Source organism: Triturus cristatus, chromosome 3_1 (assembly GCF_964204655.1).
Source record: "Triturus cristatus chromosome 3_1, aTriCri1.1, whole genome shotgun sequence".
Classification (NCBI taxonomy): domain Eukaryota; kingdom Metazoa; phylum Chordata; class Amphibia; order Caudata; family Salamandridae; genus Triturus; species Triturus cristatus.
In genome coordinates this window covers 206,712,009-206,856,187 of record NC_140583.1, presented here as the reverse complement: position 1 = coordinate 206,856,187, position 144,179 = coordinate 206,712,009, and the positions used below count along the sequence as shown (strand labels likewise).

Below are 144,179 nucleotides of genomic sequence, written 5' to 3'. Positions count from 1 at the left end.
CCTCCGGGCCCGACCCTCGGAATCCTCCAGTCGACGATCCATCAGGGCGCTCGCCTGGCCGAGCCGGCGCACCTCCTTTTGGAGGGCCGCCACGTCCGCCGTAAGGCCCGAAGTGGTGTGGGCCAAAGAATCGACCCGGTCATTGGTCTTGGATAAATCGGCCCTCACCAGGCCAACATCCACGTGGACCGAGTCAATCTTTTGCGCCAGTGTGTCAAAGCGCTGGTCCACCGAGGCCTTCATCTCGGCGATAGCGCCCATAACATCACGCAGGGTCAGATCCGCGGGCAGCGTAGGAGCATCAGTCGGGCCCTCAGGGGACCGATGTGGCACCTCGGGAGATCCCTTCTGGAGGGTGTAGCGGTCCATGCTGTTGGACTGATGGGCCGCGCCACGGCGGGTCGATTTCACCTTTGCCCGGTCGCCATCTTGCTTTGTGGACATGGTTTCAGTCCCCAAATCGTGCCAATCACCTCGGAAAAGGCTGACAAACCAGTTCACGGGCTCCGGGGGGGGCCACCACAAATCCGCAGGACGGATCACAGCCGGCGGGCCAGCAGGGCACCCCAACGAGGCCACACCACCGCACACCGCCCCGCAACCCAACCTCGCCCGAGCAGCAAGGAGGGTGCAAAAGCGAAAGTGAAAGTGCGGGGTACGCGAGTCGCCCAGCCCTGCCCGCCGCTGTTGATCACTTTGTCTCCGGATCGCCCCGCAACTCCAATCCGGGGGACCGGCGTGGAGAAGGCCGCAAACCTCAATCGGTGCTCCCGCCGGTGTCTGAGGTCCAATTTGGAAACGAAAAACGGGTGACACCTCAGCTCGGGCTCACCAACACAGTCCCCTCATCTAGGACAGGATATTTTCAGGATTTATGTAGGAGGTCACGGAGGTCCTCGGGAGCCTCGCACCTACGCGGCCATCTTGGTTGCACGCTAGGCTCCTCCCCATTTTCTGAGTTTTCAAATAGCGACAAAGCACTTGTTATCTTTATGTTTTTTATCCAGTTGACCACTTGATTAAATGTTGCACTTAGGGGAGAGGATGTGGTGTTACCTCCAGAGCTGCAGACTTTGCAACTGGGGAACCAGGTTGAAGTTTCTGCTTCAGCTCGACATTCTGTGATTCTGGTCAAATCACTTAATCTCCCCATGTCTACAATCAAAATTAATTTGTTCTTGTGTGATATAACCAATGCTCATGTAAAGCACTCCAATACCTTACAAGTCTGCACTATACAAAACTGCAAAAACACAAAAAATAAAAAGTGTTTTGCACACCTCTGTCATTGGGCTACATGTGGGCTACATCTGGATGATATTTGTGCTGCATTTGGGCTCTTTTGTCTCTGGTGGCCATCATGGGAGATTTATTTGTTATGAAGTTTCCTAATTTCCTCATTTACTGCAGTCTCCTCAGTAGGAAATGCTTTCAGTTTTTTACTTTGATTCCATCAAGAAGGTATTCAGATATGTCACACATTTGCCATAAGTTCTGAATGTTAGCACTCTAGTTGCTCATTAGATCACTGTAGTAAAGCAACTGCTCACCACGGAAATCTGCTGCTGGTATTAAAAGTGCATGTTTCAGTCTGCATGTCAGAATTTCTTAATGAAATAGAAGAGGATTTGAGAAGTCTCTCAAAATATGCCCTAATGTTTCTTTCTTCAGCACTAATCATAATTTCTATGGCAAAATGAACCCCCTCATTGTATTCCTTTATAAATTAAATGTTTTAAGTGTTACCAGTTTATTCCAATCAAGATGGCTTCAGGTGTGCCATACTTTTGTCATAAGTAAGACAGTAAGCGCTCTAGTTGTTCTTAAGAACACTCTGGGACATTCTGTCATTGGGCTATACTCGGGCTACATCTGGGTGATATTTGTGCTGCATTTGGGCTCTTTTGTCTCTGGTGGCCATCTTGGGAGACTTATTTCTTATTAAGTTTCCTAATTTCCTCATTTACTGCAGTCTCCTCAGTAGGAAATGCTTTCAGTTTTTTACTTTGGTTCCATCAAGAAGGCATTCAGATGTGTCACACATTTGCCATAAATTCTGAATGTTAGCACTCTAGTTGCTCATTAGATCACGGTAGTAAAGCTACTGCTCACCAGGGAAGTCTGCTGCTGGTATTCAAAGTGCATGTTTCAGTATGCATGTCAGAATTTTTTAATGAAATAGAAGAGGATTTGAGAAGTCAAAATGTGCCCTAAATTTTCTTTCTCCAGCACTAATCATAATTTCTATGGCAAAATGAACCCCCTCATTTTGTTCCTTTGCAAATTAAATGTTTTAAGTGTTACCACTTTATTCCAGTCGTGGGATGCTGAGTAGGAGGAACATGGCGGCCGTAATGTGATCGGTCGCGGGAGTGCTCCCTCGGTCTCCCTTGGGGTTGGGCTTGTAATCAGGGGGTAAATGTGGTTACCCACCGGCGGCGTTTGAGCGGCATTTGGGCATCGGATCCTGCTTTGTTGGTGATGAGAGGGGAGCTCTGGAGGTGCCGGTTGCCCCGTCCTCCCGCGGCTGAGGCAAACGCGCTTGATCCTCGAAACAAGGGCGGAGCTATCTTCGAGGGTCCGCGCTGGAAGTGGGAGGCAGCGGCAGCGGTGCGTGGAAGCGGCGCTCTGCACTCACTGCTTTGGCGATCACTGTGGGGAAGTCCCGCACAGCGTCCAGAGGCCAACTACCTGGTGTCACTAAAGGTAGGGGGGGCCCGGTCTGTGTGTAAAATCCAGACCGAGGCCTCCGAGTTTGACTTCTCTATAGTGCTGGGATGCCGGGAGGCTGGTTTCCCCTCCCGCCTCATTGGTAAGACCGGGAGTAGCAGAGAGCTTGGTGAAGTGAGCCCCCGAGGCCAAGGTGTGCATAGAGGGTGCTGCTGTCTGAAAAGGGAGGCTGCACGCTCTTTAGACTGTATGGAGAAAAGTGTCAATATTCAAGAGGGCATTTCTCCCCCCAAGCCAAACAGATATACATTACGAGCCAGAGCAGCACACCTAGCCGCCAATAGAGACATTATACATTTTTCTGAGAGGGTTTCACCGCCTCTGGCAACAGTCCCAGAGGCAAGGAAAGACCTCCAGACAACTTTAGGGCACCGTAAGCAGGCACTAGAAATATAAGAACTGCCAGGGTAGTCAACCTGCGCTAAACAGTCGCAAAGGAAGCCAAGACTGCAGGAAAGGAGGAGGAAAAAACCCGCAATTAAAACCAAAGTTACCCCATCATTGAAAACTTTGGGACACTTGTGGGACACCCCCGCGCCGCACGGCCACCAGCTGCTGCGTGTGCTCCTCTGCCCTGCCTAGCTGCCTCGCTGCCTGTCGCGCTGCCGCTGACCACGCCCCCTCCTCCGAGAGGCGCGGTCCGTGCCTGCCTGCCGGCTGATCGTTTTGGTGCTAATTGTATTCCCTTGACTGTGTGACTTTGTGTTTTTCTTTTCATTGTAACCGTGCCCGTGTTTTTGTTATAATTTTCTGGTAACTGTGCCCGTGTTTCGCTGTCTCCTCCCTGTCTGCCCGCCTACCTCGCCGAGCCCCGCTCACCCTCCCCGCTTCCCGCCACCGCCGCTTAGCCCCGCCCCTTTTTCCTTCTGTATCCCTCCCCGCTCCCGCCTCCCAGCTGCCCCGCCCACCCGCGCACTTGGCCTTATATGGCGACCGTGCGACGCAGGTGAGTGTGACCCACTTGTGGGACACCCCCGCGCCGCACGGCCACCAGCTGCTGCGTGTGCTCCTCTGCCCTGCCTAGCTGCCTCGCTGCCTGTCGCGCTGCCGCTGACCACGCCCCCTCCTCCGAGAGGCGCGGTCCGTGCCTGCCTGCCGGCTGATCGTTTTGGTGCTAATTGTATTCCCTTGACTGTGTGACTTTGTGTTTTTCTTTTCATTGTAACCGTGCCCGTGTTTTTGTTATAATTTTCTGGTAACTGTGCCCGTGTTTCGCTGTCTCCTCCCTGTCTGCCCGCCTACCTCGCCGAGCCCCGCTCACCCTCCCCGCTTCCCGCCACCGCCGCTTAGCCCCGCCCCTTTTTCCTTCTGTATCCCTCCCCGCTCCCGCCTCCCAGCTGCCCCGCCCACCCGCGCACTTGGCCTTATATGGCGACCGTGCGACGCAGGTGAGTGTGACCCACTTGTGGGACACCCCCGCGCCGCACAGCCACAAGCTGCTGCGTGTGCTCCTCTGCCCTGCCTAGCTGCCTCGCTGCCTGTCGCGCTGCCGCTGACCACGCCCCCTCCTCCGAGAGGCGCGGTCCGTGCCTGCCTGCCGGCTGATCGTTTTGGTGCTAATTGTATTCCCTTGACTGTGTGACTTTGTGTTTTTCTTTTCATTGTAACCGTGCCCGTATTTTTGTTATAATTTTCTGGTAACTGTGCCCGTGTTTCGCTGTCTCCTCCCTGTCTGCCCGCCTACCTCGCCGAGCCCCGCTCACCCTCCCCGCTTCCCGCCACCTAGCCCCGCCCCTTTTTCCTTCTGTATCCCTCCCCGCTCCCGCCTCCCAGCTGCCCCGCCCACCCGTGCACTTGGCCTTATATGGCGACCGTGCGACGCAGGTGAGTGTGACCCACTTGTGGGACACCCCCGCGCCGCACGGCCACCAGCTGCTGCGTGTGCTCCTCTGCCCTGCCTAGCTGCCTCGCTGCCTGTCGCGCTGCCGCTGACCACGCCCCCTCCTCCGAGAGGCACGGTCCGTGCCTGCCTGCCGGCTGATCGTTTTGGTGCTAATTGTATTCCCTTGACTGTGTGACTTTGTGTTTTTCTTTTCATTGTAACCGTGCCCGTGTTTTTGTTATAATTTTCTGGTAACTGTGCCCGTGTTTCGCTGTCTCCTCCCTGTCTGCCCGCCTACCTCGCCGAGCCCCGCTCACCCTCCCCGCTTCCCGCCACCGCCGCTTAGCCCCGCCCCTTTTTCCTTCTGTATCCCTCCCCGCTCCCGCCTCCCAGCTGCCCCGCCCACCCGCGCACTTGGCCTTATATGGCGACCGTGCGACGCAGGTGAGTGTGACCCACTTGTGGGACACCCCCGCGCCGCACGGCCACCAGCTGCTGCGTGTGCTCCTCTGCCCTGCCTAGCTGCCTCGCTGCCTGTCGCGCTGCCGCTGACCACGCCCCCTCCTCCGAGAGGCGCGGTCCGTGCCTGCCTGCCGGGCTGATCGTTTTGGTGCTAATTGTATTCCCTTGACTGTGTGACTTTGTGTTTTTCTTTTCATTGTAACCGTGCCCGTGTTTTTGTTATAATTTTCTGGTAACTGTGCCCGTGTTTCGCTGTCTCCTCCCTGTCTGCCCGCCTACCTCGCCGAGCCCCGCTCACCCTCCCCGCTTCCCGCCACCGCCGCTTAGCCCCGCCCCTTTTTCCTTCTGTATCCCTCCCCGCTCCCGCCTCCCAGCTGCCCCGCCCACCCGCGCACTTGGCCTTATATGGCGACCGTGCGACGCAGGTGAGTGTGACCCACTTGTGGGACACCCCCGCGCCGCACGGCCACCAGCTGCTGCGTGTGCTCCTCTGCCCTGCCTAGCTGCCTCGCTGCCTGTCGCGCTGCCGCTGACCACGCCCCCTCCTCCGAGAGGCACGGTCCGTGCCTGCCTGCCGGCTGATCGTTTTGGTGCTAATTGTATTCCCTTGACTGTGTGACTTTGTGTTTTTCTTTTCATTGTAACCGTGCCCGTGTTTTTGTTATAATTTTCTGGTAATTGTGCCCGTGTTTCGCTGTCTCCTCCCTGTCTGCCCGCCTACCTCGCCGAGCCCCGCTCACCCTCCCCGCTTCCCGCCACCGCCGCTTAGCCCCGCCCCTTTTTCCTTCTGTATCCCTCCCCGCTCCCGCCTCCCAGCTGCCCCGCCCACCCGCGCACTTGGCCTTATATGGCGACCGTGCGACGCAGGTGAGTGTGACCCACTTGTGGGACACCCCCGCGCCGCACGGCCACCAGCTGCTGCGTGTGCTCCTCTGCCCTGCCTAGCTGCCTCGCTGCCTGTCGCGCTGCCGCTGACCACGCCCCCTCCTCCGAGAGGCGCGGTCCGTGCCTGCCTGCCGGCTGATCGTTTTGGTGCTAATTGTATTCCCTTGACTGTGTGACTTTGTGTTTTTCTTTTCATTGTAACCGTGCCCGTGTTTTTGTTATAATTTTCTGGTAACTGTGCCCGTGTTTCGCTGTCTCCTCCCTGTCTGCCCGCCTACCTCGCCGAGCCCCGCTCACCCTCCCCGCTTCCCGCCACCGCCGCTTAGCCCCGCCCCTTTTTCCTTCTGTATCCCTCCCCGCTCCCGCCTCCCAGCTGCCCCGCCCACCCGCGCACTTGGCCTTATATGGCGACCGTGCGACGCAAGTGAGTGTGACCCACTTGTGGGACACCCCCGCGCCGCACGGCCACCAGCTGCTGCGTGTGCTCCTCTGCCCTGCCTAGCTGCCTCGCTGCCTGTCGCGCTGCCGCTGACCACGCCCCCTCCTCCGAGAGGCGCGGTCCGTGCCTGCCTGCCGGCTGATCGTTTTGGTGCTAATTGTATTCCCTTGACTGTGTGACTTTGTGTTTTTCTTTTCATTGTAACCGTGCCCGTGTTTTTGTTATAATTTTCTGGTAACTGTGCCCGTGTTTCGCTGTCTCCTCCCTGTCTGCCCGCCTACCTCGCCGAGCCCCGCTCACCCTCCCCGCTTCCCGCCACCGCCGCTTAGCCCCGCCCCTTTTTCCTTCTGTATCCCTCCCCGCTCCCGCCTCCCAGCTGCCCCGCCCACCCGCGCACTTGGCCTTATATGGCGACCGTGCGACGCAGGTGAGTGTGACCCACTTGTGGGACACCCCCGCGCCGCATGGCCACCAGCTGCTGCGTGTGCTCCTCTGCCCTGCCTAGCTGCCTCGCTGCCTGTCGCGCTGCCGCTGACCACGCCCCCTCCTCCGAGAGGCGCGGTCCGTGCCTGCCTGCCGGCTGATCGTTTTGGTGCTAATTGTATTCCCTTGACTGTGTGACTTTGTGTTTTTCTTTTCATTGTAACCGTGCCCGTGTTTTTGTTATAATTTTCTGGTAACTGTGCCCGTGTTTCGCTGTCTCCTCCCTGTCTGCCCGCCTACCTCGCCGAGCCCCGCTCACCCTCCCCGCTTCCCGCCACCGCCGCTTAGCCCCGCCCCTTTTTCCTTCTGTATCCCTCCCCGCTCCCGCCTCCCAGCTGCCCCGCCCACCCACGCACTTCGCCTTATATGGCGACCGTGCGAACGCGCAGCGGTCACGCGCAGCGGGCGTGCCGATTGTGCGCCGAAGGCGCGCCAAAGGTAAGCCCGTCTGCGCCCGTCCGCGACCGGATCGCGACCAGCGCCAGGACCCCTGGCCCACGAAGACCCCGACCTACCCGCCTGACGTACTCCGCCGCCACCCTCATCGCACTCAACACCGGCCGACTCCCAGACTGCCACCAAGCCACACCACGACTCACCCACGGACCTTTCAGCTGCCACGCCTGCAAGTTCTCCTGCATCCGGACCTGCCCCGCACCAGCAGCCGCCAAGCCAAACACCAGCAGCACCCACCTCAAGTGCATCCTGCTCAACACCCGCTCCGTCCACAGACACGCCGTGGAACTCTGGAACCTCCTAGACGCCACAGCCCCTGACGTTGCCTTCCTCACGGAGACCTGGATGAACGCCTCTTCAGCTCCCGACATCGCCATCGCCATCCCGGAGGGCTACAAGATCATCCGGAGGGACCGCAACGCCAACCAGATGGGAGGAGGCATCGCCATCATCCACAGGAACACCATCCGTCTCACGACCAGCACCGACAACTCCCTGACCACCGCCGAACACCTGCACTTCCAGATCCACACCGACCCAAACACCACCCTCAGAGGCACCCTGATCTACCGACCCCCGGGACCACGCACACAATTCAGCGAGGACATCGCCGACTTCGTCAGCCCGCATGCCCTCCCCTCCGCCGACTACATCCTCCTGGGGGACCTCAACTTCCACCTGGAGAACAACAACGACCGCAACACCAGCACCCTGCTCGACAACCTCGCCAATCTTGGACTCAAGCAGCTGGTATCCACCCCCACCCACCTCGCCGGACACACACTCGACGCCGTCTTCTCATCCTGCAAAGACATCGTCTTCAGCCACGCCACAGAGCTTCAATGGACGGACCACAGCTGCGTCCACTTCACCTTCAAGAGAACGACAACCCACCACCACCAACAACAGGCGGCCCGCAGAAGCTGGAACAAGATCACAGCAGACCAGCTCGCCACCTCCCTGAGCCAGCACCCCCCTGCCAGCTCAGCGAACCCCAGCCAGGCCGCCAACAACCTCACACAGTGGATCAGCAACTGCGCGGACGAACTCGCCCCGCTGAGGACCCCGCCCAGCAGACCCGGCAGCAAGAAAGCCCCGTGGTTCACCGACGAACTCAAGAGCTCCAAGAAGAACTGCCGAGCCCTCGAGAAAGTCTGGAGAAGGGATCCCACACCGGACAACAGGAACACCTTCAAGCTGGCCACCCGGAAACACCACCAGCTGATCCGCGCCGCCAAGAAAACTGCTTTCAAGGACCGGCTGGACAACAACGCACACAACTGCAAGGAACTCTTCAACATCGTGAAAGAGCTCTCCAACCCCAGCGCAGAAAACAACGACATCACCCCATCGCAAGACCTCTGCAACTCCCTCGCCTCATACTTCCACAACAAGATCGCGGACATACACAACAGCTTCAGCAACCAACCAACGCACACCAAGACCGAACAACCACCCCTCACCACCACCCTCCAAGCCTGGACTCCGATCAGCACCGAAGACACCATCCGCACGATGAACTCCATCCACTCCGGATCACCGACCGACCCCTGCCCTCATCACGTCTTCAACAAGGCTGACGCTGTCATCGCACCCCACCTGCGAGACATCATCAACACATCCTTCGACACCGCCACCTTCCCTGAGAGCTGGAAGCACGCCGAACTCAGTGCGCTACTCGTTTCCAGCCAAAGTCATCGAGAAGACCGTCAACAAGCAGATGGCCGCCTTCCTCGAAACAAATGGATCCCTCGACCCTTCACAGTCCGGCTTCCGAGCCAATCACAGCACCGAGACCGCCCTCATCGCCGCCACCGATGACATTCGAGCCCTGATGGACAACGGAGAAACAGCGGCCCTCATCCTCCTAGACCTCTCCGCAGCATTCGACACTGTCTGACACTGTCTGCCACCGCACCCTAGTACAGCGCCTCAGCAACGTCGGAATCCAGGACAAGGCGCTGGAATGGATCATCTCCTTCCTCGACGGAAGAACACAGAGAGTCCGTCTACCACCGTACAAGTCAGAGGCCACCGATGTCATCTGCGGCGTCCCTCAAGGATCCTCGCTGAGCCCCACCCTCTTCAACGTCTACATGAGCCCCCTCGCGGCCATCGCACGGCAACACAACCTCAACATAATCTCCTACGCCGACGACACCCAGCTGATCCTCTCCCTGACCAACGACCCCGCCGCCGCCAGAGCCAACCTACACGAAGGGATGAAGGACGTAGCCGAGTGGATGACGACCAGCCGCCTGAAGCTGAACTCGGACAAGACGGAGGTCCTCATCCTGGGCTCCTCACCCTCCGCCTGGGACGACTCCTGGTGGCCTCCCGCCCTGGGCACCGCACTCAAACCGACAGACCATGCACGCAACCTGGGCTTCATCCTGGACTCCTCCCTCTCCATGACCAGGCAAGTCAACGCCGTCTCCTCGGCGTGCTTCAACATCCTACGCATGCTACGGAAGATCTTCTGGTGGATCCCCACCGAGACCAGGAGGACCGTCACCCAGGCCCTCGTCACCAGCCGACTGGACTACGGCAACGCCCTCTACGCCGGCACCACCGCCAAGCTCCAGAAGAGACTCCAGCGGATCCAGAACGCCTCAGCCAGACTCATCCTCGACATCCCACGAACCAGCCACATCTCCGGACATCTGAGAGACCTTCACTGGCTCCCCGTCAACAAAATAATCACCTTCCGCCTCCTCACCCACGCACACAAAGCCCTACACGACCAAGGCCCGAGCTACCTCAACAGCCGAGTCAACTTCTACGCTCCCAAACGCCACCTCCGATCAGCCAACCTCGCCCTCGCCGCCGTCCCCCGCATCCGAAGAGCGACTACAGGAGGAAGGTCCTTCTCCTACCTGGCCGCCAAGACCTGGAACTCCCTCCCGACCGACCTGCGCCTGACCCAAGACCACCTCTCCTTCAGGAAGAAGCTGAAGACATGGCTGTTCGAGCAGTAGCGGCACCCCCCCCACCCCCAGCGCCTTGAGACCCTACGGGTGTGTAGTGCGCTCTATAAATGTCACTGATTGATTGATTGATTGATTTTTACCAGGTCATTTCGCTTATATCCTCAGCCAAATCGCCCCAACTGCTAAATAACATCATGCCCAGCCCCACGCAGGGGGAAGGGTCAGTTCCCTCTTCAACAGATAAGCTGGATACACCTTCTTCACCCTCCCATCTGTCCTCTAACTCAACGCCTAAAGAGAAGTTGGGGAGGTCAGCAAAGAGTAAGACGGTCAAGGCGCCTAAGATAAGCGACCAAGAATGTCTAATCCAAGAGCAAAACATACAACCTGCAATTATTGCCCCTGTAAAGCTGTCACAACAGGATATCCATCCAGGGATAGACCTCTCTAATAGGTTCTCAGTGTTAGAGGTTCAAGAGGAGGAGGTTCAAAATAAAGTTCAAAATATGGATCAAGAACAAGGGGGTGAAGAAACAGGGCAAGGAATTAATCAGGGAGATTTAAGCCGACTCATTTCAGCTACTCCAATATTAAATCCATGCTCATTAGCTGACTTGTTGTTGGCCATGAAGGAAGAAATGACATTGAGGTTCACTATCTCAGAAACAAACCAGGCGGAGATGGCTACGCGATTCACAGTCTCAGAGGCAAACCAGGTAGCTATCCGGACATCCTGCGAGGTTTTAGCCAAGAAATTGGAAGAGATCACGGCAAGAACCGAGTCACTCGAGGAGGAGATGCCAAAATTGAAAGATTCTCTAGAGACTACCATAGCAAAGCTAGATTCTCTTTCTGTTCAGAATAAAGAAGGATGACTTGGAACGCTTACAGAATCATTCAAGGCGAAACAACTTAAAAATTCTAAATGTCCCAGAGGCACTTGAAGGAGATGACTTAAAGGGTTTTTTGATTACCCTGTTAAAGGCCACAATCCTCAAGAGTCAGCCGAATATTGATCTCAACTACAAGATTCAAAGGATTCATAGAGACCCCTTCAAAAGAAAGCCTGGGAAACAAAAACCACGCAAGATATTGGTGAATTTTTTATCTTATTCTGTTAAGGAGCTAATCCTTACAGCAGCACTAAAAGAAGGGACTATATCTTCGCCACCTACTGATAAACCTACTTTTTCTTTTACTATTAGATCCGACATCTCCCACATACCGGCCACGAGACAGTGGGAGATGGGGAATAGACTGGAAGAGATAAATAGCCTAGGGGCAAAAGCACAATTAAGGTTTCCAGCCACCCTTCGGGTAATGTGGAAGAACCACATGTACATGTTACGGTCTTTGGAAGAGGTGGATACATTTATCGCTAAAAACCAACAAGAGAAAAAGGGTGGGTAACAGGAGCAGGATATAGGTGTCAATCTTGAGGGTTTGCCCCTCTTTGTCCACAAGCGATATTATAGTTTTTTCTAGACCGGGGAGAGTACGAGGGAGCAATACCCGAAGAGGCTTAGCCTAATGGAAGGGTGGGTTCCTCAAGGGATGGGGTGACGGGGGGTAAAGGGGCACTTAGGGGGGCTTAAGGGTTTAGGACCAGGTGGGGGGTTGACACTGGGTGGGGAGCAGAGCAGGGGAAAAAATGCCTCATCACACCAAGATATATATCTCTTCAATAAGAGAGTAACAAGGAAACATTTCCATTATAAGGAAACCCATGGCAACAACCGGTAGGGTAAAAGATGGCCGTAAAATTCATTATATCTCTTGGAACCTAAATGGTTTGAGGTGTGAGCGTAGACGAAGATTGATTTTAAAATATTTAGAGCTTGCACCAGTACAGATATGCCTACTTCAGGAGACTCACTTAAATTTGGTTGAATTTCATGCGGTCTTTTCAAAGATTCCTTGGGTACAGTGTTTTTGTGCTTCACAACAAGTAACGAATACCCGTGGGGTAGCAATTGTTGTCAAAAAGGGTCTTTCATGTAGGATTAAGTCTGTCCAAACGGATCAATCTGGTAGATGGGTAATTGCCCTCCTGGATTTTGGGGGAGCTGAGATGACATGTTCATCTTACTATGGGCCGAACTCAGATGACCCCTCATATTTAGTTAAACTACAAGGAAGTTTAATGTCAGCAAATCCCCCCTGATAGTAGGAGGGGACTTCAATGTAAAACTCGACCCAGTAAAAGACAGTTCTCACTTAAGCCACACCATGGCAACTTCAAAATCACGAAGGGTCATGACAAATTTAATCTTAATCTTAAACCTAGCGGATTTATGGAGATTTAAGGAAAGCACTACCCAGAGATTTACCTACTACAGTAAAAAATATAGACACTCCTCACGGATAGATTATATACTGGTGAATAAAGAAGCACTAAAAAGTTTTATTAGCATTACGGTTATGCCAACTCACTTATCAGACCATGCACCTTTTATTAGCAGTTTATGTAATTAGCGTCCTCAATCAAGATGGACACTGAATAGAGTAATGCTAACGGACACAGAGATAATTCAATCTATAAGTAGATCTTCTTTAGAATTTTTTTCCTTTAACTTGGGATCAACTTCTATCGACCAAGTATGGGATGCCTACAAGGCAAATTTGAGAGGCCTGTTACATGCACAAATAAGTTTAAAAAATCGAATAAAGACCCAGGAGCTACATGCTCTGGAGGGGAAGATTGGTATTCTGGAGATTGAAAGGAGGGAGGCTATAACAGGAGACACTGGGGAACTAGACCGGATAGATAGTAAACTGGAGGAGGCTAGAAAAAATGTCAGGTTTTATTTAGATCAGAAATGTAAGGCACAATGGCAGGCTAGAAATATGGAGATCTTTGAATATGGAGAGAAAGCAGGGGCAATCCTGGCTTGGAAGGCTAGGTTAGATAGGGCAAAGAATGACATCAATGAGTTAATTATTGATAGCAACGGAACTAAATCTAGTAATCCGGAGGAAATACAGTTGGCCTTGTTAACACTATTTTCAGATTTATATAAGGAAGATCTTGAACCTACTCAAGCCCAGATATCTCACTGGCTAAAAGATAAATCTCTTCCAAGCCTAACGGAGGCCTCTAAGGAAGCTCTGGATGCTCCCATTACAATAGAGGAGATATTGACCCAAATAAAGCGAGCATAAACAAAAAAGCAGCAGGGCTTGATGCTCTCCCTAACGAAATATATAAACTACTTCAAGACGACCTCCTACCAGTCCTCCATGGGCTATTTAATTCAATTATTGTTCCAACGGGGTGATGCCTAGATCATGGAGTGAGGCTACGTTAATGTTAATCCTAAAACCAGGGAAGGATCCTCTAGCGGCAGACTCCTATCGTCCAATCTCCCTGCTCAACGCAGATTTTAAAATCTTCATGGGCATATTAGCATTAAGACTGGCGAAAGTGGCACCTAAACTAATCAACCCCGACCAGAAGGGTTTTATACAGGGGAGGGTAATACAAGAACAAACCCAACTACTGATCGGCAATATTGATCTAGCAGAGGCAAGAATAGGCCCCTTGGCAGTGGTGGCAATTGATGCCGCCAAAGCATTTGATCGTGTGTGTTGGAGGTATCTTTGGGGTGTGTTAGAGGTCATGGGAATTGGTCCAGTATACGTGCGGACTATTAAGCATTGTTATTCAGGTGCCTCGGCCAAAATCCTTTTGAATGGCTCACTGACCCCTAGTTTTCCAATTCAGAGAGGGACTAGGCAGGGATGCCCCCTGTCTCCCCTTTTATTTAATTTTTATATAGAGCCTCTAGCTCAAACAATCAGACTGGATAATGCTATCATTCCATTTAAATCATTAAGTTATGAATGTAAACTGGCACTTTATGCCGATGGCGTAATAGTATATACCAGCGATCCAGCGTATGCAATCCCACAATTGGATCTCACGTTGAGGGAATTTGGTAAGGTCTCAGGGTATCGTGTCAACCCAGATTAAACTGAAATAATGTGTTGGAACACTACATATAAGGGAGGCCCTGTAAGCAATGAGTTTAGATACCTTGGAATTAAAATAGTCAAAGATTTAAATAAAATTCCATCAATAAATCTTGGGAAAATCGAAAAAGACATAGATTATTTATTTGCTAAATGTAAGTACCTCCCGCTGACCATCTATGGGAGGGTCAATTTGGTTAAAATGTCGGTGCTCCCCAAATTGACATATATTTTCAATGCAATTCCGTTAATCTTCCCTGGTAAGATTATAGGTAAGATACAGGGCAAAATAGGTAGTTTCATATGGGGTCAAAAAAATGCCAGGATGTCGTGGAAAAAGCTTAGGAGGGAGCTCCTTAAAGGAGGACTAGCCTTACCCGACATAAGCTGGTATATGATGGCCTTTCAGTTTAAAGGGGTAAGAATGTTATTAACCTATCCCGAATTAACTGCTTGGGGAAGAGTACTAGGGGAAATGGTGTTAGTCAAGGGTGGCAGCTGTCAAGGTGGGTTTTTGTATAAATTCGGTGCACCAAGGTTTTTTAAAAGGTTCGGCTAAAGGTTTTGAAATCAGCACTATTAAATTGGTATAAATTGAGGAGGATATGGGGTATTGGATATTTCTCGGATTTTGCTCCAATTTGGGACTCTCCCGGGACTCCACCTTGCATGGGCTTTATTTGATATGTCTCCTGTCTACAATCTCCTTTTTTTCAATGTAACTCAAAGGGGAAAATCAATACCCCAGATTTTTTCAAAATCTCCCTCTTACCAAGTTCAAAATGTTCGCAAGTATGGTACATTGGATCATGGAAGGCAGGAGGAATTGGGGTATGGACATGGAGAGGTGCAACAAACTGACCCTACAGGGCAGGCATCAGGGTTTGCAGCAGCACAATACACCACACAGGGCATGCCGGACGGGAGTGCAGCACAACAATCCATAGAAAGCAATAGGGAGGGGACGGAACCATGCGCATGGCCAACAGAGATCAGAGGGGAATGAGCCAATGGTAGCTAGCTGACCATAATGGGCAGACAGGAGAGAAAGCTGCAGCATAACAGACCATAAAGGGCAGGAGGGACGGATCAGGGGCATTACAATGGAACAGACAAGCCAGGAGGGAGGGAATAGGGGTCTGCACACGGAAACAGAGGGCTGGGGGCAAGGGGCAGGGCAGGAGCAGCAAGGTGACCATGGAGGTTAGGCAGGATGGGCACTAGAAGCAAGACACACCATAGAGAGCAACAGTGAGACTATGATGGCATACACACAGATCATGGAGGGAAGGTGGGAGGGGGTCAGGGGCAGCTAGCTGACCACACAGGGAAGGTGGGAGCACAGAAGACCATGCATGGCAAGCGGGAGGGTTAGTGGCAACACAATGGCTATGATGGGCAAGAAGGAGGGTGCTGGGGCATGCAAAAAGGACCATGGAGGATAGAAGGGAGGGTCAGGACCTGGGCACAGACAAGAGAGTTCAGGGGAAGGGGCCTCACAACAGACCACGCGGGGCAAGCAGGAGAAGCAGTTGCAGCACAACAGACCAGGGAGGGCAGAAGGGTGTGGCAGTAAAATGGACCATGGAGGTCAGGAGGAAGGGGATAGGGGCATGGAATGTGACAGGCAGGGTGGAGGTGGCAGGGACAGGTTACAGTTATCTGACAATGCTAGACAGGTGGGAGCGGAGTGGCAGCTCAACAGAACACTCAGAGTAGATAGGAGTGGCAGGTCCATGGAACATGGTGGGCAAAAAGGATGGAGCTGGGGCATGCACAAAGACATCGGAGGGCAGAGGGAAGGAGAATAGGGGCAGCAAGATAAGCACAGAGGCTAAGCAGGAGGTCAATGATGGGGCATAAAATTGGGCAATGGAGGGTAGGAGGAGTGGACTGGTACATCATGCTAAATGGAGGGCAGTGGCAGCACATCAGACCATGCATGGCAGGAGTGAGGAGGCTAGTCCATGGATTCAGACAACAGAGGATAGGGAGGATGTGGATGGGGCAGCAAGCTAACTGTTCAGAGAACGCGGGAAGACAAGTGGCAGAACAACGGCCACACAGGGCTGTAATAAGGGAGCAGGGATATGGACTTGGACAAGTGATGGCTAGGAGGAGGGAAGGCAGGAGCAGCAAGCTTGGGCGGGGGCAGCACAATGCCAGGCCCTGCTTCCAACCCCCCACCATCCATTGTGATATGCATCTTACTTAACGTTAAAAAAAAACCTAGAAATTTGCTGGAAAAAACAAAGATTACAGGGACGGTATAGGTAGACTCAGTATTCACTCATACACAACCAGTGAAATTCAGCAGTTATAGTTACCTCAGCTAACTATAACTTACGCCCCCGCAATGTACTGCTAATGACCTCAGACATTACATCATTCATGACATGGTCAGTTACATCACTCATGACATCTCTAATGAGCTGAGAATGGAATGGAACTATAATCGCTAGAACTTTATTTAGGGATAGTGTGTGTATATTAACACCCCTTTTTTTTCTTTTCTTTCGTGTAAGAACCATTATAATACGCAACGTGCCCAGATTAATATGGCCGATAGCCTTTCACTTTAAAGTAATGTGTAGTCCACTGTTTATGTTGATGTTTGCAATTCTAAGTATGTTTATAATGAATAAGTCACGTTGACGAATACACAGGTATGGCGGTTACGGGGCAAGATATGCTGAAATGACATTGTGTGCATATTAACACTTGTTTTCTTTTCTTTATTGTATCAATTCCTGAATTTTCACATCGTGACCAGGCCAATATGGCCGCCAGCTTTTAGGATTAAAGTAATGCACTGCTGATGACATCACATATTACATCACTCATGACATGGTCAATGACATCACTGATGACATCATCTACATGATCATCTGATGCACCTCGTCACACACTAAAATACAGACTACCATTCTCGAAACCATAGACACACCAATACTAGTACAGCTACAATATTCTGTGCACTATGCATGCAGACCTCTAATCAGCTACATAGCTTTGATTCAGTGTTTTAAATACTCAGTTAGTACCTATGCAGTCTAGGAATCCTTCTGTCTGTCCCATGCACTTCTCCATTCAACCATCCAGCACTATCTACGTATCCTATCACTCTGCCAATACCTAAGCACTAATAAATTTAGCATGCACACTCTTTGCAGCATGGAAATTACTCCAGTTATTAGTCATATACTTAAGGAATGGCCTAGCCACTAACACAAGTGCAGGTATAATATTTTGTACACTGTGCATGCAGACCTCTAACCAGCTACATACTATTGATGCGATCTTCTTCTAAATACACAGTTAGTACCTATGCAGTCTAGGAATCCTCCTGTCTGTCCCATGCATTTCTCCAATCATCCATCCAGCACTATCTACTTATCCTATCACTCCACCAATACGTAAGCACTTATAAATTAAGTGTTCACTCTGTTTGCAGCACTGTCATCATTCCAGTTACTAGTGGTATTCTTATAAAATGACCTAGGCACCAACACAAGTACACATAAAATATTCTGTGCATAATCCCTACAAATCTCTAAGCAGATACATTCTATTGGTCCACTCCATTAAATACTGAAGTAGTACCCATGCAGCTTAAGATACCTCCTGTCAGTCTCATGCTATTCTTCAATCACCCATCCAGCACTATGTTCTTATTGTATCAGTCTGCCAATACCTAAGCACTTATGGGGCAGATTTACAAGCACCCTGTGCCACCAGTACGTCACTTTTTGTAACGTAGTGATGGCGCCAGGCACTCCTTCATATTTACAAGGAGAGGAAAAGCCACCCTGCGTGGTTTTTCCTCTCCTTGTAAATACGGCCCCTTCATACGCAGAACTTTGAGTTGAAGGGGCGTCCCATAGGTGTTGCTGTGGGTGTTCCCATGCAACACCCATAGAACAAGACACATCTCCAGATTTATGAGAAATCGTAAATCTGGAGATGTGTGTGAATGCTGCGCCATCCTAGAGTTGGTGTACCAAAGCGCAACGAGGAGAATTTTTTCATTTCTCCTCATTTTTTCCTCTTTCAATGCATGCTGCATTCCAGAGCATGCATTGAAAGAGGAAAATGCCTTTACTGATTGTTTTTGTGCAGAAAGGTATCCCTTCCTGCACAAAAACAATCTCCCCACGACACAGACATCCTTGCACCATGTTGCAAGGGTGCCTGTGTCACCGCATGGCTGCAGTTTGTGCAGCAGTGCAGAGGGAAGCAGAGTGTTGCAATATATTTGTGTACATATGTCACATCCCCGTGCTTCGGAAGTGCCACAGTGCAGTGCAGCTAAAGAGCTTGCAGTACTTCCTCATAAATCTTCACCTATAAATTCACCATACACTACTAATGCATTCTTTCAGTCAATCATGCTGTATACATATATTCAACCAAACTTTCACACATTACCTTGCAATTATAGTTCTTTCTTTAACCAGATATGGTAGTTCTGATAAGAACTTTTTTTTTCTTCTTTTTTATTTTGTATTTTTTTTTAACAATTTTGTATTTTTTTTTTTTCAAACAATGAACAAAAAAAAGAATGAATAAAACAGGAAACATTTGGAATTACTTATCATTCCAAAGACAAAACAAAAAAAAAAAAATTAACAACGATGGTTGCGTTGCGCAGCACAAACTGCATCGACCGACTGCTCACCGAAATAAGTTTCTTACACTTCACGCAGTGTTGCTCGAGAAAGGCGAATTCTGGCCTAATGTCCATTGCCGGTGTTTATGAGGACGCTCCAGATGTACTTGTCACAGCAGGTGAGGGGTTCAAAGCAGCTCGCCTCATTTCCTCCCGAGCAAAATTGAGGGGATGTGTGGTCCAGAGATGCTTGTACATAGAAGCAGTGCCACAAGAGTATTTTTTTTCACTGCCTCTTGACAGGACTCGGTCACAAATTTTGCACGTCACCTTTCTCGCATTTACTTTCTTCTCTCCAGGTGGAAAAGTGAAGAATTTCCACACGACAGATTCCGGCATCTGTGGACGTGGTGCCTCCTGCAAGAATTCTTCTTCCGAAGATACTTCCTCCTGCTGCTGTCCAAATGGCATTTTATTTGATATTTTTTGAAAAACACCAAAAAAGCAAGCAAAAAGGGGTCGTGTAGGAAAAGAGATGTCTCTCTAAAGATGCTCCAACAAGAATGATTAAAATGGGTTGGGTCCTTCAATAGTTACAGTGGGAAATGTTATGACCCAATGAAATCTTTTTTTTTTTAGGTCACATGGGATCCGCGCACTCTGCGCTCACGAAGCACACACCCGACGCGACTTCGCGAAAATATATTTAAAAATAATATACGTTTTTTATGAGTACAAATATATTATTTTTATGAATATCTTAGATAGTATCTTGCCCTAATATGTATATTAAACACACATACATATCATTTGAGAACATAAATAAAATTTGCGGGAGTCGTGCACCCAGCGCGCCCCAGCACGTATATGACGTAACGCGGGACCTTCCACCGCGCAAGCATCGCGTACCGTAATGCGCATGTGTCGCGAATGCGCGGGAGCAGGAGTCACGGACTGGTCGCATACCAATCGTGCACATCACGTAATATTAAATGTATATGATGTAACTGAAAAACACGCAGCTGTCGCACACCGTACGCGGATCCTTCACGACGTTTCTAAAATGGCAGCTAGAATCCGCGTCCGCACCGTGATGTGTACGCTTTGGGTGCGCGACTCCGAAGAAATGTGGGAAATTTTATTTTTTAAGAAAATAATATAAATATATTAAATTAAATAAATAAAACAAAAAAATGTAACTATATTTCAGTTTTAATATTTTTTATAATTTTTTTTGCAATGTTCAGAAAAATATATAATGTTATTTAATGAATAAAATATTTAGAAATAAACAGTTAAAAACTGTAGAAAATCAGTACAAAAAAATGGTTATAACTACTATTAGCATTTAAAAAACCTTGGAAATTCACTGAAAAAAACATAGGTTTCAGAAACGTTATAGTCAGAAATTAGCATTTAAAAAACCTTAGAAATTCACAGAAAAAAACATAGGTTTCAGGGGTGTTATATTTAGCTGGACATTTCACTCGTACAAAACCATAGAAATTCCTCTGCTATAGTTAGTTTTGCTAACTATATCTCGCGCGCCCGTAATGCACTGCTGATGATGGCACATATTACATCATTCATGACATGGTCAGTGACATCACAAATGTAATTTTTTTTTTTTTTTTTGTAAAACCGTTTTTATTGCAGAACAATGTAATAAGCAGCATACATTCATAATATTCCTGCACCGCTATTGCCAGTGCCATATCTTACGTGGCCATTTAGGCAGTCGTACACAGCTTGTGAGCCCACATCCCTGAGGCCGGGCAGCGGTGGCAAGTAAATCACTGTACTTAACCATATTTCAATCTGTACATTTGCCGCGAACATAGTAGGGTGTCTGCGTTCCGCTTAGAAGTTTCCTCCCCCCATCTCCCCCCCATCACTTCCCCCTCCCCATTCCCTAGTCAGTGACATCACTGATGACATCACTGATGACATCATCCACATGACAATCTGATACACCTATTCCTACACTAGTATAACCTTTCATCACTCACTGTAAAATACAGAGTACCATATTTGAAACCATTGACACCCCAATACCAGTTACTACGTACCCACTCACTGATTCCTAAGTCTACACACACAACTACCCATTCAACAACAGAATCACTTATACATGCAGTCACTAATTAATAGAACACTATCAAATGCACTTATACACATATATAGACATTGACACATCAGCAGTCATCTTAGTCGGTTATGCAGTCATCCTATTCACTCATGAAAAAAATTAATCACACTTACATTTACTCACTTACACAATTATACACACAACACCTCATTTATTGAAACACATAATAACTCATAGTTAATATGTTAAAAAATCACCATTACAATTATACACTCATTCATTGTCAAGAATTCCTGTCATGCGAGGGGAGGAAAACGGTAACCAGCGAAAACGGACTACATCTCCCAGGATGCTTAGCGGTTGAGAGGTTATGTAAACAGGAGAGCTGTTACATAACTCAAGGAAAACACGCTCTTATGTAAACAGGAGAGCTGTTACATAACTCAAGGAAAACACGCCCTTATGTAAACAGGAGAGCTGTTACATAACTCAAGGAAAACACGCCCTTATGTAAACAGGAGAGCTGTTACATAACTCAAGGAAAACACGCCCTATAAAGGGAGGAACCGGGAGGTACAACGCTGTCGGATATTGTGTTTACACCGACGTACCTGCTTAGTGAAGAGCAGTGTTCCGGAGTGGTGCTCCAGTAAGGCAAGAACGGAGGTAGGTCGAGTCGTTACTCCCTGGGCCGTGTCTTGCCCCATCGTCACCTGTGAAGGACCCGGAAGCTCTACCGGATAACCATAGAGCTTCGCTTTTTGACTCGGCTGAGTCAAAGCGCAGTGGCGCTTTTGCTGGTTGGAGTCGTAACTCCCAGCCCGACCAGAGATACAGGGACTGCCAGCTGTAACGCACACCAGGAGGTGTTTGCCGCGTTACAGACTCGGACGTCCACAGGATCGATCGAGCGGCTGCTCTCGGTTCAGTCTTCTTTGCTTGTGATTGGGGTATCGGTGACGCATCACCAGGAGGTGACTCCGCGTCCCGGTGCAGTCTGAGGAAGAGGTTGAGCGGCTGCTCCCTTCAGGTAGAGACCCCGGCTGGGTGTTTCCCTGACTCCTCGATTCTCCCCAACACTCTTCGTGCCCCTCACAGCCTACCGATTGGCATTGTCGGCCATTTCATTTCTGCCCTCTGTTGGCATACGCCGGGATCGGCGTATATGCAGAGGACGGTTAGGACCATCCGTGCTGTGGGCTGGTAACGTACTTAGCCTGGAGGATTCCAGTGACTATAACCTTTGTTTATTCCTGGTATTATTTTTGCCTTCATTAAAATAACTAAACCTTCACAAGTGGTTGCGTTCTCATTATCGTGTCTGTTAAACGATCCTGAGACGTTCAGGGCGTTACAAAATATCCGACCTTAATAACACTAACTGTCTCCCGGTCGATACCAGACATGGCAACACTTGATGATGTGCTGGCTGCTTTAGCGACCGTGCAAATTGAATTGGCTGCCTCCAGGCAAGAAACAGCCGATGTAAAAGCCAGACTGGATGCTATCCAATTGGACCCGCTCACGCTCAGCACCTCCCTCACGAACCAGACCCCTGCGGTAGTAGTGGAAATGCCGGTAGCCGTCCCCTTGGCAACACCAGAGAGGTACAGTGGGGATCCTAACACAGTGCAGGTATTCCTCACACAAGTGGCGCTACATTTATCGTGCAAACCAAGGGCGTTCCCCACGAGTCAGGCTCGTGTGGCTTTCCTTATATCCTATTTGGCTGGAAACGCGGCACAATGGGCCGTACCTCTGGTGAGCAGGGACGACCCCATCTTATGTGATTGGGGTGCTTTTCGCGAGGAATTCCTGAAGGTCTTCGACAGAAGGGCTGACTCGTACACGGCGGACCGTGAAATGCTTGAGTTGAGACAGGGATCCAACGACCTGGTGCAGTATCTCAACGCGTTCCGAAGGCTGGTTGCGGAAACCAAGTGGCCTGTTGCTAAACAGACGGCTCTCTTCCATCATGGGCTGTGCGATGAGCTCAAGGACGCCGTGGCTCATATTGACCCACAACCCAAGACATGTGAGGGCCTTATCAACCTGGTATTACGGCTGAAACATAGGCTAAGTGAAAGAAAGGGGGATCATGGGAGAAAAGGAAAATCCCTTCCATCCTATGTGACAGTGGGAAGTCCTGAACCTTCCACCGCATCCAAGGGAGAACCCATGGACATCGGCGCAATACGAGCGAGCCTCACAGCCACGGAGAAAGAGTCACGCCGTAAACAAGGATTGTGCCTATATTGTGGCAAAAAAGGCCACTACGTACGTGAATGCCCTGCCAAACCGAAGACGTCACGTTATCGGGCCAACCGGTCGGTAACAGCCGTGGTGGACGTACCGGCGGTAAACTAGAGGACTCCCAGACCAAAGAAGGGGCATCTCGGAGTCACTCATCCATCCCTTCACTTTCCAACTCGGTCACTAAGGGACAACGACACCTGTTTCTCACGGTGCACGTGGGAGTGCATGACCAGTGGATACCCGTTGTGGCCATGGTGGATTCAGGGGCCACTGGCATGTTTATGGACCACAACGAGGCATGCAGGCTAGGGCTAGTGCTTCTTCCCAAAGCTGTACCCGAAGACGTCTATGCTGTAGACGGAAGGCGATTGGTGACGGGGCCCATCGGGCAGCACACGGGGGTCCTTCCGATGAGATGTGGGAGGAACCATTTGGAACAAATCGATTTTAACATCATCCGAGCGCCCCAATATGGCGTCATATTGGGATTGCCGTGGCTACAGAAACACAACCCCTCTGTGGATTGGCCAACACATCGCATCGAACTGACGTCACCGTATTGCATCCTGCATTGTGGAATAGGAACGGAATCCCTTGACGCAGATGAGAGCGGGAGTCAGACGGTGGCTACAGCGGCAGAAAAGGATGTGGCTCTCCCCCAGGCTTATCACAGTTTTGAGGAGGTATTTGATGAGGTGAAGGCGGAAGTGCTACCACCACATAGACAGTTTGACTGCCAGATCGACCTGGTGCCAGGGGCCAGCGTTCCCAGCGGCAGGCTGTATGCCCTGACGGAGCCTGAAAACGTGCATCTCCGGGGGTACCTGGATAAACTCCTCAAGCTAGGATTCATCCGCCCGTCCAAGTCTCCGGCCGCCTCGCCACTCTTCTTCATCCCGAAGGCTAATGGGGAGCTGAGAGCCTGTGTGGACTTTAGGGCATTGAATGCGATAACCGTAAAGAATCGGTATCCCTTGCCTCTCATCAGTGTACTCCTGGAACAGGTCAAGAAAGCTCGTATCTACACCAAGTTGGATTTGAAAGGGGCATACCATCTGGTGCGCATGAGGGACGGAGACGAGTGGAAGACCGCCTTTAAGACCAGGTTCGGCCTTTTTGAGTACCTCGTCATGCCGTTCGGTCTGTGCAACGCCCCGGCAGCCTTTCAGTACTTTTTGAATGAGGTATTCAGAGAGGAGTTGGATATCTACGTGGTCGTATATATCGACGACATCCTCATCTATTCGTCCAGTGTGGAGGAGCACGTACACCACGTCAAAGCTGTGCTCCAAAAGCTGAGGGAAAACATGCTGTTTTGTAAACTCAGCAAGTGTGACTTCCACGTCACATCCGTGGAATTCCTCGGAGTGATGCTGAGTCCAGAGGGACAGGAGATGGCAGAACGAAAGATCAAGGCGGTGAAAGAATGGCCGGTGCCCCAAAGCGTGAAGGACGTCCAAAGTTTCATTGGCTTCGCCAACTTTTACAGGCGGTTTATAGATGGATTTTCAGGATTGGTGGCCCCAATCACACAGCTACTGAGGAAGTCCAAGGAGTTTGTCTGGTCCCCTGAAGCGAACAAAGCCTTTGAGGCCCTGAAAAGCGCCTTTGGTAAGGCACCGGTGTTGGCTCACCCCGATCCGGATCTCCCCTACGTGGTGGAAGCGGACGCATCGGATGTGGCGCTGGGGGCTATCTTGTCCCAACGCAACCACGACACAGGGGTGCTTCATCCCGTTGCGTACATGTCCCGCAAACTCAACGACGCCGAACGCAACTACCATATCGCGGAGAAGGAGCTTCTCGCAATCAAGGACGCCTTCACCGAATGGAGGCATTGGTTGATGGGGGCAAGACATGTGGTATCGGTGTACACGGACCATCGGAACCTACAGTTCATGACGGCCACAAGACACCTTTCTCCCAGACAGCTGCGGTGGATGATCTTCTTTGCGGGGTTCAACTTCCGCATCACATATCGGCCGGGGACGGAAAACCGGAAGGCGGACGCCCTGTCCCGTCAATCTGCAGTTAAGGAACCATTGCCTGAGACCGAGCATTCCATCATTTCCCCGAGGATGGTATTGGGGGTTATCCAACCGGATACTTTCCTGAGGGGAATAAAGAGAGGGATCAGGTCATTCGCATGGCGGAGGTGGCTCCTCAGTCACAGAGAATGGCAGCTGAAGGACGGGATACCCCTGAAGGGCAGGTGCCTATTGATACCCACGCCTAGGCTAAGGAAACAAGCATTCATCTGGTGCCATGACTCTCCATGCGCAGGTCATTTGGGCTTTGAAAAAACGGTGGCTAGCATGGGACGGCATTTCTGGTGGCCAACCATGAGAGTGGATGTCAGGAGGTGGGGACAGGAGTGTCCTACGTGTGCTACCATGAAGGCCGACCATGGCCGAACCCAAGGGCTCTTACATCCACTTCCGACCCCGGATAGACCATGGGATAGCATATCACTGGACTTCGTGGTGGGCCTACCGGTAGACCAGGGGATGACGGCAATACTGGTGGTGGTGGATTACTTGACGAAAATGGGGCACTTCATCCCCTGCAAGAGAGTCCCTACGGCCGGGGAATTGGCGTCACTACTCCTAAAGAATGTGGTACGACTGCATGGATTACCTGGGGTGATCGTGTCGGACCGGGGGTCGCAGTTTACTGCGCAATTCTGGAAGACTTGGTGCACTGCGCTGCATGTTAAGACCGCCCTGTCCACCAGCTACCACCCTCAAACGGACGGCCAAACCGAGCGCCTGAACCAAACGCTCAAACAGTATCTGCGATGTTTTGTGGACCAGGGCAGGGAAGAATGGGTCGACTTGCTATGGGTTGCAGAGATAGCCTATAACAACGCCACTCACAGCTCCACACAGTCATCTCCGTTCTATAGCAACTATGGCCAACATCCCAGGTTCTTGCCATTTCTACATCCGTTCAGAGAGGACAGGATTCCCGCCACAGCGGACAGGGTGGCACACATAAAAGACACGTTGATGCGCTCAAGGGCTGTCCTAATAGAGGCCAAGAGAAGATACAAGGCTGCGGCAGACAGGAAGAGAAGGCCCGGGCCACTGTACCGCACTGGAGACTACGTCTGGATATCCACAAGAAACATGAGGTTTCGAAAGAACAGTGTGTTCCATCCCAAGTACATGGGCCCCTATCGAATTACCAAGTGTATGGGTCCCGTGAACGTGAAGGTGTGCTTGCCCCAGTCATTGCGGATACACCCTGTCTTTCATGTATCATTGCTCAAACCAGCACCCTCCAAGCCGTCTGGGACACCTAGGCCGGTATGCGTGGAGTCGGAGGTGGAGTATGAAGTGTCGGGCATACGGGCGTCCAAATGGCGCAGGGGGAAGCTGTGGTACCTGGTTGCGTGGAAAGGCTATGGCCCGGAGGAGCAGTCATGGGAACCGGCTGAAGGGGTTCATGCTCCGCGCTTAGTCTCCTTGTTCCATCGGCGTTTTCCTGCCAGCGCTGGACCCGTGGGGAGCCGCTGAGAGGGAGGATGTACTGTCAAGAATTCCTGTCATGCGAGGGGAGGAAAACGGTAACCAGCGAAAACGGACTACATCTCCCAGGATGCTTAGCGGTTGAGAGGTTATGTAAACAGGAGAGCTGTTACATAACTCAAGGAAAACACGCCCTTATGTAAACAGGAGAGCTGTTACATAACTCAAGGAAAACACGCCCTTATGTAAACAGGAGAGCTGTTACATAACTCAAGGAAAACACGCCCTTATGTAAACAGGAGAGCTGTTACATAACTCAAGGAAAACACGCCCTTATGTAAACAGGAGAGCTGTTACATAACTCAAGGAAAACACGCCCTATAAAGGGAGGAACCGGGAGGTACAACGCTGTCGGATATTGTGTTTACACCGACGTACCTGCTTAGTGAAGAGCAGTGTTCCGGAGTGGTGCTCCAGTAAGGCAAGAATGGAGGTAGGTCGAGTCGTTACTCCCTGGGCCGTGTCTTGCCCCATCGTCACCTGTGAAGGACCCGGAAGCTCTACCGGATAACCATAGAGCTTCGCTTTTTGACTCGGCTGAGTCAAAGCGCAGTGGCGCTTTTGCTGGTTGGAGTCGTAACTCCCAGCCCGACCAGAGATACAGGGACTGCCAGCTGTAACGCACACCAGGAGGTGTTTGCCGCGTTACAGACTCGGAAGTCCACAGGATCGATCGAGCGGCTGCTCTCGGTTCAGTCTTCTTTGCTTGTGATTGGGGTATCGGTGACGCATCACCAGGAGGTGACTCCGCGTCCCGGTGCAGTCTGAGGAAGAGGTTGAGCGGCTGCTCCCTTCAGGTAGAGACCCCGGCTGGGTGTTTCCCTGACTCCTCGATTCTCCCCAACACTCTTCGTGCCCCTCACAGCCTACCGATTGGCATTGTCGGCCATTTCATTTCTGCCCTCTGTTGGCATACGCCGGGATCGGCGTATATGCAGAGGACGGTTAGGACCATCCGTGCTGTGGGCTGGTAACGTACTTAGCCTGGAGGATTCCAGTGACTATAACCTTTGTTTATTCCTTGTATTATTTTTGCCTTCATTAAAATAACTAAACCTTCACAAGTGGTTGCGTTCTCATTATCGTGTCTGTTAAACGATCCTGAGACGTTCAGGGCGTTACATTCATATAGTTACTCTCACAATCACTGACTCTTATATATACTTATTTATATACACCAACACTCACATTCAAGGCCTTTTATTTTTTTACTTTGTTGAAGATGTACAACTAAAACATATATTCGCTCACCAACACACAAATAAATACACTCAGTCACCCAAACAACTGTTTCCACATGCACTCTTAAACCTATACTCCTAGTCAATCAACCATTCACACATCTATGCATAGTTACACACACCCCATCCAACCACACACAAACTCAGTGTCCCATACAAATACTCACCCAACTAATCAATAACTAATATACACACTCATGTAGTTAGTTACCAACTGATGCAGCATGTTATATAACAACAGAGACAGTGATGCACACATTCACATAGTTTAGTTACTAATCCATGTATTAAGTGAGACACTTTTAATTACTCACTTAAACCGACAGTCTTACAGCTACTAAATCCTCCATCCAGACAGTTAGATATCCACTCAATCTTCAATACAGACTGGTATATATATATAATACATATTTAAATTTCAAACTAAACCACATTCACTGGATGATGTCATCAGTGATGTCATCAGTGATGTCATTTGAGATGTCATCAGTGATGTCACTGACCATGTCATGAATAATGTAATATGTGACATCATCACCAGTGCATTGCGGGCGCGCGAATTATAGTTAGCAGAACTAATTATAACGGAGGAATTTCTATGGTTTTGTACGAGTGAAATGTCCAGCTAACTATAACACCCCTGAAACCTATGGTTTTTACCAAGGGAGGGTTCACTCCTTGATCCAGCATGGATTTCAACAGGTCCATAGGTACCCCATTTGGGCTTGCGCTTTCCCACTCTTGCTTTGTTGGATGGCCATTCCACTTCCTGCAATGTTAGTAAAAGGGGAGAAGAATATGCGCGTTTCGGAGTGGTATCAGAGACCCACGATTCCTTCGTCAGGGCGCAAAAACATTAATCAATCAAGGGAAGGTCAGAGTTATTCAAGACTCATCCAAACAGATTTTTTTTATATATGATGTAGACAAGGGCTCAATGTGATAATAAGGAGGGACTTTAGATACAATCTATGGAGACAATGAGAACATAATTTATTCTTATTTGTAATTTAATATGTGTATATATGTGTATATACATTTCGTATTAAACAAGGAGCTTTGGCAGAAGTAGAAGAAAGAAGAGTGAGAAGATGATAATATGATAGTATAGAAGATTTCACTCCGAAACGCGCGTCGGTGCTTTGTTCTTTCGCTTGTTTTTATTTGTATATATTTATGAAATGTACCATAACATGTTTTTATAAGTCAAACGATGTTGTTCAGTATGTTTGTAGGTGAGGTATGACTGATTGGTTGAGTGTTTGTCTTTGTTAGAATGTACATACGAGACAGTCTGTTCATGTTTACTAGCAATCACAAGAAGAACTCCACAAAAGTGTGGAGGGGGGAACGGGAGGCACGGGGTGCTAGGAGCTAGCGGCCTCCAATACTACTATTGACCACAGGAAGCTGCTCCTAGAGTGATGTGACCTTACTACAGTTGTGAATAGATAGTGAGTGTGGACATCTCACAAAAAGTGACGGACTGGCCTCACACACCACCTGGTGTCATGCTTCATCATCGGCCAGTCCTCGCCCTCCAAAACCTTCGTTTGATGGAGGGCGGGCATACACCTGGAGACAGGGATGCACTTCTAAACTAAAGAGTGGGGCCCATGGGGTAGAACGTGAAGTTAAAAATCATTATAGTTACCACAAATATTTTAATGTGATCAGTAACTATATGATGCTAAAAACAAAATAGCGGCAGGTGGGGTATTAGGTGTCCCCTAGCCGTCTAGTGAAGGTCACTAGACTGTAGTCACTGCAATACCTTAAAGTATCACAGAGTAGAGATGCTCCCTCCCTAGCAAATTAAAGCTGTGAAATTCTAGGCACTACATAAAGTTGATTCCCAGTCTATTTAGCATGCAATGAGAACATATTTTTATTCATGAATATGAATTGTGTCATAGATAGAGTATTGTGACATAGAAAATAAAATGAAATAAATTGATGTTCATGTGTTACATAGAGCTCCACGCTAATGTTTTTAACACATAAATACTGTATATAAGAGTTGTAAATTTATATTTGTAAATAGTGTTTTTATACATTGCTTTTTAGCCCTGAAGAAGTCCCATGAGGGATGAAACGCGTTGGCAAAGCAATCATTTTTTGGTGTTAAAGGAAGATACTTGCACTTCAATAAAGAATGGAATAAAAGCTACAATCAAGACTTACGTCATTTTTAGACAAATGCATGCATGGGAAGTCCAATAACTGTGTTTTTGTAATGTTGCGATCAGAATAAGCCATATTATATTGGGAAATATGAAATATACATTTCTCGGGTGCAGGATCAGTGTATAGTTTGGTAACGGTGGTTCTTTACCACTAAATGGGGTGTATGTGGGTCACACCCTAGATCTTACTGCACCGAGGTTTAATAGTAATACATCAGGCAGATTTATTGGTGACGTTTGGTGCTTGGTTCCTTAAAAGCTCTGACCCTGTCCTTTGGTTAATATAGAAGAGCCAATTCTTGAGTAGTTTTCTGAAGATAAGGTGGTTGTCGGTGGATCTTATGTTAGGGGGTAAAGAGTTCCATAGTTTGCCTGCTTGAACAGAGAAGGATGTGCCTCCCGTGTTTTTTTTTCTTGTATCTTGGGATTTTGACGTGAGATGCCCCTTTAGAGCATAAGTTCCTTTGTTAAATGTGTTTGGTGATTTTATTCCTGATGAAGAGTGGTCCCATTCCATGTATTGCTTTGTGGGTGATACAAAGTAGCTTGAACGTGGAACTTCTGGCAAAATTGCACGCGGCGATGACTTGGGCTTTTGGCGGCAATCTGAGCAGAGGTAACCATATAGGCATACGGGCGGTGCTAGAACCTTGACGCAGTCTTGATATCAGGAACCCTGAATGTCGGAATTTCCAAATCCATAATTTCCCCATCCTATGCAGCAGTCGGATGGATGATAAGCTGCAATTGTGTTCTACTGGAGGGCAACATTAAATTTCGAGCAGAAGCAAAGGCTGGGACTTTTTTATCAAGGCCGAGGTGGCCGCTATATATCAGGCGCTGGTGTCCCATACTACAATAATTGAGAGATAGAAAATGGAATAATTGGGACCCACAGCACTGAAGATACCATTTTAATCGAAGGGAAGCTCCCTCGCCCTAAATTTTAAAGAACGGGAGTTTAAAAGTTTACAGTCTTGAAAAAGAAGGCATTATTTGATTAGCCCTTCGAAACGCGTTGATGCTCTCAAAATAGCCACAAATGTGTTTGTATATGAAATGATGGTAGACATTGATGTTTTATATAAATACACAACCGAGGTGGTCTAACTTTCTGTCTTGATTGTGGTAATCAATGACAAATGTTATTGTCTATTGTTGTTCTATATATAAAAACTCTTGTATATAGACTGTGGTATGTTGATGATACATTGGTTTTAAATATTGAATGTAATAAGGTCTTTTATCCAATTGTTTTTTTGATGAAATATACTGTAAAAAAAATATTTTAATAAACTTAAGCCATAAATACACCTACGACGAGTCCTTGTGCCAAGACACAACCGATTGTGAGCGGTTCCTCAGAGTGGTCCTGAGTGAGTGGTTTGTATATGATGAATGCAAGTTGAGGCAGTGACTTTTAACTCCTCCCAGAGGACAATTCCATATATAGTTTTGTGTACGAACCCTAGTCCTTTGGGTTACCAAGGGTTCCTCTCTTTGTTTATATATAACCGGTAACCAATGCAGGGCTTTTAAGGCAGGTGAGATGTGGTCTCGAGGTTTGATAGGCCAGAGTAGTCTTGCAGCCGAGTTCTGAATCCGTTGTTGTCTTTTCATGGTCGTTAAAGGTGATCCGTTGTGGAGGCTATTGGCGTAATCGAGTTTGGACAGAACAACAAGTGTTCTGGCGAGAAGCCAAGGACTGGTTGGATATTTCTTACCATTAACTTTGTGGCTCAGAACTCATATTTGCTTGCTTTCTATTTGCTGGCTGTATTTGTTTTAGGCTGCCCAGCTTGAGCTCGTCTCTTTCGTTGCCCAAACCCTATTTACTGTATTCTTCCACCAGTACTGGAACTTTTCGTAAGCAGGATTTTAAATATTGCTCTTATCTTGTCACATTTGCTGTACATCCAATGACAGAGGTCAAATGTCAGGCCCTGTCTTCCAGGAAGCTTGGTGTTTACTTTTCTTTCTCTGACTTCAAGGTGAAAGGATTTATGTGACAATCATGCTGGCTATGGGGGTTTGCTTGAGGAAGGTTGTATGATGAATTATTTTTCTAGCACACTGCAAAATTGAAATTTCTGTTAATGAACTGTGCAGATATTTCAGAATATATCAGAACTCGAAAAAGCACAAATTAAGCATATTTTTGGGTAATTCTGAAGTGTGGTGGAAACAAATATTTTAATACGATTAAAACAAATCAATACACTAGGTGATAACATTTCCACAAATTATCATTTGTGCACCGTATAGTTCTATTAGTAAAACTGTATGTCTGTGCAAATGTAATGGTCATTTGAAATGAAGATATGTTGTCTTTAATGGCAGAGCACTCTCACACCATGCATGCTCCACTTTACTCCTCTCTACTATGCACCACTCCACACTACGCCACTCCACTCCCTACTACGTCACTGCACTCTGCTCTGCATTACTCCACTCTATGCCACTTCAATCCACGCCTCTCTACTCTACATTAATCTACTCTATACCAATGCACTCTACCCAATACTACTCTACTGTGCACCACTGCACTCTACACCACTCCACTCTATGCCACTACAATCTACAATCAATCAATCAATCAATCAGGGAATTGTAAGCGCGCTACTCACCTGTGAGGGTCTACACCACTCTAATCCAAACCACTGCACTCCACAGCAATGCACTCAACACCACTTTACTGAAACCAATGCACTCTAAGCCAACTACTCTGCATCACTGAACTCTACGCCACTGTACTCTACAACACTCTACGCCACTGCACGCTGCACCACTCTATTCTACTCTGCACCACTGTACTCTATGTCACTCTACTCTGCAGCACTCTACAGTGAACCTGTTTGACAATCAAATGCTGCAATAAACAACTGAAAGAAGACTAATCAATGTTTGAAAAGGGCCTTCCACTGCACAGTAATATGTGTTGCTACGGTTTTAGTAACTTGTGATCCATTTGAGCTAAAAACATTCTGTTTTTGTTGAAAGCTGCAGATTATGCTGCAGATGATGGATTGTGTGGCAAATGGATCTAATCCATTTTTATGTCAAAAATGCAGCAGCATCGAGCTAACTTTTTATTAATGCCTTCTAGTGACATAGAATCTGCTCAGACTGCCCAGCGCATAACCTTACACTTTAGTATCCTTGTGGCTTGGGGTCCGACTTGTCTATACTGTCCCGGAAACTGGCTTAGTCTTCTCTGCCTCCCTAGTTATCTCACTCCCCACCAGGATTAGTGCCTCACATACCCTGCCTGTCCCACAACCCTGCCTAGTGCAGCATAGGGCAGATTCAGACATCCACAGGGTTGTGATAAGAGCTTCTGACAGAAGTCTGGTGTTCATGCGCAGGGTGGAGTCAAATGTCTTTGATTCACTCCCAGCCTCTAGCGGAGGAACTCCTCTCTATTCTTCTCTGAACCACTCTACTGTAGTGCACGCTACCCCACTCTACTATGCATCACTGCACTTTACACCACTCTAGTCTATGACACTCTACTTTGCAACACTTCACTCTATGCCGCTACTCTATGCCACCGTACTTTACACCACTAGAGTACTCTACTCTGAAACAAATCACTCTATGTCAATGCACTTTGGGACACTCTAATCCACTGTGCGCCACTCCACTCTATGCCACTGCACTCTACGCCACTACTCTTTGCCACTGCGCCCTGCACTACTCTACTCTACACCACTTCATTGTACTCTGAAACAATCTACTCTATTCCACTGCCTCTTCTACTTTCTGTGTCATTTCACTCAATACCACTGCACTCTAAGCTGCGCCATTCTACACCGCTCTACTCTACTCCACATCACTTAACTCTAAACCACTACACTCTATGCCAATGCACACAGCACTACTTTATTCAAAGCCACTGTACTCTACTCCAATCACTCTGCACCACTGCACTCTACACCACTCTGTTCTACTCTGCACCACTGCACTCTACGCAACCCTACTCTGTACCACTGCACTGTATGACACTCTACTCTGCAAGACTGCCCTCTCTGCCACTGAACTCAATGCCACTCTACCCTACACCACTACATTATACTAACTGTATACTTGCCACTGCACGCTACCTCACTCTACACTGTTGCTCTCTATGTCACTACACTTCACACCATTCTATTCAACTGCTCTCTGCACCACTCTACTTTGCACCACTCTACTCTATGCCAATGCACTCTACACCACTGCACCCTCCTCTGCACCACTCATCTATGCCTCTCTACTGAATTCTACACCAAAGCACTCCATGACACAACACTCTGTATCACTCCTCGCCACTCTAATCTATTCTGTGCCGCTGCACTCTACACCACTTTACGCCACTTCACTCTACGCTGCTCTACTCAACAACTGTGTACTCTACCCTCCACTACTCCACTCTATGCCACTTCACTTTACTTTTAAACAATCTATTCTAAACTACAGCACTTTACGCCACTTTTCTCAAAACCAATGCACTCTATTCCACTGCACTCTATGTCAACCTACTCTGCACCACTGTACTTTATGCCACTTCACACTAGGGCACTCTACTCTATTCTACGACACTCCACTGCACGATACTCTACTTTATAATGCTTTACTCCATTGAAGTCTACTCCACTCTATACCACGCTACAATACTGCAGCACTCTACGACGCTCTATGCAACCTCCATACCACTTTACTTCACTCTCTACAATACTACTCCACTTTGCTACTCAATTCTACTTCATTTCACTCTATGAAATTCCATAATATTCGACTCTACAACACTATTCCACTCTATGCCATTCCAGTCTCTTACACTACTCCGCTCTGTGCCACTCCTCTCTACGACAGTGTACTCTGCTTTATGGCATTGTACTCTACAACACTCTACGCAACACCCTCTAAGCCACACCACTGTGCTCTACACCACTCCATGAAACTCTATGCTACTCCACTCTGCCACTCAACTCTACTTCACTCTACGCTCTTCCACTCTATGACACTCTACTCCCTCCAAGACACTCTGACACTCCACTCCATGCCACTCAACAATACACCATTCCATAACACTCCACTCTACTTTACGACACTCCACACCACTTTGCTTTACCCCACTGACTTTTAGCAATGCTGAACAGCAGTCACGCTGGTGTACAGCATGGCTAAAACATTGGCAAAGCCAATAGCTATTGTATGGAGGCAAGACTTATTGGCTTTGCCACTGCTTGTTTTTTAAATACAAGAGATTTCGTAAGTGTTGTGCGGGCGTAACCTAAACAAGCGCTATGACGCAGCAAACGTTTACCACGCGGCTGTTCAGCATGGCAATAAATAAAGCCAATAGTCTTTGAGGAAGCCTCTGACTCGACTGAGGTTGGCGCTGTGGGCCGGCTTGAGGAGGGCTGGCCTTGACTCAAAGAAACGAGGCACTGAGGGCCATTTGGGGGCAGACTGACCCTGGCTGTGGACTTGCTGCCCGAGGGCAGCCTCGACGGGGGCTGGTCCTGAGTCCGAGGGCTGGCTCTGAGGATGTCCTTAACGCCTTGCGGGTGGTACTAAGGGCTGTCTGCCAGATGGGGTTGGGAGGAGTTACTAAGGGCCGCCTTAGAGGGGGCAGGCCCTGGCGCCGGAGAATGTCCCAGAAGTCTGACCAGGGTGCGCACTGGTTTCGGATCCGGGGCCTGGCTGGTAGTTACGGCACCCAGAGGTGTACCTTGGCAGGGGCTTACACTGAGACTGGCCCCAGCTCTGGGGGTAGAGTATGAGGGGGCGGTATCACTGAGGGCTGGCCCTGCATCCGAGGGCTGGCTCCAGGGGGCGGCGCTCTCTGTGTACACATTGCTCGGTTTCCCGTGTGATTTAGAAGCTCCGCCTGCACTGCTTTGTGTCGCATTCACTGACATACCCAGCGCCTGGAAGCACAGCCGCCTGAAAGACATGCCCGTGAGTGACGAGGGGGAGGGGGTATATTTGGGAGGAAATGGAGGGGAGTGCAAATGAGGCATCATCGACTTGAAGAATTAGGGGTCGGGAGTGTGGCTGTGCCTTCGCAGGGCTGTTATGGCACCCCACGCTGCTTGACTTTTCCTCCACATTTGCCTGTCCGGTGACCCTCACAATTCGATGCTCGCCCTCCTCTGAGCCGACACCTGCCCCTTTCACAGGAGACCCCCTTCTCCACTCGCACTGGTTTATACATATTACCGTTTTTTGAATACCTAAAATGGACATGTGCCAACTTTCTATAAACTTAGTCCTTCAGAAAAAGCCCCTCATTCTAAAACAAGTCGATTCCTCAGTACGATTGTTCGGTTTTATTTTCTGATCCAAAACATTCCTCTTGGCTGAATATCAACAAATATCTGGACACACAGTCCCTGAACACGCCCCTCTGTGCTGCCTCAACGATCTCACGCGGAGTCCCGAAAAATGGCCCCCACACTACCTCACACCCATACCCCGACATGTCTTCCTCAAACTGCCCCCCTTCCCTGCGCAACAGGTAGCCTTCCCCTGGCCCTCACAACGCGCCCCCGCATCCAGTCACAGCAGTCCAATGTTCTGTCCCATTCTCCTCAGGGCCTCTTCTGAAAACCCTAACACTGGACTTGCACCCATCCCTGGCGCGAGGCACACCACCAAAGGCCTCACACTGGGCCCCGTATGTGGAAATTTATGTGGAAATTCGTGCCCTCAGCTGTTTTTTTTCCTCCAAGTTCGCGGACGATTGTTATACACCGTTTTACAACGCACATAGAAAGCAGCTCCCGGGCATGTCTGGACATCTTCCTGCCCATAAGAACATGTGCCCGGAGAGCCATCTCTTGTCAAGTCCCATTCATGGTGTACAGGTTTGCGGTGAGAACTGAGCCCCCCCCCCCCCCCTCCTCCTTCACGTGGCGTGCAGGAGAGAGCCGAGGCCCGATTATTGTGGGGTATGGACAGGGTCTCTGGAATTATGCAGCACGAGAGGACCACATTTTGCGGCAGAGTTGGCTGTTATGCGGTATAATTAGTCACATTTTGTGATGGGATTACTTAATTATTTTGTCCCTTTTACAAATGTTAACGCCGCCTAGCCAAAAATTTCACCACAGTAAGTTTGACAACCAAATGCTGCAATATGCAACTGAAAGAAGACAAGTAAACTTTTGCGAAGGGCCTTTCTCTGCGCAGCAGCGTGTGGCTACGTTTTTTTTAGTAATGTATGGTCCGTTTGAGCTAGTGATTGTTTTTGTTAAAATCTACAGTTTATGCTGCAGATGATGGATTATGGGGCAAATGCGTAATCCATATGTATGCGGAAAACGCCGCGGCCGCAGATTCGAGCTGGCTCTATAATGCTTTCTAGTAACATGGAATCTGCCCTGACCGTCCAGCGCTTAACCGTGCACTGTGATCCTCGTGGCTTGCGGTTCCGCCATGTCCAAACTGTCCCGGAAGTTGGTTTAATCTTTCTCTCTCCCTGGTTATCTCCCCCCTACCAGGATTAGTGCCCCTCATACCCTGCCCATCACGCACCCCCGCCTAGTGCTGCATGCGGCGGATTCGGACTCCCTTCCACCCCTCCTTAGGGTCGCGCGCTCCGCTCCTGACGGGAGTCTGGTGGTGGTGTGCTCATGCACAGGGTGGAGTCACGCGCCTTTGGCTCACTCCCAGCCTCTCGCCGAGGAATGGAGCACGCAGCTCTCTAATAACAGCTGCTGGGAGTCTTGTTTAGCGAAAACTACAGCAGGGCATTCCCACAGATAAAGGGGAAACGTCCAGGAAGTGAACCTCAGTTATTTATTACGCTAAAAAGCCTCCATCGTAAAATAGGATTTTTTTAAAGCCACGTTATCAGCATTTGGAGAAAACACTGTCACAATGCGGCACCGCAGCACTTCCTGAGTACGGATTATGTACATATGGATTTATTTTTTTATTTGCATGTTTTGTGTGGCCACTGAAGATTGGGTTGTTCATGGTTTTGTTTCATTTTGGTTTGTATTAGTGACGCAATGTTTCTGACCTGGAAGCATTCTGTATTTGAATGATTTTGCCAAAATGACATTGACGTTTATTTGGCAGGGGTGACGTGGCTGCCTTCAGCACTATGGACAGGTGCAGCACCGAGGCTGGGACTGCACAGCGCCTCATAGCCTCTTTGAGCAGGTTGGCACCTGTGCACTTGTCTAGAGCAATAGTTAGGCTGCCTCAGAATACCACCGTGACCTACTAGGCACAGCATCTTGTGTATTTACACACTCATTTACATTCCTCCCAGGGAGTTCACCCCCCACCCCCCTCTCCAGGAATCTGCTTGTAACCTTCATATCACTCGCGCCATTAGTGTACATGGTCAGTGAGCATTGACAACTTGTACTAGTCTGCATGCTGGATCCAGTGTGCAGGGAACGGAAGGCTGTACTTGCTGCCTTCTGTGGAAGTGAAGCTTGCTTTGCTACTGCTATGGTATACCTGTTCTGCGAGGAAGCATAGCTTGCATTGTTGCTGCCTGATTTGTGTGTGCCTTGCATACATGGCAACATTTTAGAAGAGGAAAGTGGGAGATTTACAAAAAATAATCGGCTGACTGTATTTCCCCATCGACTTATGTTGAGGCCAGAATCAGGTTTATTGTCAGATATGGGACTTGCAACTGTGCTGTTGTGGGATCGGATATAAGAAATGCAAATATAATTTTTTTTCCTTGGCCTGTAAGGACAGGGATAAAGCGCTATGGCAGGCAGAGAGAGGGTAACAATGGCGAAGCGTGGACTTTCGGGGAGAGCGCCATTAGGACACGACACCCCGGGTCCTGGCCACGCCTCCCTAACTCTAGGGCCTTGGATTGGTGACGGCGCCTGGCAATGGATCTCTTCCGGGTAAGGCTGATGTCACTTCTGCCGGTGCCAATAGGAGGGGGCCTATCTAGGGCGGGCGGCCCAGGCCCTTGTCTCTTTCCTTCGGTGCTGGCACCGCGACCTGAGGAGCTTCGTCGCTTCTCCCACCCGCCCATCCCTTGGAGGTAGAGGTTAGGAAAGCATGGCGGTAAGGAGGCTTCCTAGATCGACTCACATCGTTAAGGGGAGTCCTCCTGCTTAATCCCTAGGCCAGCATTGAGGGGGAGAGACGGTAATCTCACCCCAGAGAGAATGGGTACACCGGCTGGGGGGGCGAGGGCACCAGGATACAAACTAGAGCATGGGACTGTTGCCCCTGGTTATACCCTACGAGTACCCCCTTTGGGACAGCCTGGTGATGGAGAGGTGGACCCCTATGGTTGCGGACAAGAAGCAGATGGCAGGGGCTCACCTCTCAAGGATGCAGGTGGGTTACATCTGCGTGGTTTTCATTTGGGGGGAGTGCGCCTTGAAGACCCCTTGGTGCTGGGGTGATAATTTACATGTTTTTTCTGTATAGAATTAGATTTGGTCAAATTTTGGTTTGATGAAGAACTAGCTTGTAAATATTCATTTGATAATGTTTTAACGGCAATGTCATTTGGAAATTAGAATATGCAAAGGAAATGTATTGTGTTTATTGGTCGAGATTATTTGTAATAAACATGGCCTCTTTTACCCACAATGCTTGATGACATTTCATTGGTTTGTGGAACTGATGGAGGTGGGGCAGGGACAACCTGGGGGTCCGGGTCCTAAGGAGCAGGTTACTGGCAGTGCATACTCTGAGTCACACAAGACAAGTCCCTGTCGCCAAAAGCCTGCAGAGGATTCAGGTTTTTAGGTCTCGCCTGAGCCAGCGCCTGCGTTGCTCTGGCGAAACTTTTAGTAAGTGGGCTTCAAAAAGCCGACCACAACTTTGTGTGGCCTAGAGCGTGTGGTTACATGCACAGTTACGAGCACAGGCGCCATCTGGCTTTCCTCTCTCGTAATGGCTCATTAAGTGCATCGCTCGCGGGCACCCTTACAGATCGCGTCACGTTCACGGCCGCGCGGCCAATGCTTGTTTAAGCTGCAACGCTGTTGCGATACTTATTCCTTCTGCCATTTTACATCCTCTTTCTAAATTCAGACAAAAGTGGCATCTATTAGCACTCACTGTTCCTTCGTGTCTGCTATCCCACTATTGTCGTTTTCTACATTTATAAAGACAGACATTCTTTCGTGTCTAGCTCATCTTGGATTTCCACATGACCAAAACGTGTTGTTTTCCTTTGACGATGTCATGTGAGTCACGGGCTCAGCACGAGTTGTCACACGCTCTTGTTTCCTGGTTTCCACAAATTGGCCACAAGACTTTTATTGTGTTCAGCCTTTTACTTAAGAGGCGCCCCACTGCTGAAGACTTGACAAACAAAACATGCTCTCCTTGCTTTGCCTTAGAGTAAAGTTATTAATGGGATGTGACCGTGCCCAGAGGAAGGTTACAGCAGATTATGCGCACAGCATTTCCTTTTAGCTGGTCCGCCACACACTTCCGAGTACAGAGTGCCTGATTTGTTCTCGGTCACATTCCTCAGACCACGCGCCCGTGTCCTGGTGCAGCCCACCTGTCGGGGCCTTACTGAGAAGCGCACAAAATGACTGTGTGTGTTTCTTCCAAATAATCATCACACAACACAACTCTGCAACCACGTGCTCTCATTGTTCTCTTGCAGGAACAGCCAACTGTCCCCATTCACTAGAATTCTATCCGTTCAATAGATTCTATTGTCTCTAACATAACAGATGTGTATATTTCAATTCACACATATATTGGAAAATACTTTTTGAAAAGTTAGAAATTAAACAACAAATCAATGCATGCATAGTGAATACAATATTTCAATTGAGCAATATCTGTAGTGAAATCGGTCAGAGTCCAGCTGTAATGGGGCCAATAGTCCACATTCCATTACATACAATTCCTATCAAGTCAATAGAAACAAGCATTTGCAATGCAATAGGTCTCGCAATTGCTAGAGTTTAAGCTATTTGCATTGTAAGTGACAGTGCCTTTTATTTATGTTTTAAAAACCAACACATAAATAAACTGGATTGTCGTTTAACAATGACAATAGCTCAAAGTCTCGCAAATGTGAGACCTATTGCATTGCAAATGCTTGTTGGATATAGGAATCAGAAGGCGGGAGACTAGCCTTGAAATCGGTAGTCTCCCGCCCTAATCGGGAGGGCTGGCTTGTATAGTCTTGTGATGGGGAAAGCCTATGCTGCTGCTGTCCTACCTGTACTGGTCCCCGGAAGAAGGGAAGCATGCAATGCTTCTGCACAAGGTGTACCTGTTCAATGGAGGGGCGATTCCACTTCTGTTGCTCCATCTTATGAAAAAAGAGAGGATATATTGAACGTGATCCTTCTGTTTTTAATCATATAGTATGGAGACCCCAGTAGCACTCCCACATACAATTTTAATGTGGCTTTAACAGTTTAACCAAGGGAGAATATAAATGGAAGAGGTACATAGACGACGTGTTCGTACTTTGGCAGGGACCTCTTTCCTCACTTTTGGCTTTCAAAAATTGGCTTAACAACTGTGACCCCTTTCTTAACTTCACCTGTGAGTACTCTAAGACTCAGCTACCATTCCTTGACATCTTGATAACCCCGCTTGAGGGTCGCTTGAGTACTGAGCTATACAAGAAACCCATGGCGGTGAACGCTCTCTTGAAGTATGATAGCTTCCACCCACGGGCTTTGCGAGATAATCTGCCCTTTGGCCAGTTTCTGCGCCTCAAAAGGAACTGTTCCTCAACTGACAAGTACAAGGAACACGCCAGTAATCTATCCAGACAACTAGCGGCCAGAGACTATCCCAAACACCTGATCCGCAGAGCGTCCAAACGCGCTGCGAACAATAACCGTGAGGCTCTGTTGGCACCTAAGATCCCCAAGACACCAGAGAACAGACTTACTTGTGTGCACACCTATTGTCAATTTTCCAACCAACTCAAAAAAATCATTCTATCCAATTGGAAGATTCTTAACATAGGTGATGCAGGGCTGCCCAAACCTCTTTTCGCGTTTAAACGCAGCAGTAACATCAGAGACCAGTTGGTACACACTCGTCCACGCACTAACCCCACCTGCACCCAACAAACTCTGTGGGGTCTCCCTCCGGTTGTGGGCCATTATCCATGTGGTTCTTGTGCGGCATGCAGCCACACATCTGTGACCAAAGAAATTGACATTGGCACTGGCAGACCTTGGACTCTTAGAAGCCACAGTAATTGTAACAGTTCAAATCTGATTTATCTGATAACCTGCCCTTGCGGGCTAAGATATATTGGCATGACCACTCGCCGTATTAAAACTCGCATTTTGGAACACAAAAGCACTATACGATGTGGTCGTTCCTCTACTAAACTTACGAACCACTTTTTAGAGGTCAATCATGCTCCCAATGATCTACACTGGACAGTCCTTGACAAACCCTACATACCACCACATCTTACAGATGTCTCTTCTTTTTTATTCAAACGTGAGCAGAGGTGGGTGTATAAATTGAAGACACACGTTCAAGGACTGAACGATGATATTCCTTGGCTATCTTTGTAACACATATGGCTTGATCTCACCAGCTGACCCATGCTTTACACCCCATCCATGGGCATTTTCCATCAAGCATTTTAGTAACTCAACGTTACTACATACATCCCTAGCATGTGCTTTACAGGGATTCTGTGCTCTGGCACGCACACTTTCAGGCTGATGCCACACTACCGACTATTTTTGCTCTCTACACTAATAGTCCTGTTCTGTCCTGCCCTACTTATCGCCAGCTTCACCTTCTTTTTTACTTCCCGGTGAACCGTATGCCATTCCAACCAGCGTCGACCGCGCTGCTGAAACTGATGTCTCACATCAGTTCAGACCCTTTTCATTGAATTGTTAACCATTGAGCGATTCGCGCTCCAAGAGCCAGCGCTGTTTTATCTCATGTGCCTCCGCGTGGATTATGCAGCATTTGTTTATTTCTTTGTTGCCTTTCCAGTTTCTCCACGCCTCTGACTCCTTTTGTCTATCTATTTACCTTGTTAAGGAGCCCCCTACCGCTTCGCTAATTAGTCGCGGCGGACAAACCTTTGATTTTCTGACAGCGTCTTCCGCTACCTGTCAGCTGTATTACAGTCTCCTTGGTTACTGCCACACGAGTGGACTAACACTTCTGATTGGTTCTCCCCCTCAACGGCATGAATAACCTTTCCCCTGATTGGTCCGCAACTGCTGACATTTCTTTTCTTAATCCGCCTCCGCCCAACCTCGCGGGACCTTCGGCTGCAGGCTCATTCCAGCCCGGTTCTCCGACGGAGAGGTGAGATATTTTTTTTGACGCTGGGCACAGATTGTCCCTCCTTTCAGTTCTTTGTCTATTTAATTTATTGTTCTATGAAGGCGACCAACTCCTCACCTTCTAGCGATAAGTTTGGGCTGAGATCGCGACATCCTTTTACACTTGTCTTGACAAGTCCTATTCATTTCACGTTCATACAGGAGGGGTCATGTCTCCCTGACTGGCCTTTCCTGTTGATAAGCAACCATCCTTGCACCCAACAGCATTTCGTGCATACGCTGTTTCTGTCAGTCTCCCTCGTTTTTGGAGGACGTACTCAATTTCATTCACACTCGCTCATGATATGTAAGCTCTCCTTCCTTCAGCAGTCTTACATCTCTTTTTCAGAGCGGTGTTCCTTCCTGAGCGGTTGCCAGGTGGAGGTCCATTTTCCACCCAGTTTACACGGGTGAGTGGTAATTGCTTTTAGTTTACACATTCTTACCTGTCATTACTGAGCAATTATGACCCACTTTCTTACACTGAGCCTTTTTTTGTCTAGGTGATGTTTGTATCGTTGAGGAGACGCACACCCTACAAGCAATTTTGAGGGTGCCCTCTGTATCCTTTGTTACGTCATTTTTCATTCTTGCAGTAGCTTATAAGGTCCTGATGAAAGCCGAGCCAACCTAGGCGCCACGGCTGAAACATGTTGACCACCATCTTGTACATTGCTCCATTGATTACATCGAATTAGTGGGGCTTTCACTTCTTTTAATCTAGCATCGGCACGGCAGTGTCCATGAGAGTCCTCCTGGCCGTCCCGTAACTAGTTTTAAACACACTCCTATTGCACTACTATTTCATCAGCACTGCACCCCCCACTCATACCCAGTTTATATGTGGATTTACTCCACCTTTAGGTGCACAACACAAACAGCAAAACAAAAGCTCTTATCTCTCGTTGAGGGGCTTGCTGCCCCCTGAGAGTTCGAGATTTTTCTTTGGGATGAGAATCCCATGTGATGGGGTTCGTTACCCTGGGTGAGTGAACCACCACGTTTCCAAGGTTTTGGCATTACACCACGTACATTAGACTTTTGTTCCTCATTTCACACACCACCTTTTCACCTTGCCATTTTAGACCTCAGGATTTTCAGTGTCTTTAGTACTTTGTTTGGGGATCCAATCCTGCGCGGTCTTGAAACTTGTTCCCTTTGACCCTCCGGTATTTAACCGTTTTGTAATTAGAATATAAATGTCGACATAAGGGACATAACCTTACCCAAACTATGGAACCCATTTCTAGGAGACTGTACCACCAGAGAACAGTCGTACTCTTAGATGCTTCTTAAATGTGGAACCCCCTGATTTTTTTGAAACCCTGTTTTTTGAGTTTTAATAAAATGCATACAAGCAGTATTAGAGGCATTATCAATATATCAACAAATGACGTATAACTTGCCAAATTGTAGCATAATACATTGCAGTCGGAAATCACAAATGTGGAACTGCCTGATGAAGCATTACCCCTCTTGGTAGGGAAGAATTCATCGTTCTATGTACATGAATGTGTGGCAACTCAATACGTAGTTCGGGTGTTTATTCCATGAGTTTTTTAGTTCTTGTATGTTTATATTTTTATAGAGATTTAACCCCTTGAGTGCCCGCCCTTTCCCCGCCCTGTGCCGGGCGTTGAATTAGCGGGTGGGGTTCATGACGAGATAGTCTCATCATGGGCACAGCGCAACAGCGGCCCATGACGAGACCATCTCGTCATGGGCACTCAATAGGTTATTGTACCGGTCTTGTATGTGTGAGAGAATCGTGTAATTTACCTCTTGCTACCGCCACCTGCCCTTTTCATAGTCTTTGTCTTAGAGAAGATTGCACTGCTGTTGTCCATGTTTTACCTTTGTGTTGTTAAACTCGGTATACAACTTTCTACTACACAACGATTCACATTGTCAGTGCTTGTGTTAATGCATGATGCAACTGAAAGGGTGACCCTTCACAGTATACTAGAGCAGTTTACTTTTAGTTTTACATGTGAAAAACTAAGTGTTCAAAATGGATTGCACAACTTTGAAACGTTTTAAAACATTTCAAAGTGGGAATCACTGTGGTCAAACACAAAAATAAAATATAAGGGGAAAACTCTAAGCATGGACACATGGAAAAAGCTAGGGATCCCATACCCCGCTCAGATGGACGGAGGGGAAAACCCCTACTCCTTCAACATGCTAAAAGCAAAACGCAACCTTCCATAGAACTGTATAACTTCCTTAAAATCAGAACAGCCCTGGACAAAACAACACTCAATAAGCACAAGCCCTCAATTATCCACTACATGGATAATCTCAACCGAGTAGGACATCAGGTATCCCACCTCTACAAACTACTAAGACCTAATGCCTCCAAGCTTAATGACAAAGCAACCACATACTGGGAAAAACAACTTGGCTCCACTCTCAGCGAGAAAGAAAGCCACCTCCTCTGGTCCTCCCTCGCCCATAACAAGATCTCCCTGGTGCTAGCTCAGACCAAATTCTGGCTCCTTCACAAAACTTACTGGACCCTGGCATGCCTGGCGTCCCTAGGGCTGAGGGAAAACGATCCGTGCTGGAACTGCGACAAGGAAAAGGGAGACCTGGCACACTTTATCTACCACTGCCCCATGGTTAAAAAATATTGGGGTAGAATTTTCACCTTTATAAACGAAACAATAGGATGCGCACTCACAGAGGACTTTGCCACACTGACCACCGCATTTATTACTACCGAGCTAGATTCACAACAGGATAGAGACCTACTGGACCTACTGCTGACGGCAGCGGTTAAAATTGTACTCACCAATTGGAAGGATACTTCCAAAGCAACCTTCAAATGCTGGCTCAACTGGGTGACGTTCCTCAGAGGAGAGGACAACACGGCGTTACGTAGCACACCATGGAGACAGCCACATAAGGGGCATGTGGACGTCCCTAGACAAGATACTGGACCCATACAAGCCGCCATGAATAGCCACGATAAAAAGTAGACAAGAGGTTGACAGCCTCACTCCCCACTAGTTTCACAACTCCTCTGAGAGACGATCATTCTCCAGGTGTGCTTCCCTCTTTCCTTCCCATCTTGATCTCCCACTTTTTCCCCCTCTCACTCCCTCCTTCTCCAGGACAGTAGATAGGGGGGGCAACCTTGCAGAAATTGTGTTAACCAACTATGCCAGCAACATAACCAGGTGGGGCTGCTACCCTGTACAGAGAAAGCGATGATTGATCATATGTTTTATGTTTGTACGTATAAAAATACCAATAAAAACATTTATAAAAAAAAATATATAACTGGCACGTGGCTTTATGCCCACTATAACAGATTCAGTCAGTTCTGGCATTTTCGCCAGCAACACTTAGCATTTTGGGTGTTTGAACCCATAATGAATGCATTAAAAGGAGAACTCTAAGCCCCACAATGCAACATGCATCTATCTGAGACTTCAGGGCTGGCTGATATTATGTGTGATCATGCCACTAGCAAACTTGGTAAATAGAAAATAAAACTGAGATGCTGACTTTCTTTTTTTCTTGTAGGCAGTCCAGAATTAACCAAGATAGTGGGTGAGAGCAGAGATAGCTTTTAAATGCTGAGAGCATCTAACAAATGGGTTAACGTTAACACACCTTGAAGAAAGAAACAGCCTGATAACTAAGGCATTCTTTATCAGAACGATGCAGGCAGCAGCTGAAACTGGAAACACTGCAAAAGGAAAAAAAATATTAAGCACAACGCCTGTGCATATTTAACTTATGTGCATGGTGGCCCATGAAGCAGGCGCCATGGTCATTTAAAAAAAAAATGAAACCGGGCACAGTGCTAGGCGCAATGGTGACAGAATATCAGTAGCATAAAATAAAACAAGTAGTCCCTAAACACAACACATGAACACTTACAGCACAATAAAACTGTAGTTGGTCGATGTTCCTTCCGACAAAATAGAAGTGATGTATCTGGAGCACCAACCAATAAGGAGCCAGGAAAGAAGAGCAACGCGGGGGTTAACCAATGGCAAGCAGCATGTGCGATTACATTCGCTATACTGCATACAGCAGGTCTTGCAGACAGCGCATGCAAGCTTCCTAGGCTCAACCTAACAATGTTCTGACCCTTTCTTCCTACCCCGTCCTTAACCTGGATGTTGATTTGACTTGGGTGTAACAACAATGTTCCTGGTGCTGCTATGAAGGCTGCCAGTGTGTGGGTGAAAGGGTGCCTGCTGCCCGGTCTGCTAAATCTGTTCTATAAACTGGCATTGCTGGCAAATTATATAGCTGTAATGCAATGCTGTGCACGTGAGGGTGTAATTTGTTTAAGGGAAGATGTTCTAATTGGTTCTAAGATATGGGTGTGCTGAGAGGGATGAGCTGTTAAGGTGGCAGTGCATTGCCAGTTTTGTGATTTTGGTGTGTGTAAGAGGGTCTCGAGCATTGTCTAATGTGTGTATATATAAGTATATATGAAGAGGATTATATATTATGAATGGTTGTATGGTAAGTACTACTAGGAGTTTGGTAATATGGCATATCTAAAACGTTGAGTGTCTGATGCAGTCTGTCTGGTGTCTACTGCTGGGTGATTGATTGATTGATTGTGTGTTATTTCTTGGTACTGAGTGCTGTTGCTAGTGATGTGATAGCAGACTATAATAGACGCATTTCATGCTGACTGCGTGCATGAGGATTTCAACACGTTCCATTGAACTTTGGGCTGTGCTGTGGAATATAAGAAAATAGTAAAAATAATCATAGCTTTTCAGTCAGATCTACAGACATCTCTTTCGTTAGGATAAACCATCGAGTAAGTCAGATGGTACTTTGCCTTGCATCCAGTGGAGGGAGTTGCTTACATCCAGCAAGAAACCACCGTCATAGTCTAGTATTCAGCAATCTAGTGCTGTTTATTTCTCTGCTATAAAGATAAGAGTTTCTGGAAATAGCAGGAGCATTTAATGGGCCAAGGACTTTGCATCACGTTCATGCTACTTGGAATGATTATTGTTTTTTCCAGTGGAATGGTTATTGTTCTTTCCAGGTCTTTGATAACTGAGCCTATCACTCTCACAAGGGTGAAAGGTTGATTGGCCCCGTTTGGCTATTGAGCTTAACTTGTTGGAAGAAAGTCTTGCAGCGCACGTTGAAGGTAACTTGTTTGGAATGGATGTAGAATGTATGCTAGTGTGAGCAGTGTAAGGTATTGACTCTAAGTAGCCTGTACAATGACCCACACCACCCCTACCCCGACTCTCCAGACTCGCACACCTAAGGAAATGATCATGAACTCTCCCTTGATGTGTAGGGTGCAATTACAAATGTCGTAAACAGTGCTTAATTTTTATTTTAAAAACAAAGTGCCAGTGTCCTCATCAGGAGGCCACTGCAGCCTACTCCACCCATCGCCCCTGCTAACGCTACCAATGACAGTACCAAACTAGCTGCTAACCATCACACTCCTTCCTACAAGTGTGACAGTTCAGACTATTCCAGGCCGCCAAAGCTAGGCAAGGGCGGCATGTATTAGTCATTTTTGTACTTATATTGAATTAGTAAACAACTGTTGTGCTCACTCTAAATCGAGCAAACAGCCCACCATGTGGCAGGCTGTCATTTAAGTGTCGGTGCCGGAAAATTAAGCACTGATTGTAAATCATTTTTACAGATGAGATTACATATTACCCATCACACTTTAAAAGAGACCGTTATGAATGTAGTATTATTTCGTGGTTTAAGTATGTGTTTTTATTTAATTACGTTGTGGTCTTAGGTGTTGTTACTTAATGGTATAGCTATGGTGAGTTTTTAAGCATTGCATTTGGTGCATGAGGTATGGTTTGCATGGTTATTGTACATGCTATAGAATGTGGAGCTAACCATATCTCGAATTTCAGTATTTTCTTTTTTCAGTTTTGATTCTCAACCATAACTGTACTTTAACAGTGGTATTCTCAAGTGAATATCTGATTTTTTTGTTTAACATACATGAATGAGAGTGTTATAACCAAAGGCAACCAAACTACACTTTAACCTTTTTTTTTGGTTTGGGATTTTTCTGGTTGTTTGATCACATGCTGCATCCATCCAACTTGTATGAAACTATACCCTACCCTGCAGCACATGCAGCCAGCCCCCTCTGCACATGGCCTTTGGCATTCAGTCAAAAATTCAACCACTCCTGTCAAGTAGAACGCCTTTCGGTGGCTAAGCCAAGGCTGACCACGTGTTTTCTTGTTATTGTTTTTTGTGTGTATTCTTTGGGGTTGTGTACCTTGGTTTGGGGTTGTAAACCCACACTTTATCATGGGTCCCGTTGGACATCCCATTGTCCGCTGACACATTACTGTGGTTGAGAACCCTGTGGAGTCCGACGAGGGCCCACAAATCTGTGTTCATGTAGTTAGGGTTCAGGGACCAGACAGCTGTCCAACATAGATCGTTTGTAGTTTGATTATGTCGCAACAAGGTTTGTGGACCTGGGTGCCAATCTGGTGATTGCAAAACCAGTATCAGAGTTCATGAATCTTTCAACAAAATGTACTTTTTTGTTTTAACTTAAAATGGGTGGTGGTCCTTTTGGGCCACTACCTGTGCCAGATGTCCTGGGGTTATGCTTCCTGACCCCATATTACTCATTTAATTATTTTTTTGAGGAATTGGTGACAGTGGCGTAGGCAGGGGGATGTGGTGGGTGCAGGCCGCCCCGGGTGTTATCACTGAGGGAGATGACAAAATGGCAAAAATGTGATTTATGCAAAAACAGTTGATGGACAGAATACAGAACAATGTCATACATTCACCCGAGTACAGAGATCTGGGCCTAAATCAGTTTTTTTGCTCATCATGCCATTCCAGTTTGAACCTAGCCATGTGCAAATTATTCTTGAGCCTGTGCCGCACGGGAACATTCCAGACCGAACTGCCAAGCCAGGTCCTTCCTGGACTGGAAACGAGCGGGAGCAGGAGCGAGCAGCGGCACCATCTGTTTGTAACTATCTTGCCTGCTGCTGCTCACTCCTGCAAGGCAAACGCTCTGCATGCATGAGTACATTTTAACTTTCGCAGCCGCGGGGCCTTTTTTCTGATTGGTTTAAGACCTGGCCACTAGATGGCAGCAAAAGTGCTCGTAGCTTCTAGCATTTTTTTGTCCTGCTGGCATTCATGCGCTGCAAGTGGTAGGAACAAAAGTTCACACAGCAGGGTTTTTTGAGTTCTCATGTTCTTTAAATATATGTGAATACAAAGAGGATGCAGCAGAAAGTGCCTAACGTATGGGTGTCCTTTTTAGGTCTCGCCTGACCCAGCGCATGTGCTGGTCTGGCGAGACATTTAGTAGGTGGGTTTCGAAAGTGCTACCCACATTTTTGTGCTGGCTACAAGCGTCAGTGCACAATGGCGTGCACGCACACAGCTGCTCCCCGCATACTCCCTCCCTTCTCGCCCAGCCATCTGCCTGTCCTGCGTGTGTATCCCTAGCGTGCGTCATCGCGATCACTTTCGCTTTTGTGATCGCGATGAGGGCACTGCCACCCAATCAATGGAGGAAAACAAACCCTGTTACACTGCCCACGCGATTCACACTCTCTCTCGGATACGTCTTTTGTTATTCGTATTTGGGCTGCCGGGACACCAGAAAGGCTTCCTTTCACATGCAAATGAGCTACATGGGAAACACTAATTCCGGCGCTTGCTTTCATCTTGACCCAGTTCACACAGAAGTCACGTGACCCGGCTGATCAATAGCCAACCGCCTTTCAGCAGGATTCCCAACATGCTGCGGGGCTGATTGCATTAGGGTAACCCAAGTCTAAGTGTAGCTTTCTCTTCGATAATGCACCGAGGGTCCAGAAAATTAGCAGGTGAAGAATACCCGTAATTCATTTGTCACAGAGCAATTTACCCCCATTTCCCCTAAGTGCACCCAAGTACTTTAAGATGAATAACAGACCGTTGTTTGTTATCTGATCTGGGGAGTCAGATGGGATTGAATTTTTTTTATTACAGCAGATGAAACCTTTTAAAATTTCACCGGTATTGTCATTTCACATCTAACTAACCCTGCATGCTTGAGGACCCCTGCAAAACTGAAGAATACAATTTAATTTGAAGTACTAATATGAAGCAAGCGCGCCACCTAGTGTCGACCAACTTCAAGTTTATTATGATTGTAAGAATTCCATCTGTCTTTTTACTGCCTATACTGTTCTGCATTATTTATTAGGTGTGGCCTCGAGGCCGTTTTAGCTGTATCGTCATTCTACTGTAATAAAAAAAAATCATGCATACAAAAATAAATCTTTACTCTGGGCCAGTCCTCTTTACTATTTGGTGTGTTCGATTGTCATTCACATTTTGCTTTTGACCGTAGAGGCACGGACAATTAATGTATAAACCCATTCCAGCCTCTCCTGTAACATGAGTGATGGCAATTTCGTAATCAACTTTACATCTGGCTCAAAACAAGAACACGTTATTCCTAGGGTTGGTGAGACAACAGTGTACTTTGCCATTGCTTTTCGCGCTGCATTCTTTCATAGGGTTGTACAACGGTACAACGCAGGGAAATGCATCGCATGCCTTTATAATGTCAACTCCTATGGACACGCTTCCGTGTAGAATAAAAGTTCATCAAATGTAGGTAAGTAGAGGGAGGCAAGTAATTTCTCTTAACGTCTTTTATTTGTCTTTATTCAAGAAAACAACACAAAGTCCAGCCAACACCTGTTTTGTCGTTAGGGAATTAACCCTCGACTTCTTCAGGGCTGTAACATTTTATATAAGGAATTCAACACCTAACTGCCTGTTATAATTCCAACCCGGCTGGTCATTAATCATTCCAGTATCATAAATCCAAATAATTCTGTGCCGTAAATCTAGAGGAGTAACAACTTTAAAGTAATAACATCCGACGTGTATTCTTAAACAACCACCCACACACAACATATACACACACACAACATATACACACATAACACATACACAACCACACACACAAACAAACCACCCACACACAACCACCCACACACAACCACACACATACAACCACACACATACACAACCGCACACACACACAACATATACACACACTCAACACATACACACCAACATATACACAACCACACACACAACCACACACACACACACACACAACCACACACACACAACCACACACACAACCACACACACACTCAACTCTCACACACTCAACTCTCACACACACAACACATACACACACTCCCACACACACACACCCACACACACACTCCCACACACACACTCCCACACACACACTCCCACACACACAATCCCACACACACAATCCCACACACACACAACCACACACACAACCACAAAGGGAGGAGACAACTGCCTTCGGCTCGATCAGGACAGCAGAACCACTGGAAAAGGAACCCCTCGGTACAACCTAGGCAGCAAGAAGTTGTCACTGGAGACATCGTGATTCTATGAACAATAGTGTCATCAATGATCTAATCCAAACTGTGACAAATAACATCCCTATATATTGCAGTACCACAAAAACAGCAACAAGCAGTGGCATAGCCAATAGGTCTCGCCATTGGGACCTTATAAGTGTTTTGCCATGCAACAGTTGTTGCACCAAGGATATTGTGCTGCATAACTAAATACTTATGGTCCCAAAAGCGAGACCTATTGGCTATGCCAATGCTTGTTGTTATTATTATTCTTGCCTCGTTGAGTAGATGCTGCGATGATGCAAGTCATTATTGAGGTAGAATAAATTGGATAAAAATATTTAGAGCCGATCTCCCTTGTCATGGCAGGGTTTGCTCCTGTCTCTTCCTTCCGTTGCTAGTCGCCCCATGTGAAGCGGCTTCGCCAGCTCATGGTGCATGTTTCCTCCTTGTGTTCACTGGTAGGGGAGTGAGGCACCAAGGTGTTGTGTAGTATTTGCACTTCAATGAAGGTGTTTAAATCCAGCGTGGAGAGTCTCTTGTATGAGGAGTTGTGGTACGCCCAGCCTTATGATGAGGTGTGGGTTATTGTCCGCACAATGGGAGTCTCTTATCGCTGCAGTTCGACTTACTGTTAAAATTACTTCAGTCTGATAGGCCACCCACCAACTCACAGCTAGAGAGTTCATCCAGAAAGGGATCGACAACTATGTCGTAAGGGCCTTTGGGCCACATGGCACAAGTGCCCACGTTTCAAGGTCTGTCAGAATCCTACTCCTTTTGTGAAGTCCTCTTTAGGACGTAATCTAGGAACGATGTTGCGCTTTTTTGGGGGAGTTAATAAGTACGTATTTGGGTATGTGCTCTGAAAACTTAAGTTAGGGCAAGTACACGTTGATTGATGGTCAATACTGGGTACAACACAGCACCTAGGAATACATAAAATTCAAACGTTGATCCAGCCCCTAGGTCTTCGCTCCCACACGCCACAGACTTTTAAGACCATCAGACATTGTTTCAGGATAACGTGCATGTGAAATGTAGTGTAGTATCTGTGTAAAGCTAAATTAATAAAGTAAAAATATTTTATAGAGCAAAGTCGTATCCTGGAAACTTAAAACACAGAAAAAAAAATTCAAACGGGGGGCATATTGTCCTGACTCCATTAACAACTACATATAGTGTTACTATTTTTCTTTACATAGCTGAAAATTAGCAGCATTTGTCTATCTGTATTTTAAAAGTTCCGTTTCAGAATGTTTTTTATTAAGCAGGATTACCTAGTGCTCTGTACATATTTCAAATATTTCTACACTGGGGTGACCCCACAAAACTCTTGTAGTCTATTCAACGATTGTGCCGTGAGACATGGGTGAGCATCAAATTATGAAAAAATACAGCTGAACCGTGACTAAAATGGCTACTAACGGGCTGAAGATATGTGCTTTTTTGCACCCTTATGTTGTAGACTTAAGGGATGTTTGTGTGATAAAAGATCATGGCCACGAAAATTAGGAGGTAAAGGTGTTCCGATTTTGCAGTAAGTAGCCCAGACAGCCCTATTCGATGAGATTGATGTCCCTCCTCACTGTCCCTGACGATGCTTCTTTCTCCCCCCTGGAGAACGGAATTTGCATTCTTTCCCCTTCTTTTATCGGCGCGAGAGGCCGCACTCCTCTCTCTGAAGCGGTGATGAGGCCTCTAGAGTCAAAGCATTTTTTTCAAAAGCCATATATTCAATAAGGAGAGCTAGCGGGCACGAGCTGCGGATGATGTCTAGCGATAGAGGTCAAAGTTCACCGGTAATAAGTGGCATTGTTCTAAAAACGAAAGCTGGAGAGAGGACAAAAGTGTGTCAATTAATACCAGTAAAGAATACTCTGGCTATTGATAGGCCTTAATACGACAGCTCAGAGTTTACAACAACAACTACTATGATAATGGTAATAACAAGAATAATACAATAGTAATAACGACAATAACCGTAATAACCGCCATAATGTTAGCCTTAATAATAGTAATCACCACTCGCGAGGGAAACACGATAAAAATATTTCCCAAATTAGAAGTACATTTCATCGACTTCCAGTCGTTAATATTTTGAGCCAACCCCACATTTGACTGATGGGCATACACATCTTGAAAGAACTCTGCGATGTCGTTAAACTCTATGGAAACCAGATATTAGCGTTTCTTGTTTAAACGTGTATCAGCCCCTCAGTAGTGTCACGCTAGATACAATTTTATTTGTTACCGATTCAATAGTGTTAGTTTTATCATCCTTACTGTAGAAGAATGAAGGGTCCAGTGAGTCCACAACAAGATTGGGCCCTCACTCTGCAGGTTAAAGAACCAACCAAGACAATTTTGTTAAGCACATTGGGTTAATACAATCTAAGAATGTCCAAAAAATAGATCAATTCAGTATACATATATTTGACAGCACAATGCAAAAATGTACTGTTAGAAAACCCCGGGCAACCGGGTTAGCAGTCACCCGGTTTTTCCCAACACAAGGGGTAGCTTGGCTCGAGCGGTCGGGGGTCAGGCACCGTGTTAAGCGTATGTCACACCCTCACAATAACCATGCGTTCATCCGTTCCAAAAACGACTCTACACCGTAAACATTTATGAAAGAATCTCTTTGTGTTTATCTTAATTTTTCTCTTAGTTGCAGGGTTATGACACAAATACAATACAAAAGGATTTTCTTCAGAAATAGCAGGTCAATTAAACAATAACACTTTGCAGGTGCAATAAATAGGATTAGGTCATAAATACACAAGGAATAAATAGAGGTGCGATAAATACATAGGGCAAATAAATACTGTCAGACAATAAAGACAAGGCAGGAATAAATACGGTCAGACAATAAATAAAACACCTTCAATAAATAATATAAGCAATCAAACAATTGCAAATCAGATCACATTTATGAGGTAGATTGATTTTACCATGCCCAAGTACAGCTTATGGTCACTGGGGTGGCCTGGGGATGTCCCACCTAGAGTGGTCAAGGCTGGGGCCTAAGCTGAGGTAGAATGAGGGAAACCTAAGGTTCTGACTCTTCCAACTACACAGTCCCTCACACAGGTCCCTGCACCAGTCTCAGTTCACCCCCTAGCACTCTCAGGTTGCTCCTAACACCCCTCTAGCCCCAAGAATGGTCTTTTAGGGCTCCACAGGGCCTCAGATGCCCTTTCTACCACTTACTGCCCTTTTCACGAAGATCGGCTCCGCTCGGCGCCGGGTCGACGTCGCTGGGCGGCTCCGGTTCGATGTTGCGTCGATCTGTTCCACTTGACGCCGTGTCGATGCCGTGAGGCGGCTCCGGATGGATGTCGCTGGGCGGCCTCGGCTCGATGTCGTGTTCCGGCGTCACAGGGTCACGGTTCCCCCGCTTCCGGGCGACTCCGGAGTGCGACCTCCACTCCCGACCTCCGTCGGCTCCACTTCGGGTTCCGGCGACTCCGGAGTGCGATCTCCACTCCCGACCTCCTGCGCGCCTCGACCTCAGGCGACTCCGGAGTGCGACCTCCACTCCCGACCTCCTGCGCGCTTTACTTCAGCTTCCGGCGACTCCGGAGGGTGGACTTCACTCCCCCGTCGACGCCTCACCTCGACCTCAGGTGACTTCTACTCGATCTCCGGTGTCTCTCCACGACCTCCGTCGGCGGCTTCACTCGACCTCTAGCGGCTCCGGGTACGACGTCTGCCTTCTGTCAGCGCCGCTTCTCCACCTCGGGCTCCAGGTCTCCAGGCTTCTCGACGTCGGGTCTCCAGGAGGATTCCACCAAACAGGTCAGGAACTTGCTGTTCTTCTCCTTTAAGGCCTGTTCCGGCTGTTCAGATCCTTAAAATGATTTTCTGGTCTTTATCCCACACAGGGCTTTAGGCTGGGCTTGGTCAGTAGGGACTAGTATCAAGGGTGGGTTTCTGGACCCCACTCCAGGCACAAGTTTCCACCCCTGCTGCCTTACTCCTTCCTCCTTCTGTTTCTCTGTCCTCTCTCCTCTCCAGTCAGGTGCCAACTGCCTACTCCAACTGCCAACTCTGAGCTGGCTTCCCAACATTCTAAACCTGCCTCACACTGTCACAGGGTTCTAGAATGTTCTGGAAGGTACTAGTAGGTTCCAGCTATGTTTCAGGTGACAATGGGTGGCCACCATTTTGTGTTACAGGCACTCAGACAGAAGTTCCAGGGGTAGGGAAAATGGCTCCCTGACCCTGCATCAACACTAAAAAGTCTGGTGGTTACCAAAACGGAAAAATACTAACAGGGTTTGAGGCAAAAGTGGGACAAAATAAATAATGATGAGGAGGGACCACCCAAAGGGCTGACAGGTCTAACATGTACCATGTAAACTGAACAAGCATTGGCATAGCCAATGGGTCTCGCCTTTGGGACCTTATAAGTGTTTAGCCATGCAACAGTTGATGTTGTTGCACCAAGGATATTGTGCTGGATAACTAAACACTTATAAGGTCCCAAAGGCGAGACCTATTGGCTATGCCAATGCTTGTTGTCTTTTGACGGGTCCATGGTCCCGAAATGAATGATGGGCAAAAAGCTCCCTCCTACAATCAGATTGGTTTATTTTTGGGTTTCTCCTCTGATGCAACTTCAAGGCCAATCTGTGGACTAACAGTTTTTTAACCCTTTTAGCTCACCCTAGGACACTGACTGTGGCTCCTCAGGAGCCGAACGCCCAGAGTGATTGACATGGCTCGTTTGGGACGGATGGAGGGGCCTTGAGATTTTCTTATGCATTTTTCAAGCGAGGAAACACTAAATGAGCAGTTATTTTTTAACGAGCATATGACGACTGTGCTACCCATACTTTATTTTCCACACTGCTTTATTCAGAAATGTACTGTGCGTCGTGTTAATTCTTTCAAAGTGCAAAAATGTAATTGTTAAAACAATTAATTAAAAAAAGCCAAATTCGATCTCTGCTGCCTCCCTCGAAATCCAGAGGTTTCTAATCTCTGGTACTAGCAACTTTGGCAATAATAAGAGGCTATATTGTCACACTATACATTTTTAATAGCGTGCACATCCCCCATTCAGGTGACCCCTACTACTTTTCCTTACAGGTGTGTGTCTTCGGTTATGGTTTTGCCCAAGATGGGTTGTTCTTAAGGCTGTCCGTGGACAGACAGTACCCTTTATAGTGAGAGCGGTGATGTGTTGTATGTTCGGGTTTCCCTGTGGTGCAGGTAGCAAAGAGAATCAGTGTGCCCTGCCTGCAAAACATGTATAAGGTAGTTTTATGGTGGGCTGTGCGGTGTATAGCGTTTACGTTGCGGGTCATTAGACACTCTGCCTAGCATGTCAGTCTGTCTGCTTGAGGTCTAGGTCGATCCTGTACTCTACAGGGACTCTTTATTTCTTTTTTGGGGTGCCTGTCCGTGATTGGTTGGGGTTGATGTGACTGACTGTATTCCTGAGGGTGTTTAAGTTGATTCTAAAAAATAAGGCTTCTGGGTTGTTCCTCTGTGTAGGGCTAGACTAAGGGTTTTCATGGTCAAAGTCGGTAACTTTCTCTGCAGCTGTCATTTTCTCAGGGCAACAGTTTTCTGGTAATCTGTCCCCCCTGTTTTCTATCTCTTCTTTCTTCAGTGTTTCTAACTTGATATCCCAGTTCTCCCCTCAAGAGTACTAGGGTTTCCTAACATGTTTGGGATATTTACATAAGACACCTAGTGCCCAATTACGAGTTTGGCGGTGCAGGGTTTGTGTGCACCCCGCCACTGCACTGCCAAATCCGTAGTGAGGCAGCCTGCCCGATGACAAGTGTAACTTGTGGGCTTTTTTTGGCTTTCCCACGGCGGTGCCTTTAAAAACAGGCACTGCAATGGGAACGCCAAAAACAGTTCCTGCACGGCATTGACTGAAAAGTCCATGCTGTGCTGGAACTGGTGTGCAAGTACACCAGGGGCACAGTGTGTGCCCCCCGTGAGCATCCACAGGGCTCAGAGGCACAAGGGGCCCTGTAGAGCCCCCTTTGTTTGCTCTCCACCAGGGTTTTCATGGAGGAAGAATCTACATGAAAACCCTGGCGGAGAGGAAACTCCTAATATGCTTGGCGGGACTACGGCGGTACTGCCAAGCATACTGTGGCCTCTGGACCACTTTTCCACCTCCAGGGAATGGCGGTTACCTAGTGGCGACAGTGGCATGCTGGTCTGACCACCTGAGTTGTAATCGGGCGGTTGGGAGACCACTACAGCCGCACCCCTGCGAGCCAGCTGATCCTTCGACTGCCAGACTCGTAATTAGGGCCTCATTATCAGTGACTCGGCCTGTAGGTGCTTTACATTTTCATGGGGACAATCAGGTCTTCGATTGTACATTTAACTGTCAGTCTTTCCCTGGCAGAGAGGGAGGGAGCTTTGGGAAGGGCATGGTGTTTCATCCTTTCCCGGGCCAAATAAATGTGATTGGTCTGGTTTTAACGTGAGGGATTTCCTATGATGTTGCTTCATAGTTGGTGAAACATAATGTACAACCCCTCCCTCCCCTAATCCGAGGAAGTCACATTTATGTCATAGTTGTTATCCAAGGCACAGAGTAGACCGTCTCTACACACTTCTTTACGAAACCCATGAAAATTGAGTGGCTCATTCTTGATCATGCAATAAATGGGATGACCCTACTCTTGTTATAAGAGCTAAGTTCAAAAGACACTGATTATCTTGCCAGTTGCCGTAAAGTTTATTGGTTGATGCCTAGAAACTGGTCCTGCCTAGATGATCAAGATTAGAAACGGGAATATGCAAACTCACTAGCTCTGTATTAGTTAACATCTCACTACAGCAACACCAGTACTGCTAAGTATACGTATGACACAAAGATGCAATACAAAGTAATTAATGAAGATATTACTTAAGGAAGTTAAGCATCTTTAAAGAACGAAAGAAAAGAAATTCAAAGAAGGGAGGAATATGAGTAAGACGGTGAGCAAGAAAAGAGGAACCAAGGAAAGAAGAAAGAAGGAATAAAGACAGAGGATGGAAGGAGAAATAAAGGAAAGAAGGTGGAAAAAAAGCAATGGAGAAATTAAAGAAAGGCAAAAGGAAATTAAGGAAATGGGGAACAATGACAAGGGTGAGACGAAAAGGGAAGAACAAACAAAACAGAGAAGGGGAAAAAAAGAACGACTAAAGAGAAAGACGAAAGAAGGAACAAAGGTGAGATGGAGACAATTAGAGATGAGGACGACAGAAGGAAAGAGGCAAACAAAAAAGAAAAAGCGCAAGTGGGAGAAAAAGAATGAGTATTAAAAACAGAAATAAGAAAAAGAAGGGGGAAGAAAGCAAATTAAGGAGATAGTAAAAAAGAAAATGAAGGGGATGAAAGATGACAAGAAGACGCAAAAAATAACAAACAGAACAACGAAATATTGAAAATAAAAGAGAAAACGAAAGAAAAGTAAAATAAAAAAAGAAAGATTTAAATGTAATGTAACTCTCTTGGAAATATATTACGTCCATTGACTTTAAGGAAATAATTTCTCATGAATACCATATTTCTTTCCAGTAAAAAAGGTCACCATACAATGTACTCTAATGTGAGGCATTTATTTATTGTTTATTTAAGGCTTCTCATCAAGCAGCAACCTTGCACGGTCTCCTTTATGGGCTTCAATCTTTGCGGCTCTCTTCCTTCATTCTGTACTAGAGAGCTAGTGCTGTCTGCAGCTGTGACTGTTAGTGGGAAGAGCTCAAGAATTGCAGATGTTAGTGGGCTGCCGAGGTATTCGTCCTCTCCTACGTCCTTTCTTCCATTCGTCGGTGAATGGTGTTTATGGGCCTCCCTACGCATGAATATAATTGTGAACTCTGACCACATAGATCACAATATAAGCCCACATAAGTCCGAACTCTGACCACTTAGATCACAACATACGGCCACATAAGTTTGAACTCTGAATACATAGATCACAATTTAAGGCCACATAAGTGTGCAACTTCTCTCTGTCACTGATCAACGAGTGTGTGTGTGTCCCTCCTTTTTAACAGCCAGTGGTGCCTGAGTGTTCCCCGTTATCTGAGGTCGCCTGCCGGCATCATCCACCATCCTTCTGATCCACTGAGTTCTGAAAATACATACATTTTCATCTTGAATACACATTTTTCAAGGTTGTTATACATATAATAGTTCAAACAAGCATAAGCTTCCAATTTGGGAGGCTGGGCTGCACACAGGAGAGCTACTTTCAGTTTGATGGAGAGCCACTATCACTAGTAGCTCACAAGCTACTTCTTGGAGAAGCCTGTCTTTAGCCTCCATCCAGCGTCCCTGGGCCCTTCCCTGCCTACACTGAGACCAAGAAGCGTGAAGTGGTAGATGCCTGAATATTCATGCATTTGCATGTGGAGCTACAGGATATTACTTGTTTTATTGAAAATGACTGTGAATACAAGTCTTTCTTTTCATAAATATGTAACGCTAACTGGTCAGTGCAGTTACTGAGTGGGGTTTTCGCGGGTTCCTATAACTGATTTCTAAACCTCCCACGCAGTGCTTGAAACGTAAACACAGAAGTGCAGGACCTGTTTACTACAGAGAAGTGCTGGTACTCTCCCATTAAATGTATTGCAGAAGTGCAGCTACTCACTTTTTTGTAAATTTAAGAAATGCAGGTACTCTGTACCATACAGTACATGCCTATTTTAAAGCACTGCTCCTACCCTTCAAGAATAAGCCTCGTCTGTTTGACCTTACTACCATCTGAAAGTCAAAACTTAAACAGGAAGTACTTTTTCAATTCAGTAAGCTTGCAGTAGTATCTTGTCCATAATGTCCCTATGACAACAGGCTATAGGCTATCCCTGTTACAAGAACTGCACAGCTATTTAAGAGTTCCCCGGAGATCTGGCTGGACACTGGTGGTGAGCCGAAGAATACAGAAGTCAGATGTCTGAGGGTACTAAACGACAGCTAATAGTTCTGTGTGTTCACTAGTAGGTGTTTAGTAAAGTTGTGGCTAGCCATTGTTTTGAGGAAGTGGAGTAGAAGCTACAGCCACTGATCAGTTGAGAAACAGGCAGGTTAAGCATGAATGGACGCATAATATAGCTATTGTGGCTGAACCGTTGAATGGGGGCTCCTATCAAAGACATGCCAAACCAGTGGACAATGTATTGAAACCAGCCAGTATGTCGTCCAGACCAGTAGTTGTATGGACAGAGTGTGAATTCATCAGCGCAAGAGTCTCACTGGTGCTGCAACAGGTTAGCTTGCCAGTCGCATTGAATTTTGCACTTACTCACCGGTGTCTATCTCAAATGTTCCTCCAGAGGACGGAAATTGCTTCCCTTCCCTTTCTTACCCTACCTTACCTTATCCAGCAAACACGATTCACTGTACAGAAGTGAACAACGGTTCAGGTGACTAACAGACAGGATTGGGGCTATGATAACTGGTTAATAAGTCACAATACAGTTATTTGGACATGATTGAGGTATGATAAATGGGGATGGATACAGACTCAGACTCATCTGGTACTTATGGATTAGACAGCTCCCTCTTCATTCAGACATTGTGTTTTTAGAGCTTTGAAAATATGGAATAGTACCTTGTATAGTGCTTGGTTTGGTCTGCTGACGGTTATCGGAGGTAGGAGTGTGTGAGAAAGTTATAGCGAGTCTCATGGTGAAGTTTAGAACCGTGTCTTATGGTGAGAATGGCGGAGATCTACAAGTATACTCTTGCAACAGTCTAGTCTACTGAGAAATCTGTGTTTTGGCTGTACGGAAGTGAGTGTTAGAATTTACAACTATTTAGCTATAGGTACCTGGCAGCAGAGGCTATAACAGTTCTGAAAGGTTCCATGCCTATAATGTGATTGAGGTATGTGCTGTGACGTCTAGCCAGAGGTGTCTTTATGAGGGTGCCACGGGGAAACATTACAAGGCAAGAGAAATCGGCAGACTTTGCAGAGAAAGTCATCATTTCGGTCTTGGTTGCGAGTGTGAGTGCCTTCTAGCGCTGGATAGCTGTGTGTACGGTGACCACCTCCCTCCATGTTATTATTAACACTGTTTCCAGTCCCAGACTTTGTGTGATGGCCTAATGCATTCTAGGTGCTGTAGTTTGCACCCAATGACTAACACACCTGAAATCAAACATTTATAGTTGAAAAGTTCAGGACTGGTCACAGTCTCTGTAATGACCTGGAGCGAGGTGGTTACCCTAATTGTGTGGTGATCAAACACCCGAGCATGCAGATGAGGTGAAAGTTGAACAAGGACAAACGATTTGGTTATCATCCCTGTGGAACGGATAGGATACAACTGTACAGAGATGATAGTCGAATCCAGAGGAGGATCTAATGTCAAATATTACTCGATTGGCAGGTTTGAAAATGGGGATCAGTTCAGCTACAAATGTGTCGGACAGATAGATTGGTGGTGTTTGGTTTAAGCTGACAGCAGGATGTAGGTAGAGAGGTGTTGTTGACAACAGTGTGGAGAGGGTAGTTCTGATGACAGCAATTTTCAAGGGAAAAATAGGAGGCAAATCTGACGCAGAAAGAGACTAGGTGAGGGAGGCATGTTGTCAAGGATGTGAGTCAGAGAGGATATCCTAATAAAGAAAGTAGACTAGGAACACATTGTGCCATTTGTAGTCCCATTAATTTTTGGTGATGGGGCATCAAATGGTCTATTGGTTTGACTGTCGGTGCGACATGACATGTAGTGTGTAATTTAAGTGCATGTGTGTTCTCTGAGGTGCTTACTATGCTGACACAACAATATTTGAATTGCTGATTTATTGCTTTGTTTGTTCAAGAAGCATGTGCCCTTTGGATGTCTTACCTTGTCATAAATCCACAATGCTTTTCACTAATTACCCTGCAGGTTCATTTGTTTTACTTTGCTCTCATGGCAACTTATTGTTAGATATATGGCATGGTATGTTCACAATGTAAAGACGTGCATGCTCACAGGCTTTCTTAAAGATGCAGCAAAATGCCTGACTCTTGGACAATGTATCTACTATGCAATTATTTGCTGAGTGCCTTTTAGGTTCACCACTTACAACACAAACCTGATCTTCTGACTCATCTTTCATATCTTTTATCTTTCATATCACTCTTCTTTGAGGCTACAGCTTACCTTTTCTGATGTAGTTTGTTCAGCAAAGAGGTCAGCTTCCATTTTGTTGTAACCTAGAATGATGTTTTATTATGGCATTCTTATTGTAGGACAAATGGGTGATTGGTGGCAAAACACGCATCTACCTATTACCAAACAACCCCATACAAAATCCAGGCCTGTTGACTTTGCCAATGCTTTTTTTCCTGTGCTGCTCCCAGATTAGATCAGTGCAGTCAATAGTATGGTTATTTCTTAAATGGCAAAGTTTTGAAATTCTGCCTGCGAAAGCCCAAATGTAAAACGGGAAACTTACATCAAATTCCACAGAATAACATCAAACGCACATGCTTAAATTCCAACCATACATAATTATGCCATGTAGCGAACGTTTAATATCATGATTGGGTTGTGAAACCATCGCCAAGCATAATCTGCCCTCACAAGCAAATGTTAAATTAAAATCCGAACTGCACCAAAAACTGATTCTAAAGCTCTTATCCATACTAAATCCCAGTGCTGTTTGGGTTGTTCTTGAGTCATTGCTCCTAAGGCAATAATAGCCCTTTTCCTCTATTTATGCGAAATACTTTGTGTATTTGAAACCACGTTTTCGGTTTGATATTACAGAATGCCAGACTTGGGTGGTTAAATAGGTCCATATTTTCATTGACTCAATGAGAGATACAAAGCATTGAGCTTGGAACAGTAATACAGATTCCAGAATGTATGATAGTACAACATAATAAACCACTATAACTTCTTAAATGTTCGTTTTAAATTATTTGAAAAAACTACCAAAAGAAAATCGCCTCAAAGCCCTTCCCCACAAACTATGCCACAAAGCAAAAACGTAATTGTAACTGGTGTAATTGCTGTTGCGGCGTTGTCACTTGCACAGAAAGCGGACAGCAAAATAAATATGTCTACTAGTATCAGAAACAAGTGTCAGTGGTACTTGTACAATAACAATGACTATATTTCTTTCTTATAACACTTACTATCATTGATATTGCTGTTTTGTACTATATTTATTTATTCTTCCATTGCCTACCAGCAGTTCCCCCATTTCCCCGGTTCTCCCTCCTGCATCCCAGCCTTCACTAAATAAAATGAATCTCACCTTGTGGCCGGCACCCCACTGCCTATATTAAATTAAACCAAATTAAATCTCACCCGGACTATTGTGACCAAATTGACCCACCTCAATCACAATTTACCATAGAAAGTTGAGAAAGGCGAGTCCTCTGGGAGAGAAGGATGGATTTGTGGTCTTTACCAGTTAGGAAAGATTGAGTGTAATTTGGATTACTGGTTAATAAATGTATTTTATGAGTGACAAAGACAGAGGGTAACATTCTGGGTTTTCATTTATCAGGCTCAGCGCATTATAGAGAATTGAAAAAACCTCCCTAGTTTAATGCATTGACCCGGGAAGGTCTCAGGAAGCAGCTGAATTTATTTATTTATTTATGGGTTTGTACCGCGCTGGACTCGACTCCCGAAGGAGTATCTCCGCGCCATAAGACTACCATATTGCAGCAGAAGAGGAAGATCAAACAGTATATCTTATTAGTTCTGAAATAGGAAGGTTTTTAATTGTCTCCTGAAGGGAAAATGATCGTCACATAGTCTCAAAGATATAGGGAGGCTATTCCATAGGGTAGGACCAGCAACTGATAGGGCTCTATCTCCCTGTCTTGTTTTTTTTGCCCTTGGTACACATAACAGAGCCTGCTTACTGGATCTCAGAGAGCGCATGGGTACATATGGGCGGAATTTGTTAGATAGATATACAGGGCCTCTCCCATGTAGGCATTTATGTATAATGCAGCAGATTTTAAACTTCACCTTCTGTTTGATAGATAACCAGTGCAGCTTATTGAGTAAGGGTTTAGAGGGAGTGCGGGGGGGCCGGTTTAGGACAAGGCGGGCAGCAGTGTTCTGGATCACCTGTAGTCTGGAAGTGACTCCTTCATTTGCTGCCAGCAATAGTCCATTACAATAATCCAGCCTACTTAGTACCAAAGCCTGTATCAAAGTTTTTCTAGTTGAGTCTGGCAGCAAAGGGAAGACTCTCCGTAACAAACCGATAATGTGGAAACAGGAGCCCACCACTTGGTTGCCGTGGTGTTTTAGAGAAAGCTCCTGGTCCAATCGGACCCCTAGATTTTTCACAACCTGTCTAGGTTCAGGGACTGGGCCAAGGTCTTGAGGCCACCAGTCAGGAGTCCACAGGAGTTTGGCCTCCGCGAACAGCATCACTTCCGTCTTTGCCACATTGCATTGCAGGAAGTTAGATGCCATCCAGTGAGCCACTGCTTTCATCCCCTGGGCAAAATCATTCCTGACTTTGGCAGTAAGGGTTTTAAAAGGGAAGAGGAGTTGGGTGTCATCCGCGTATGACACTGGGGTGAATCCATAAGATCTCATGATGTCTGTTAGGGGTGCCACATAGATGTTAAAAAGAGTAGGGCTCAGACAAGAGCCCTGTGGCACCCCCTTAGAGATCTCCCTCTCCTCCAATCGATATATACCCAAAGTGACCCTTTGCGTGCGGTCTGTCCGGAAACTCCTCAGCCAGGCTAAAGCCTTATCTTCCAAGCCGATGTTAGCTAGCCTGGTGGTCATGATGTTATGTGACACAGTGTCAAACGCCGTGGACAGATCCAACAGGACCAGGATAACAGAATAGCCTTTATCCTGGAACATGTGTAGATCGTCCGCGACAGACAGCAAGGTGGTCTCTGTGCTGTGTCTGGGTCTAAAACCTGACTGGGAGGAGTCTAACCCGCCTGTTATTTCGATATAATTTGACAGGTGTCGGTTTACAAATTTCTCTATTATTTTACCCAAAAAGGGAGAAGCGAAATGGGTCTTAGATTAGACAGTTCCGTCCAGGGGATTGCAGTGTTTTTCCGCAATGGTCTTACCAAAGCCCTTTTCCAATCTAAAGGAACCTTCCCTGTACTCAGAGAGATATTAATCAGATTCTGAATTTGGGGTCCCAAAACATCTGCAAGCATAGGCATAATTCGTGCAGGGATGGAGTCTAAGGGGCTGCCACTCTTAATTTGAGCAATCAGTGAGATTACCTCTTCTAAGGAGATAGGGGGAAAACTTGCAAGGCACTGAGTAGATTGTACCTGTCGTGTGATCTTGTGAGAGATATTGTTTTCTCCTGCAGCGCTCATATTTGAGGCCATAATCCTATCATAGATCCCATCTATTTTCTTCATAAAAAATAGAGAGATCTCATCGCAGAGATCCTGGGACGTGACCTCTGCGGTCTCACAAGCCACTGGCTTGGAAAAAGACTGCAAAATATTATACAATACCCTAGAGTCTTTCCCAGCCGCTGTTAATTGCGCTGCAATATGACTTTTTCGGGCCATTCTAATGGCCTTGTGATATATCTTGAGAGAGGTTCTATGCTGTTCTTTGACCTGAGGTTTTTGGGACTGTCTCCATATTTTTTCCATTTTTCTGTTTTTTTTGTTTCAAAGATCTAAGTTCTTCAGAGAACCAGACTTCTTGTTTATGTGCCATGCGTGGTTTATATATTTTTTCCGGGATAATGACGTTGATTACTGCTCTGACCGTCTCCTCAAATCTGTCAAGGGCAGTTACTACATCCCCTGTGGAATTCTCAGACGGGAATGTTTTATATTTCTCTCTAAAAGCTTCCATAGAGAGTTTATGCCAAGGTCTCCTCTTACTAGCTAAGGAAGTCTGTACTCGTGGCTTATACCTAAAAGCAGTATAGAATTTTAAAATAAAGTGATGTACCTAAAGGTGGTCTATTCTTATCCCATTCTTATTTCACCTAACTTCCTTGTTCCCTCGAAGTTGAGGTACAGTGGAGGAAAGTGGCATTTGGAAGTTAGCATCTGCTTCTGTGGACAATTTTTATATATACACGTCCTTTCAGTCATAGAGTGACACATAAATAATGTAAAAATGTGTCTGGACAAAGCTATACCTTTCTGAAGAGCTCTAATGAGAGCAAAACATGCGTCAGGGGTTGCTTTTATTCATTTCAGGTTGGCTTGAAAGGTATTTCACCAATACAAATCTGTAATACTGTGACTGGAGTGGTAAAGGTTTTGGCCATTTTACAGCTTGCCATGGCTAGCACTGTGCTAATCCTATGCTTAAAGATTTCGCTGTAAAAATGGCAGGATACTTTGTCCCTTTCTATCTTGGCGTGGATGGCACTGTGCTAATGCTACGCAAAAGACTTTGATAGAAAAGCAGACATTTGAGGTTAGCAAATTTAGAGTGTCGCTGGTGTTGAGAGAGCTCTATATTGGAGCTGCTTTCCACCTAAAACTAAGAACTACCCAGAGTCCTCTGCTTCTTTTTTTTGTATATATACATCACGTCAAAGTACTGAAATCAGTGCTCAGTCAGGATTCCTTGTTCACTTCAATGTTGTATTTGCAGATCGTGTTAACGACCCACCTCCAGCAATGTGCTACACCTTGCAGGGTCGGCTGACTAATGTGAGAATTTGTCAGGTTCACATGCTCCAGCCACCAGCAAAACCCTAGAGCAACCCCTCAACGCTCCCACTGCCTGATCTGTGCTTAGTTCTGGTCCTTGTGCCGCTAGGGCAGTATCCTGAAATTGAGCAGATGAAGGGACAGGGGGCCTAGGAGTCTGGCACCACCATGGTCAACATTGCCGGCAAAAACTTCAGAGTAAGGGTAACTTTAGGTGACTGGAAAAACACTTGCCTACGATGAAGGAAAGGGCATAAACCTCCAAGTAGACCCACCAAATATCTGGCCAAAGCACAATGTCCTTGAAGTTGTTTTTGCAGCCTGGACTTCACAGCCCTCCTCTCTAGGAGGAACACAGCTGCAAGGATGGGCATTAAGTCTGGCCCTCTGGGTTTTGCTAGGGAGAGGTAAAGGTTTCTCCTGTTCATAGGAAAGTTGTAAAAAGCTAATCTGTTGTTTTCATCTTCTCCTAGATTATGGAAGTGGAGGGGCCATCGAGTCTTCCAGACATAGGTGTAGCATGGGGGGCCAAGACCTTCCTAAAAACCTTTGGGCTAGACCTCTGTTTAGAAATAAGGCTCATGAACTCCCCACATCTGGACAAATGGAATTGTCTGTTTGGCCGATGTGATCCAGAAATGGATCATCTGGGCTACTGATTGACAATCTTCAGGATGACTGTACTTCCCTGAGCCCTTCTGATCAAGGAAGAGTCAAATACGCTACTTACCCTACTGGCTTTATTAGACCAGGGTGATTGCCTCTGCTTCAAAATCATGGATTAGACAAGCTCTATATGCACTTCTTTAGATAGTCTCTTGGTCCATGGCGTCTGAAGGAGGTGAGGACCTTTTGGTAGAGAGGAGAACTTTATCATTTAGCATATCTGAACAACGTGCAGCGCACACATTTGAAACTGAGGTTTACCAAGACAAGAACTGTTTAGAGTTTCCTAAGGCCCAAACGGGCCTGTCCTGAGTCTTAAACTCAGTGTTAACAGGCTAGCAAGGCTCATGCAGTGGCTAAGAGTAATTTCATGGCATATCTTGAGGTGGTCTCCCATGGAACCTTTTGTTAGGGGATGGATAGGAACTTTTGGACTTGCACCTCGAGAAAAAAAGACCTTGAGGAACAACATGTGTGCGTCACTGGAAAGGTAGTAAGGCCTCTTCTTTAAAGTCTTATGGCCCAGGTCCTCCAAAAATACACGTTCAAGACTTCAATAATTTGTGCCAGAAGTAGCATTTTATCTAGATATCACCTCTGAACTCTGTCTTTTATTTGCGAAAGCCGATATACATGTGGAAGAAATACATATGGAAACCACCAGGGCAGAGGTATTTAAACCAGGGAATAACTATTTATTCAGAGAGAGTAACCTGACCTCGGTCTCTATCTGCTCAGTAAGCTCCAAACAATTCCGAAACTCTTATATTTTGGTTGTAAGGTCCCAAAAATCATTTATCAAGAGCTATGGCACTCGCATCCGAATCCAACCCGTTCCAGCCTGCTGTGCTAGGTTAGGATACTACAATATTGAATTGTAATTTAGAGCATTGGATCGAAATCACATATGGGATATGTCCAAATGCGCAAGACCATGAATTCTAGGACCACAGGAGGATGAAGAGAGCTTGAATAGATAAGGGCTATAGTTAAGAGGTGTTATGTTCTTAAGGTAAACTGTATAGTAGGGCACATATTATCGAGTAACGTATGTGTGAAACCCATTGTTTACCTTTCGCTGGCTCAAAACCGTTGAAAGGGGTTCATCAACCACAGCCTCAAAAGGAAGCAACAAACGTGTCTTTTGGTAGTGTCAGAACTGGACTGGCTTAAGGGGGCACAGACTGTGTTAAATTGCGGCCCAGTGTTGCTTTCTGGAGTGCATGGCTATAAGCATTTCTGTGGAGGCGAAACACAGTTTTCCTGTAGACCTGTAATTTGCAGCCCTGTAAATATGCTTCTAGGCACTGTGTCAGACCTTGAAGTATTGCAATATTTCAAGTTTCTTATAAAACCTATAAAGGTGTGGGGTTTGGCTCATATATAATATTGTTAGGGAGTGGATAGGCCTGCTATTGGTGCTTCATCCTTTCAGTCCCCACTCCAGTATGTCTGCCGTAAAAGCACTTTTTAAAAATATTTAGAGGTCTTTAAAAACACTCATGTAATGAGATTTGTATTCACTGCCTGTATGTTAAGACAGGATGTGTAAACGGAAGGAGCTGCTGACTTTGGAACTGGGGAACCAGGTTTGAGTCTGGCATGGTCTGAACATCCTGTGATTCTAGGCAAATCAAGTAATAAAGTAACAGGACCACAAGCCAACGCCGCAAGAAAGGTGTTACTCGCAGGAAGACACAGCATATAATGACCAACACATAACTGCTTTGGGCCAACAGGGGGGTGCAGCACAGACCACAACCAGCTTGTTAGTGTCAAAAAGGCCGCTTTATTGAAGACAGGTGCACCTTACAAACAAGTTCCTTTGCCTGTGCCGTACAAAGCTAAACCTCACTAAATATTTTCCTCCTACCTTACCCCCACCCCCTCCCCTAAAGTTTCCCCATTGCAACTATTTATAAACCCCCAAACTTGCAACTCCGTAACGTTTCCTAACCTAGTTATCTATGTAACCTTCCTATGCTACTTCCCCTTCCTGCGTGCTCCCGGAGGGAACTTTCCCAACCAATAAACTGTAACTGTAAACAGAACTACCAACTATTACCCAGAAAAAAACGTCCCCCGGCAAACCATCCATTTAGACACCAAGCACCTGCTTCAAGCGACAACCAAAACGTACGTTTCCCCACCCCGTGCACCTGTTGCCAACAAACCCAACTGTCTCTAAAGAAAATTACGCCCCCCTCCCGGCCATGGCCAGCTACTAACGGATATACCCCCCAAAACCCAAAAAACAGGGAAGGCGGGAGGGACAAAAAAGCTCCCCTGCCCACCCAGCCGGCTGTCGTGTCACTACCACCGAAATGGTGGCTAGTGACACAAAATGGCCAGCTTTATACCCACCAGCCCAAACCTAGCCCAAGGGGAGCCCAACAAGCCCAATTGGGCTCTGGCTGCACCCCCCAGCCCAAAATCCACTGGGAGAGGCGGGCCTCCCGGTGCCCCCCCCCCCCCAGCCCTATTGAAAAGAACTCCATGACATTCAAAATCAATAACATTGTTCAAGACGTCCAAGGGTGAAGGTCATGAACATTGATCAAACCCAATACAACACTTACTCTCTCAATGCCTACAAAAAATGAATTTGTCGTTGTGTAATGTAACGGGGGACAGGTAAAGCGCTCCAATACCTTACGGTCGAGTTCGTGCTATTTAAAAACGCACCATAAAAAGGTTTATTGTCTGTTTTGCTTCAAGCCTCCTCTAACATTTGAAACACTCTCCTGCTGGAAGCTGGCACGCACTGCAAATAAGGTGTGTCTCTTGCCTCGCACGTCTGAGGCCAGCACACCCACAGTCCACATAGGCAGAGGAGGCAAGGTCCACGTGAACGTGGCGAGCGTGCGTAATATCCTTTCGCGGCGGAGGCACGCCCCGCAACAGCGTGCTGGCTGCCAAGGCCAAGTGAAGTCTCTGGTTAATGCAGCAAACAGACTGTCTCCGAGGTCACCTCTGTACTACGGAGCAAACAGGTCTCGGGTTGTCTCACGGCACAACGGCAGTCACTCCTGCCGTCGAGGGTTTTGTTTCCCCTTTGGTAGTAATAAGGCTTTTTCCAGCACACTATTAATTTATCCTGTCATGTAATAACGTGCCTTTATATAGCATTTATCGATGCAGCGATGACATCCGAGCACTATAAGTGAAAGGTACTGGTTTAATAGTATTGAATTAATTGGCATCGGAAAGATACAAACTATAGTTCATTTGATTTTTTTTTCATTTGATTTTTGCTGAGCATTTGGGCAAACAGAAGGTCACGGTCAAACGCTGACCTTTGAATTATATTTCTTTAAGGTGGAACATGCTAAAAAATGTCACCTCAGCATTACTTGACATTGGTAGGTTCTGTCAGGTGCTGAGCACCAGAACTTCCAAGCATTGTGCAACACGTTTAATGGGAGAAAGCCTGCTCTTCTAAGTAATAAACAGATTATTTTACACTATATCTGCACTATTCTAGGTTCTTTTTAAGCACTGGCACCAACAAAATGATATCAATCTCTTGTGAGTTTTTTGCACTGAAGTTCCTTAGGGTCACAGAAAGAAAAATGCAAGAAGGTATTGCAAGCACATTCACATCTCCCTTTTGCTTCTGGTAGTAGACTGAGAAAGTATGGGCAGATGTTCATGTGGCAGCCCTACAGACGAACCCCAATGTCTGCTCAAAGATGCCGCTTCTTCTGCACCAGTATATCCACTCTTGGAGTTAAAGGAATTTATCTCAACTCACAGGCCATATTAATCTTTCTTAGCTACGGGACCTGCCAAGCATCTCAAACTAAACAAAAAGCCTGCTGTTTTACAAGTGGTATTTGAAACATAGCCACATTCCTATAGCCACCTAGGCAGTAGAGAAGAGCTTCTTCCAGGGAAACAGGTTCTGAGGAATCTATCTAGAAGGGGTTACCTCCTACAGTAAATGGAGGCAAAGAAAAACAAAGCCTCTACGAGGAATGTTGGTTAAGTTTCCTTCCATAACAATGCCTTTAAATCCCAAATATGTATGAGAGAAGTCACGACAGTCGTAAGAGGGTCTTATAAGATGTTTTCCAAAAGACTTCCCTCACATTGCTGCAATTGGGATGCCTTTAAACTTGAAGGTAAATCCCGTGGAGAAACTACACAGAATCAAGACCAGGCAGGATGAATGATACTAAAAGTTAATTGCCGGTCAAACATCCTCAAGTCTGCTGGAACATGTAGAATGCGGCCTAAAGTGTTGGCAAGGTAGCCAACCCGTTGTGGCAACTATCTCACAAAAGATCTAAAATTATGAGGATCACAAATAAGAGAGTGCTTAATTTTACACAGATGTTGAAGAGATGTAGTAATGCACAGATAGCTGATCAGTGAGCCCACTCTATTGGACCCAGTTCCTACAAGCCTAACCTCTTTTCCTTCCAACTGATAGGTGAAGACTCTGGGCGAGAGGTAGCCATTCTTCGTTGAATGCCTTCTACGTTGCTAGTGGGAAACTCGTCTTTTGGAATTAACATGCGTCACCAGGATCACTTTGGTTCCATCCCTTTTGATCTTCAAGAGGGAAAATGCAGACGTGTTCAGAAGACTCTTTTTGTCAAGCAAAGGATGATCATACACTTTCTACACCGATGAAGAATGCCCTGGCATGCACCCCACTCCACATGTAATTCTTCCAGAAGTAGTCCCTAGATGGCTCCAAGTCTTGGCAGGATGGCATAAATCTGCACAGTTTGCTCTTTGGTTTATCCTCTACCTCTGTGATTTAGGTGACAATAAAGAGCAGCAGATTCCCTTCTAGCTATTTGAGGCTCATCTGCAGCAACAGTCCCTGGCTGACAAGCCACAGTCAACCTGATGTATGTTATATAAGATGTATCTGAACTCAGGATACCGGTTAAAATTTAACATGCAGACTGAACCGTGTTGCAGTAGGAAACAGAGGCACTGTACAACCACATACATTGGTTAATCAGTAAGTATCTTGGTACCTAGAATTGCAGATGAAGCAAACTATATTATAAAATGATGAATATGTTCTTTTGCAGTATTTATAGTGTAGCCTTTGCTTTTCAGGCGAATAGAAAGGTGCAGACAATTTGCATCCCATATGTTAATGAGACTTAAGAAGGCACATTATCTTGCAGTTACAGCATTGCAGGTAGGAATACTTTGTCAAATAGATCATCTGCCAACCTTCACCAGTCCTGCTTCAGTTTAAGAGCACCTCTTCTGCAGAAGACTGTACCTCTACATCTTTCAGCCATTCTTCCAATAAAGTGCCTTTGCGCTCAGCAGTTTGAACAGTCATATGTCTGGCTAATACCAACGACAATAGTATGGCCCACTTGGTCGAATCATGTTTAATTTGAAAACGAGATACACCTATAAGGAAGTTGTACATTGTGTATACACATGTTATTAGTCATCGCAAATCTATCAATCACCATTTCCCAGAACTGTACAATTTTTTGGCACTTCCATGAAGACGATTGCTATAGGCATTTTGCGTTTAGGACATATAACTAATTTTTTAGATCGGTCTTGGTCAGCATCAAAGGAATCAAACCCTGCCTACACTTCATCCAGACATGGATGCCCAGTGCTTACCTGAAGCTCAATCCAACCAATAAACACATTTTGTTATTTGTCAAGAACAACAAACAAGAAACAGTGCAAACCTGGCTAAATGACATGAATTTTGATGGCTCCAAATCCCAACTTTCACGGAATGCTTGGCTACACCCTTGATACCAATCCCACCTTCAAGTAAAACAATGCCCAAAAAAAAAGAAGGCCCTTTAACTGCTTTCTCTTCTAAAGAATGTGAAACAATTTATTCCACAAAGCAATTTCAGAACTGCTGTTGGAGACCTCATACTCTTATATCTGGATTGTGGATAAACACTTCTCCATGGCCTCCCAGACTCCACGCTGACATTCCTTAAAGGCATCCTACACACTAAAGCACGTTTCAAACATGGTCTAAAGAAAGATGATCACATCACTCCTCATCTTCATTGAATTCCATTGGCTCGCCTTGCTGGCCTGCACCATCTTCAAAACCAGTTGCATCATTTAAAAAGTCTGCACGACCAGGACCCACACTTATCTTGAAGACCGGCACACCAACTCTGGTGTTTCTTGACATACACACAGACAGCACACCTTCAGACTGTAGACTAAAGTGTTAAAAAGGAAAAACAATGCCTTGGGCTTTTTGACCTGTGCATGCAGAATATGGAACAACAGGCCCATCCATCAGGGCTGCCAGAACTCTGCTCCAATTTAGGAAAGAGTTAAAGACTGGCCTCTTAAAAGAAAACTAGATGACAATGCATTAACCATTGACAACCCAGCTTGGCTGTATGCTTGTCTTTGACACTGTAAAGTACTCAGCTGCTTTTTGGGTTGGTTTGTGCTATAGAAATACCATATACATACACCATGCATGCCACTAGACCAGATTCAGGCGGGAGAGTCCCGATTTTTTAAGCCAAAAGATGGCTTCATTTGTCTGTCTCCTGCCTGAAATTGCCTCTCCTTTAGTAGAAGTCGGTGGAGAAAATCCATACTCCTGATTTTTTTTTTTTTAATCTCCCACGTTCCTCATCTAAAATGTTGGCATGTATGATACACACAAAAACGCTATTTTTCTGTCCCGGAACCTGTGATTTTTCCGATTTGCAAGGTTTCTGACCACAAAATAATTTTGTACATCAGACCCTAAGTACTTTGAGGTTGAAGGTCGATTGGTTAATGGAAAATAATTGCTTGATAATAATTTACATTACACTGTCTGACATTTAAGAAATTGGCAGTGTGTTTCACTGGGTTTATTAAAGTTAATACATTTTTTATCATAAAATATCAATGATCTGTTGTCAGCTGTTGTGGCGTTCCCTCCAGTGAAGTTGGCCTCTGCTACATATATATTTTATGAATGCTTGTTACCAGTTAACACAATAATTCTTGTATAACTTCTAGGGCAAAGTGTATTGTAGCTTTGAAGTTGTATATTTCACTTTTTCTAATTTTTGAGAGCTTTTGGATGATGGTCACTTGGGACCTAAGGTACAAAACGTGTGTAATAACAGCTCACTCGTTAAAATAACTAGTTATATTAGTATGTACCTTTTGTTTAATAATTTTGAAGGTTCTGTTTCACATGTAAACTGCTTATGCAGTAGAGTGTGATGAGATGACGTCAGAGGATATGTCTTTAGAGTTAAGGACCTTATTTATTGAGTTATTTGATATAGCTCTGCGTGTTGCCTCTTGGTGATTCTAGATCGCTGTGTTGAATAAGAAAAAAGTATAATGCAAGAAAGTTTGGTGGATTGTTGCTACGATTCAATCAAGGAATATTGTGTCAAAGCCACCTTGTTAGAAGTCTTGATAAAGATGGGTTTATCATCCTGTCTTGGAACATAGCCGGTTTAAGAGGAATTTAAAAGCGTTAACAACTGTTCTGAAAGAGAGAACAAATACAATCATTGCTTTACATGAAATCTGGGCCAAGAAGAAGTGGTGATGAATGATTTATTGGTCTGTAATTAAAAAGGCTGCGAAGGGGGATTTTGTCAGATCAGTAGGTTGTCTAATAGCCCTAGTGGCTTAAATTATCGTTAAGAGTGTTAGAATTGTGAATGAATTTTCAGATGTTTTTACACAGGAGGTACACAGAAGCCTAATTTATGACGAACAATGGCATAGATTTGGTAATTGTGAACACATATTTTGCCCCTAAAAATGCAGAGAATACACTTTTAAGGAACATGGCTGACGCCCTCAATAGAATAAAATTTAATGTGTTAACTGTTCCAGTACTTCTACTCTGAGACCTGAATTCCAAAATCAATCGAAAGTGGATAATTTCCAATTAGCGAAACAAAATGAGTTGTGTATGACAGGTCAAATAATTGAAGAAACCCAAGGTGATTGTAAAGGTGAAAAACTGTAGGACCTGTTAGACGTATTAAATGTGATAATAATTAATGGTTGTTGTAAAGGTGATAATTTGATAATGAGAGATGGGGTTCGCTTATAGATTATTCAGTAATATCGGCAGAATATTTCCACCTGGTGGTTGACTTTCGAATAGAGGTTATGGCTGGTAGTGACCATAAGCCTCTTGCTGTCCTTAGCGTGCATAACTCAAAGAAGGCATATGTGGCATAATGCAAATAAGATCAGATGCATTAATAATCGAAATATAATATGGTCAGCAAAACTAAAAAGGCTGACAGAAATAATAAGAACTTTTATTATCAAACAGACCTGATGCCCTATGCCATCATGGAAGAATATGAAAACTCAATAGCCAGAGTTTATAGCCTAGTAGGTTAGGGGGTAACTACAGATGTGGTTGAGTATAAACCTTGCTCCCAAAAGGATTTGCCGAAAGCGGAACTGAATAGAAGAATAAGGGAAGTGTTTAAACTGAAGCAAGGTGAAAGAGAGGCAAGTATTAAACAATATAGGAGGAACTTCTGAAGGAAAATCAGAAGACACATGGTCTGAGAATGATAATTTATGGTTACAGGTTATGACAGCTCTGCGTGAAGGGAAAACTCATTTTATTTGGAAGCTGCTCACAAAATCCCTAGGTGGGTTAATAAAAATAGAAGCTTTGCCGATGTCCGAAGAGGAATGGATAATGAACATCGCCAATTTTTACAGTGTCAAAGAAAATAAATGATATCACCCCTGTGGGATGTTTGTTGAAGCCTACTCATCCGATGTTACAACCTCCGATGTGAAAATACTAATTCCTTCAATAACAGTAATCGGGGAAAATCATAGTGCTTAAAATGTTTGTGGTCCCAAGGTTCGGATTGACTATCTACTAACGTACTAAAATTGGATACAAAATTGTGGACTCAAATTCTCAACCTGGTATTTTCTTCAGTAGTAATGTCTCATAAAATGCCAGAAACATGGAAAGGGAGAATCAGGCTTCCTACTTATAAAAAAAAAGGGTTAAAAAAAACTACTACAGAATTAAAGAATGATGACACTCCTAAATGTACCAAATAAAATATATCCTTAACATTTCTTGAAAGAATTAAAAGACTGAGCTGATAACGAGGCTGTCCTCCCCAGAAGAGGTCATTTGACTATTGTTGACCGTTTCAACTTAAAAATAATGGTAGACATGTAGGCTTTGAAAAATAAAACTGTCTCTCTATCTGGAATATATAGACTTAACTTTAGCATTTCACTCCCTTCTCTGGGGAAAAATCGCAAACTTGAAAATCTCACCTGGGCTGCTGAAACTAAATATGCAGCTCCATGAAGACTCGTGGACTAAAGTGGAATTAGGGAGTAATGGCACACTGTTGAGTAAAATATATACACAAAATAGTTTACGACAAGGGGATATATTAACTCCATGAATGTTTACATAGCAGATGCCCCGTGGCTTTTTTTCCCTATCACATTCTTTTCCAGAGAAATTTGGGTTGTGAGCCTATATCCTCAATTTTTTAGGCAAACACAGTTATGGTTCTCACTCCTGTGGGTCTCCAGAGGCAATTAAAGGTCTTTGAACCTACAGCAAGTTCAGTGTGTCCTAGGTAAAACATGGTCAAACAGCTGCTTGAAATAAAATCCATTGAAATGGATCTAATGGACTGCCAAGGGAGACCACAACTAGCTCACTAAATGTCCATGGATTGCAGAAGGCACTTACAACCTTCTCTAAGGCAAGGCAAATAGAAGATGGATGTTGAGGTTGAGACTTGGCTAAGTGCCCGCTTTTCTAAAATGGAGAAAGAGTAAGAAGGATAATGGAATAGTGAGTGCAAGTAAAGTAAATTGTCCCATTTATAATGACTGTGAACGGACATTGGTTCATCTTACTGTCTTTTGTGTCACATTTGGCAAATATCTTGAAATTGCTATGATTAAACAGGAATAGGATAGAGTGCTTGTTAAATGATTATCGTTGAGGATTTCTGGCAAGCCAGGCCCACTGCACTTTCTCCTTGATTATTATTTCACTTATCAAATATGTAAAAGATGAAATACTGACTATTTTTAGTTAGTATATTTTTTATGATGAGAGTATATGGCAATTCAATACTTCTTTTTAGGCTGATAGCTGTGGAGGAATTGTTGTACCTTATCACAAAAAACAAGCAGTTAGAATGATATACTACCTGGCTGGGATATAGTAAAGTCTATGTCCATTTGTCTAAGGCCTATGACTCCGCCGTCATTCGTGATGTGCCTACCATTTATTGTCAATACTGTTTTGTGTGTGTCCAGTGGATTCCATAATAGTTGTGTCAACTTTCTTTCTCGCCATACTGAAAGTTACTGTACACTTTTCAGGAAGTTCTGTAACCTTACAAACCGTCAATAAATTGGATGAAGATTTATGTGATCTGCTGCAACTAGCAGTGATTATAGGACTCTCTCCCTACCACAGTCTGGACACAGGGCCATAATGTGGCTCAGACACAGCTATATATGCCCTCCTCTTCTCTCCTTTGTATACCAACTGACTACCACAGCATCTAGAGTTTGTGTACCTGGACTTGATATGCCCATTCTCCAATTCCATTATTCTCAGCACCTGGCGAACCAGAACAATCTGACCCTCCCTTTTACATGATGGCTGGCTGCCCCCTGCTCCAATCACACCCTTAGCCTGGCAATACAGACAAAAACATGAAAAACAATTAACAGTACCTAGATGCCAGATGTGACCGTACAACTGAATATCAACACCAACAATATCGTGGCATACTAATATCGGGTAAAGAATATAGAGGGACAAAATGTTCAAAGGTAAGTGCATATCGGAAAATACAGATTTACCGTTTCTAACTTCACTGCTGTGTACTTTGAAGATATATGTACTGCGTAGGTATGTATATGTAGAGCCTAGGTATAGAAAATCTAGACTTACCCGTTGATTATTTTATCTTCGGTATTTTGTCCCTTCGATACTTCTGATACAATATTCAGGGGGCACCTCTCCAAATGTGATAATGGATCTGAGGATTACTTGTCCAATGATTGCCTAATGTCTCCAATCCATCCAGCTTTACTTTTATTATTTAACTTTTGAATACCTGCCCTACCAAATGGCGGCTGAAGAATGTTTTTCCTGCCCAGTAAGGAACTGTACCTCACCAACCAGCCCTTTCCTAAATCTGGACTTTTTCTGATCCACATGCAACCTTTGCTGCAGGACCTTGTCGGACTACTTGAAGCGATACCCACTAGAAATAGGGTCGCACCAATCTTGTTGTTGGAGCTCGACACGTTTAGTATTGCCGAACTCTAGACTACGTCCTGCCTATAAAAAACTGCAAATCTGGCATTTTGTAGTGCTGGACTGTCGGCAAACTGAATTAAGTGATGTATGGTGAAGTAAAACTCAATCTGCATAATGAATTGTAGACTATGTTCCCCAATATTGCATACACCTGTTATTGTACACCTTTGGAAATCCAATTCCCAGACTCTTCCTAGCCCCCTCGACCCAACCTTTTCCTACCCTCCTAATGCACCTACCCCATGCTTATTCCTTTAAAAAAATATACCAACTAGATAAGCAAACATAAATAAAAGACGGTTAGATGTGGGAAAGTATGAAGTCTGGTATGGGGGTAGGAGTGCGATCAGGTCTTAGGTAGCGTTTGGGAAAACTCTGAAATTCAGAACATTGTGGGTATTTCTAAACATTTTCCATGCAGTAGTCAACTTGAAAGAAGATGTAAATGTACTATTCCAGTAGATAGCAGTAAGTGTCCTTTCGATATAGATTTGTTGCAGATCACTAGTATATTTAATGGTGGTGCATTCGAAGTTCATCATGTACAGGGGTAAACTTCCCTCTTTACTGAAAAATCGAGTTTTAAAAGTGCATAAACGCATTGCAACCTAAACTGTTGGATTGGCTGCCTGACTTACCAGTCCTACTAGATTTTCTAAATGTAGGCTTGAGACCTTTACGGACAACAATAAGAAGTCAGAAGTTTTGCATAGGCCTGTTGATGTATTTCGTACTGCATTGTGAATAGACTCCGAGGTTAGACCTGTACTAAGGAGCTATTTTAAATTATTAAATGTTATCGTGATGGTCTGTCAAATTTTACTCAGAGCAACACAGCGTGCATGCCAGTCTATACTTCTCACCTATGGTCTGTGTGTACTTTGCACTAGAGAGAACCATTTCTATTTCTAGCGATACAAATCCTAATTCCTAACTGTTGTTTGATTCTCTTCTAGTTGGCAAGGGACCTACTACTACCTCCTCTTGAAGAGGAGAGGCGAAAACACAAAAAAAAGCGCCTGGTTCAGAATCCTAACTCCTACTTTATGGATGTCAAGTGTCCAGGTAAATAAAGTTATTGATCACTATGTTCTGCCCCATCCTCTCCAACTTACCATGCACCTTACTCTGGAGGCCCCTCACAAATGTATAACAATATATAACTTTTTCCAGTTGCGTTTCAGGCATTTCCATAGGATTTCCGATTCACTGATCTTCCAAACCCTTCAATGATTTATGCGGTTCCTTCAAAAACTTGGTGATCTAATCTACCAGGAGCTCTCTTCTTACTTTTCTCGACTTCATTTGTAAAGGAATGCATGAGCAGCTGCCTTCCACAAGAGGTTTAAAGGAACAAATGTACTAAAATTAGAGATCTATCTCCTGTATGTGGATAGGAAATAAATATGAGCTCAGTGAAATTGGGAAAGATAATGATCAAAATAAAAAGTAGGGTGGTTATTTGCATTGTTTGGGCCTGATTGTGAAGAGCTTTGAAAGTGAGACACAAAACCTTAAATTGCATCCGTTTATCTATAACAAACCAGTGCAGTCTTGCCAATGAAGGGCGTACTGAGGAAAACCTATTTGCAGCTGAATCGGGCTGACTCATTTTGTACTACTTGCAGCTCCTAATGAAATTTATTAGTAAACTAACAAATAGTCCATAGGCATAGTCCAGTAAGCACATTACAGTAGCTGCCACTGCTGCTTATTTTGCTGCTTTTTTTAAAGAAGTGGTGCGTTTTCCACAGGGTACCTAAGATGTAAAAGGAGGATGACAACCGTGACGCTCTGGTTCTCAAGTATGAATGATCCATCAATTTTAACTCGTTGGATCTTAGCAGCCAATGATGGCTCTGGACATGGACGTAGATGGAAAGCCCAGTGTGCTGACTGTTTTCTCTACATACATCTTTAAACGGTTTATAATCCTCTATTTCCATATAAATGTCATTAGGCGTTGGAAGGCCTGCTGGGTGGCCGGTAAGTTGGATACTCTTAACAATATGTGTGAGTTGCCAACATGGTACAGCATGCATATACATTTTAAAGTCCTTTACTGCCAAATCCTTAGCTAGTGGAGCCATGAATATATTAAAAAGACGCAGCCACAAGGAAAATGTGTGTAGTACTCTTACTCCGTATGCTAATGCCGATGGTGATGCATTAAAACTATCTAACTTTACAGTTTGAACAAAAAAGGCGAAACCAAGACAGGGCAGTGTCCTCCAGGCCAACTGCTGCAATTTGATTAAGGCGGATAATATGACTTGCCGTATTGAATGCAGCAAACAAGGCAGGAGGACAAAGGTATTACTCAAGCCCAAATCCCTATACATGTGGAGATTGTCCAATATGGTAAGAAGAACGTCTTTGTTATTATGGGATCTGTGAAAACCTTCTTGCATGTCATCTAAGAAATCTGTTGCCTGAAGATGATTGGAGAGATGCTCTGTCATATGATGTTCCATTACTTTGGCCCCAAAAGGAGCAAAGATACTGGACAAAAACATGATTGGTTCTGTTCTTGGTTTCTTTAGAAAAGGAGTCCCTATGCTGTCTTTAAAGGCCCTAGGTACCAAGCCTTGGTCAAGAGCACATTATTCATGGCTAATAAGGCATCTGCTACAATATTGGGCAATTGCATTACATTTTTAGGTCGGGGGGAGTGTCCCACAGAGAACCAAATTTTACTCTTGGTAATTTCGAAAGAAGATCTGCTTTAGCGAGGGGACCTAGGGATGTCAATTTACAAGGACTCTACTCTTCTTCCTCACTGTACAGTGGGAAGGAGGCCTTGGTTATCTCTGCATTTATATTTGAAATGTTCCCAGTGAAGTAATTACTACTATTATTGCAATGCTACTATTTTGAAGACATACTTGTGTTGACCTGGGAGATATCAGAAAATTCTTTAACAATGCTTATTTGAGTCCTGACTAAGGGGGGGGGGTGGCTCATAATAAGCATGCCTCAGTGAAATGATTAGTGTTTTGTAGTCAGCCACCCCCTTTTTTAAACCTAAGTTTATCCAGGTTAGTTTATGATTACCTCTATGCCTGTTCAAGCCTTCCAAGGTTTGTCTTAGCCTGGGCTTGTCCCTGTGAATACCAAGGCACTCACTGACTTATGCTGATTTGATTAGCTGGTACAAATCGTTCCACTGCAGTTGCTAACCGGGCATTATAGCCATTGCATCCTTTCGAACAAACTTCTTCAGCTGTAAATATATAGTAAAATCATCAAGGTTGATTTTAATCCAATTATGATATAAACAAATACAGGGAGAGACCAAGAGTATATCACTATTGGGCTTAAATAACCCACACATGAGCAAAATATTGCCTCTGTCCTCTGAGGGAGCTTGAGTTGATTGAGTAAAACTAAGGTAATTAATTCAAATTATTCTTCATCCTTGCTTTTTGTCTGATCATTATTATATTATCAGTTCATCCCAGTGTCTGCCTAGGGACCTTGACTTTAAATATACACATAAACATAAATTAATCCTTATTCTACTGTTAAATGGCCTGAATTGATGAGCTCTAAGCACCTCCGTCACTGGTTTTAGGACCTTTGTAAAGCACTTAAGTGCTGACGAAAGACCAAAGGGAAGAATTTTTAAGTCAAACACTTGGTGTTTCCAGATGACATGCAGAAATCAGCAAAGTGGTGGAAAATAGGAACTATTAAGTATGTGTCTTTCATGACTAAGTGCACCACCCACTACACTTGTCTTCAAAGGTGCCTCAGTATGTGTATGCTCATCATCCTGAAGTGGTGAAACACTAACCATTGCAATCCCTCACATTTATCACAGGGCATTGCACCTTGTCTTTCTTTTCCACAAGGAAAGGATCGTATGTGATGCCAAAAAGGGATATTGAGATTTGGGAAATGGCCTCTTTTGCTTCCAGTTCTACCACCATTAGAAGGGACTGTACCTTGGGGAAAAAGGGGAGATGGGTGACCTCTCTGTAGTGGAAAGCCATTGTGCTACATGCAGAACCCTATGATGGTTTGCAATCCCTAGCCATCTGATGGTATTTCCTGCCGGTTGTAAGCAAGCTTCGCTAACCTTCTTCCCTCTACATTTATGTGGGACGAAGGGGGAGTACTCTCCAGATATTCTCTCCGTCGCTCTTCCAGCACCTCTAGAGGGGAAAAAACCCCTGAAGCGGGTTTGGTCTGGCCATTGTCCTATTTTATTTTACAGGCTTCTTTGAGGAGCTTGATTGGAGAAGTGGGTGGCCAAGCTCCACTTTCCTCACCCAGCTCCAAAGAAAGACTTGGGGTGAAGATTTTCTTTTATCTATGCCTGGGTCTTGTGCATGGATGTGAAAGTGGATACGAATTTGCCTAGTTCCTTTAGAAAAGGGTATCTATTCATCCGAGTGCCACAGGATCTGTAACCGAAGAGGCCAGATCCCCAAGTTTTGGGTCTATCTTGCTGAGCAATGACCTACGTTGCTCGGTAGAAATCATGCAGTTGGTGTTTCTTAAATATATAATGGCTCTCTTCTACCAGTCGGATAGAATCTCTGGGGCAATTAAGGAACCCAACTTCCTGGCATCTTCGGCCATGTATAGTATCTTTGTCAGGTGGCGCGCAACATCCAGGAGTTTATTAGAATAGGGACTTGGGACCTCTGACCTATTTGGCCAGGGATGTGTTCATCTTGTCATTGACTACCTCGGTCATTGCCACTTTCCTTTCTGAGGTATGTATGGCCTTCTGCTGTAAGGGGGTTATGCATCTCCTTGTCTAGTGGCTTCCCCAGTCTGTCACTACGTAGGAGGTAACCTTGTCTGCTTGACTCCATTCTCAAAAGTGACGATGGTAACCTACGGCCTCCTCATACTAGGCACATTGGGACATTAATCTTGTGCTGCGGCTCATAAACGGGGATATCTGGTGGACGCTCCTCTCCCCCTACAGATGTGTTGGGTAAAAGGATGTAGGCCCTCTGCAAAGTTGGGGTGGCGGGAAGTTCTTATACCGTCTTGCAGGGAAGCAGGGAGGGGGGAGGGATCCAGGGTTAATAAGGGAAGTTTTAGTTTGGTTCATTTGTTTGTATTGTTATGTTTTCAGGCGCACACTCAGTTTATGCTGACAACTTCGCTGGAATTCCACTGTTATCTAGACCGTACATTATAAACCGTCACTACACTACATGCTCACTACTCCTGATGCACCACAGCAAGACCGAATGCATATGCAAGCCCTGCCCATAATTTCCTGGAATGTTAATTGCCTCCAAGACCAGCTGAAACGCGGATTAGTCCTCCAATATCTAAAGCGCAAGGCGCCGGCGATAACAATGTTACAAGAGACTCACCTGACGGGGACGACATGTAAAGCACTTGACAAATGGGGCTTCAAACTAGCGGTCCACTCCGTGTTTATGACCGGCTCTCGCGGGGTGGGGATTCTCATCAAAAAACAGTACCCAATCGTAGTCAAAAAGACATGTACAGATGACCAGGGCCGGTTCGCGGCACTGACATGCCAATGGGAGGGCCGTCTACTTAACGTAGTCTCTGTTTATCTCCCCCAGCGCTTCACTCAGTGATATACCCGGCGCTAGGAGCGTTCTTGCTACAACTCCCCCAGGGCAACTTAATTATAGGCGGAGATCTCAACGCTATGCTAGACGACACCATCGACCGCACACCTCCGCGACACCAGCATAGGGCACACTCGGCGCTTACGGACTTCATGGAGATACTGGGCCTCGCGGATGTCTGGAGGCACCGTTGCCCGCAGGCGCGCCAATACACATACCACTCTGGCGCCCATAACAGCTTCTCACGAATAGATCACATACTGGCACCGGCGGGTGAAATGGCTCACTTCTTGGAGATCTCCCACCTGGCGAGAGGTATCTCCGATCATTCCCCACTTAGTACTAATTACACATGGCATACAACAGCTAAACGTAGAACGTACCTGATTTACCCCGGATATTTGAAAAACCCAGCAATAATAAAGGGACTATTAGATGCTACCACGCACTACTTTACCGAAAACAAAACCTCAGTCTCCTCACCGCTTACCCTGTGGGAGGCATATAAAACTGTATTCCGGGGGCAGGCAATCTCACTCATAACACAAAACAAGAGATAAAACCCAACAAATGGAGACACTTGAGGGAGAGATCGATGATCTAGAGAGGGATCTGGGCCCAGATCCCTCTGACGATGTCACACATAGGCTATTGCTCCAAAAACAAGAATACAAAGGCTATCTATGGGAAGACACTAAGTCACGACTATCGGCAACACCTCATACAATATACGAAATGGGCGACAAAGTGGGCAAACTGCTGGCCTGGCTTGATAAGTGTGAGAAAGCGGACAGATGGGTGGCAGAATTCAGCCTGCCTACAGGAGCTACCACGCGGACTCACAACAGGTGGTAGATCTCCTAGCACACCATTATGAACAAGTCTATGCCTCCGCACATTCACACACGCAGGAGGAGTTGGATGACTTCCCTCCGTGACATTCGTCTTCCTAAAATAGCGGAGGAGGAATCTCAGCTCCTAGAAGCAAAGCTTACGGCAGATGAACTGGCCTTAGCAATTCATAAAATTCAGTCAGGGAAGGCCCTCGGCCCCAACGGAATCCCCATGGAATGGTTTAAGCGTAACGCTACGACCTTGGCACCCCCATCTCTTAACGATGTTCGAGGCGGGTCTGGAGGCGGGAGAACTGCCACAAGATCAACGCTTGGCGACTATAGTGGCCATTTGCAAACCTGGGAAACCCCAGGCAGACTGCACCTCCTACAGGCCTATATCCCTGATAAATGCGGAAGCCAAAATCTTGGCCAAAACGTTGTCCAACCGACTCGCACCGTATCTAGCCAAATTAATACACCCAGACCAATCGAGCTTCATGCCAGGGAGAAATATGGCTCTAAACCTACGAGGCCTCCATGGAGTTATGGGGCGCTGGCATACGATCCAAGAGGACGCCATTATACTCTCATTGGATGCAAGAATGGCCTTCGATACGGTTGAGTGGCCTTTCCTATTTGCTGTCCTGAAAAGGCTAGGATTTGGCCCCAAGTTCTGCTCGTGGATCCAACTCCTTTACACTAACCCCCTGGCGCACGTGGTGGCGAACGGCCACATCTCCAGAGAATTTTCACTGCATCGCGGCACTCGACAGGGCTGCTCAGTATCGCCACTGCTCTTCGCCCTTATACTCGAGCCTCTGGCAGCGTGGGTGCGGCAGGACCCGCTCATTCGTGGGCTCCGATAGACTGCCGAATATGAAGATCGTATATCGCTGTACGCAGACGATATACTCCAAGCCAATCTCTGTCATGCCTCCTAGATATCTGTGAATTCTATGGGAGATTCTCAGGATACACAATTAATTGGGCGAAATCAGTGCTCTATGTTCTATATGGCCCCCCGCCTCGACTACCAGCCGGCTGCAACGTTAAAATAGTGACAGACCACTTTAAATACCTAGGGATATATATAACGCATAGCCCCGAGATATTCACAGCCCTCAATCTACACGCCCCACTGCATCGAAACACTAAGCACTGGCAATCGCTACCGTTAACACCCTTAGGCAGGGCGGCGCTCTTTAAAATGATGACCTTGCCACGTTTCTTGTACGCCCTCCAAAATACCCCTTTCCAGATTCCCCAATCCTACTTCCGAGCTATAGAAGCAGAGGTCACTAAGCTCCTCTGGGACAACAAGCCGTCTCGCATAGCAATGGTTAAACTGTGTCGAACATGGTATGATGGTGGAATTGCACTCCCTAATATCCAGACCTATTATTGGGCTTCCCAACTAACGGTAATAAACAATTGGCTGCATGTCCCTCACACAGACCCGGCTTACGGGCTGGATAGGGTGGGAATGGGAGACGAAGGTCTGTATCGTGCAATCTACGGCAAACCGCAGGCCCTGCTGGGTCCGACGAAACACACTCTCCAAATATGGCAAACAGTACATAAAAAACTGGGCTGGCATAACAAAACCACACAGGCCACACCACTTTGGGTCACGGACAGACTGGGTAGACTGAGTAAGAGCAAGGGATTCCAGCAATGGGATGCTATCGGCATCTCCAAGGTCGGGGACCTCTGGGTACGGGGGAAGATGATTACATTTGAGCAACTCCAATCCAAATATGGGATGGCACCAATGGAGCGTTTCCGATATTATCAAATAAAGCACGCATTAGAGGCGGCAATCCCGCCCGCCACCAACTTACCCGAGGCATTGCCATTAGGAGACCGGTTACTCACAGAGAATATGGACAAAAGGGTCATTTCCATGACGCATCGGAAAATCATTAACAACGCACCTGACCCCATGCAAAAACTCCGTGCTAAATGGGTCGCGGAACTGGGGGACCTTGACGACTCAGACTGGCAGGACGCATTAGCCTCACCCAGGGAAGTGGCAATCCCCTCCCGACTTTGTCTGATACAACTTAAGATCCTACATAGAATGTACTATACACAACTGACAATCCACCACATGGGGAGAGCGGACACTCCACTTTGCTTGAGGGGATGTGGGGTGCCTGGCACTTTTTTCCACACTATCTGGGAGTGTCCTGAGATAGTGAAATATTGGAGATTGGTAATGGAAAAAATCACACGATTCAGCGGTAGCCCAGTCCCGCCCGAACCCAAGCGCTGCCTTTTAAACATATGGGGAACCCACAGACCTTAATATCACACGACAGACATGGGCAACCTTGGGAATGATGATGGCAAAAAAGAATATCGCATGACACTGGGGTGCAGCGGCCGCCCCCACCCTCGCAGAATGGTGTAAAGACATGGACATAGCTATGGTAGCTGAAAAAACTGTATATGTACGCAGGGGGTGCCCGAAAAAATGGATACAGCTGTGGAAAGGGTGGAACATATACAGGGGGGAGTTATGCACCTTACCGATTATACCACAAGACCCAGAAGGAACAATATGAAGAAGATCTCTGTAACATATTACTGTGATTTGCATGTGGTATTACGTATATATATGTGACGATACGCTGATGACTGAAGTTTACAACTCAATCGATAGATGTAAATAACACGTATGTAAGATGGAATTCTGGCTGTCTATATGATCTACTTATGTGCCGCCTGGTTTATTGTTATTTTATGGAAAAAGAAAAAATATATTAAAAAAAAAAAAGTGACGATGGTATATGCCCTCCAGATCTAAAATACCGGGAGGCTAGGGGTGTGGGGGTATCCATGTTTCCTTCAGTATCTGTGCCCCAGATTCTTGCTGCCCAGTTTGTGGTGTCCAAGTCTTATCTCCTTCCGTTTCTCCTTTCAATCCCCTGGGAAGGCACCTCAGTTAGCCGAGTTATCACCTGAGCTATGATCCTTCCTGTCCGGGATGGTTTGTGGGATGGTATTACTGCTGGTGTCCCCCAATAACTCAGCACCTTTGTTGTACTAGGGTCTGCAGGGACACATGTCCCTTTCTGAAAAAAACCTCTCTTGGGCCTATCAAAAGCATCTCTGTCAGAATATGCTCCTCTGGCACCTGGCCTGGGCTTTTTATGCTACATATCAAGGAGCCTTAGAAGTTCTGAGACACCGGATGGCTTATTATGGTCTTCCCTCTAGTTTTGCCACAAATCCGTTTACGAAATCCAAGGTTCAAATACATGCAATTTAATATTTTACATAGGCCCTGCTTATCTCTTAATAAAGTCAACCACATTTTCACCTCATCCGTCACCTCCTGTACCAGCTGTGAAGCAGCTTTGGTGAATTTACACCATATGTTTCGAAGCTATCCATCTTTGGTGGCCTACTGGTCCACGGTTATACTTTAAGGTAAGAAGGGGGAAAAAAGGTCCCAATCCCTTTGTGACCGTATTATTGAGAATAGCATGAGTTTGGTATTTGTCCTCAACAGTGGGCGAACCCCCGCCCCACTGATAGAAATAACGTTTCAAAAGGGTGTTAGGACAAATGTTGATTTTTTGTTGATAGCTGTGGTGAAAATTCCAGAGACAGCAGTTGCGATGTTAACATGAAAAAAGTTTTTAATTGCAATTGCATGCGGTATTGTGACTTTTTTGTGGGCGAGCAACAAGAGCAGTGCAGCCAACACGTGTTTCACCCCATTTAGTTGGCCATCCGGCCTGGGGCTTCCTCGGGCTGTGGTGATACGTGAAAAAAGCATGCAAATTCAAAAGTGGTGCATTTGGAGAGAAATACATTTGAGGGGTTGGGTGTGCAGTATAGTACAATGTAAAACACAGGAATATATAGCATCATATGTACATTTTATACAACAAGAATGGCCCATCAGAGGTCAAGGACCGTGCAGGAAGTAAAAACAATATAGAGTGATTCTGTTTGGAAGCAGGATATAACATTTAAGAAAAATAGAGGTTTTGAAAGGAGATTTGAGCGGTAGAGGAGAGGTAGAAGTTCAGTAATAAAGTAAAATAGAAAAGAAAGGTGGGAAGGACAATAAAGGTTGTAGAGCGGTGGGGTTGAGAGCCCCGAACAGATGAAGAGCGAGGAAACAATTGGAGAAAATAGTAAGAGAGACATCATAATAAAACCCGAAATATCGCATATTTAAATAAGCATTCTTAGGTATAGGTTTGCATATCACGCATGTTAGGTCAAAGAAAAACATTACATTATTGAAGACATAATATGATGGAGCAATGTAGTGGAGAAGAAGCGTGTATCAAAATACAAAAGGGCAAGTAACATCATATACACAAGCAATGGTGTATCGAGAAGTGGTAGGGAAGGAAGGAGCCTCCCTCGGGTGCTGCGTTGAACAAGCAGCGGGAGGGAGTGAGGGAGATGCAAATGTACTGGGTGAACGGATGGTGTCAGGGGGCCTGAATCAATACCAGTAATCAACAAAGGGGCGGTGTGGTGTCGTCAGTGGACGCATGCGAGGGGCGTGACAGACATACACTGCGGCATAAGTAAACAAGCGCGGCAAGGCGAAACCTACAAAAAAAAAGGACGCGAGTGGTGCGCGTGCGAAAATAAAAGTGAAAGCAGACTGGCGAGTGGTGTGTGATGTGCGCACACCATGACAAGAGAGGAAAGCCAGATGGCCCTCTGCTCATCATTGTGCGCATAACTGCACGCTCTAGGCCAGACAGCTTTTGGTAGGACTTTTAAAAGCCCACATACTAAATGTCTCGCAGAGCAGCGCATGCGCTGACTCAGGCAAGACCTAAAAAACGAACAAAGCAATGAATCATTGAATATCAAGCGATTCAGTACTTATTGCAAAAAAACAAAGAGCTTTATGTTTCAGAGAGGTTCCCATTAATCCCCAGCGGCTCCCTGTGTGACATTCTAAATTTCAGTCCCCCTGAGGGTGCAGGATTATAACTATTGTAACCATACTGTTTCGTCTTCCATTAATCCTGTTAATTATTACTGCCCATTGTACTTGCAGGGTAAAGCTGGCAGCATTTACCCAAGGTCCCATTATATATCGGGGGCTCCTTCCACTGCACCTTCACTGGGGCGATACCTCATATTTGAGTGGCACCTGGTTTTAAAACCCATACCAAAGTCATTTGGACAAAGTTTGCTGGACTGAGGGTTCAAGGTTGCCCTTCAATATACAGATGGCATAGAAGTTAAACGCCACGTCTGCGACCTGGATCTGTGGTACTTCCTCTTGTTCCCCCAGCATGTCTTCATGTTGTGGCTTTGGGGATGACACGCTTCTTTGAGTCCCCAGGTGATGGCTGGAATTATCGGGATTGGCACCTACCCACTAGTCCCCATCACAAAACAATGTGCATCGTGGACCAACCGGAGGCCGACACTGCGGATGCCAAAGGCAAACACAAAGCTCCCCCAGACCAAAGGCTGCTCCTGATCTGGAACAGGTCTTACAAGAAAGCTCTGCAGTCAGTAGTGATACGAGGGGCTGCCCGGGACTCCAAACCAAACGATGATTCCGCAAAGTCATCCAGCAAAGATGGCTCCTCTGCTACATGGCCATCTGAGAGGGGCTCAACGATCCCCTTTGATTTAACTTCGCAGACAGCTGATGACATCATTTGACATGCATCCCACAGACTACTGCAGCCTGTTTGAGGCATCTCCAAGAACTGTGACCCGCTATGAACTAACTTTTATCCCAACTAGTCTTTTTATTTACAGTGCAAAAGGGAAAGGGGTCCCAGTACAATATAAATCACAAACAATTATTTATAAATAACTAATAAAACTAAAGAAGTTGCAAGGTACATTGTTATTTAATCACAATGCGCCATCAGACAGTGTGTTACAAAAATTGCAAAATATCATCATCACAAGCAATCGTGCACCACAGGGTAAGGGAAGGAGAGTGTCAGGAAAAGAATAGTGCAGGATTAAGTGAGTGAAAGAGTGAAGGTCATGCGACCGTAATCAAGACAATTCTGTAAACTGGCTTCAACACAGAGCCAGAATGAAGTACAATCAATGTTCATAATTTGTACAAAGCCATGCTTCTAAAATTCTTGTATACATCAATACAATCTGGTTAGAGGCTGGCTGAAAAGTCACCGATCTCGTGGTTGCATTTGCGAGAAGCCGCCGAAGAACGGTCAGCTAATCTAATTGGGAGGGGAATACACAAACAGAACCCAAAATTAAACAAACGCCTCAAACCCGAGGGGTTAGGCATGCAAAATGACACCTACATGATTAACTGGTATAAGACCATCAAGGTACCTGTGAGCTGGAGTCAATCGATCATCACAGAGAGCCGTGCGATTCAAAAGGCAGGAAGACGTGCTATCTGACAGCACAACTTAAATGCCATGTATTGTTGAAACGCGGCGCGCGGGCACGTAGTCTCACGCTAAACTCGGGGACTGAGAGGAAAGAAAGACTCTGTGGCAATTACAAAGGTATATCGATAAAGAAAGTATAGAACCAATATACTGCAAATTAGGACTGGAAAAATACATAATTTACAAATGAACATAGGTAAATAGATAAAGTGCCCAAGCCTGGAAAATGGAATAGTGGTGACACATTAAAAACATATTGATGCATGTACCTCTCTCACAGGAAGGTAAAGACGCAGGTGAATTATTGAAGTCAAAAAGACAATCGAGGCGTTGAAATGGAACCATGAGCATAGCACATTTTGTAAATATTAAAATAAGTACATAGACAGAATAGGCTACAATGGCCAAAAAATTACATTCACTTGAGCCCTGCGGCGTGTACCAACCAAACACGGGGGTAAAACGTCACAAATCACTCGAAGAAACATACATTGAAGAAGCAGGATGTAGGACAAGAACCTCTCGCACAGGAGGGTAAAGTTGTCCAAAATAGAATATAATAGAACACAGGTTAATCAAAACAGGATAAGCTTCCAAAATAAGAGAGAACGTGGGTAGCTGCAAACCCTTCCAGAGTGTTAAAAGGTATTGGGTGTCTAAATCTAGGGACATAATGTTGCTAACTGAGCAAAACTACTATCAACCCCGTTCAAACCATTGGTTATGGAATCAAAAAAAGACATCCATTTATGATTCACCGATGTCAATATATCACCAATATTACCACCCTTTGGTCCCAGGGTGGCTTTCTCAAGGACAATCCATTTCAAACTCTCAGGAGCATGTCTCTCTCTTTTGAAATGATCTACCAGAGGAGCCCCTACTGCCGCCCAGTGAATTCGGCTACAGTGTTGCAGTACCCTTGCTTTAATCTTCTGTTGCGTCTGCCCAATATAGATCAAACCACACAGGCAGACAATCCCGTAGATAACGTTGCTTGTATTGCAATTGGTGCAAGTTTTTAGGACAATCTTATGTTGATTATGGTTGAATTCCTTGGTCTGTATGGTCATGGAACAGGCCTTACATTGCCCACATCTGTGATGGCCGATAATGGGAGGTAAATTCCAAAGAGACAGAACAGTTCTAGGTTCAGATGGTTCAAGGAAGGAACGAACCACATGATCCTTGATGCTTTTGGCCTTTTTGTACGAGTGCATAGGCAACCCATCCAGCACAAAATCATCTGAAATGAGCCCCCAATGTTGGTTGACAACTTTCTTTATTGCTTTACTCTTGGTGGAAAAAGTTGTAACACAGATCATCCTGTGGTCATATGTATTAACTCGATCTCTTGGTTAGAGGAGAGTTTCACGAGGACTGGACCAAGCACGTTTTCTGGCCTTTTTGACGAGTCTTTTAGGGTAACCCCGTTCTATCAGATTCATCCATGTAACGTTGTTTCAAAGAACAGTTCCTACGAATGCGTAGGAACTGTCCATACAGCAGATTGTCTCTCAGGCCTCTAGGGTGGTGGCTATTATATTGGAGAAGTGAATTTCGCTCGGCCGGTTTCCGATAGAGTGTGGTTCGCAGTTCATCTCCATCAACATAGATGGTCAAGTCAAGGAAATCAATGTTGTTAGTATCAGAATGTAAAGTGAACTGAATGTCCGAAGACCTCTGATTCAGCCAAACGTGAAAGGATGCCAGCTGGAGACTGTTGCCGGTCCAAATTAGCAGAACGTCATCTATGTAGCGCATCCAAAGTCCCACATTATCGTAGAAAGGATTTAAGTGATTGAAAATAAATTCTCTTTCAAAAGAGGCCATAAAGATGATTGCTAGATCTGGGGCAAAGGTAGCCCCCATCGCCACACCTTTGGTTTGTAAGTAAAAGTTGTTTTGGAAAAGGAAGACATTTTTCATCATACCAATCCTAAGGAGGGAAATGATAAAGATAGTGGGAACAGATACAGGTGTAGTCCTTTGGTCCAACGCTGCTGACGCAACCTCCAAAGCAGTTTGCTGGGGGATGCTAGTATACAGTGACGATATCACAAGTGACCAGTAGTTGTTTAGTTTGATCAAAAGGGCGCCCGTCCACAATGTTAATGGTCTGCATAGTGTTCCGTAGGTAAGTTTGTGTGTCCTCTGCTATCTGCTTTAAGAAGAAATCTATATATTTGCACAAAGGCTCCAACATAGAACCACATCCAGACACGATAGGACGTCCGGGTGGATTAATCATGTCCTTATGTATTTAAGGAGGGGTATATATCGTAGGTAGTCTGGGATTCTTTTGATTGAGGTATTGAAATTCTTGATCGGAGATAAAACCCTGATTGAGGCCATCTTGTGTAAGTGCAAGTATCTCAAGTGCCAATTCCTTTGACGGGTCAGAAGGTAATTTCTTGTAACTGACCCCGTCATTAAGTTGCTTAAGAATCTCTTCTTTGTATTTGTTTACATCTTACAAAACAATTGCGCCTCCCTTATCAGCGGGTTTGATGATGACTTCTTTATTCTTGCTGAGGGCCAATAGAGCTGTCTTCTCAGCTTTGGTATACTTGTGTTCATCCAAAATCTTGTTGACATCCCGTAGCACCACATTTTCTTATGCCAAGATCTTGTTGGTCATCGCATGGCTAGGTGGGACAAACGTTGACTGGATCCTCAAGCCAGTATATGAGTTTATGGATTGGAATGTCGAATGGCTAAAGTAATAACGGAGCCGAATCTTCCTGAAGAACCTATCTAGCTCCGTTCTAATGGCAAATTTGTTAGGAGGTGAAGTGGGAACATAGGAGAGGCCCTTGCTCAGGACCTTGATCTCTTCCTCCTTCAAGATGTAAGATGAAATGTTAACCACTGGATTAGGTGGAGATCTCACCACCTGTACACTGGATGCTGCTGGGGTGGAAACAGCTGCTGAACAAGTGCTCATTCTGACAAGAGAAATTGCATCCCTTAAAGCAGAGATCTCAGGCGACACAACCCTGCTCAACGCTAAAGAAGCATTGACACGTCTTGATGCTACTTTGAAGGAATTTGAATTTTCAACTCAGACCAAGAAACTTGAAAAACTGGCACGGGACGTCCGTTTTTATGATAAAAAGAAGACGTATCCTTACCTACAGGAAGATTATTATCGACAGGATAACCAGGGACATTTCATGAACCGTGGTCGAGGGGGTTTCCGAGGAAGACGCAATTACACAACTTTTTCCGACTCCTCCTACAGCTCAGAGAGTGACGTTGAACAACCCGGCCCTAGTTCTGCCTACACCTATCAAGAATACAGTTATCCACCACAGGTTCATTTTTTAGGACAAGGCCAATGGAGGCCACCCAGGGGACGCAGCAACAACTGGTCCAGGGGCCCACCAAGGGGCCAACAACTCAACAACATGAACTGGGATGGAAGCAGGGGCAGAGCCCAGAAACAGGTCCGCTTCCACCCAGAGGAGCACGGGAGATATCTACCCGACGGAAAGTGTACAGGTGGTGAGATCTACACCTAATCCAGTGGTTAACATTTCATCTTACACCTTGAAGGAGGAAGAGATCAAGGTCCTGAGCAAGGGCCTCTCCTATGTTCCCACTTCACCTCCTAACAAATTTTCCATTAGAACTGAGCTAGATAGGTTCTTCAGGAAGATTCGGCTTCGTTATTACTTTAGGCATTCGACATTCCAATCCATAAGCTCCTATACTGGCTTGAGGATCCCGTCAACGTTTGTCCCACCTAGCCATGCGATGACAAACAAGATCTTGGCATACGAAATTGTGGTGCTACGGGATGTCAACAAGATTTTGGATGAACACAAGTATACCAAATCTAATATCAGAAGAGCTGAGAAGACTGCTCTATTGGCCCTCAGCAAGAATAAAGAAGTCATCATCAAACCCGCTGATAAGGGAGGCGCAATTGTTTTGCAAGATGTGAACAAATACAAAGTAGAGATTCTTAAGCAACTTAATGACGGGGTCAGTTACAAGAAATTACCTTCTTACCCGTCATAGGATTTGGCACTTGAGATACTTGCACTTACACAAGGTGGCCGCAACCAGGGTTTTATCTCTGATCAAGAATTTCAATACCTCAATCAAAAGAATCCCAGACTACCTACAATATATACTCTTCCTAAAATACATAAGGACATGATTAATCCACCCGGACGTCCTATCGTGTCTGGATGTGGTTCTATGTTGGAGCCTTTGTGCAAATATATAGATTTCTTCTTAAAGCCGATAGCAGAGAATACACAAACTTACCTACGGGACACTATGCAGACCATTAACATTGTGGACGGGCGCCCTTTTGACCAAACTAAACAACTACTGGTCACTTGTGATATCGTATCACTGTATACTAGCATCCCCCAGCAAACTGCTTTGGAGGTTGCGTCAGCAGCGTTGGACCAAAGGACTGCACATGTAGCTGTTCCCACTACCTTTATCATTGCACTCCTTAGGATTGCTATGATGAAAAATGTCTTCCTTTTCCAAAACAACTTTTACTTACAAACCAAAGGTGTGGCGATGGGGGCTACCTTTGCCCCAGATCTAGCAATCATCTTTATGGCCTCTTTTGGAAGAGAATTTATTTTCAATCACTTAAATCCTTTCTACGACAATGTGGGACTTTGGATGCGCTACATAGATGACCTTCTGCTAATTTGGACCGGCGACAGTCTCCAGCTGGCATCCTTTCACGTTTGGCTGAATCAGAGGTCTTCAGACATTCAGTTCACTTTACACTCTGATACTAACAAAATTGATTTCCTTGACTTGACCATCTATGTTGATGGAGATGAACTGCGAACCACACTCTATCGGAAACCGGCCGAGCGAAATTCACTTCTCCAATTTAATAGCCACCACCCTAGAGGCCTAAGAGACAATCTGCCGTATGGACAGTTCCTACGCATTCGTAGGAACTGTTCTTTGAAACAACATTACATGGATGAATCTGATGACCTTGCGGACCGTCTGATAGAACGGGGTTACCCTAAAAGACTCGTCAAAAAGGCAAGAAAACGTGCTTGGTTCAGTCCTCGTGAAACTCTCCTCCAACCAAGAGATCGAGTTAATACATATGACCACAGGATGATCTGTGTTACAACTTTTTCCACCAAGAGTAACGCAATAAAGAAAGTTGTCAACAAACATTGGGGACTCATTTCCGATGATCTTGTACAGGATGGGTTGCCTATGCACTCGTACAAAAAGGCCAAAAGCATCAAAGATAATGTGGTTCGTTCCTTTCTTGAACCATCTGAACCTAGAACTGTTCTGTCTCTTTGGAATTTACCTCCCATTATCGGCCATCACAGATGTGGGCAATGTAAGGCCTGGTCCATGACCATACAGACCAAGGAATTCAACCATAATCAACATAAGATTGTCCTAAAAACTTACACCAATTGCAATACAAGCAACGTTATCTACGGGATTGTCTGCCCGTGTGGTTTGATCTATATTGGCCAGACCCAACAGAAGATTAAAGCAAGGGTACTGCAACACTAGCCGAATTCGCTGCGTGACAGTAGGGGCTCCTCTGGTAGATCATTTCAAAAGAGAGAGCCATGCTCCTGAGAGTTTGAAATTGATTGTCCTTGAGAAAGCCACCCTGGGACCAACGGGTGGTAATATTGGTGATATATTTGACATCCGCGAATCCAAATTGATTTTTTTTTTTTATTCCATAACCAATGGTTTGAACGAGGTTGATAGTAGTTCTGCTCATTTAGCAAAATTATGTCCCTACATTTAGACACCCAATACCTTTTAAAACTCAGGGAGTGTTTGCTGCTACCCACGTTCTCTCTTATTTTGGAAGCTTATTCTGTTTTGATTAACCTGTGATTTATTATATTCTATTTTGGACAACTTTACCCTCCTGTGCAAGAGGTTCTTGTCCTACCTCCTGCTTTCTCAATGTATGTTTCCTTGAGTGATTTGTGACGTTTTACCCCCATGTTTGATTGGTAGACGCTGCAGGGCTCAAGTGAATGTAATTTGTTGGCCATTGTAGCCGATTGTCTATGTACTTATTTTAATGTTTACAAAGGTGCTATGCTCATGGTTCCATTTCAATGCCTCGATTGTCTTTTTGACTTCAATAATTCACCTGCGTATTTACCTTCCTGTGAGAGAGGTACACGCATCAATATGTTTTTAATGTGTCACCACTATTCCATTTTCCAGGCTTGGGCATTTTATCTATTTACCTATTTTCATTTGTAATTTATTTATTTTTCCAGTCCTAATTTGCCGTATATTGGTTCTATACTTTCATCCTCGATATACCTTTGTAATTAGCACCGAGTCTTTCTTTCCTCTCAATCCCCGCGTTTAGCGTGAGACTACGTGCCCGCGCGCCGCGTTTCAACAATACATGGCATTTAAGTTGTGCTGTCGGATAGCACGTCTTCCTGCCTTTTGAATCGCATGGCTCTCTGTGATGATCGATTGACTCCAGCTCACAGGTATCTTGATGGTCTTATACCAGTTAATCATGTAGTGTCATTTTGCACGCCTAACCCCTCGGGTTTGAGGCGTTTGTTTAATTTTGGGTTCTGTTTGTGTATTCCCCTCCCAATTAGATTAGCTGACCGTTCTTCGGCGGCTTCTCGCTAATGCAACCACGAGATCGGTGACTTTTCAGCCTCTCCCTCGTAAGTTGGTCTACCTTCATTTTCCAATTGGTTTGATTACGCGCCCTAAGTTCGAATTATTTAGAATTGGCGCTTTAGATTTAATGAACTGTTAGGTTATATTTTTGCCCGTTGCGTGCCTCTAGTCAGTGTTCTTCATGAACGGCATGTTTACTCTTTTATAGATATTTGCATTGATGTTACTCGTAGCCATTACGGAGTTTTCCTGACCCATGACCCGTGTGAAACGATATCCATGGTAATGATAACAATATTTTTCCACCACTTAGTTCTTGTGAATACTTTGGATCTTTTTAGACCATTCTTGTTTTTAATTAATTGTGTTTAAAATTTAGGCGATCTGCCCCCAGCATTCCCCTGTCCTGAGAAAGACCCTCCTACAAGGTCCAACTATTTCCTATCTTTTTGTGGGGTCGAAACGTCGACAGCCGGTCCTTCTGCCAGCCTCTACCCAGATTGTATTGATGTATACAAGAATTTTAGAAGCATGGCTTTATACAAATTATGAACATTGATTGTACTTCATTCTGGCTCTGTGTTGAAGCCAGTTTACAGAATTGTCTTGATTACAGTTGCATGACCTTCACTCTTTCACTCACTTAATCCTGCACTATTCTTTTCCCGATACTCTCCTTCCCTTACCCTGTGGGGCACTATTGCTTGTGATGATTATATTTTGCAATTTTTGTAACACACTGTCTGATGGCGCATTGTGATTAACTAACAATGTACCTTACAACTGCTTTAGTTTTATTAGTTATTTATAAATAATTGTTTGTGATTTATATTGTACTGGGACCCCTTTCCCTTTTGTACTGACATACACCCAGGTTCCAGTGACAATTATTGGGTTTACCCTTTCTCTGTAACGAAAGTATTTTTATTTACAGCATGCATGTGGACCCTATGTTCCTGCGCTCTTTGCCATGCATTTTTGTCACTATGGGGTGATCATGGGCCACGTCGCGGCTCCCTAGAGTGATGCAGCTCGCCCACCTGTGGTTGACATGCACGTTTTCACTGCATGGTGTGAGTCACTTTTGGCTGCTGCACCTTCCCCCTTGCACCCTCTTTGCTGTTGTTTCGCTGATTCGGATACACATTGTTTAGCAGTTTAGGCCTGACACATGTTATCTCTCCTCTCTAATAGCATTCAATGTTCTTTCTTAGTTTTATTTTGAGTTTTATTTCTTTGTTCTGCTGGACCCGACCCTGATACCCATTCTTATATGTCAGTAGCGATACCCATGTGCCGGCCTCCCGCTACGTGCGCAGTGGCTGACCATCATTACTCGTATACCGGTAACACACACTAATATCACCTGGAATGTGTGAGGAAGCTCTTTAAGCTTGAGAGAAGTGAGCCCTTCCTTAAAGATCCATATAGAAGGATGCTTAGTCTAGAAGACCTGAGGTACTTGGAGGAGCTTATAATGCCAAAGAGCTTGTGGAGGCTGTCCATTCTTTAGCAACAGACTGGGCTTCCGGTCCAGATAAACTCCCATTCTAATTCTACAAAACCTTCCTGCCGGAGTTAAAATTAGATATGCTCACTACGTTTCAGGAAGCACAAAAAGGGGATGCCCTGGCGTTCTGGAATGTAGCTAACATCATTTAAAAAAAATAAAAAAAAAGATAAGCCTCCCACACTACCCGGGTCGCATAGACCGATTTCGCTTTTAAATTGTGATGAGAAAATATATGCAAAAATTCTAGCTACGCAACTAGAGTGATTACCTCCTTAGTTTCTGCCCGTCAACATGGTTTTATCCCAGGAAGAGGCACGGTCAACCACATCTGCATGGTAGTCACCTTGCTAGATTCGGCCAATGTTAAACAAGCTCCATGTGCAGTAGTGCTACTCGATTCTGAAAGGGCGTTTGACCGTGTCTCTTAGGAATTCTTATGGGCAACTATGCGCGGGCAAGGCAAAAGGGTCTTTTTCTAAAATCTAGTTATTATAAGAAAAAACGCTTCAAAGTGGTCCATGCTACTCACAAGGTATGGCAGCAAGTTCGGAGGCGCCCGCAGATTGGTAGGATTAACCATTATACGCCCACCTCTTCTTCAGCACTATTACTACCCATTTTTACGGATGCCACTATGGCTAAATGGAGACAACAAGGTATTGTCACCTTGGGGGATTTAGTGGATAATAGTGGGGTCTGACCTTATTCCTCCCAGGCCTCGGAATTTGATCTGCCCAAAACGGATTTCTTTAAATATTTGCAGACCCAGGATTATTTACTAAAGAAAGTAGATGTAGAACGTTTAGCCCAAAAAAATAACCTGATAGAGGAAGTTAGGGGGCACAAGAAGATTGGTGTCTTATATAAAGCTCTCATTGAAATACAGCCAGGTGATCGGGAGGTACACATTCTCAAATGGAACACTAGATTGTCTCAGGGAGGTGATATCTTACAAGACTCCATTGCTCTGGGCGAAAAGATCTTGATATCCTCCAGTCTCAAAACAGCACCACAAGACCATTTTCATCCTATACTACACCCCTGCTAAAATCGCACAAAGGGGTGGGCTAAATGATTGCAAGTGTACAAGATGTGGGATGGATCAGTCTGATAGTCTGCATATGTTCTTTGCATGCCCAGAGCTGAGGCAATTGATCAGTGGGATGGAGGCCTTCCTGACGGAAATTACAGGGGCACAGACCACGATTACACCAAGGTTTATGTTACTGGGAGTTCTGGAAGATTTCATGAGTAATCACAAGATATACCAATTTAGATATTTAATCTTCATAGAAATGGCTGTGGCCTCATTATGTATAGCGTCATTGTGGCTGCTAAAAGAACTGCCATCCTTTGAAATGTGGAGAGGAAAGCTATATGTAATTTAAAGTACAGCTTTGAAGCTCATAAGTGGTCGCAAAAACGCAGACTTGGTATAAAGATATGGGGTGCCATGGTCGATCATTTGGCGCTCTCTGCGGCATAATTGTTTCTCTGGACTTTATCCTTTCTATTTTCTCATGTAACCTATGTATTGATACCCTTGTTAGACTTAATTAACACTATGTATTTCTTTTGAATTAGGAAACAATGACTGGTTAGACAACATTTTTTGTACACAATCCTAATGTAGTTTTTCCTTTCTAGATTGTCAATAGTTTCAATGTAGAAATACTCTATTTTGTATGAACTTATTATTATTTAATGGCTTATCAAAAATAAAAATAATAATAAAAACATGGAATGTGTGAGGAATGCACCCCCCTCACGCCACTACACTGTTTACCGATAACTCAAGTGTTGCTCTACCCACATAGCACTTTTGCAGGAAACACATTTACCACTCACCAAAGCGACTAAGCTTCAATGGCGCCTTAGTGGTTAAGTGTTCACCACTAATTTCTCCTCTTATACCAGGGGTGTACTGATTTTGTGTCGGGTCGGGAGTCCCCTTCACAGGGGTGGATGTGTGTATGGCTGTGAATGTGGATGGCCGATATGTGTACATTAAGGGCAGCTTAGACGGCAGCCACATTCTCATAGACTGTATATATGCACCTAACACTGATCTGAGCTTGTTTCTCCGCAGCCTGACTGGGACACTCTCCCGTTGGAGCGGGAATCCATGGCTCATTGGGGGGGGGGGGGGGTGGATTTCAACAGTGCCTTGAACATTGATCTCAATCAATACTTCTCCGCACTGCCTCGCACACCCTTGTCCTCTAACACCCAGGCTCTAGGACTGGCTTCAGCAATAACTCGTTAAAATTTGGTGCTCATGCAACGCTCATACAAAAGTGTACTCCTTCTTTTCTGCACCACATCACCTGCATGTCAGAATTGATGATTCGTCGGTACGCCCAATTTGGTACCCTCTGTTAACCATACCGACTACTTGGGTCGCATCCAGTCTGACCACAGTTCCCAACACCTGCAGCTCACATGGGATACTTGTCCTCCGCTATTCCCACCTGTTGACTACAAACAGCAGCACTAGCCTCGCTTAACATTGCTATTGAAGAATATTTTGAACTCAGTCATGAGTTGGCAACAATCAGGCTGATCAAGTGGGATGCGTTTAAATTGATGCTTAGAGGCCACTGCTTAGGGGTGAACTGGAGCATACACAAACAATTTAACAAAGACATACCCTAACTAGAGCGCACACTCCTAACGCATGAGACCCAGTCGATGCGAAACCCAACTAAATCTCATTGCCTGCTGAAGGCACAACAGGAACATTCATCACTGTTCGAGAGGCCCACTCTACCAGGACATATGCCACTGCCAACCGATCTGGCTCACTACTGGCATGGTTGATACAAGATGACCAACCGCGGCTCCCTATAATAGTCCTGTGGTCCGCATCCAGCACTCTGCTATATACTCAGCACGACATACACCATGAGCTCACCCGCCATTACAACTCGCTATACCAGTTGGTACCCAACGCCAACTTGCACTACATTGACTTCTTCCCATCAACTGTATCCCTGTACATCCCGCTGGATCAATGAGCGGAGCTCGATGACCCCAAAACAGTCTTTGAAATACAGGAGGCAAACAGAGGTCTCACTACAGGCAAGACCCCCGGCCTAGACAGCCTACCTGCCGAATTTTATAAGGCCTATGCTCCACTCCTTGCCCTACGCCTGCAGGCACTATATGAGGAGGCCTTATCAGCCTCATGCCTCCCTGTTTACCCCTGTTAAACACTGCTCTTCTCACTTCCCAAACCAGACAGAGACCATACTGAGCTAGGCTCATATAGGCCCTTGGTGCTACTGAACACGAACTACAAAGTACAAGCCAAAATTCTAGCTGATCACTTGGCACCCCTGGTCCTGATCCACCTGGATCAAAACTGGTTTATACCAGTTTGTAACACATCCCTAAACCTCCGGCGCTTTTTTCGTGTCTTGAGATATGCCAGAGTCAATGGCCCCGGGCAGCTTGCATGGTGCTAGGCTTAGAGAAGGCCTTTGACTCTGGAATGGGCCCTCCTATTTGAAATGCTACCACATTACAGCTGGTTAAACTACTATACACTCGGCCACTGGCCAGGGTCAAGACGGGCCTCCTGGTCTCCGAACTGATACAGGTACAAAGAGGCATCCGTCAAGGATGTCCACTCTCCCACTACTCTTCTCGCTGGCGATAGTACCGCTGGCACTTGTCCTTTGCCAACGGAGTGTGCTTGGGGTATCCCCCTGGTTGAGGGAAATCATTTAGTCTCTCTCTTTATGCAGACAATCTGCTCATCTATCTTAGAGATGTGCACTCCATCCCTGCCACGATCGCCCTGACGCTTAACCACGTTGCTGACCATTCCAGCCTGAGGGTCAACTGGGCTAAGTTTCGTCAGGTCTCCTTCACTTCGACACTAATGGATCCACACTTCACGCTGAACAGGGCTCTCATAACCTGGCAACCAACCACATTCCGGTAATTAGGCATCCGGGTGTATCATTCGCCTATGGATCTGCTGGACTTTCATCTCACACGAGCCACCACGTCCCTGAGGGCAAAGATGACCTTTTGGCGTTCACCACCGTTGTTGGTAACGGGGCGCATAGTTCTCCTTAAAAGTGTTGTCCTTTCTGGCCTCCTATATTACTTCACCAGCCTCCACCTCTACATTTCAGCACCCTTTTTTCACTCCTTTGAAAAGACAATGAGGGAATTCATATGGAATAACTCTCGCTGCAGGGTGGAGCTCTCGAAATTATACTTGCTCCCGGACCAGGGATGGCATGCAGTACCAAACCTCGTACACTATCGTCTTAAATTCCAACTCCAGTGGGTAGCCATATAGTTGGCGGGCCTGCAGCTAGCCAACAGGGCTACGACAATGCCTGCTTAATGCTTGCCATGCACCCTTCACCTGTTGCACCCCGGCATGCGGGCGCCAATACCTGACCCCTAGCTGCTGGGAGTAGCATATTGCTGCTTTCGCCGTAGCCTTTACCACATGAGATCGGTATCCTCCTATGCTCCGGCAATGCCCAACTTGGCACAGCCATGGGACAGACCACCACTTCATCGGCAGAACTAGCCTCCTGGCACGTGGTGGTCCTTCACACCCTGTGGATCTCTATCGCGATGGGACCCTCCTACTATGTGAGTCCTTGATGGAGGAGGATGGTCTACCCCTTGGCCATTTCCTCCTATATACCTCCCTGATAGCAGTGCTGGGGAACAAATGGGGTGACATGGCACCGGAATACCAAACAGACCTCACCATGCAGTACCTTCATGTGATGGGACTGGACCGGCACTTGATCTATTGGTTTGCTGACTCGCTGCAAGTCCACACTGCATCACAGCCCACACCCCTCCTTCGCCATTGTGCAGATGATCTGGCTTGCCCCTGCAAGGACAAAGAATGGGCTGCATTGCCTGAAAGCCCACTCCACATCCCATGCAACGCCCACTTCGCCATATACATACATACTCATTGAAGCTCAATGGGGAGAAGACCAAGGTTCTTATTTTGGGTAAGAATGTAGACCTCTGGGGCCCCCAGTACTGGCCACCTGAAATGGGGACTCTCCCTACACCTGCCACTCAAGTTCGCAATCTGGGTGTGATTATTGATAATCAACTCTCAATGAAGCAGCAAGCGGTAAAAGTAGCTTCTATCTGCTTCACAATCCTGAAATGGCTCAGGAAGATCCTTTGGATGTTGCCTAGTTCCACTCAAAAAACGTAATACAAGCACGTATCACATCTAGATTGGACTACGGCAACATCCTATATTTGGGAGCCAATAAGGATGTGAAACGCAGACTGCAATTGGTGAAGAATGCAGCGGCTAGGCTGCTTTGCCAGATTCCGCGGATGACTCCTGTCTCCAGCTCTCTTCGTGAACTTCATTGGCTCTGGGTCGAGAGCCGTGTAAAGTTCAAGACACTGAGCTATATGTTCAAGGTGAAGTCTGGTAGTGCCCCTCCATATCTAAAGGCCATTGTTCATTCTTATCTTCCTTTGCGGTCCCTTCGTTCTGCTACCCAGGCCAAGTTTTTAGTACCTAGGATCAAACGTTCCCGTCTGGGTGGTCGATCCTTTGCTTATTTAGGTCCTCTTTGGAATTCTCTTCCTTTATTCCTTTGGAAAGAAATTGTTGTCAGTAACTTTCGTAGACATTTAAAGGCTTGGTTATTCAATCAATAGGTCCGTGACAGCTTGGCTACTTGTACTTTTCCTGCACAGTGGCGCTGGGAAACCTTTTTGGTAGCTATGCGCCTTATAAGATCAATAATAATAATAATACAACTTTACATTGTACACAGAGCATACCTCACCTCTGCCAAAATAAATAGCTATTTCCACCGTACGGACACTGCCTTCCTCTGTTGTCACTTGGTAGACACTGATTTCCTCCATGTTATGGACTGTCCTGTTCCTAGAAAGATACTGGCAGGGAGATATGCACCACTTGTCCGCCTGTACAGGACACCCTGCATTACACAGATGGGAAATACGTCTTCTGGGCCTTTACCACAGGAACGAGAAGCAAAGGGTCACATTCTGGTCGTACAAACCTCAAGCGCTCGTGGCCTGGACACGATCCCTCATCACGTGGGCTCAGGCGGAAAGTGTAGCCTTGCACTGGGAGGACAGTCTAGGGCTGCTTGAAATCCAAATAGCAACCAACTGGGACAATATTCTGAGTGATCTGCAAAACGCCGCTCAGAGTGATCCACCCACAGGTAGAATAGAGCCAGCAGCTGCCCAAGGGGCCGCCTAACTATAGGGACGAAACAGGGAGCATACCTCGTTCCACACGTTCTACCCCAGGACCCAAATCTGCTGTTTTACCTATATATACAATGTCTTCTCCTGCTTAACCACAACGTATGTGGCTGTTAGGGGGGTGGGAGGCTTCGGGTTTCTTTGATTGTTGTTTTATTATATGTTTGAATCGCCTGTTTCTTCCTCGAGGAGCATGTGTTAACCTCTGAATGGGTTGCTGTACGTGCGTCGGGTCTTCTCTCCTAGGTGGGTGCATACGTTCTAACTACAATGGCAGACGGATGTATGGTCAACCCCTCTCTACATTGTACACATCAGTTGCGCACAACTTGTTGTACCTCATGACACTGCACTCCTGAAGTTCTGTAAGGCTGATCTTACTGTATTGTGCCTTGCTGTCTGTTAACCTCACTATTTAACTGAAAAAACAATAATTCAAACAAATAAACAAAAAAGATGGCATAGAAAATAATTTAGCACATTTTTAGGATTTTTAAATTCAATTTTATTTTTTTCTTTAAAGTAAAAGCAGAGCATTGTCGCCAGGATATATATTAAAAAGCTAGATAGTACTGAAAAGAGCTTGCAGACGTTAGCTGCATATGATCATTGTTGATGGTGTGATGCTTTCGCGACTGGGTTGTATTTTAATGCATGTCCAGACATACATGTGCAGGATATCCACTTTGTATGACATCTTGGGCAGCTGTCTGAAATATTATGTTCAGTCAGATGGAGGTTAGGTATGCGCGGTGGATAAGGATAGCCTGTTGTTCAATTAATTTAAGCTGTCATTTCTTGATACTGTTTTGGGTAATGTAAAGCTTTACTCCCTTCTCACTCAGTTTTGTTAGTGTTTAAATCTTGATCCCAGTTAGACCTCAAGTCACGAAAGTCTAATTTGGTCATTTGTGTCGAAACAAACTTGTATATAGTCTAGTGACCGCTTTCTTGGGGCTACCAATGTCGAGCATGGTTTCAAGCACTGTGTCGGTTAGAGAAGGTTTAATGGGATGGGCCCTGTCATTTTTGACAATGCTTGTCTTTGCTTTGAACAATAGCAGTTGCCCTGATGAAATGGGATATTCCAGCTGGAGTGTATGGAAAGAGTGATATATTGTATCATTATGTAGGTCACCTAGATTAGTGATCCTGGCATCTGCCAAAATCGAATAGGCACATTTTGGTGTAAAGAAGTAAAGTCCACACTAGCCAGCATTCTAAAACTAAAATATTGTACCTTATTTGCAGTTCAGTATGCATCCTATTCAGCACAGTCAACCGAATGTGAGAAATTGTTCAAGATCATGAGAGAGCATAGATAAATACTTTATTTGTTTTGCTCACACTTTTATGATCTAAAGTGATCGAAATAAAGTCTTTGATGATAAGGGTACTTATAACCACTGTTCCCTTTAAGGTGCGCGCGCACCTCTGTGCCCAGTGCCGTGTGTGTGGCGCGCGCACACATCCCCGAGAGTGTTTGCGCTGCTGCTTTTAAAAGGAGAGCGGTGCGAAAACCTGGCATTTCCTGTTGGCGGAGGAAGAAACAGCCTGTAGGATCAAGGAGGGAGCACTTGCTTCATTTCTTTTGTTTTCTAGAGTGTGGCTGTGGGGCACATTGTGTGCTTTTGTTTAAGTATTCATGTTAATTGCAGCACCCATCACGAGCTGCAATTAACATGAAAACTTTAACAAAGGCACACAGCGTGTGCTTTCAGGGTATTCTGAAAGCACATGCCATATTTGTAAACTTGCTGCATTTTCTTTTCTTAATAAAGCTGGGCTGCAGGGTGATTCAATGCTGTCAAGGTTTCAGATTGCTATGTGTGACATTTTCATAATTTCAGTGTAATTGTAAGTGACGTTTCATCTACTACGAGTAACACTTTGTCCCGAGCAAAATCAAGCAATAAAGATGAGGGAAACATATAAATATTAGAAATTACACCCCATTGAGCAACAAGAAACTCTAGGAAGTCACTGAATTAAAGTGGGCTAAGGGGTAGCAGAAGCAGAACAGTCAGACTGCGTGACTGCTACTTTATGCACTGGAAGGCATGGGATGTAATGATAATGCAGACATGTCGTGTGTGGTGCTTTTAGGAAGCAAGAGGAATACTTTGAGGGTTAATGATCGTCTTGCTACTAGAATAGCTTAGCTAGAGTGCATGAGGTGAATCAACATGATTGGACAGAGTCACTACAAAAAAATGTTTGTGCTTGGAGTTGGAAAAGAAAGGGAATCCGATGGCTCTACTTTTTACTCTTAGGGTCCTGAATCACGTACACTTGGAATTACCATTCCCTTTCCCTAAAAACCTAATTCTTGACCCCTGAAACGATGTGCCCTCAGTACCACCTACTGTGTGACAAGGCAGTAAGATTGCGGCGCCCCATCTTTGGGGAGAAGGTGGTAGCTGAGGTAAGGGTTGAGTAACGACCTGAATCTCACGAAGTCCATTTTCCAAGAAAATAATTTGTCTTTTTGGGAGGTAATGCAAGGTTCATTGACGGTGACACTAGTTAAACGATGATGATTCAAAAAGTGTGGCAAAGCAGATTATTTCCAAAACAAAGTGTTGTGAAGTATATAAGCAATTATTGCTTTAAACTCAGATTATACAAACCGAATGTATGAAAATATGGATTATAAGCTTGTTTTAAAAAACGCCTCCTAGCTCTACCGGTCGCACTTAAACACTTGTGTGCCGCTCTGATGACAATCAAGTCCCGGGATCAAGTGACAAGACCAATACTGTGCCTCCAGTTCCTGAAAGTACACATGTACAGAGGGCACGGCAGGGGATGAGAAGTTGACTGTTTTGTCAACCATCTCTGTCCAGGCTGACGCGGGGGCTTAGGAGGGAATGGGCCCAGCAGGCTGTAAAACTATAACACCATGCTCAAGAGGCTCAGGTAATGTGACTTCTCTGCTGGCGGGTGCGGCAAGGAAAAACAAAGCTACCGCCCGCTAGTGTGTCCAATCTTCGAAGCATGTCTGTGCTTCTGGTCTCCAACAGGGTGGTGCGTGTGTGGGATAACAGCAGGCAATACCCGCCCCAGGGATCACCCACGTGATGGCTGGTACTTCCAGAGTAGACTCACAGGAAGGCTGGAAACTGGGCACGGCTAATTGATCTGTTAATCTCTGGCCAGCCTGCTCAGCCCTGTTCATGAATATTCTATCTCTGACACATAGCATTTTAACTTTGAAGGTGCAGTTGCATGCTCCTATGTTAGACAATTTTAGCGTGCTGGTGCTGCCTCATTGGCAGTGCCCCTCATTTGCAGCATTGTGAGAGGGGTGCTAGAATGCGTGACTACAGCATTTTAATGCAGTGATGCGGACACCAGCATTAAAATGCGTTAGTCTAATGCCTGATTGAGCCCTACCTTAACCCAGCCCTGAACCTGCAAAAACTAAAATTATAATAACTAAGTTATTATAATTTAATTTTTCCTGCTCAAAGAGAGCATTTGTTAAAGTTTTCATTTTATTCGCAGCGCCCGCCATGAGCTGAAATTAACATGAAAACTTTAACAAATGCACACAATCACCCCGCAGCCCAGCTCTATTAAGAAATGCAGCAACATTGCTGCTAAGGTTTCATATTACTATGTGAGAAGGTTTCAAACCTGCCTTAACAGTGTTCACGTGGATCTGTATGTGAGGAAATGCACCGTCTTTTCGCTTTTTTAAGCAAAAGTTTTGTGTGATATTTGCCACTGCACCCACACGCACGGTCTGGTTACTGGCGCACATAGCCTTTGTTGCAGCCCACATTGACCTTACACTGCCGTAAACAGAGCAAAAAAATTAGAGGGAACATTGCTTATAACCTGTTCATGTTTCCGTTTGATTCAAAAAGGTATCTCGATGGGTTTAATATTTCGGCATTTTTATTTGAGCAGATCATTCAGCAGGTGCGTGACAACAGCCGCACCTACGACTCCCGAGTTCTCTGTCACGAGAAGACCATATATGTCTGCCTTTTTTAAGGTGATGGCAATGTCCGCAGTGTCTTCCTAAGGTTCCCACAACTGCCTGTGCACCTCATTCTGTCATTGATGGGTGCAAGAGAGTACTTGCTGTGGTGGTGGAGACGAACTCTGTCTTCCCACTGGCCTGTAAGGTCAAGGATTTCGAGACTGACCCCTTTGCCTTTGTGTTTGCTGTTAACTGTTGCTGCCAAAGATAAGGACATGTAGGAATCAAAGAGGTGTGATTTGGTCCTGAGCAGCAGAAATACAGTTCTTCAATTACTCTTTAAAAGCAGCCTGAGCATCTTTAGTACCCACTGCCCCAAATGTCAAAGTGAATAAACCGAGTTCTATAAAACTCTTATGCCTTGCAGGGGAAAGCTTTTGGTTCTCGTTTTGCAGGACGGTTTAGACGCGGGCTGATGCTTGGCTCTGAAGTCATCCACTGAACAGGGTTGGAACAGAAAGGCTGCACTTTAGTCCAAATTGTGGCAGCTTGTTTTGTCTCAAAAAAGTGGAAAAAATATAAAGGCACCTTGAACAATTCAAGAAATGAATCGCTGTTGACTAAATTAAAATACCCCAAGCAAGTTTGCTCCAGCATGACATTTTCTATGATTAGGACCTGCCACTGGAAAACTGCTGGGATGACCCCGCTGCCTGCTCGACTGCTGCCTTGTACTTCATGTCAGCTGTTCTGAGCCATGTTTGAAGCAGGACTTCGTGAGTCACTTCACATCAAGAGGACATTACAGTGTTTCTCATTTGCTACAGCTGGGGTGTGTTTACAATAAAATGCAACATGTTAAGCGGCCAAAAGTCTAACATGTATTTAATGCAAAAATAGCGAACAGCCAAGCAAAATAACACATGCTAAATGCAATTTCAAAGTTGTAGAACATTCGCTCTAAATCCGGTAGGAGGATATAATGCTAAATTCTTTTCAGTTTACGCAGGTATACACTTAACTCCCAATACAAGTCAATTGAAACAGGAACACCAGACAGAAACTGTTAATTCAAATAAACTAACTAGCGAGGGTCCGATACAAGCTGTATAAACATAGTGGTGAATTCACTAATTTCTGATAATCACACTTCTGATTGCCATTATTGGAATTGAGGCTATGCTTTACTTCGAGACGCACAAAATATGAACACTAAATAAAATGGCTTCGGGGCCTAAAAGAATCATGAATCTCAGAATGCATATTAAGGCTAATAAATACAACTTTTATTACAAGAATAACATTAAAACTCTGTTTTGTAATACATCAATACACATTAAGGCATACGTGTAAAGAAGCATTGGTATTAAGGCAACAATGAATTGAGAATGTGCTCTCCCAGTGTGTAATCTTGGCTGTGGTACTTCCAAAGTAGGAATCAAGAAACGGAAGTCACCCTACCAAGGGATTTAGAAATAGGTTTGGGAATCAACTGCACTTTCGGGTAAGCTGGGGATAGGAGTAGTTCATGAGAAGACTTTTTCCTCTTACACGGGACGCGATTGACCTGGCAAACTAGAGGTGGAAATAATGAATTTCCAAATCTGTGAGGAGTTGAGAACAAGAAATGCCTTTAAAGAGAAAGTTCTCAAGGTAATAGTACATACCCCATCCTGTTCTTGCTTCTGATCACTCACTGAGACCCTAGAGTGATGTCACTCGCCCGCACTCAAACAGTGAAATGGAGTAAGTTGGCATTCCCAGTTTGGAAATCTCATAGGTTGGCAGAGTCTGCGCTCAGTTGAGCAACCAACTGCTCAAGCAGGTGAGATCTGGAAAGTGAAGAGTCACTGTGTGGCTCATTAGTATATGGAGGGGATTAGTCCACAGTCGACTGACAGTTACCCCCTCTTTCACTCACAGATAAACAGGTACCAACCAACACAGTTCTTCTCAGTCACGTTTGAGTTTCAGATACACCACAGACCTACACAGGCTGCTCTCTCTGACAGCTCACAGATGGCTTGCAGCACATAGGCAGGTATTTTTCACACTGTCCCAATAATATCCAAATCAACAGACAAGGGCAAATGCAATAATTTTATTTTGGGAATTAAGCATGGTACGTACCAAGCTCTAAGGAGCACCTGAGCCCTTTGTGCAGATTTTCTTTAAATTACCAGAAGTATTTCTAATGTTAGATCCTATACTCTACAAACAGTATGGTGTGCGGGGGCCCAGTTGAGACCAGTTCCCAGAATGTAATGTGAGAAGGAAGGATGGAAAGATCTAGTTAGGACAGTGCTTGAACACTTACCAGTTTAAGTTCCACTTTGCAAAGCTAACTTTTGGCAAGGTAAAGAAATCAGATTTTATAATCCACTCCAGCTGCCAGGAGTGTATCCCTCCTTCGGTCTGTGAATAGTGCAGGAGTAGAGTATATGGTCATCTGCAACCCACTGGCATATATAAATGCACACTTCTATGGGAACCAGAGCTGGAGAAGCACTATTACCCTTCTAAGGATGTAAACAAGTGGGGAACATATGTTTGTCATAATTGGTTAAACGTATTTGGCAAGTTCACAGCTTGATCAAGGATAGTATCCTCAGCTATGTGGTGTATGAACTAAGAGCCAAGTGTAAACAAGAGAGCATAAACCTTATAGGAGACACACTTTAAAGTAGGCATTTTAAAAGCGGATGGTGCAAACATTTAAGAAGAATGTATGTGTATATTGTTTGTGAGACTAATTTTCAGAGCTAAGCAATCAGTCGGAAGTTGAATTTACTTGAACATTAGAGCATATTCTTGAAAGGCCTATTACGCCTTCAACATTGGGCGCCGGCCAGGAAGCTCCGCATGTAGCTCGATAATAACATTTTGGAAGTGTAGCTAGGGTAGAGTTCACTGGCACTGTAATGGATCTCATATATTCTAAATGGAAATGCCTGACCGGCAGCCCATTTCCGGGAAACTGAAATCCAGCCTAGTTGCTCACCGGCTATTCTAGGACACAAGAGAGTGCTCACTAAATCATTGATAAACTACTAAGAGCTCAGCTCTGTGCTTGGGGTACCTTTCAAACACTGCAAGTCCCTGCACAAACCAATAGCTAACATGGCTGAGGATCTGTTTACATGCTTAGAAATTGGGCATTCAGAATCCACAGTGCAGGAGGGATTTACTAGTACTCGTTTACCTATGTGTAACCTAAAAGTTAATATTTTCCAACTGATGAGATTTACCCCTTCATCTCATTCGGTACCATGTCTTTTCTCTCACTGATATTTTTTATTAAAGGTGCATGTTCTTTTCTCCTCTTCCTCAATTACACTATTACATCAAGCCCTTAATGATCCAACTCATTGTTTTCATCCTTTTATTAACATGAAGAAAATTGTGAATTGGTGAAAATAGGCCTTTTTTTATTAGATATGCACATCGGCGATGCAACTCATTTCTTGTGCTACGGTTAGTGAGATAAAATATTTAATTTATGATATGAGAGACCTGGCTGCCCGTTTACAAGACCAAATCAGTCCCTACCCCTTTCTTCACGACTACCAACCAGGCTCAGATTACTCTGCAGTCAGCAGCATCAGGAATCCCTGCTGTAGACAATGCCATCCTCATGACAGGTTACTGAATGATCTCTTAGCAGCCTTCAATAGTGCCAACTTTATAACCCTACTGAAGACTGTATTACACTGGATAATCCCTCCCCTCTCCTGTCTGCTCCAACTCATAGTGATAGGAACCTCCAAATCAGAATGGACTACCCTGGGCATCCATCCTCTCAACAGCAGTCTCTACATGGAGAGCCTCTGAGTCCACCAGGTGATACATGGATCAGTATTCATCAGTATGCCTATAACTTTGAGCTCTGTCTAAAACTGTTATCGAGCAGGGACTTCTACTCAACTAAGATCTCCAGGCCCTCATGAGACTTAGTTGTCCAGCACCTACCTCAACTTCAGCAACACCAAGACTGAATTCATTCTGATCGTCAACAACTTAAAGCAAACCTAGATGCCAACGCATCAGCAACAAAATCTCCCTAGGTTTGAGTCATTTTGACCGACCTCCCTTTACAACACACCACAGTGAAAAGACACACACTGTCTGGTAACAGCTATTGCTCATCCGTAAAACTAAACCACATCTCCCCAAGGCAGCTTTCAGAACCACTGTACGAGAAGTTATTTCCCATCCAGATGGTGGCATTGCCTTACTCACCTGTATTCACCCATGCATCGGGCATCAACCAAGAATGCTGCTGCCCCTTGACTTGTAAAGAAATAAGGCCACTTCTCTCAGAACGTAAAGGAACTACACTAGATGTGATGATCAGTCCCAGCATTTACCCAGGAGCCTAGACCTGTGCATTATATAGGTATTTCAAAGTCCCTCAGTTGGCTCCAGTGCTAGCAATAGATAATGATAACTCAATAACTCATCACATTCCCCCCCCCCCCCCCCCCCACAAACAGTTTCACACATACTTACCAGGAGCAGCATGACATGTGGAAGTAGTCTGGGGAAATGTCCCTCCCCTCTCAGGTCAATTCCTCCAATTTCTGGAAAGCTTCTTGACATAAGCTGGACAATGGGATCCCACTCATTACCTGATTCCTGTACAAACCGACTTTGTGCAAGCACCATAGGGCCATTATGCATGAACATGTGCTTGATGCAGGAGTCCGACACCTGGTCAAACTGTTTTCCAAGCAGATACACTAGGGAGCGGTTGTTTTGGGATCCAGCTTGAAGCCTGTTTTCCCTGGATTGTTGTTGATGTGAACTCAGAGGGAAGTGTGTCCTTGCAGCTTGATTCCTGTCCGAATTGGAAGCCTGGAGAGTTAGGCACACCAATATCTTGCATCTTTGTGCGATGGACAGTTGGCGCTATAGGCCATTTTGTGATTACTTTTTGCCTTTAATGCTGTATGTCTTATTATATGATAAAGCTCCCATGCTATGTACCAGAATATCGTTATCAGAAGATCGTCTGACATAAATATCATGTCCTAGGTATCGTCTACAAAAATATTGCCCTACTCAAGAGACCAGAACACAGGCCATCTCAAGTGCAGCACTTAGGCTGTGGCACAACATGACGTCACGGGTCAAGCTCCTTCACATCTCCCCTTCGGGAAGGAGCAGGGAACTCATCTCTGCAAGGAGCACCTCATCGAGCATCAGTACGAAACCCACTGTTTATCCCACCCTGGAATGAGACTCTGACAATATTTCTCTTCTCTGCTTGTGCTCAATGTCCTTCCCCACTAATATGTGAATTGCTCCATTACTGCCCAGATGAGCGCATGCTTTTTAAGTTCTATTTCACAGTGGTGAGAAAAACACACATTATATATTTATAAATATATATGAAAATATTTTGACCTGCTGTTTATAGTATAAAGTAGCATTATTGTTTAATTTATTTGAGGAATTTGGTAATAAAAAGCTTTTGCATTCCAAGTAGAGATGTCAATGATGGCCGATAAGCTGCAATTCTAGAACCATACTTTACTAAAAACGACTTGCACTTCTGACTTGAATTTCCTTGTCGGATGTCCATCTCAGTGGCCCTTTCTAACCGCATGTCTTATGAACATCTGTAGATCTGTCCCCACTCTGACCCTATGGGACTTTTTAAGCCTGTACGGTCAGTGCTGTGGGTCTTGGGTGGGAGGAGGGTACTGTAGTGGCCCTGGAGGAAGGATGGTACTTTTGGGGTCAGGCCGGGGTTGAACAAAACTTGAGGGCTCCCCCACCTACGTTCCAGACCCAGTCAGGAGCTCTCAAGCCAGGTGTCTGCCTCTGGTGCAGTTTCGAAGGGGGCACCCTGGAGCTCGCCCCTCCCCGCACCGCGGGGTATGGTTACACCTCTGGGCTCAGAATCAACTGAGCCAATTGTCAGGGCCTGGATGGAAGGAGAACGATCTCGCTGAAATTATGTGACTGTGGTATTGGTTCGGTGGAAAATACGAGGGCTGATTGGAAGGGTGCCATATTAGGGCTCCTGAATGGGTCAAATGCATACATGTATGTACATAAGAGGCACTGTTACAGGCCAGGATAATATTGATCACTACAAAGTGACTATAGGTGGCTCTAGATGTTACATATTGATAAAACGGGCATGATGTGATGCCTGAGTGGTACGGGTGGGTGTGGTCCTACTTGTACAAGTATTATGGAAGAGACTGTGGGCTTGGTTCTTAGGAAAGGATTGAGGTGGCCACTGTAGGACCTTGGTCAACAAATGATTAAATAGGTTTTTGGAAGGCAGTAACTGGGGTTCTGAGTGCTATGAGCAGTTGACAACTGCCATGAGGGCTGGGTGGAATGGATACCACTGGGCTTAGATTGAATTGATAGATGGCAAATCCAGTGAGCATCCACAGGATGGATACATTGCAGATGCCATAGGGCTTGTCACTAAGGATGGGTAGATGACAGACGGTGGGGGATCAGGGTGAAATATTGAAGTGAAGGGTCGCATCTGTTTTTATGTAGAATGTGGATAGTGGCCTTTGTGAAGCCAGGGTGGAATGGATACCTGCAGGGAAGGCACAGTAATGGGCCACAGCACTGCATGATACTAGTTATTTCTGTTGAATGTCACTATGACTAGCTCTCTCCAAGTACCTTATTACTAGACATGACTATTGCATACTTTCTAATCCTGTTTGATGATCCTTATTGATAATCCTGCGTGAGGCTATTGGTGCCAGTCTTACTGTTCTGGGATAAGCAGGATGTGCAGTTTTCTTGGTCATGTATTGGAGAACAGTGCACCACCCCAACTTAAAGTGCCCTACAAAGGGCTATGCCACTTTTCACAGATATGAATGAATTGTGGGCTCTGCACTTTGTGACGGAATGAGCAATAGTTGCTTGAGTAAAAAAGTATCAAGATAATAAATACAGAACGTCTTTCACAAAACTATTGTTATATTTTAAGAAGAAAATAAGTGTGTAAACATTTTGGTTATGTGGTGGGACTGAGAAATGAATCAATATGTTTGCCGTAAAGAAATGGTATTGTTAGTCACCACTAATTAAATATTCATTATTGTGTTTAATCAAATGCCGCACGGCTATATCTGTCCCATAGGGAAACATTATTTTAATTGTAGGTAGAAGCCCAGGCTTATTAGGGCAGCTCTGCATACTTTGCGTCAGTTTGGGTATAGGAACCCCAAATCCAGCACACCACCGACTAAAGATGAAGTGCAAGAATAAACAAACCTTGGCCACAGCATCATTTATGCACCCAGAATCTGGAGTGACGTCCACATATGCATCAAGACTACGCCTATCCTCCTTCAATTTAAGACGGACCTCAAGAAACACCCATTTGAGGACCACTGCATTGCGACACAGTAAATAGTCCAGCTCCACTCAATAACCCAGCAGCCCTGCTTGGATTCTGCTCAGTTCTCTGATATGTTTTGGTTAAGTTACCCCATACAGATATCACTTACAGACGTACATAAAGCCTCACTTTATTGATTGCTATGTGCAGAGATTAACAAGTAACTATCTTTTCCTATTGGGTAGGTGTGGTTCCTAAATTACCTTATGAATGTATTAGTACATTAGTAAAGAATACTACTGCAGATTCTATCTGCTTCACACTGACAGCCTCTCACATGGTCCCTTTTTAGCACTGTGAGCCTTTGATCGACTGATGTGTGCGTTATTACAGGTACGGAAATATTAAACATTTGCAATATATCTTTCAGGCTGCTATAAGATCACCACAGTGTTCAGCCATGCACAGACGGTTGTGTTGTGTGTCGGATGCTCCACTGTGCTGTGTCAGCCCACGGGAGGAAAAGCCAGACTTACAGAAGGTAAAGCAATTTTGGGCGCAAACATTTGTAAATGCAAGTGTTTTTTATGTACTGAGCTTTTACAGATGTGTTTAATGTAGATACCATGTGTTCTATTATATAGTTATAGTAAGCTGCTGTGGGCTATGACGGTTGTTTAAGACACTGAACCGGAGTTACAGGCCCGAGCTCAGGCAAGGACTTTTAAGGAGTGTAAGGGCATTTTACATTCGGTATAAGCCGAGGCAGAAGGACTACAATGCTATTAGAACCCTCCAATCTCTAAGGTTAGAATAGACTAACTTTAAAACTGCTTAAACATTCCAAAGTTTGTTATTCTATTTCTCAATGTTTAAGCTGAAGGTCTGTACCAGCCACTTTTGTTCCTGAGCTGCACCATTGTCTTCAATTGATCGCTCAACATTCCAGTGATGACATGATTTATCCATTGCCCCCTCTGCTCTACAAGTATCGGGCAAGGTCCTAGGTAATCTCAACATGCTTAGCATTAGAACTCACAGCTTTAGTTAGTCCAAATGTCCCGCCTGTGCCTCCAAAGTGGAATCAATACTGAAACCAGTAATGTGTTCTTCCTCTGGACTCTAGGGTGATTCTTCACGCTAGTTTGGTGAGAGATATTTGCAAGGAAAATACATTTGCTTTTGGCAATGCTAGTTGAGAGCTTGGACTAAACCCCGTGTGTTGGAAGCACAGCTGCTGCTGTGACTGAGCAGGTGAAGAGGAAGCCGAGCTGCCTAGATAAGAGGAGCAGGCCCACTACTCGAAGAAAGCTCACGATAGGGTCAGCTGGCTGAAGTTTGGTCTGTTGTTCACCTCGAAGGAGTCGGTTGAGAGAGTTGCAGACCGAGAGACCATCTCCTAGGTACAGGGAGCTGCAAAGATGCCCCCTGCTGCCATCAGTGGTGAGTAGGGCTATCCAAGACCTACCCTTGGGTTGCCCATATCTGTCCGATTCAGCCGCAGAGATACACAAGAACCAGATTTATTCACCCCTTAGCAAGGATGTGCCCATGTTTATAGTTTGTGAAGGCTTTTTGATATTTTGTTGCACTCTGCTTCCTATCTCTGCACTGTCTTCATGTTACTTAGACTCTTTACTTTTATCCAAACTAAAGTGCCACATTGTGGTCTGATATTGTCAACTAGATGCAGGGAAAAATACTCTTATGTGAAATTATGAATGCATGGCACCTTTCCATACAGGGGTACTGACTTGGGAATACACTGCAACTGGATGCAAGAGCAGCAGTTAGTAAAAACCAAGATAGTGTCAACCCAAAACAGCAGGTGATTATTGTAGTTTGGCAAATTCAGAGATCACCATTCATTCTCACCGAAAGTTTGAACCTGGATACCTATGGCCACGACACCTTCAATTTAACACACGATAGCAGTATAATTGATGCTACTCTCACTGATATAGGCTCCTCAAGCATGCAGGTAAGTGGCCGCACACATTCTAGTCTCAACTGTGCGTGCAATGCTCACGGTTCATCTTCACTTTGTCCTTACTTCTTCCCTATGTCTCACGCAAATGTCCTAGGTGGGGAGACAGTGTCTGGAGAAAGTAGAAACCCGAGTGGCACATGTTTTGGGTATCACAGTAGGCTCACTGCAGAAGAATGAAGGACTAACATACAGTGGTAAATACCCAGTCAGAATTCCGGATTTGTTTACGTATGTTCTTGATAGATGTAACCAAAGAATGCTTATGATATTGGATCTGTGTTGGAAAAATAAGGGACATGAGAAAGTGGGCACTGGAAATATGCAAGTGATCTGTCATGTCGGACAAAAGAGAGTTTGAAAACTTGTCACAAGCCAATAAAAGGAAGGGTTGGCTGAAAAGGAAGTGATTGCCTAAAGATTTACGTGGGGAGTCAATAAGAGTGAAACTGCAGGTGTGATTAACAAAAGGCGTGAGTGCCCATCTTAAGAAGAGCTCATGGCCTTGGTGACGGCAAAACATAGGTAAATGCTTGTTTTAAGGATGAACATCTCAAAATGGCCAACGTAAGCAGATCACCATCTACAAAAGCAAAATAGTGTTAGTTGTACCATACAGACTATCCTGATTGTTGGAAACCGGGCAACCGGGTTAGCAGTCACCAGGTTCCCAGCACAATGGTAGCTTGGCTCGAGCGGCTGGGGGTCAGGCACCGTGTTAAGCGTATGTCACACCCTCACAATAACCATGCGTTCATCCGTTCCAAAAACGACACTACACCGTAAAAATTATGCAAGTCAAGTTGAAAATATATATGTCTTTATCTTATTTTCTCTTAGTTGCAGGTTTCATCACATAAATACAAGACAATAAGATTTTCCTTAAAAGAACAGGCCAAATAAATAATACTACATTGGGATTTCAATAAATAGGTTCAGGACCTCATTAAGCATAGAATAAATAGATGTGCAATAAATACAGATGGCAAATAAATACAGTCAGACAATAAATATAGTGCAAGATAAATTAGTGGATGACAATAAATAAAGCACCTCCAATAAATAAGGTAAAACAATCAATGACAGTTACAGTTCAAAACATTTTCATGAGGTCACTTGGTCTTACTTTGCCCATACACAACTTAAGGACACTTGGATGGCATGGGGGTGTCCCACCTAGATTGGTCAAGGCTGGGGCCTAAGCTGAGGCAGAACAAGGGTAACCTAAAGATCTGGCCCTCCAAACTACACAGCCCCTCACAGATGTCACTGCACCAGTCTTAGTTCACCCCTGGCACTCCCAGGCTGGTTCAACACCCCTCTAGCCCCTAGAATGGTCTTTTAGGGCTCCACGGGGCCTTAAACACCCCCTCTACCACTTACTGCCCTTTTCACGATGATCGGCTCCGCTCGGCACCGTGTCGACGCCGTGAGGCGGCTCCGGATCGATGTCGCTGGGCGGTCTCGACTCGATGTCGCTGGGCGGTCTCGACTCGATGTCGCTGGGCGGTCTCGACTCTGTCGCTGGGCGGCCTCGGCTCGATGTCGCTGGGCGGTCTCGACTCGATGTCGCCTTCCGGTGTCGCAGGGACTCGGACTCCCCACTTCCTGGTGTCTCCGGAGTGCGATCTCCACTCCCGACCTCCGGCGCGCTTCACCTCAGTTTCCGGCGACTCCGGTGGGCGGACTTCACTCTCCCGTCGACGCCTCACCTCGACCTCAGGTGTCTCCCGACTCGACCTCCGGCGCCTCTCCACGACCTCCGTCGGCGCCCTCACTCGACCTCTGATTACTCCTTACTCGACCTCCGGTGACTCTCCACGACCTCCGTCGGCGCCCTCACTCGACCTCTGGCGGCTCCGGGTACGACGTCTGCTTTCTGTCAGCGCCGCTTCTCCACCTCCGGCCCCAGGTCTCCAGGCTTCTCGACGTCAGGACTCCAGGAGGACCCTGCTGAACAGGTCAGGAGCTTGCTGTTCTTCTTCTTTAAGGCCTGTTCCAAATATTCAGTCCTTTAAGATGGTTTTTCTGGACTTGGTCCCACACAGGGCTCTAGGCTGGGCTTGGTCAGTAGGGACTAGCATCAAGGGTGGGTTTCTGGACCCCACTCCAAGCACTGGTTTCCACCCCTGCTGCCTTACTCCGACCTCCTTCTAACTCTGTCCTCTCTCTTCTCCAGTCAGTTGCCAACTGCCACACTGAGATGGTCTCCCAACATTCTAAACTGCCTCCCTCTGTCACAGGGTTCTAGAATGTTCTGGAAACCTCCAGTGGGTTCTGATGATGTCACAGGTGACAATGGGTGGCCACCATTTTGTGTCTCAGGCCCTCAGACAGAAGTTCCAGGGGTAGGGAAAATGGCTCCCTGACCCTGCATCAACACTAAAAAAGTCTGGTGGTTCCCAAAAAGGAAAAATTATAATAGGGTTTGAGGCAGAAGTGGGACAAAATAAATAATGATGAGGAGGGACCACCCAAAGGGCTGACAGGTCTAACACTGATACAATCTGAATCATGAAAAAACAGAGAACGTTCTGTCTATTCCCCCAGATTCATATGCCCATCAATAGCTCCGTGGTGTCATATGCTGATGATGCAAAGCTGGTGCTCTCCTTCTCCAATGACCGTACCCAGGACCCCGCAAAATTTCAGGAGGACCTGACCGCCATCTCAGCTTGGATGGTGGCAAACTGTCTTCAATTGAACTCCACTAAATCTGAGGTCCTCCTCCTAGGGAGAGAACTCCATCTCTGGGGTAGTAATTGGTGGCCTCCCAGGCTCGCACCCTCCCCCCCACACCACCCGCCTAAAACGGTTAAGAATCTGGGCGTCTGGGTGGATAGCTCCCTCTCCTTTGACGCTCAAGCCAAATCAGTAGCAGGTACCTGCTTCGGGATCTAATGCCCATTATGCGACAGTTTGACTCTCACACCCACTAGATGATTGTCCAAGCCGCTGTCCAGGCTAGGTTGAACTACTGTAACGGGCTCCTCCTTGGCTCTAATAAGTCAGTGATTGAAAGGCTCCAGTGCTCCCAGAATGCCGCAGCCCGCACTTTGTACCCCCCCCCCCCCCCCAAGCACTGCTCGGTTTCTGGTCTCCTTCCTCGACGACATTGGTTGCCCATAGTGCAGGGAATTCACTTCAAAGCCCTCGGCTTCACCCACAAGATTCTCTCTGCCCTCTGCCCAGCGATTCTGAGCAATTTGTGCCTCCTTTACGCTCCCACCGCGCCCTACGCTCGGCTGATCTTCACCTGGCTAGGCTTCCATGGTTTCTCGGAGCCGGAAGGCGTTCATTCCAGGCGATTGCGCCAGGACTTTGGAACTCCCTGCCCCTCTCTACCAGAAGTATTTCCAACCACCTGGCCTTCAGAAGGGCGTTGAAGACTTTGCTTTTTGCTGATCACTAGTCTCCTCCTCTCACCCACTCCACCTTGCTATCTTAGTGCTAGGACGTCCAATTGCTGGGACAGCCATGCTCTCTATAAATATTTTAACATAACATCAAAAAACAAAAGCAACCAGCTGGCAATACTGACAGCCAGATCAAAGAAACCCACAAGACTCTTAGACCTACAACTTTTCAAAAACTAACCAAGAAAAAAAACCTGAATAGCAGTCCATTAAACACAATGGTATCAGGATTTCATTACACTGTGAATGTTGGCGAATACAAGCTTGAAATCAAAGGTGAAAGACTCCGGATTAGGGCCTTGGTTAAATACTAATATTATGATCCTCTTTAGTTCTTTATTTTAAATTTTGAGTTTGTTTTGTCAGGGTTTGTTCACCTTATTCCATTTTTGCTTGGTTACAGTAACACCACTGCTTGTGGGCTGCCAATATATTTATGTTCCAGCCCCAGATTCTGTCCTTTGATGCTCGCCCACTTAGCTTTTGGAAGTAATGAGTGCATCTGTATAGCTGACACATGCACAGCTTGCAACCAACGGAAACCCATCTGGCGCTGCGTGCATAGGAGCACCGTATTCTCTGTTAACAGTCATGGATGGATATGCAAGCTGACTGGTTAGGTAATAGAAAAGCACCCTTTCAGGGTAGCAGTTATCACAAGAGGAGAGCAGTCTTGCTCTTTTAAGAGCAATAATAATATGATCCTTTTAGGATTGCAACATAAGATTTCACTTTTGCGAAAGAGCGATGGGGCTATGCAGGAAGTCACTCCTACTTTTTGTCGGGAGATCCTTCTGGAATTGCTACACATGAAATATATGAATTCTAGGCTCATTAATCTGAGAGCGCTATGCAGACATGTGGTTGAAGTCCATTTCCCAATCAATGTTAATGATCCACCTTTCTGAGCGATCACAGAGTCCTGGTTAAATGCTGTATGTGGGACATGTCAGTCCGAGTAGTCCTGCCCAGATGCAAAATCATATATTGAGTCCGGGACTCACCTCTTCCAAGAAATGGCGCAGTAGCTAGTTTTTAAATATGAATTTTAGTTAAATTGTCATAATCACTACTTACACTGAAGGCAAAACATTTGATTGTGAAATGTTCATTGCCTCCTTAATGGTTTTTGATGATGATAATCATATATAGAACTCCAGGCCAAAGATGCGGACTTTCAAATTCATTCAGACAACCTATTCTTGAAAATATTGCTTCAGACACCTGAGGTGTCACCTTTTGATATCTGGAAAATAATCTCTCGCAGCAGTATTTAGTCAGCGAATTGATTTGATAGTCTGGATATTATAGAACTCAAATTAAGGCTAATGGGCCTTACCATGAGAAAAGCCAATTCCTTTTACCCGGTCTGACCTTTCCATCAGTTTAGTGTATCATTGGAGGGCACTAAACACAAGAGGCACAAAAATATATCCACTTTTACTAGTGACTCAAACAAAGTTGATCACTATAAAATAGCTCTGCCTCTAGTCTCCACATCCCTGAATTGAGGGTCCGGGATATAGACAAGGACTAGAGTGATTAGTGTGAACAGATTTACGCGTCTTGAGGGCTTGAAACTGAATGAAACAACGAGTATTATAAAGGAAGTAAGTGAATGTTTTCACTATTGTTGCGAGAAGCATGCATCAGAAGTGAGATCATATGACGCAAACCTATGAGGTACCGATGAAGTGTGCTATTCTAATAAGGATGTCTTGGTGGTGGCCCTTAACAATTGGTTTGGATCAGTCTCCAATAATTGGTAATAGATCTTCAAAGACATTTGTACTGTGGTAGTGGACGCTTCCTCTGAAATCTTTAACAACAGACATTTTCTAAGTGAAAGGGACCAAGATCAAGGAAGGAGTCAGTCCTCCAACTCTACTGTATGATTACGGGTGGTTGGCATGTTGCCACTAACTATTTGGGGCTGCGAAATGTCAAACTTTAAAGTTATTGTAAGTCCTTAATCCTTTCGGTGACCGAGCAGGATTCACAGATAAATAACCTTGTACTGAGACTCTGCATTCTACTGTCCTAGAATATTGTTGTCTTTCCACACCAGCTGCCTTCTCATATTGTAGCATTGTTGTAATATTTCTAGAGATGGTGAACAAGTAGTGATGGCAAACCTTATCTTAAATCGCTCTATTATAGGCATGAGGATCACAATCCAATGTTCTAAAATCATTACCCAATCAACTAGCAATAGTAAACAGGATTTATTAAGTGTAAAATGGGTGTCTGGTGTTTATATATTTTTAGGGTGTTACATAGGACTGACGTGACCATGGCTACTTCTGTTTAGTTTGTGATAAGTTTCGCCGTAACAATTTGTGGAAACTCAACTGCATGGGTACTTGTTTCATTTGACATTTTTTTTATTTAAGGTGTCATTTAAATGTTTTATTGTGTTTAACATCTGCTGGACTCTAAATCACTAATGCATCTGTGGTCACTGTTATATCAAGACTCAACCCCACACCGCCTCCTCTGAGCTAAACCTGTATAAGCTGCCTGAAATACTCAGGGAAGCTCAGCAGGCCAATTTGACATTTTATCCCAAGCACATGGGTCCTGTTTACTAGAGATCACACGTCGATTATTCTTTGATATTACTGCATAACACTTCAATGATGGAGGAAACACCTGACAGTGGTAAAATCCATGCCATAATTCTTTACACTATGCATAAGAATACTTGTGCACGGGCCAGAAATACCTACAGACACTGGCCCTGCAGTACCACCTGGCTGGAAACCTACCATAAGGCCTGGAAGAGAAATCCAATAGACTTCACTCTCAAGGCTTTACTGATTATTTGCAGTACACGAAACCTGGAAAAGGCCAGTCATTAATCTAGTTCCATCAAAAACACCTCATCGATTGCCTTGATAACTAAAACCAATTTGGGCTTTAGTTGCGTGTATGTATATGCTCATTAGGATACAGTTCTGCGCATCTCATCTTCTGTAGAATCTTGGCATGTAGCTGCAGTAAAATAGCAAGACTCAATGTGCACTGCAGATCAAAATCAATTTTGTAATGTACTTCTTTATGATGTCTTTTCAGGATGTTCATTTAGAAGAAAACAACACTGAATGGCTCTGGTGACTTTGTGCCTGTTGTGACCTTCTGTAACTTCCCGGATGAGTCTTTTCTGATCTAAATTGCCAGTGATTTTGACATACTGTACACTCTGTGACATTACAGAGTGGTCTTCTGCTGCTGTATGTTCATCATTTTCAATAAAATCATGATTTTGTGCATATTATTTGAGTTGTGTGTATGCCTTAAGCATTGTGAGTGTTTTATTTCTTCTGTATAAAATACAACATAGTGTATGAATTAACCATCGTCAAGAATCTGATTTCAGATGCAAAAGCTAGAGTTCGATTAAGCACAGGAAATACTTCATCAAAACCGTGTCCTACATGGTAAACTATAATACCTAAAGAAAAAGAGAGGAAGAGAAAAAATGTAAAATAAGAATCAATGGAGAAATTGTTAATCTTGGCAGAACCACAGACGTAATCCTGGAGATAGTGGTTTCCAAAATTACTCATTCATCAGGTTATCTAAGTTCAGCATATATGCCACTGTAAATTTTCCCTTCTGTTTGAGTCGGCAAATGTCTCTCTTTCACCATAAAACCGACTACTAGAACTTCAGTTCTCCTAAGAACCAAAAAGAAAGGATCTGATTAGTCCCGGGCTTCAGCAAAGGGGCACATTTATAAGTATTTGGCATAGGTCAGTGCAGCAAGTCCCCATGCTGCACTGTCCTACGTAAAAGTGAAAGGACAGGAATGCACCGTATTTATCCAATACATTGCATTCCTGTCCTTTCCCCTTGTGCTGGTGCCATTTTGGCAGTCTTAACAGGTAAATGTGCCTACAAGGGATTTATTTAGGCGCCCTCAGTTAAACAGTTCATGTAATGATATATCAAGATTGTAGCCGGTAACCTACAGTTAAATAATCTACAATTCAGTTTTTAATTTCTTCCCTAAAGATCTATAAAAGATACTATTGCAACAGATGTGAATTCTTCATCATTCAAATTTATAAAATATGAATATAAAGGGTACGAAAGATTCAAGCAACACAGAAATGACCGAGGTTTACTAAGAGATTCTGTGCTATTAATACCTCAGAGTCATTAATACAAACATCTATTCCAAACAAAACTACATATATAGAACCGTGAGTCTGAACAAAACAGAAAACACGTTCTAAAGAAAAACCAATCAATAAGGAAATAGATGAGGTTGGTGACTTTTCGGTCTTGTTGGTGTATGCATACGATAGACCATCTTCAGGACGATGAAATAGACTGTTGTATGACCCTTGTAACCCTTCCATGAGGAATGTCTAAGCATGACTGAATCTGTTGACATCGTACCTGTGTTTTTATTTTTTTAAGAGTGTCAGCAAACACCACCGGTTGCTGCTCTATGGGGGCCGGGCGATTCCAGTGATAGTCAGAGTGTAGAAGCAGGGGTGCTAAGAAGAGGTGAAATACAACAAAGCCTCATTAAAAGTTAACCTGTGAAGTACTGGTGCCAAACGGGGGGCTTTGAGCTGACAGCTCGGAGGTGAGAGTCAGAATTAAAGCCAGCGACAGATGTGACCACAGGCTCAGTGGTGGGACACAAACCCCGTGATGCAGCAAATTCAGAGAGAAAACGAGCTGGCTTTTACATTACACAGGGAGAGGGAGTAGTGGGGGGTGGGCTATCTCTGGGCTGGTGACTGGGACGTGTAGACACAGCATGTGTGCACTGCCCGAGGCAGAGAGACAGAAACAGACAGATAGAGATCGAGACAGACGGACAGGGACAGACTGACAGATAGAGGCAGGGACAGACCGAGCTAGATAGAGGCAGGGGCAGACTGACCGAGGCAGAGACAGATAGAGGTAGAGACAGACAAGACAGAGAGAGAGAGACCGAGGCAGGGACAGGCAGAGACAGACCGGGGCAGGGAGACTGAGAGGGAGACAGAGAGAGGGAGGCAGGCAGAGGAAGAGAGAGGGAGGGAGACAGACAGAGGGATGAGACAGAGAGACAGAGGGCGACAGACAGATGGGGAGAAAGAGGGAGGGAGACAGAGTATGACAGACGGAGGGAGACAGAGGGAAGAGGGAGACAGACAGGGAGACAGAGGGAGGAAGACAGACAGAGGGAGGGAGACAGAGGGAGGGTGTCAAGGGGATATAGAGGGAGATAGACAGAGGGAGGGAGACAGTGAGAGAGAGGGGGAAGGAGACCGGGAGAGAGAGGGAGGGAGACTGGGAGGGAGACAGAGCGAGAGGGAGGTAGACAGAGAGAAGGAGGGCGAGAGAGAGATAGGGAGGGAGACAGAGGGAGGGAGGGAGAGATGGAGAGAAATGTTTGTATGCTGAGTCTGGTGGCTCAGTGGACGAAGGCGTCCGTTGCAGGGGCCTGTGTTGAACCACATGGTAAGTTTTTTTTTTTTTTGCTCTAGCCCCTCCCCCACTGACCCCACCCCCACCAGTGTGGCCCTCAGCCACAAACCACACTGTAAATTTGGCCCCGAGAGAAAGTTTGTGAATACCCATGGCCTAAATGAATCCTTTGTAGGCACATTTACCTGTTAATACTTAACCTTCCCAAACCTCCAAGGGTCGATTGGGTTTCCCACTTTTTCCCCTGTATTTTATCAGTCTAGCGCCAATGCAGACACCCTTGCACCTTAGTGCTAGGGTCCCTGTGTTGGCAGGATTGTTTAAGTGCAGGGCATCTTCTTGCACAGACACAATCCATTGAGGCGTGTTCCTCTTTCTATGTGTGCACACATAGAAAAAGGAGAAAAAAAAAGTTATTTCTCCTCATTACACCCCAGCTCGTGAGGCGTAAGGTTGTGGCACATCCCCAGGTTTACATGGTCTTTTAAATCTGGGGAAGCTTCCAAATCCATAGGTGTTGCGTGGGAACACCCACTGCAACGTCCATTGAACGCCTCCCTAGTGCAGAGTAAGACGACGCAGCAATTTGCACGGCCTTGCCTTACTCCAATCTATGAGGCCATTCAAAGTCACGCAAAGTGGCTTTGTGCGGCCTCAAAAATATGATTAGGTGGTTCGCCCCGCCAGATCATCACAGAGCATTGCACTGCCGTAGAAAGTGATTCTAAGGCAGCGCAAGGGGTTCATAAATATGCCACTGAGTGTCCAATAATTAACTACAATGAAAATTAGTCATGTGCCCAACTGTCCATTACACCTGGATAGCGGAGAGAAACACAGGTTAAAAAGATCTGCTTCTCAATAGAATCTATGCTGTCACCACCTCTTTTTCCCAGGTAGAAATGATAGTAGACACAGAAGAGGGGTAGACTTTGTGCGCCCACCAACTACAAGCCTATCTCGAGGACCTCATAACCCATGAAGTACCATCATCAGGCCCACTGTTGAGCACACTTGTAGGTTAAAATGAGAAAGTCAAATAGAACAACCATTCAAAACTAATAGGTTGCACCTTTGAAAGGCGTTGTTCGACCTCTTTAGGTCTGCCAGTGGTTGTTGCTGATGCTAAACAGAAAAAGGAGGCCCAAATCGCTGCCCCGTGTGATGTGCAAGCATCAACAGGCATTCTAAGATGGAGGATGCCCCCCTGGAGTGCTAAATAAGAAAGAAAAGTATGCAAAAGTGAATTATTAAGAAAAGAGTGACCCAGTATCAAAATGCAACTACTTGGCCCCCTGGAAAAAAAAGATAAAACACTACATATATATATATATATATATAAATTAAAAAAACACGTAGGGAAAGGGGGAGAAAGCAAGGGAGGATTGGATAGTGGGTTAAAAAAAATAAAATAAACAAAGCCAAGCAGGAAGAGGAGGGGTGCAGGAAGAAACAGAAGAGAAATGTGGAGCATGGGACGTGGAAATGAGAGGGAACCAGTTCTCAAGGAAGAGAGCATGAAAACTGCCATGGAGTGTTAAGATGAAAATCCCTGAATGTGAGCCGTGGAATCAAGCAAATAATCTGACATAAGTATGGTAAACCCCTACCAACACCTTTACCCTAAAACATACTTCCAACCCAATAATTTTGCCCAACTCCAAACCCTAAAACAACCCTTATCACCCTATACCCATACCTACCCCCTAAACACAAACACGCACTCTCTCACCATGCATGGTAAAGGTATTTGTGTGGTAAACACTTGCATTGTAAAGGCTGTATGATAAAGGCACTGCATAGTTAAGACATCGAGATAAGTGATGTTGCCTACTCTGTGTGCTCTGTAGGCAAGACCAAACAAGCATTTGCAATGCAATAGGTCTCGCAATTACGAGAGTTTGAACTATTGACGTAAATGACAATGCCTTTTATTTTTGTTTTCGTTTTTAAAACCTAAATAAAAGGAATTTTCATTTACAATGCCAATAGCCGTAACCATATCTTAAAAGTCCAGTTTTAAGCACAGCATCCTGCAGTGTGGAGGTGGCTTGAATATTTTTGCAAAGCCTGATTTTGATTTTCAGTTTTGCCTGGTTTGACCCAGGAGTAATGGAATATCAAATCGATGTATTTCGCAAAATCATGGAATTGTACAACTTTGTCAATATCATGGTTCACCTTGTGTCTTGTTACTCATACTACATTGTTACTCAAACTACAGTCTTTGGGCATTTGAATTGGCTCAAAGTGTAACCGAATGTCACAGAGTCACGCAAAATGCTACAAATCACCAAAAATTATCCGTTAATGTGGCACACCTGCAGGGAAGTAGCTAACAATAGTACAACAGGTACAGTTGCACCGGGACATAAGGGACCCATGTGACCCCCAATAATGGCGTTTTTTTCTTTAAAACCAGAGGATGGGTGGCATTTATCGTGCTTGCATTAGAGCAAATGGTATCCTTGCTGCGCCACCGAATAACATACTGAAAGCCTGCAAAAGAATGCCTCTCTGTGGAAACTCTTGTCTGGAACAGCGTGTTAAACCATCCTGGTCACTCATCTGGCTTAAAGGAACAGGAACAGACAGCAGCAGCTGAGACTTTCATTACCGTCCAGAACACGTGCTTTGAATTTGACTGTGACCTGCTGCAAATCGAATTAGCCCATGTTACGTACTCTTACTTTCATGAGGCCAGCATCCAATTCGATCTTAAAGGTGGGAATGTGCTACCAGCCGTGTAGTTAAACGGTGGCCTGTTCGTCTCAGACCTGACACTCCAGGGGCCGTATTAGGATGTCGTTTTCTGCGCTGCGCCTGTGCAGTTGCTTCTGCAGCCTTTTGAGTGCATTCATTAACTGAAATTTTGCAGCGTGAATCTTTCTGGATTCACTATGCTGTGCATTATTCCGCGATCTTGTGGTTGGGTCGCATTATTCCGCGATCTTGTGGTTGGGTCCGGATTCGTAGTCTTTTCTTTGTTTTTTTTTTTTGTAGCCCAGGTGGGCGGCGACGACCCACCATTTGGTGCACCTCCCGTGACGTCGTCGTGCTTCCTGCGGAAGTCCCACCTTTGGGGCGCCATCTTCAGATTCTTTTTTCCGCCGTTGGGTCTGGATCGTCATCGGGAAGCTCCAGAATTACAATCGAAGGAAGAAGAAAGAAAAGCGAGTTTCGTCGATAACTACTACGAAGATATCACAGGAAAAGGAATAGATTACATCAGGAGCGCGAAGAAAGGAAGTTTTGCACCTTTTTCTTCGACGCCCTTGGAGAATGCGCACTCAGAGGCCCTGAGCGCAATGGACAAGACGCCATTCAAGTTCTGCCCTAACTGCCACCACAAATTCGCGCAGAAGGACCAGCATCCGGTCTGCAACCTCTGCCTACCGGTCGACCATCAGAGTAAGGACTGCAACGCCTGCTCAGCCTTCGCACCGAAGACGCTCCGAGTGAGAGATCGGCAGAGAAGAGCCAACGCCAGCATGGATGGCAAGGGTAAGGCCCCGTCGCTCTACGATCTGGGCCTATCCACGGACGATGAGGACAACGTCGCCGAGGGACCCGAAAGCTTCACGGTCGTAGAGATAGACAAGAAAAATGAAGACTAGGTAAGAGAATCGTCGAGCTCAAAACAGAAAATACCTCGAAAACCCGAGGGTGACTCGAGAAAATCAGAGTCAAAGTCCACGAAGGGAGCCCCGGCGCAGAAAAGTTCGACGACCAAGGGGGGAACCATGGACAAGAGGCCGAGCGGATCCTTCGAAAAGGACTCCCTGGTGCCGAAAGACGCCGAAAGGCAAGGATCGTCGAAGTCGACCCATGAGACGGGACGCTCGACGCAGAAAGAGCGGTCGACGTCGACGCAAGTTCTGTCGAAAAGACCCGCGGTCGACGCCGAAAGCATCTCTGAGATGGAGAAAAAGAAGAGGCGGCTTGAGGCCGAAATGGATAACATCCTTCAAAGGAAGAAGGAGTTCGATGCCAAGAAGAAGGAATTCAAGATTCCAACGGCTCCACTGACGAACGTCGTCGAAATCGAGGACGAATTCGACACCGAGGGGCTGACAGATCTCGAAGAGGAAGACTAGACATATTATGAGGGCGATGCCGAGGAAGAAGACCAGCAGTCGTTCTACAGCTCGGCGCCATCTACCAGCCACGACATCGAATGGCAGGATCTCGACACCGAAAACCCGGAGGAGCCCGTAGACACGTACCCTTCGAGGCCTTCGCCACCCGACGACATCTGGGTGTACAACATGGTGGTCAGGAGCGCAGCGACAGCCTTTGGCGTCAAACTCGACGAAGAGAGGCCGAAAGCCGACTTCCTCCTCGAGACACTGCTCCCCATTCAGACGAGGAGCCAATTCCTCCCCATGCTGCAAAGTGTGATGAATCAGGGGAGGGAAGCCTTCAAGGAACCAGCGACTTGCCGTTCGATCACGCCCAGGACGGAGAAGAAGTATAAGCACTCTTCTCTGGACCCCCCTTACATCAAGGGTAGCATCACCGCCGACTCCATCATAGCTTCCACGGCCAGGAGAAGGGCCAACGTACCAGCAACTTCGGGGCCACCACCTGATAAAGAAAGCAGGAGGATAGACCTCACAGGAAGAAAGGTCGAGAGGAACGCCGCAATGCACTGGCGCATGGCGAATTCCAATGCACTTCTCAATAGGCACCAGTACCAGCACTGGGACGAGATGGGGGAGCTAGTAAAGCACCTCCCCGAGGAATACCGCCAGAGAGCCTCGCACCTGGTAGACGAAGGTAAAAACATCGCCAACTCTTGTATAAAGACAGCGTTGGACAGGGCAGAGACTTCAGCAAGACTAATGGCCATAGGGGTCACCGAGAGAAGGCATGCATGGCTAAGAATCTCGGGATTCAAACCGGAGGTGCAGAACAACATCCTTAGCACCCCCTTCAATGGAGAGACACTGTTCGGAGCAACAGTAGACGAGAAACTCACCCAGCTGAAAAAAGAAAACGAAACGGCGAGGTCCATGGGGGCCCTACAGCGGAGTGGAATGAGGCGAGGCAATCCCTCAAGGAGACCCTACGGTAGGGGAGGAAGCCAGCATGGGGTGTCGCACCAGACGTTCCAGCAGGGTGATGGTCACGGACAACAAGGTCAACAGAAGCAAAACTGGCAGTACCAACCTCGGGGCCAGTCCTTTCGCGGGAGAGGAAACGGACGTGGCCAGAGGAGGAGAGGGGGTGACCAGCCCTCATCAAAGTGACTCAGCACGCAAGAGGACGCCTACCCTCTACATGCCCCCAAGGGTGAGGCGCAGTACAGTAACATCAGGGGAGAGAGAAGATCCGAAAGCCTACGAGCATACAACACCAGTAGGCGGAAGACTGAGGTTCTACCTTCAGGAGTGGCGAAGTATAACCACAGACAAGTGGATACTGAACGTCATGCAGTACGGATACTGCGTAGATTTGGAGAAAAGACCTCCAAACAGAAGACCAAAGGGAAAGCAGAGATCGGCTCAAGAACTGGCCCTACTCAGAGAAGAAACACGGAAACTTCTAGAAAAGAGAGCCATAGAGGCAGTGCCGTTCAGAGAACGCAACAAGGGGGTCTACTCAAACTACTTCGTGGTCCCGAAAGTAGACGGAAACCTCAGACCCATCCTGGACCTGCGTTACCTAAACAAGTTCATCAGAACGCAGAAGTTCAAAATGACTTCGCTGCAGGAGGTACTGCCCCAAATAAGAGACGGGGACTTCATGGTCACCGTGGACCTTAAGGATGCCTAACTGCACATCCCAATAAACAGAAGACACAAGGGCCTTCTAAGGTTCAACATCGACCAGGAACACTACCAGTTCACAACCCTGGCCTTCGGATTAAAATCGGCGCCAAGGGTCTTTACAAAATGCCTGTCGGCGGTCGCGGCCCACCTACGAAGACAGGGAATCCATGTCTACCCCTACTTAGACGACTGGCTGGTCAAGGCAAACTCACGCGAGAAGTGCGAGAGACACGCAAAACGCGTAACAGACACTCTGACGAACCTGGGGTTCTCGATTCACTGGGGGAAGTCATCACTGGAACCGGAGCAGGTGAAGATTTTCCTGGGGGCAAAGATCAACTCCCTGAACAGCACAGTGGTGCCCAGCGACAGGAGGACAGATGCCCTACTGAAGGAGACGCGGCTCTACCGGAAGGGGCGAGCTCTGACAGTGAGGTCAGTGAGCAAAATGATGGGGATGATGGCGTCGTGTATCCAGCTGGTGCCGAATGTACGCCTGCACATGAGACCATTCCAGGAATGGCTACAACAGCAGCGGTCACAAGCAAACGGAAGTTGGGAGGATCTAGTGGTTGTTACGCGCAGTGCAGGAGGAGATGACTTGGTGGAACAGAGACAACATGACAGCAGGGAGAAGCCTGACACCACCAAACCCAACAATGACCATTACCACGGACACATCGCAAAAGGGATGGGGAGCGCACATGGACAACCTCAGAGTGAGGGGTCTGTGGGCTCCAGCAGATGTGGTACGCCATATCAATTACCTCGAATTGAAAACCATCCTGCTAGCCCTGAAGGCATTCCAGAGGCACCTGTACAACCAGAGGGTGTTGGTTCAAACAGACAACACCACGGCAATGTTCTACATCAACAAGCAGGGGGAGGGGGGACACAGTCGTTCCCTCTCTCCTCTCTGGCACAGGAGATTTGGAGATGGGCCATACCTCTCAGGATAGATCTACTGGCAATTCACCTTCCAGGGAAGGACAATGTGGAGGCAGACTGGCTAAGCAGGCAGACCTCGGCATCACAAGAGTGGGAGCTCAATGGCCAGGAAACGGAGAAGATTTTCCAGAGATGGGGAACTCCCACAATAGACCTGTTTGCAACACGCCAAAATTCAAAATGCCAAAGCTTCGCGTCCAGGCAACCAGATCAGCAATCCCAAGGAAATGCCCTATGGATAAGCTGGTCGAGGACATTTGCCTACGCCTTTCCACCGATACCCCTGTTGCACAGAGTGCTCGAGAAGTGCAGAACCAGCAACATGACTCTGATCCTAGTGGCTCCGCAGTGGGCAAGGCAGACATGGTTCTCACAAATTCAACAAATGGCACAGGGCAATCCCCACAGGTTCGAGAGAAGAAGGGACCTGCTCTCCATGCAAAACGGAGAGGTCCTACATCCGGAACCAGAGACCCTCAACCTGGCGGCATGGCTCCTGAGGACCTAGAGTTCGCTCACCTTAAGTTGCCTCCTAGCACTATGCGGGTGCTGCGGGAGGCAAGAAAACCAACTACAAGAAAATGCTACAGCGCCAAATGGAAGAGATTTACTGTGTGGTGCAGGAAGAAGGGCCTGCAAAACAGAATGACTAGACACTCAACCGTGCTGAGGTACCTCACACACCTTCTAAAGAGTAACCTCTGCTCGAGCTCCCTAAGGGTACACCTAGCGGCGATCGTAGCCTACACCAGAGGGGAGAAGGGTGGAAGTTTCTTCACTTCGCAGGTTGTGAGGAGATTCATGGAAGGAGCCAAAAGAATTGCCCCTCCTAAACGGTTGCCGCCGCCGGCATGGAACCTCAACGTGGTACTGATGGAGCTCATGAAGGCACCGTTTGAACCTATTCACAAGGCCACGCTGCAAATGTTGACGATGAAAACGGCCTTTCTGGTGGCCATAACCTCACTACGCAGGGTGAGCGAGCTTCAAGCGCTAACGCTACAGGAACCCTACATTCAGATTCACAAGGACAGGAGAGTCCTGAGAACAGACCCACACTTCATGCCCAAGGTGGTGTCGGCGTTCCACATGAACCAGAGTATCCAGATACCGAGTTTCTTCCAAAACCCAACTTCAAACGCAGAAAGGGCCCTGCACACCCTCGACGCTAGAAGAGCGGTGATGCACTACATTGAGAGAACGAAGGAACTCAGGAAATCAAAGCAGTTGTTTGTGTCCTTTGCTACTAGCTTCATGGGTAGACCAGTGACTAAGTGCACCATTGCTCGATGGATTGCACTCACTATTCAATTCTGCCACAAACAGGCTGGACAGGAGCTAGAAGAGGGAGCTCAGGCTCACTCCACAAGGAAGAAGGGGGCCACCGTTGCCTTCCTGGCGAACACGCCCATTCAGGACATATGTCTAGCGGCAACTTGGGCATCTGTGCACACATTCACAAAACACTACTGCGTGGACATTCAGATGAACAAGGAAGCACAGGTCGGACAGAAGGTGCTTCAACACATTTTCAACGACCAACGCTCATCTACCACCCAGCCACCACAAAATTAGGGAAACCGCTACAAAGTCTATGCACAGCATAGTGAATCCAGAAAGATTCACGCTGCAAAACGAATAGTTTCTTACCTGTCGGTGTAGTTTTGCAGCTTGAAGATCTTTCTGGATTCACTAGCGAACCCACCCACCTCCGCCAGGAAGATGAGGCTGGAGGAAGAGGGGGTAAAATTGAGAAAATCAGAAGGAATGAAAACGTACAGAAAAATGAACAATAAGAATTAATCAATCGCCTAGGGTTAAAAAAAAAAAGGAAAAAAGAACCCGAAGATGGCGCCCCAAAGGTGGGACTTCCGCAGGAAGCACGACGACGTCACGGGAGGTGCACCAAATGGTGGGTCGTCGTCGCCGCCCACCTGGGCTACAAAAAAAAAAAAAAAAAGAAAAGACTACGAATCCGGACCCAACCACTAGATCGCGGAATAATGCGACCCAACCACAAGATCGCGGAATAATGCACAGCATAGTGAATCCAGAAAGATCTTCAAGCTGCATAACTACACCGACAGGTAAGAAACTATTCGTTATCTCCAAGTTAATGCAGATTTCTCCAATAGCAGAGATCGGAAACAGTCAGTACCTACCTACCCTGTTTTTCCAAGCTCCGATGTAAGCAAAACATGCATTACCTCGGAGACATTTTGAGTTAATGTATGTGGTTAAGACGCACAGACGTCTTTTGCGAGGGCAAAGAAAGCGGCATCATGATATGCCTCCGTGTGTGCAGATTTAGTTGCTGCCATTTTATAATGAGGTCAGCTCGCAGAGGAATGGGCGGCCTTGCATGCGCACTGACCCAATCAATGCATGGTCGCCGTTCTCCTTGCTTCTATGGCATTCTCATGCGTGCAAATGGAATTCGCTCTAGGGCATGAAGTAAACTTGAAAGCTGCCTTGCTATTGTGAACTAATTCCTAGCTATTCCCCATGAAAATTTTCAGGCCCCTATTACACACAGCTTTTTCAAACAAGATCTCGGTTGCACCACGAGTGAGCGCGGCAGCGCGGTGCACACGCTATTTAGACAAGATGGCGTCGGACTGTCCACAGTCCGTAGGGACACGCGCATGCTGTCTGCATTGGACAGATGGCGAGAGCAGCCATCTTTGTCCATGCAGACGCGTGCATGCAAGCGTTGGGGAGAACGGATTCCAAAAGGTCCTCTCTGGCGAGAGCAGCGCATGCGCTTTCGCCAGGCGAGACCTAAAATGCATGATGTTTTCTGCTCACATCCCCAAAACGTTAACACCATCAACAGACATCCCAGGAGAACAGAAAAAAACATGTGTAAAGAGGCGTTCCTGTAGAATTAAAGTGTGGGCACACATTATGGACTAAGAACAGACGTCTCATTAATGCGATCTAACTAAAGCCAGATGTGCGTGGGTGCATTAAGGGCTTTCAAACCGAGTCCCCGCTGCTGGCTTAGGGCTAGGGCACTGTAGGTGATCAAATTTCTTCTTAGCATCTCTTAGGGTAAACACGCTTCTGGAATTGAAGTTGTGGTTTTATTTTGTGCTGCATCTCCTGCCGCCAGGTCACCTTCAAAACAGTGGTCCTATAAAGACACCTCTGCACGCTGTGTGCCCTGCTGTGAGAAGCACCTCCCAGAAGAAGATAGAAGTGCACCACATGCTGGAGGGGTGCAAGCTCATGCGCCCTCACACGCATAGAAGAGCTACATAGCAGGACGTGCAAGCTCACCAGAAGAGCAGGCAGCAGCAGGAGGGAGGTGAGCGTTGTGCAGTCTCACCAGAAGAAAAGCAGGAAGCAGCATGAGGGAGGTGAATGTTGTGCAGTCTCACCAGAAGAAGGGCAGGAGAAGCAGCATGAGGGAGGTGAATGTTGTGCAGTCTCACCAGAAGAAGAGCAGGAAAAGCAGCAGGAGGGAGGTGAACATTGTGCAGTCTGACCAAAAGAAGAGCAGGAAGCAGCAGGAGGGAGGTGAGGGTTGTGCAAGTTCACCAGAAGAAGAGCAGGGAGCAGCAGGAGGGAGGCGAGGGTTGTGCAAGCACACCAGGAGAAGGGCAGGAATCAGCAGAAAGTAGGCAAAGGCAGTGCAGGCTTGCTAGAGTCCAAATATCTAGAGTTGCCACTTTTGATTTACTTTACATTTTAACACAGAATTATGGTTTAACGCCGAGCTGTTGTGCAGGTGAAATAGCATGGAGTTGGGGTTTTACTGAAAGCAATTGAGTGTTATAGCAAGGCATGCACGTATTGATGAATACATTATAGATCTAGAATCAAAATGTGTTTGGAACTAGGGAGACTAATGGCCATTCATAAACACTCCAGGTCTTTACTGAGATTATAGCCAGAGAACTGGAGATTGATAAGAGTCTATCAGGCAAGGAAGGCCACCAGTGACTCTCATGGCTTCTATGAGAAGTCATTGTATGGATTCACCGAGCTGATAAGTCAGTAGTAAAGAAACTTTGGAAATAGGTGGAGGTACGGAAAGAAGGGGCAGACCGACATTATCCAACAGCCACTTGGGCACAATTTGTCTCAGAATTCCTTTAGGCGAGTAGAGACATGTTGCACTCAGAGAGCTGATCTGAGAATTTATTTTATGAAATTAGTAGCAATGTTGTGTGACTTGTTTCTTCTCAGCCCAGGAGTGTTCAATGGTGAATGAAAAGTCTAGATTTCTTATTAAAAAAAAAGTGCTTCAAAAGTAAAAACAAATAAAAAGGAAAATGCTACTTACCAGTATGCATCTGTTCTTGGCACGTAGAGCTGCAGATTTGTATACTTTTGCATAGATCTCCATCTAGTGTTGGGCTCGGATGTTTGCACTTTGTTTTTGTCTTGGAAGAAGTCTTTGTAGCCACAAGGTAGGTGACTCCTCCCTAGGACGATAGTGCGCATGGGCATTGACTCCATCCTTAGATTGTTTTTGCCACAAAGGGTTACGATGGAGTAGTAAGAAGTAAAAAGAGATGTCCATGTGTAATATATCTAATTAAGATAGTACTGGAACAGATAGAGGTATCCGGGGAGGCGAGTGGGCGTATACAAATCTGCAGCTCTACATGCCAAGAAAAGATGCATACTGGTAAGTAGCATTTTCTGTTCGAGGCATAGGAGCTGCAGATTGTATACCTTTGCATAGACTATACAGCAGTTACCTCCTTAGCGGTGGCTACCTGTATCTGTTGCAGTGGTTTGAAAAAGTGTTCTTAATACAGCCTGGCCCACACTAGCTTCTTGTTTTGCCTGCACATCTACACAATAGTGTTTTGTGAAGGTGTGTGGTGTAGCCAAAGTTGCTGCTTCGCAGATGTCATCTAGGGTAATGTTCCCTAAGAACGCCATGGAAGCCTCTAGTTTGCGTGTGGAATGAGCTCTAGGGGGAATGGTTAGTGTGTGTTTGGTTTTGATATAGCACATTTGGTTGCATTTAACAATCCACCTTGTAATTCCTGCCTTTGAGACGGGATTGCCTTTATGAGGTGGGGAGAAAGCCACAAAGAGTTGTTTGGTCTTTCTAAAGGATTTTGTCCTTTCAGTGTAGAAGAGTATTGCTCTTTTAACATCTAACGCGTGAAGAGCTCGTTCTGCCACTGAGTCTGGTTGAGGGAAAAACACTGGTAGTTCAACAGACCGGTTGAGATGGAAGGCAGATACGACTTTGGTTAGTCTTAAGAACCACTTTGTTATGATGGATTTGTAAAAATGGTTCTTGTATGGTTAATGCCTGGAGTTCATTAACTCTCCTGAGAGGTGTGATAGCAACCAAAAAAGCTACCTTCCAAATGAGGAACTGTAGTTCGCATTTGTGGAGAGGTTCAAAAGGGGGACCCATGAGTCTGGTAAGGACCATGTTTAGGTTCCATACTGGAGAGGGTGGGACTCTGGGTGGAATTATTCTCTTAAGTCCTTCCATAAAAGCTTTGATAGCGGGCACTCGAAACAAAGACAAATGTTGTCTGTTTTGGAGATCGGCTGCTATGGCAGCTAGATGTAGCCTAATAGATGTTTATGCTAGGTTACATTGTTGTAGATGCAAGAGGTAGCAGATAATGTTTTGAATAAGAGCATCTAGTGGATTGATTTTGTTGTTTGTGCAATAAATGACAAATAGTTTCCATTTTGCTGCATAGCATGCTCTGGTGGTAGGGTGTCTAGCCTCTTTAATGATATTCATACAGTCTGGCGGAAGATTTAGGTAGCCAAACTCTAAGACCTCGGGTGCCAGATCGCAAGGTTGCGTTGATTGGGACCTGGATGTCTTATCTCTCTATGGTTCTGAGTAAGAAGCTTGGTTGAGAGACGAAGTTTTTGATGAGGAGCTACTGATAGTTCCAATAGGGTTGTGCGCCATGGTTGTCGGGTCCATGTTGGAGCAACTAGGATCATTGTGAGGGAATGCTGTTTGAGTTTCCGAACCACTAACGGAATGAGTGGGAGAGGCGGAAAAGCGTAAGGAAATTTCCCTGACCAGTTCATCCATAGCGCATTACCTTTGAACAATGGGTGTGGATACATGGACGCAAAGGTTGGGCGTTTTGGTGTGTGGCGAACAGATCTATTTCTGGGTGGCCCCACATGTGAAGTTCCCATTCGTGGGTCTGCTGTGTTTGACGTCTGAGCAGATCTGCTGTCTGATTGTGTACACCTGGGAGGTGTTCTGCAAGGAGATATATGTTTTGCGGAATGGCCCATCTCCATATGCTCTGAGCTAGGTGTAAAGCTGCAGAGATTGTGTCCCCCCCCCCCCCTGTTTCTGTATGTAGTACTTTGCTGTCATGTTGTCTGTACGGACCGGGACAGCGAGGTTTACTGTGAATCCCAAGCTGTGAAGCAGTTGAATGGTGTTGTGGGTGTGTTGCACACAGCTAGTGTGTGATTTGGCTTTTATGAGCCAGTCGTTCAGATAAGGGAAGACATGAATATGCTGTCTCCGTAAAGGGGGCTGCAACTACTGCGAGGCATTTGGTGAAGACTCTGGGTGCTGCAGTGACCCCGAATGGGAGGACTTTGAACTGGTAGTGTTGACCATCTAGCACAAACCTGAGATACTTCCTGTGAGCGGGGTGAATGGGAATTGGAAGTAGGCGTCCTTTAGATCCAGAGTGGAGAGAAAGTCGCCCTGTTGAAGTAGTGGGAGCACCTGTTGGAGAGTGACCATGTGAAAGTGGTCTGACCAGTGGCAACTGGTCCGTAGGGGGCAGCGCCCCACTAGGCAGAATCACAACGAAAAACAGAAAAACTGCTCACGGGCAGCAAGAAATGTAAGCAGACGCAATTAGTCTGTTTACATTTCCGGCCTGCGCTTCACAGCCTCAAGTGCGCATGAGTCATAGTCAACAAACGCACAGCGCAGGCACGCCGGCGAGAGCAGCAGGACTCCGACTGCGCATCTGCGAACATAGCACTTTTTGTTTCAGCACGGCCACTCCATTGACATTACATTAGGTATGCTGCGCATGCTTAGTGTAATGCAGGAGTCTAAAGATAGAATCCTGTCGGGCGGTGATGTACTGTCGCCCGATGCCCTGTCAAGTGGCAGGAAACAGTCGAGTAGCCGCCCCCAGTCGCATCCAGTCTTATGATTTGCCAACGTCTGTGAGAGAACTCTGAGACGTGAAGCGACGCGGGACCGGCGTAGGAGATGCCTCATACTGGTAAGTTTTTTTATTTTAATTCATATAATTAAACACGGTACGACATTAAATAAAAACTGTTTTCTTTTCCTCAATCCTTAGAGAATTAGGTAGCAAAGGCAAATGTACTATTCAGTATGTTGAAGAAGGAAAGGGTGTGGATGATTAGATTCAATACCCTTACCTCTGACTCTTCCCCCCTCTGGGTTGTCACATCTCGGCAGCGCTGTAATGCAAGCACTGAGTCATTAAACCGAAATGCAAAGTGTTTGTTGTCCCTTGCCTGAGCGGGACCCCTAGTGAGTGCTGCGAGCAGGTCAATTCTGGGGCTGCTGGGTAGAGGCTACAAATGTTCTCCCCTTGCGTTTCCTTTGCCAGCGTGGTGCAGGTGCACTATAGTCTTTAATCTTTTTTTTTCTGTGCCTCACGTTTTGAGGTGGGGCTGCTAACCCATTGTCATTTGCATTGTCATGCAGAAAAAGAACCGCACCCTCTAACAGTTGACTATGAGCATCGCACTGGCTCTGTGACTGAGGGCGGTCGGCTCAGAGAAGTCCTGTAAGGTAGCCCCCTTAGGTTGTTCGGGCTCGCTCGCTACGGTACAGTATGACTAAAATTTTACGC

At 45.8% G+C, this 144,179-nt stretch overlaps 1 protein-coding gene and 1 long non-coding RNA gene across 2 annotated transcripts; both read left to right on the top strand.

The window, feature by feature from the left end:
• Nucleotides 1-35,723: 35,723 nt before the first annotated feature.
• On the top strand, nucleotides 35,724-127,484 carry RPS27L (ribosomal protein S27 like). The gene is made up of 4 exons (XM_085643671.1): nucleotides 35,724-36,036; nucleotides 81,316-81,424; nucleotides 119,238-119,348; nucleotides 127,286-127,484. Exons 1-4 carry the CDS (start codon nucleotides 36,031-36,033, stop codon nucleotides 127,312-127,314), a joined length of 255 nt encoding a protein of 84 aa, XP_085499797.1. The 5' UTR covers nucleotides 35,724-36,030; the 3' UTR covers nucleotides 127,315-127,484.
• LOC146859929 (uncharacterized) lies at nucleotides 43,717-81,303 on the top strand. Its single transcript, XR_014978744.1, has 3 exons — nucleotides 43,717-43,777; nucleotides 43,871-43,929; nucleotides 79,739-81,303. It is a non-coding gene; the product is annotated as an uncharacterized LOC146859929 (long non-coding RNA).
• Nucleotides 127,485-144,179: the final 16,695 nt, after the last annotated feature.

Excerpts from the sequence above, each read along its gene's own strand:
- RPS27L (XM_085643671.1), top strand. Across the intron at positions 81,425-119,237 it reads TATGGATGTCAAGTGTCCAG|GCTGCTATAAGATCACCACA; the intron begins GTAAATAAAGTT and ends TATATCTTTCAG. Across the intron at positions 119,349-127,285 it reads AAAAGCCAGACTTACAGAAG|GATGTTCATTTAGAAGAAAA; the intron begins GTAAAGCAATTT and ends ATGTCTTTTCAG.